At 40.3% G+C, this 126,893-nt stretch overlaps 2 protein-coding genes and 1 long non-coding RNA gene across 3 annotated transcripts; 2 read left to right on the top strand and 1 right to left on the bottom strand.

Moving 5' to 3' along the window:
• Nucleotides 1–38,444: 38,444 nt before the first annotated feature.
• On the bottom strand, nt 38,445–69,359 carry OTC (ornithine transcarbamylase). Its single transcript, XM_066545480.1, has 10 exons — nt 69,283–69,359; nt 65,268–65,406; nt 64,603–64,684; nt 56,366–56,453; nt 50,490–50,643; nt 43,011–43,133; nt 42,279–42,332; nt 42,025–42,174; nt 41,082–41,219; nt 38,445–38,504 (listed from the first exon to the last, which is right to left on the bottom strand). Exons 1-10 carry the CDS (start codon nt 69,357–69,359, stop codon nt 38,445–38,447), a joined length of 1,065 nt encoding a protein of 354 aa, XP_066401577.1.
• Nucleotides 69,360–72,656: 3,297 nt separating this feature from the next.
• On the top strand, nt 72,657–112,496 carry RPGR (retinitis pigmentosa GTPase regulator). The gene is made up of 15 exons (XM_066545479.1): nt 72,657–72,728; nt 75,019–75,144; nt 81,995–82,087; nt 84,670–84,732; nt 86,246–86,404; nt 87,875–88,024; nt 93,356–93,514; nt 100,725–100,880; nt 101,394–101,518; nt 102,645–102,824; nt 103,718–103,883; nt 105,257–105,363; nt 107,104–107,169; nt 108,161–109,802; nt 109,995–112,496. The coding sequence occupies exons 1-15, from the start codon at nt 72,689–72,691 to the stop codon at nt 110,753–110,755; spliced, it is 3,993 nt and encodes a 1,330-aa protein (XP_066401576.1). The 5' UTR covers nt 72,657–72,688; the 3' UTR covers nt 110,756–112,496.
• A 9,881-nt stretch (nt 112,497–122,377) lies between these two features.
• Nucleotides 122,378–124,668, top strand: LOC136553736 (uncharacterized). The gene is made up of 3 exons (XR_010783213.1): nt 122,378–122,801; nt 123,611–123,693; nt 124,657–124,668. It is a non-coding gene; the product is annotated as an uncharacterized lncRNA (long non-coding RNA).
• Nucleotides 124,669–126,893: the final 2,225 nt, after the last annotated feature.

The raw sequence follows: 126,893 nt of genomic DNA, 5'->3' as shown, positions 1-126,893 counted from the left end.
AGAACATAGATTTTACTGCAGTTATTTACTGGCATGAAATATGCACAACTCAGTGAAGAATCACACTTGCAGTGTGAGTGCTTGTTTTTTGTGTCATTAAAAGGGCACAAAGAGCTGCTCTGGCAAGGGCTGGGCTCAGCTCTCAGAGCACTGAGGAGCACAAGGTCTCCAGTCAGCCTGGCTGAAGGAACAAAGCTGTGGGAGGCTGACTCCTGCTTGCTAGGCTGGGATATCACCTCAGGTGGCAATGTATCACACTGCCAGAATCAAGCTGGTGAATGGCTGTATCATTGAATTTGGATGCAGAGCGAGGGCCAGGTTGGGAACAGTCCAGCAATAGGCCATTCATGCAATCTAAGCAGGATGGGATCAGGGCATTTTGTAATCAACACTGATTAAAGCCCTGTTTTATTCCAAAACTACAGCCAGGGAGGCTGACTCCTACTTGCTAGGTTGGGATATCACCTAAGGTGGCTTCCTGTTTAGTATCTGCCTTCTGTGGGAGGCAAAGGTTTTGGTTTTATTCATTTCCAGTGGAAGAGGTGCTGTAGAACAGCAGCTTTAGACCTGCAGTGGGGTCTCTGCCAAGCAAATCACTCCTGCACTGCATCATCTGCTGAATCACTTCTTGTCCTGAGGTTTCCCTCCAAGGGAGTAAAGGACACGGCCAGTGTCCAGGCAGCTCCTCCAGCTTTTTCCCTGCAGGAGTGTCTGAAGAGGGGTGTTTGGGGTGCAGTGGTGTCTCTTGTGCCTTGATGGACTTGAGCAGAGCCCCACAGCATTTCTGCAGTTTCAGGGGGATCAGGGGTGTGGGTATTGCTGGGTTATATAAGGCACTGCAGCAATCCATTACTTCCTAGTGCTTTCCCAAAAAGCTGCTTCAGGGACACTCACAGCTTGCACACAGGGCACCTTGTGCTTTCTGCTGGAGCCTTTGAGAGGTTAAAGAGGTGAGATCCAGCAATCTTAGAAAAAGCCTGAGAACTGATCCTCCAAGAAGAAAATCTGAGCGTCAGGGAGATCCCCAGGTCTGTCCTGTGCTGCCATTTCCCCATTGGTAGCACAGGGGTAACTAATGTTGAACTCCAGGCCATCAAAAACAATAGAAATGCTTCTAAAACTTTCCAGAGCTTAAAAACTACACACAGTCATTACTACTGCTTTTCTAACCACGAAAAAGGCCCTGATTTAGGGGCCTGCTCTTTGTAGTTACCATCTCCAGACAGGCCTTGGTGGGACAAATCAACTTACTGCAACATTTGCTTAATTTAGGGACCAGATTCAGCAAGTGCTTTTAGGGCATGTTCCTCCTGCTGACCAGCTCCCGTGAACACAGGTGGAGAAAAGCAGTCCCAGAGCACACACCAACTGCTGTCACTGAGGTTCCATATTCATGGTTATTCAGACTTGCACTGACAAAGACACTATTTTTGGCTCTGTGCTAGTCAGCCGAGGTGCTGAGCTCCTGCTGATCAAGGATCACGAAGGAGATGATGCAGCAAATGAGATTTGTATGCTGGAAGTCACTCGTGCTTTGAGAGCCTGCCAAAAATAATGTTTCAGAGGGCATGTATAACACTGCCAGAATCAAGCTGATGAATGGCTGTATCATTGAATTTGGATGCACAACGAGGGTCAAGTTGGGAACAGTCCAGCAATAGGCCATTCATGCAATCTAAGCAGGATGGGATCAGGGCATTTTGTAATCAACACTTATTAAAGCCCTGTTTTATTCCAAAGTGCAGTAGAAAGAGGGCAGGGAGAAATTAAGTCTGGAAGGTAGATTACAAGGGAATTTTAAGGCTCTATGGTTCCAGGCTTATCTGATTTTTTGGGAGTTTCCTCTAGTGAGGCACAATAAAACAAGGAAATGCTGATAGGCTCTTCAGAAACCTGTATCCTTCCAGGAGTGTATTCAGCAACACTGGTGTTCAGTCTTTTCTTCCAGTAGAATTGTTCATGGTTAATATTAATTCAAAACATGGGAATAAGAAGTCTGGAGATTAAATGCTGCATGCTATTTTGCCTGAAGATGTGAGGAGTTTGAATTTAAAAAATGAGGCTTAGCTCTGAAAGAGTACAGCCCCGCTTTTCATTTTTTATTGAGGAATTTTATCTCCCTGGGTAACAGCAGGTGCAGGAAGAAGTGCATCACCTTTTCCTATCTAGAGAAAGGTGGTGAAAAAAAGCACAGATCAGGCACAGAGAGTGTCAGGTCTTAACTGAGTACCCTCCCCTCTTAGCTTTTGCTTTCCAATTCTGTTTACATTTTCCCCTTTAACCAGTAGGTGCTTTCCCACTGATATTGCTTGGAAGAGTTTTTTTTTATGACAAGTCACTTTGGAGCCAGTTTTAACCACTTTCATAGTCAAGGACCCTGTGACCAAGAAGAATATCATGTTCAGGTCCACCATGACAACTGCTGAGAAAAAACTGAGGGCTCACATCAGAGACAATGCTGCCTAAAATAACCACCGAGCACAGTTCTGCTAATTGCCATTATCTTAGGAAAAGTGCAATATCATTTCTAGCACACAAACAACAGGACATGGAGGTGTGTTGGGAATGTCACAGACAATTCAATTTAAGTAACTGGAGGTGTGGTAATTGTTGCTATAACCTTCTGTGGTTTTTGTGACCTCAGTGGTATCTTATACCTGAGTCATGAGCTCCCAGGGTGACAACAAGCCACTTCCAATCCACAGAAAAAGGCCAAATCCATGGTGTGGAATTATATCCAGATGGGAACATAACAGGCAGATGACTAAAAAAAACCACTTAATGTAAATTAGTTGTTTATGCCCAGAAATCTCATGTGAGAGAGCTCTTGATGCACTTGGCTCAATGGAAGACAGATAACAATAAGAGAAAAAAAACCCTGTAATCAAATAGAGTTTACAGTTGAGGCTATCTATCCAAAATCATCTGCTTAGTGTTGCCATAATACCTAGTGATGGACAAATCCACCCTACTGTACCTGGACATACTGGTTTAATAGATATTTGTCAGTTCTAAATCCATGCTTATGTTACTAAATGACTCATATGAGGCAAATTAAATCTCATGGCAGAATATTACATTAGAAACATTAGCTAAGCCTTATAGACCCGAATAATTGCAGAGCTATTCCAAGTCACAAGTGATGATTTATACCTATCTCTTTATTAATTTATTGCCTGCCCCTAAATTGAAGAGTTGCTCTTCAGGAAAAATCTCTCAGTTAAAATAAGAACTGAACTCCAGAAGACAGAGGATTTTGATTCAAGATAGCAAAGAGGGTAATAAGGATTGAAGAGTTGCAAGTGATGAATTACTTTGCAGTTTGAATTCAGCTCCAGCAGAAATCTTGCCAAGATACCCAATTCTCTTTCCACACTTATCTCTTGACAGCAGGGCTGGTAGCTGTCCATTTCATCCAGACAGGAGTCAGGCTTTGAACCATGTACTAAATAGTTATCAGTGTCTCCCTCTCTCCACCAAACAACTCCATCTCAGTGATCTTTAAGGTCAAAGCTGAAGTGGGGCAGTGCACATAAAGAATTTTACTCATCTGCACCCTCCCAGCTCCTGCTCAGGCATCTCATCCTGTGCTCCTGCTCAGGACCACAAGCACCTTGATTCTGGTCAAGGACTTCACCACTTCTCAAGAAGTCCTCTTCCTCACCACTGCCAGGCATCCATCACGTGGGTCTGAACTGAGAGTGTTGCCTGCTTTGTTCCCTGGTCTCTCTGTGCTTCCTCACACTCTCCCAAACACCCCCTGCCTACACAGTGAAGGTTAAAGCACGTTGGTACCAATTCCTGTGTAGGGGGATACAGTATGGATAGATGAAGATGGTATAGAATGTAATCTTAGCCCCTAAAGAGTTGCAGCTGAGCCAATTACTAAAGATTAGGAGCAGGCCTGATGTTAACAGGCCACACCTGTAGCCAATAAGAAGAGTATTATAAAAGAGTGGATTGGTGGGAACTGGAGTTAGTTGGCTGCTGCAAGGATAAGAACAGTCAGTGCTTAGAGGAGCTGCCTATGAGAAGCATCGAGGAGGTACAGAACTCTGGTCATATGGAATCCTTGCACTATAATAATAAGAGAACTCTTGATGTGTAAGAGAACAAATGGTGATGCTGATGTGATTTGGGAGAAAATAGACTTAAATTCTAAACTATATTGCCCCATGGATTTGGGATGACCTGTGGATTCAGGGCAATAAACTATATTGCCCTGTGGATTTGGGGAAACTGGATTTGAATACTGAACTATTGGCAAAATATATCAATTACAGCTATTAGTGTCTGTTAAATATGAGTACTTTGTAAACTGAGAAAAGCTATAAAACTGAACTAACATTTAGAAATATATATAGGTACTATAATATGCTGCTTGAACACTTGTATTACTCTTAGTTCTAAATGAAATGTATAAATGCTTCACAATGTTTATTTGAATATGTCCTTCCAGAAATGCTGCAACTCTTTAATTAAAAGAAAAAGGGGGAATTTAGGGGGATACAGGAAGGGTAGATGAAGATGGTATAGAATGTAATCTTAGCCCCTAAAGAGTTGCAGCTGAACTAATTACTAAAGATTAGGAGCAGGCCTGATCTTAACAGGCCACACCTGTAGCCAACAAGACCTGTATTATAAAAGAGTGAATTGCTGGGAACTGGAGTCAGATGGCTGCTGCAAAGGCCAGGAAGAGTCAGTGCTTAGAGGAGCTGCCTATGAGAAACATCAAGGAGGTATACAAAACTCTGGTGATATGGAATCCTTGCACTATAATGATAGTAGAACTCTTGATATGTAAGACAATATTCCTGCAGTGTGGATTTGTGCGTGTACAAGCACTGATGAACAGCCTCTCTCCACATTTCCCTGTGAACAGACAGTGGCCACTCAAATGTTTGCTTAAACACAAGTGGATTTAAGCCTGGCTGAGCAGGATCTCTGTCTGCTTAGGCACAAATATTTGAGGGCATCTTTCTCCCTCATTTCCCCAGCTAATTTCTAGCTTTGTACTTAACTGATTGATGACTCACTGTCAGTGTCCATGACCAAGAAACACTGACAGTCTCTAGAGGGAAGTTTATTTCATTCTCCCAGGCCACACTGAGGATGATGATGTTGCAAAGCCCAGAGGGTGAAGGTTGGCCTTCACAGGAGAGAGGAAGAATAGGTGGCTATCTTTCATTAGACAAAGAGGACACATTTTTAAAGGTCAGATCTCTCATCAATTTCCTAGCTACAATCCAACCAGTGCTTTGAAATGCATTGCTGCTCTAACTGTAAATAACAAAACCTAAATTTAGGCCAGTTTATGAAGCAGCACTCAACACCATAGCTTTCATGGCATCTCCTTGTTAGAGACCTGTAAAAAGTAAATTAATTCCATGAGATGTTGCCTTACAACAGGTGTCAGATTCCCTTAGAATCGAGATTGGAAGTGAACACCTTGGCAATGGTGAAAAGTGTTTTGTGTTTGGAGAGCAGCAAGTTAAATGCCTAGCCTGCATCCATTTTTCCTGCTTCAGCTGAGCAGCAGTGCTAAAAACAGCCCAAAACACCAACAGCTTGCCTGCTTTTATGAATTCAGGTTGCCCTTATTTATGAGGCTGTATGTGCATACCCATGAGCAGCTACTGTGGGTGAATGGGGAGCAGAACTCCACCCAGAAATACTGGAGGGTGTTTGTGGGCTGGTACTGGCTTAGAGGGACATTGGCACAGGTTGGTTAATGCAGCTGCAAAAAATGTGGCTCACACATCAGAAAATAGAGCTGTGATGCATTTGGAGGAGCCAGCTGTGCTTTATGAATAGGGGAATGGGTAGTGCTGCTGGACAGAGTAAAGCTGTAAATGTTGTATATGGATAATGTGGAAGAAGAGCTGCATGGATAGACTTGCCTTTGCCATGTTAGGAATGGTCTAACCTAACCAGATCAGTGGCCTTTTTTTGTATAATTTATCAAACTGAATAATAGAGCAAACATAAATTGAAAGCAAGCATGCTACTTGGTTTATTTACAAAGCTAATAGAAATGCAAAAAATACAGTAATCAAATTATGTTCTCAAGTAAAAATGAATCAATAGATTAATAGCTTCAAAGTGCTTCCATACCAAATTAACACAATAAGCAATCAAATCAAATGATGAGGCTGTCACTTTCACTCTCAGTCCTTGTCACTAATGAAGTTATGCTAAGAGAATCAGAAAAAGAGTTGTTTTCAGACCACAAGTGTCTGGCATTCAACACAAAACACTCCTTTCACTTGTCTGGGGAGCAGCCCAGGTCACACCACCTGTTTGATCTGGACTTTGACCCTCACCAGCAAGAATGAGAGAGGTGAGCAATATTCCTCTTTCAACACAAGATGTGCTCAGCTATCCAGGAGTAAACAGTGATTCTTGCCATAACATTTTTAAAGCCCCCGTGGCTGTTTCAGGGAGATGGGTGTCATTACCAGTTCCCCTGTCCTTGCACACAGTTTGTGGGATAGTAGGCCCACCCTCTGGCACAGGTGCGATTGCTAAATCCTGCATGATGCAGCTTTAGAGCAGCTTTTGTCCTCAGCAGAACTTCCTGACTAACTCAGTGTCAGGCTGACATCATTTATTTTTAAGAAGCTGTGAAGGTGTTTCTCCTTGAGCTGTACACAAACATTCATTTGTAACTGGGGGAGGAGGGTGGCAGGTGGAAGAGAGAAAATACATGGACTAAAGTCAACCTGGAAGTGGAGCAATTCAGTGAGGAACCTGCAGCTGTGTCCAGGAGCTGAGCAAGGGCACTCTGGCCTGTGCTGGACCAGCCCCAGGAGCCAGGAAAGTGCCCACTGGCCCAGGCTGGATTGTGCTGAATCCCTGGAGAGGAACTGCTCAAATGCCACTTGATTCCTGCTGCTGACACACAAATTAACAGGAGGCAATATGGAAAAATAGAGAGAACTGGAGAGCATATTGCTCAACAATCCCCAGGTAAATGTGCACTGGAGAAGCTGTGTTTTCTGATGACCACAGTATTCCCTTCCTGAAACAAAACTGAACCCCAGTGAGTGCTGGGGACAAGAAGGGCTGGATTTATCCTCCATAGGGCAATGCTGAGAAAATGTTTCTGGATGTTTCTGTCACTAAAATATCTCACTAGGAGAGAACAAAGGCAGATACTAGTGAGTTTATCAAAAGAAAGAGCTTTCAACCCATCAGGGAGCAACAATGTGCTGTCCAAGGAATATGAAGATAAGCTACTCTAATTTCATGCTGTGTTATTTTATTCCATAAGACAAACTATTACTTGCTTTCATAAATTTATAACGATGACCATACAAATTATGGTTTGATGTCACAGTCAGTCTCTTGGCTTAGCTAGCAGGGGAGAGGAAAAAGGTAATTGCAAAATGTACAATGACAATAAAACAGTAAAGCTAGGTGGTTATGTTAGCCATTATTTCTGATGTGTGAATGTTTCCACTACAGCTAATTTTCAAGAGGAAATTGGAAATTTCTTTTAAAGAAAAATCCTTCCTGGAATCCTAATAAGGGCCAGAGGAAATGGATGGGAAAGCCTCTCATGGCAAGTTGGGTGAGCAGCGTGAAGGAGCAGTAGCAGGGGAGTCTGTTGGGATGTCACTTGTTGCTTCCTGACAGCTTCAAGGAGAGGATGTGAGCCAAGGATCGACTGTGACCAGAGCAGGGATCAGCCTGGTGGTCCTGGCTGGGGGAGCAGCTGGAGTGTTGCAGTCTTCAGATAGACATGTTCCAGATTGCAATGCAAGATCTTTTCAGTTTCCATCTGTATGGCAGTTGTCTTTTGTCAAGTGGGCAGTTTGCCTTATCTCTCTCTTTGAGTGACCACATTCACACCTCCCTCGGGAGGGGACATCTGCTGATAACAGCCATTGAATGTCACTGCATGGCTGATAAGAACTGTAACATCCCATTGGGAGATGTGAGCCCAGAGGGAGGAGCCAAGCATTGCTACCCGGATATAATCCAGAGGTTCTGAAACACCAGCACGGCTTCTCCATGGGATTCCCCAGAGGAACAGCAGCTGCCTCTTCCCCTGGATCTTCAGAGGAAGAACACATCCTTCTCTACAGGATCCCTGCTGCAGCAGAACCACCCCTGACACTGCAGGAGGGCTGCAGCCACATTTCCAATGGGACTGCTACCAACACCCCACAGGGTGCCAGGTTGGGTTCTGACTCTGTCAGTGTTGTTCTAGTGCACTGCATTGTTTATTTTACCTTTTATTTTCTTCCCTATTAAAGAACTGTTATTTCCTGCTCCCCTATTTTTTTGCCTGAGAGCCCCTTAATTTAAAATTTATAGCAATTCAGAGGGGTGGGGAGGGTTTACATTCTCCATTTCAGGGGAGGCTCCTGCCTTCCTTAGCAGACTCCTGTCCTTCCAGACCAAGACAATACAGTAAACAAACAATGCAAGAAATCAGTTCAACAACTCCTCTGAGCAGATCAACACCAGCAACAAGAAGAAATTTCCAGCAGATAGTGAGAGGAAAGCCCCCACATCAAATCTGTGTGGGTGCTTAGCAGGAGTGCAGTGACCTGCTTCTTTTGGGTATTGTTCTAAAATATTGGGAAGTCACTGAGAACAACCTCTCTGGGACCATGGCATTGACTTTAGTAACTCTTTAAAGTGAAGATGAGCCAACAGAAGGTGGGTTGTGGTATAAAATAAAATGTTCTAGGGTGTTCTGACTATTGAAGTAGGTGCTTGTTTAACATGGCTGGGAATACTGTTATTAAAATAAATATTTGTTGCTAAGATACCCTGTTAGTTCAATAGCCTTGAAATCTAGTTTGTCATTAGACTGGAGGTGCAGATATTTTATAAATATGTCATTGCAGGGATTGCAGACAGACCTGGGAGGCAGGGAGGGAACTCCTCAAACACTAAAAGGAAATAAAACAGCTGCTGGCAGCAGCTCTGACCTTCAGGGCAAAGCTATCCTTGGAAAGCAAGCAGCTTGCTGAGTGGGAGGAAGAGCAAGAAGGAAAACAGTGGTAAGAGAGAAGGGAGAAAAGGAGCAGGATAGCCACAAGGGAAGGCAGCAAACTGCCTGATAAATGCCACCTCATTTGGGCTTTGTTCACATCAGCCTGTGAGGAGGAGCAGCAGAGGCAGGGCCTGGAAACAGAGGGGTGGAGGGGTGGTCTTCTGGCAGCCAGAATTCCTCACCCTTGCTGCAGGACACTGGGTCTGCCCTGGGCTGGTCCCATGAGCTGGGCTCCAGTCAGTGGCTGGAGCACCACAGCTGGGACTTCCAGAGGGGGCATTGTCCAAGCACCCAGACATCAGCACCCAGGTGTCAGGTTCTTCATCCAGAGCATGGCTGGGCACTGGCACAGGCTCCCCAGGGAAGTGGTCAAAGCTCCAAACTTGACAGAGCTCAAGTGTTTGGACAGAGCTGTCAGGCACATGGAGGAATTCTTGGAGCTGTTCAGTGTGGGGCCAGGAGCTGGATTTTGGTGATCCTTGTGGGTCTCTTCCAACTCAGAATATTCTATGGCTCTGTGATCTAATTTAGGTCAGCACCAGCCTGCTTCCTGGGCCTCTAGCCCATGGTATAGAAACATTTATTCCAGCCTTCCTAAAGAAAATTCTCTCTGCCTTTTAGAGAGGGCAGAAGGCATCCCTAGAAGATTCTAGATATTAATTCAGCATCTTTGATTGAGCATCTCTTTTTCTCTCCATTGAAAATTTAAGAAATGAGTAGGAAATGCTGGATGACTCATTCCACCAGAGGTACTGCTTTTCTGAGGAGGATCAGCAGCTTTTTAAAGAAAAGGCAGTGGCATTAGCTCATCTTTTTCTTCATCTTCCATCTCACCATATAATAAGACTAGGGGGTGGAAAAATGTGCCTTGAATGAAAACAGCTTTGGCTCTGTGCTTTCCTGAGCCCAAGAAGATCTGGATTTGTCTGATATGAGAGCATGCCAAACTCAGCATGGAGGGGAGCCAGGGAGAGAGCGAGAGGAATCCTCTGTCCCTGCTGTTGGCAGGGGATCTCTGCAATCCTTAAAGGGGTCTAGCTCCCAAAGCTCCCAGGGCTCAGCAGGAAAGTTAGCAAGAGGGAGACTGAGTCTCATCTGGGGAGCAGCAGGAGGCTCTGTTCCCTGCAATATGTCAGCAATAGCAAAAGTGGTCACAGAGCAGGACTCAGGGTGTTTTGGGACAAGGCACTGACTGCCCTTAACTGGAACAGTTTTGCTCTTGGCCCTTCTGGCTGCATCACTCTCACCTTCCAACCAGAGACTGGTCAGGGTAATCAGAGATATTGTTTTCCTGTTCAGGTGTCTATCAGAACAGGTCCCAGAGTTGTTCTGTTCCTGCTCACACAGGTGAGCACCAGAAAAGCCCCAGGTCTGCAGATCTCCTTAACAGCAAGCACAGGAAATCTTGAAAATAAATCACCCCTCCCTTGCTAGAGACTGACTGAAAAGGGAAAGCACCAGGGTTGAGTCCTGGTTTCAGCCACAGAAGTCCTGGGGCAATGCTGGCCCACAGAAGAAATTTACCACATATTCTCCCTATTTTTTTGTGCTTTAGCAGATGATGTTAACATCTGTATTTCTCAAGTCAAGATACACAATTTCATTACAAAGGGGTTTGTCAGATGGTAACCCTTGTGTAGCAGTTTAAGATGTTATTGCCTCCAGCTCTGTGCTCTGTCCCTCTGTTCAAAGTCCCAACCTTTTAAGAGCCAGCAGAAGGAGATGTGCAGCCACCTACACCTGCTCCCATTCCCAATCCTGCACATTAAACCTTCAACTAAGGCTGTGGATCAAAATTTGGAGCCACCAAAGAAGAGGTGACATTTCCTTCACCTCACATTGCTAAGGGGGCAATAACCTTACTGTGAATGAGTGACAGCTGGACCTGGTCACACATTAAAGCCGTTGCTCAAGTTTCTCAAAGCTCATGTGTGGCAGTCAGAAGCTGTGCTGGCCCTGGAAGGAATTTTCTTGCACAGTAGTGCAGGTACAGTGATTTGAACAACAGAGTTTGTTACTGGCTGTGTAGCTGTATCACCATTTCTGCTCTTTGTGCTCCTAAAAAAAGCAAAGCTATATTTTACGAGCAAGCCAAACTATCCCAGAAAACACGAACTCTGTAGCTGGATCTGCACCAGAGGCTTCTGCTGACACAGTTAAGACAGCCAAGGATTATTCTGCTTTTCTCTCCTATCAACCCACCAGGCTGGAAAATATCTGCTGTAGAGAGCAGAATAAAAGAGATCACAATAGTTTGTCTTTTCTGTGGTGCTCCAATTTAAACAGGATCACATGGGCAGCATCCGTGGGTGCAGCTTTACTGCAGAGATCGATTTCAGCGCCCTGAGGAATTTGACCAGTGGTAATGTAGCGTGGCTTTAAAATTAGAAAACCCAATTACAGCCAGGCTCTGTCTGCACAGCTTCTGCTTTGAAGGTTGGGGCCACCAGCCTGTTCATGGGAGCAGAAACCTGCCAGAGGTGCCCCATGGCCAGCCCTTGAAAACAAAATATTGGGAGTGCACGTGAAGAGGAGCACAGAGTTACACGGAGCTGCTGGGCTGTCTGCTTGTATAACCATTTTCTACTCACAGAGAAGTGATTCTGGCAGAGTATAAATACTGCCATAACAGTTCTGAGAGCACTGCTGAAGGAGAAATATGTGGTTTAGCAGGGATGGCTAGTGAGGCACTTATGTCACCTCCTTGCAGGGTGATGGAAGTATTGTATTATTACTAACCTATCCTAGGAAATGGAAACCCTCCATCATTTTCCTTGTCCCTGTGCTTTAAAAAGGAGAGTGGTGAACCATATGGTGTCCTCTACAGGCTAAGAATTTGTAGACAAATTACTAAATTCATTAAAGCCAAGCAGATAAAATCTTGATCCTACTGACTTCAGTGGGACCTGGATTTTGCTTTATGTTCACAAACTTGCCTGTGTGTATAAAGTCCTTTTGTACTGTGTTCTGCTCTTGTGTAATAGTTAACTTACTTCCCAGTATTAATGTTTAACATAGATTTTTTTCTAAAAAAAGTAGTTTTTAATGTAGAGCTAATTGATTCTCTCTGTGCCCTGAGTTGCTGGTAACTGAACCATACTTCCTTTGCAGAGGGGTGATGCATGGGGATGTTATTATCTGACCCTGGGACTGAGGGGCAAAAAATCCACTGTGTCATTTCCCCATCATTCCTGCAACTATTTAAAGCAGCCAGCAGTAGTGGAATATTCCCCCATTTCCCACTGGTGGTAGTTGTGCTCACCTTCCAGTGGAAGGAAGAACAGCCCATTTTGCTCACCAGTGGAGAGGATGTTCAAAGATAGCCACTTTCTCATCTTGCTTCTCCTATAAATCCTCAGTAGCCTTGGGCATTTCACTTCTTGTCCCTCCCCTTTTTCTCAAATTGATAAACAAAGGATAATATTTATACAGTCTTTCAGCTGTTGTGATGGCTATTAATTACTGCTCTGAAATTGATGTATGGTGCAAGTACTAAGTGTCATTTAATTATTGAATTTCAGAATTATTTGACTCTATGGGTTATTTTTAACTCTTGCTTCTTAGTCTACATAGAAAACAGATTTATTTCTTTCAGTCTGCAAAAGTCTGTGTTAATGGCAAATGTATCTACTTGAAGCTGGATGTTACAGCAATATGAGACTTTCTGGATGCCTAGAAAACAGAGTAATGTTTGCACCATCCTCTATACCCACTACTGCACCTTCTTCCTTCCTGTCTCCTCCCTCCCTTTCTTTGCACTGAATGGTGTGGTTTTCCCACATTGCTATATTAAACCTACCTGGAGGTTCTGCCTATCTGCAAACAGCTTGGTCTTAAGATTAACCTGACCCCAATCTTACCTTCAAAACTCATTCAATTCCTGTCTTCTAAACTCTTGACAAGTTCTCAATTTCTTTTCAAGCTAAGAAAAACAAATTCTGTTTTTTTTAATGATTTATGACTGAAAAATCTTTGGGGATTTGGCTGAACTCTATGTGGAGGCCCAAATAGAGGGTTTGTATATTGTTAGATATGTCACTCATGGTTGCACTGAATGGGTGTTGCTTGGTCTGTGCCTTCACCGACCCATGACATGGATTTTGTGTGTGTGTGCTCATGGAAAGAGGCAGAGAGCTGCACTTCTCCCAGCTTTGTCCTGCTCCCTCAGGAACATGGAGAAAAAGCAGTGCTTGTGCTGCAGGGACCATGGGGACCTGTGTTTGCTGCATTCCCCATTGTCATTCTCATACACCCTCTGCCTGGTGTGTGCTGGTTGTTTCCATGGTCTAGAGAAGAGCAGCATTTTATCTGTGAAGAATTCAGAAGGATCTCATCCCCAATGTCTCCAGAAGACAGGGACAACAGGGTCCTAGTATTTGTAGCTAGTTAAAATTAAAAAAAAGAACCCTCATATTCCAAAAGTCATAGGGAGGATTTAGGGGAAAGGATGAGAGTTGCATGCTCAGCTGCTTGTCTTTAAAACCTGATAAGATCAATGTTCAGTCAGCAAAAGGTTGTAATAAATTTCTCTGCAGGATATTTCTCTTCTACAGACAGTTTTGGTGAGTCTACAGAGGCTAACTCAAGAAATGCCCATAATTTCTCAAATTCTCAAATCTGTGCACTGCCAATAACTCTATTCAGGGAGCACTGGGTAATATCTAAAAGGCTCAGTGACCTCCCTGTGCCAGACAAATAGCACAGCTGCTGCAAATGAATCTGAGGAAAAGGAGGCCAGTGTGTTTATACCAGAGTGCAGGGAGGAGCAGGAGGCTCCTCAGATTCTCTCCTAACCCAGCTGTTGCCCCTGAGATCCCCCTTGCCCCAGGGAGGGCACGATTCAGGATGCTAAAGAGCCATGGCCTCAGGCAGAATCTTTTTCCAGAGGAGCTGTAGGAAGAAAATATAAATGTAGAAAGTTAGGGAGCAACACAGAGCCATCAGCAAGTTCCTCTGGCCTAGTCCCTGAGGAAGAAGCCAGAGAGGCAGACCCAGACAAATGACCATTGCTCCACCCTTGTCTTGCTTTATGCACTGAGCCAAAAGTCAATTTTTTCTATGTAAAAAAAAAAAAAAAAAAAAAAAAAAAAAAAAAAAAAAAATCTGTACAATATTTTTTGTTCTAGAAAAGCCACACCTTGAAAGGGCTTTCTTCTCTCCACTAGAGGGGTGGTTCTGAGCAGGCTGAGAATGGCAACACTGGGGAGAGGAAAAGCTTTCAACTATATAGGAGCAAAAATGAAGAGAACTGATGGCAGCCAGTATGGCTCCAAGCTTGTTAGGAGAAATGCATGGAAAAGACAAGAACAACATAGGAGACAAAAATAGCTGTATACTGTACCCAGTAGCTACAGAAAAGAAACCCCAATACTTTGAAGCAGTAAAGCTTCTGTCTTGCTGGTAAGAAAAAACCAAGCAGAAGGGTTTTCCACTAGAAAATGAAGGGATGACCATTTGACAAGAGGGTGTCTTGGATGGCCTCATATTCTTTTCTTGGTATGACAGTTACTGTGTTGCGTCTTGAGGTATGAATCATGCTGCAGTAGGACAAATAGTTAAATGGGTCTGAATAATTCAGCACATCTGAACAGAAAGGAAGGAGTGCTGGAGATTGAAAAATGGGAAATTGTCATTCCACAGAGAAAAGGGTTTGAGTAACAGTGAGAGTGGCTCTTTATACATTCCCAGCATGTCCATGCAGCAGCTACAGCAGTAATGTAGTAATCAGTTAGAGTCAGGGTGCATTTGAGCTGTTACAAAATACATGGTTTGATTTGGTTCCATACCACAGCTCTTCTTCTATTTGCTGTTATGGTTTTCCATCAGTATATAATATTCTGCCTAACTGTATTTTAATAGCACAGTATGGGCAGCTCTGTGCTCTGCTGAAAACAAAATATTTAAACAAAGAACTGAAAATTTTTAACCCATTCATATTTCATGGCTAAGTTTATTGAATTTTTTATAGCACTGCAATAGTTTTCTGCAGAGATCACAGTGGCCTTTTGCTAATAGGGAGCATAACAAGTTGATCCATTATAATATGGCTCCAAAGTCTGAAATATGGCAGCTCAGAAGTAGAAAGGTAGACAACAGCAGGGACTTTCCCAGAGACTTTTTGAGGGGTCAGACATGAATTATTTGTAACACAGGCAGAAATGTGCAGTGGTTATTGCTTCAGCTTCACATTGGTGCCTGAGTGGACTCAGTCACTGTTTGGCCTCAGCCCCAGCTGAGCTCAGCATCACCCAGAGCTGGATTCATGGGTCACTCCAGCTGGAGCACACTGTCCAGCCCACTTCCCAGACACCTCTGAACTGCCTTCTAGCCCTGAGCATGCCGAGGCTGCACATGAAGCAAAATGAAGCCATTCACAGCTGGCATGCTGTGGAAGCTTGGAAGACAAGCCCTATGACTCTGGCTGCTCTGCCACTGCCATGGCAGAGCCACCAGCCTGCTCCAGCTCCTGCACAGCTGCTGCTGCCAATGCCCAGCAACAAGGGTACCCAAAGCTATCATTAGCAGTGCTTAAACACAGCAGTTGGGAAGCAGCACAGGGAAACACAAAACCTCTGATTGCAGGAAGCTGGGATAAAGTCCTAGCACCCTGGGAGAAAGCAAAACCTGTGTTCTAAAATCCCCTTTCAGAACAAGTCAGGCTCTCAGCTGCTGGGGTGACTCGTGGCTGAGGATGCCATTGATAGGGAGGGTGTGACACCCCACTGGAGTCTCATCTCCAGGCTGAACATAACTAGGTGAGCATGTCATCTGCAGTTAAACAGGACACAAGCAAGACCCTGAGTCAGAAAGTGTTCCTGGATGGCACAGTCATGGAAGTGACCACCTGTCAGCTGGGCACATTTTGGGAATGTGGCAGCAGGGCTTTGTCAGCCTCGAGGACACGTGACAGAACATCAACCTGGGGTGCTGTAGACATGCCTGGAGCATGACTAAGAAGGGATGTCCATAGACAAACTTGGCACATTCTAATTCAGGACAGGGCCAGACTTGTATCAAATCATGTGATGCCCCATTTAAAATAATTTTTAACCAATTTTTTAGTGCTTAAAAAACCCAAACTTCTGTTTTATGTGGATGTAGCTATATTTTTCTAAGACAGCAATTGTGCCTTCTATCTTCTTTGGGGTTTCCATTTTGTACTGATAAAAGTAAAGCAAAGCAAAATCTCGTTAGTGTCTTCTGGAAATAGTTCACAGAGTTGTGGTTTCCATCAGAGAAGCTGATTTTGCATTCCAGGCTCGGGGAGCATCACACAAACCAGCACAGGGGCTTGGCACAGCAACACTCACCACTTCCAAGATGATTTGCCTGTCAGGCACCCATGCAAATGGCATTGTGTCTGTGATAAGCAACTCTCTCCTCATTATCCTCTCTAAAAAGGATTAAACAACTTTCTGATTAATTCAGGAGGAGTGGATAAGGGCCCTGTCATTTTACACTGCTTAATGCTTTCCATTACAAAAGACCATCATGATGTTTCACCAGAAGTTTTCATATATTCAGTGTTTTGCTGTGGGGTGAGGGGAGCTGGATTTTCAGCAGCAGCAAAGGCTTTTGGCTGAAAGAGTGAAATTCTTGCTAGGTTTTTGTGAAGAAGTATATTGCCCCCAAAATATCACCCTTAATTTTAGTCTTTGGGAAAGACTTGCTTCCTTGCCAGCCATCAGCTTTCTGAGGATAAGCTGTGGCTGTAGCAAAACCACTGATTTACTCCTCTTGGGAGGGCTCAGTATCTCTGCTGAAGCAATCAGTGATGAGAAGAGAGACAGGCCAGGGGCCTTCCCTCTCCCTGTGCAATCACACATAACCAACAACCCCTCAATCAGTCCAAGCTGCAGGATAAGGATCCGCTGCCAACGACACCAAATAAATAAACACCACCAACATTGCCCCTAAATAAACCATAACCAGCACCAAAGACACAAAAGAAACCCCTAAACTCACCAATCAACCACACCCTGCAACAGCTGCTACAGCTAATCCCACCACTCCATAACAGGGAGACTGATCAGACTGCCAGCCCCTGGACACAGCAGCAGAATGGGGCACCATGTCAAACAGCAGAATTCCCCCTCCTGCCTCCAGCTCCTGCCTCCCCACACTGCAGGGCCCTCCTGTCTCCAGAAGGTGACCAAGGAGTCCTGGGTGTGTCCATTCCCCAGCCTGGAGGGGACACTCAGGACTCAGTTCTGCTGTCCCAAGATCCCTTGTGCTATTTCAGACACCCTCTTCTCTCCTGCAGGTCTCTCTGGGGCTGAAGGAAAAGCAGGAGACCCACAATCTTCTGGAGAGGTGGCTGGAGAGTAAACAAGGTTCCCTGGAGTGTGTAATAGAGCAGCAGAAGTCCATGATTAGGGAACAGATTCAGATGCTCCTCTTTATCTCCACTTTCAGACACCCAAACACACAGGTACCTGCAGGTGGAGTGAATGTCTCAGCTCCTGTTACTGTCACTGGAGAGCCATTTAGTAGGATCTGGGGAGCTGTGAATTCACCAGACATCCCATTTTAGGGAAGTTCTGTAGAACCCAATGACCACAGTGGCAGGACAGGTAAGAGTTTCACTTGTAGGCAGCTATTCCAGCAACACCCAAATTTTGGGGTCTGGGCCTGGAGGCAAGTCCCATCCTTTGTGTCTGTGTCTGGAGTTCAGGTCCTTCTCACAAGGACAGCAGGTTGCTACAGTTACATATCATTTGTTCTTCATCATTTTCCACACCAGGAGAAAAAATGGAGAATTACATTTAAAAACAGAAGCATGCAAAAAATTTATGCTAAGAAACAAGTTGCAAAGTCAGATACTTGAAAATTAAAAGTTCTGTATGCAGAAGCCATTCTGCAAAGCCTAATTCAGTTACCTTGTGAATATATTGCAATTTTCCACATTTTACAGCAGTATAATTTTTTCATATCCACCTCTCTCTTCATTTTGCATTTCAAATTACTTTCCTCCTATGTCTAACAATACATTATTAATATAAATATAGCCATTCAAATGTATTACAAATACCTCTGTACAAACATTGTATTTATTTAGGCTGCATAGTCAAGCACTTGAAAGCCAGGAAATGCCAGATGTACACACTGCAAGCACAGTGAGATACATTCTCTAGCCCAGAAATCTTATGAATCAAATTAACACAAGGTGAACCATCTGCCATGGGGATAGGATGGGAAGAAAAAAAAAATAGTGACCAGGACATGTTATATAACCTAGGTATGACCACTGAGAGAAAATGAGTGATTGCCTTTGTTTTCTGCTAAGAGGTTTCAAAAGACCTCTTGGCCCTGATGCTGTTGACATTCCTGGAATAAAGTTCTACATATTGCACATATCCCTGGATCTTCTGAAATGGCATCATCAGAAGCAGTGCCTGTGGGGGCTCAGAGAAGCCTTTCTCCAATACTTGTTAACAGACAAATTCCTGGTGTTAGGACTTTGCAGTACTAAGTGGGAGTTCATCTAGAAAAAGTGCTGCAAGTTTTTTAAAAAAGGATATTTCATGTTCCAGAGCATGACTGTGGGCTCCAGGATAAGGGTAGCCTACCCTGAGCCCACTGTGCTGAAAAGCCAGGGCCTTGCAGTGCAGATCCTGCCCTGAGTGGCCTCACATCACTGGGAGCTGGCACATGCTTGGATTAACCTTCTTCTTCATGTTCAGTGTTCTTTTCAGGGGTGGATATCTGAGCATGGGTGTGTGCCACAGCACTGGATGTTGTATGCAGAGCTGTGATCCCATTCTCTGTGTCTCTGAGTACCTCCTGCTGGCTCTAGTGACAGGGAATGGCACTGACACTGCCTGCTGTCCCCATGTGGGATACTTTAGACATCCAGGACAGAAAAACGAGGAGATAAAATGGAATTAAGTTCTCAACTTGATCTCCTTGCCAGTTGTTCCACCAGATCATTACCTCTCTTACAACTCCTGCTCTCTGTGTGATGCCTCTGTTTTTATGCTCTGGCTAAAATATCTCAACAATGTGAATGTAGGAGCAGACAGTAATGTAATTCCATGCCCCTTTTGCTAGACTGGCTGCAGGCCACTCTTTTGCCCCAAATGCATCTTTCTCCAGCAGGCTCTGTGGAGCATCCCATGCTGCTCTGTGCTGCAGGTTTCTGATGCAGGTACTGGTGGAAAGGCTCTTGAAGAACACTGGCTTTTCAAAAACTGTCTGGACTACTGTTTCACCAATCTGCCTGCTAATTTCAGATTCAGATTCATGCCTCTTCTGTGGGATCCAGGGGTATTTCCCAGCTCCTAGATCTGTGTCGGTGTGTGCCTTCTTCCCACTTCCATTCCTGAGGCTGAATCACAACTTGGATATTTGTCAGGCCCCTGTCTCCACATTCCAGAAGCCTGCATGAGCTGTCCAGAGAAGGAGCAGTGACACACTTTCCCTGTCAAGAAGAAAAGAAGAGGAAAGAGAGCAGGAAAGAGAGCAGGAGAGAAGGAAAGAAGAGGAGAGAGAGCAGGCCTGCAGGGCTCACCACAGGGCCAGCATGGCCTGTGCCACCTGAGCAGCACCCTGGCATGAGCCCTTCAAACTCTGCACAATCTGTTCCCAATTTCTGGTGTGTCAGATGATTCATGACACAGAGGAGAAGAATAAATATAAATGGCAACTCTCTCCATGCTGCTGTTAATCATCTCAGAGTATTGTTGTGCCAGCACTCTCCTCCCACTGGCTGACACCCCTCCAGAGTGTTTGTGTCTCATAGGCTTGTGCAGCAAAGGGGGGTAAACACCAGAGAGGCCACATCCCTGCACATTTGTGGTTCTAATAGCCAATGTTCTCCCTTGTTACTCCTGGAAACTCTGCAATCCACTCCCCACCCATGTGCCTGCCATCTCCTTCAGGCTTTTTGGTGGTGGTTCTCACCCATGTGAGAACAACTGCACACAGCTCATCCTCAGAGTCGTGTCAAATGCTGCTTTCTTTCTAGAAGGAGGAACTGTGGGAAGGGTGTGGAGATCTTCCCTTTCCTGGTTTCTTTTGAAAAAATACCTTTTCTGTAATGACCACAACAAAATGCTCTTTTTCTTCTCTTTTATACATGCTTCAAAGCACAGCCCTTGCCCTGATCTTTCTTTGGAGCATGCACTTTGTTCCTATTACTCTTTGCTGTTGTTAGTATTGATCACTATAGTGGATTTTAAGTTTCCTTTCTCCAGTAGGTGGAAAAAACCCACCACTCCTCTGACCTTTAGAAATGCTTTTCTTAGCTATCAGCATAACTCAATGTGCAAGATTTAAAAAGGGCTGGAAGAAGATACATCTCTGCTGGTTTGTTAAAGTGGGGTCAAGTGGGTGGAGGAAAAAAAATATATGAATAGAGAGGTGTGAATTTATCTTCTTTATGGTGTTTGTTGTATGCATTCCACCCTGTCTCTTGGCCTGCACAGGAACAGGCAGGTCCACAGTTACCCTACATGGTGCCATTAACACTAGAATATTCTCTGAAATCTTTAATTACCCCAAGGACTTCAACACAAGCTGCCAAACAGAGTTCTATCACTGCAGGATTTTTGTCTAACTTAATTGACACTCCTTTTAAAAGCACCCCTAAGCCACCCCAAAATGTCATTAGTTAAAAATGTGATGTTTCTGTGTTTGGCACAAAAATGGAGGAAGGCATTTTCTCACTGCAGGTGTGTTTGAGCTTCCCTGCGGTACCTTCCATTACATCACCCACCAGGAAACTGCACATTTCCACAGCAAAAGGCTACAGCAGTGTCAGTGCTGAAGCAGAATGAGAGGGGAAGGAAGAAAATCCTGTCTTTTTAAACATGTGTATAGTTCAACTGGCTAAAATGGCTCTAGAAAAAAATGCAGATAAAGTCCCTTCCTTATGAGGCTGAGTCAGAGGAATTGCTAAGAGAATTAGTCTGAAAATTCAGAAGTGAAATTACAAATTAAATAGAATATGTCCTGGAGACTTCACAATGGAAATATTGTCCTATAAGTGCTAATAACATATTTACCATTGCTTTCTATCTAGGCCAAAGAAAAGTGAAGGGGAAAAAAAAGAGTGGGAATAGAAGGTTAAACACTTCAGTGTGATGCAATGCTGTGATGTCTCTCTTAGCTGCCAACAAAAGCAACATTTTGAGTTTTGGCTGATAATTCAACTGGGAGGTTTTCAAAGCCATTTACTGATTAGCAGAAGAACAACTGTAACATAAATAGCAGCACAGACTAAGCAGAACAATAGAGGGAGAAAACACAACATCTCCAAAAAAAAACTCTGTGCATCTCTCTGGCAGCCATTTAAGTGTCTGGAGTACAGCAGTCTGTCCCTTCAGGAAAATGAGACAAGATGTGAACTGGGCAATCATTCACATCCCATCTTTTCTGGAGTTGCTTGGAATTGGACCTTTCTCTGCCTCCTGAACTGATGTTGCAAAGCAGCAAAGCCGTTGTTGTTGTTATTGTGTTGTTGTTGCCCTTTTGTGATGCCTCCTCATTACAGACTTGCAATGCCTCACATGTATTTTGGGATCTGCTTTCTGTATTTCTTAATTCATACCTTTGTTTTTTTGCTCACATCATCCTCATGCTTGATCATTTCTACCTACAAACAGGTTGTGCCCCCACGGCTCCCTGGCTTGGCTGGCTCAAAGGCTTCAGGTGCATTTGTTTGTGAGAAATGCTTTTGTGGAGAAAACCCACCCTGCATGGGAGGGGAGGAAGAAAGAAAAACAATTTAATATATTTCCTCTATTGTTGCTTTTGCAACCCACTGATCATTGTTAATATAAGTAATTTAGTTTTCCTTTAATAAGTTGACAGAATCCAGAATAGAAGGTGTGTTTATTATGAACTTGGAGATGCTGGAGACATGAAGGACTTAGTGGCCTCTAAGACTGTCTCTTGAGACAGCATTCCTAACAATCCATTATTCTTTCCAGGTATTTGTAACAGCTAGTGAGCCTTAAAAATGCTTTACCTTAAAAAAAGGTCTGTGATATTTTCTTTACTTCCCTTCCTAGAGGTAAAAGTGGCAATAGGAGACCCAGGCTGCTTTCAGCTCATGTCTAATATAGGAAAAAATCAGACATCTCCAGAGGTTTCACCAGAGCAGTTTTCTCTCAGCTCTAATCAGTAAGAATGAGAAAAGAAGATATTTGCAGTTGCCTGCTGGGTCCATCATTTTTCTTTGTTAGTGGACTACAATATCTGTGTTCATAGCACAAGAATGCAGCCAACAGATCCTAGACATACCATATATTTCTGGGGTTTAGCAACCCATAAAAGCAGAGAGTAGCATCTGATTTATCTCAGCAAATGGCTCCAACTGTTCTCAGAAACATATTTTTCTCATCAAAGGAGGTGTTCCCTAGTTTAAGTCTTGATTTGAATCTCCTTGCCCAGGGATATCTTTACAGAACTACTTATAAAATATTATCCACTTCATAAATGCATTTTGAATGCTTTGTTCATGCAGTGACTCTCCCAAAATCATTGTTTCTTCCCAAAGGAAACTAGCAGGACCATTAGTAATTGCTGGATTATCAAACAATGCACAACCTCATTTTCTGGCCTAAGCAAGTTGTTGGAGTTTCATAAATGCTCAGTCACGTGCATTATTCTACTATACTGACCAAGGAGAAGGTAAATGACCCACAGAGGCACAGAAAAATGTTTACATTCCTGAATGATCTGGTACTTCACTTGCTTACTGCCTGTGGTGCTGCTTCTCTCATGGGTCAATGTAAGGGATGCCTGGGCCCTATGTCCCACAATATATTGATAAGAGAATGATGACAAGCAATGATGTTATAAATATCTGACATTTATCTTGGCCTGGTTTTAAATAGTGGAGTCAACCTTTACTCATCTCCAACCCTCCAGCACAGCTGTTTTATGGTCCCTCCCTTCTTCCTCTCCCACCAGCTTTCTGGTTTTGCCTCTGAAGCCTAAATCCTGGTATGACACAGAGATGAAAAATCTCCAGGCTGGTCTCCATCAGAAAAAAATTCTACTGGTGTTCATAGGCCTCCATAAATCACTGGACAGTCTCTTCCTTCCAGAAAGGAAATCGAAGGAGGAGCGTGACAGATACATATTTTTGATTGTTTAATACTTAGTTTTAACCAAAAGGTGAATGCACTGAAAAGACAAGGCAGAGATACATTAGAGGGATTCTTTTTCTTCAGGTGGGAAATGCTTGTTTGACAAAACTGAATTTTTTTACTGTTACATATGTCTTCCATTAAAATATTTACAAAATATGTTGAAATATTCCACTCTTACTTTTGTGCTACAGCTTTTATATTACACTGATATTTTACATAAATGCAAAATGAAGTCTAATTTAATGTGCCCAAAGGAAACAATTTGATTTTAGTGTTTGAATGTTTGCCCCATCAAAAAAAAAAGGAAAAAAAAATCAGTGCAAGTCACTTTTATTTATGATTCAGAATGAAACCAAATTTTGAAATCCTGCAGCTTTCCTGAGGATGGGATTTCTGGTTTCTGACTGCCCCTGGTCCTGGGCTGATCATGGCACAGAAATGGGACTAAAGGGGTGCAGCACACGACATGGTCTGAGCTCTCTGCTCTGTATCACAACATCCAAGTGCCACAAAAGCTTCATTCAGCAGCATCCTTGGAAAACTTCTTTTTAACTCATTTTAGTTGCTTTTTCTTTTCTTATTTACTGTTGGTGGGGCTTTTTCCTTTTATTTTCCCCTCTTTTTCTCTTCCAGGGACTTTTTTCATAGTCTTGCTTTTCCTTTTTTCTCCCTTAAATGGTTTGGTGAGTGTGATGCTCTCTGTTGGCAGTCCATATGTGGGTTAAAAAATTAGGAGAGATGCTTTGCCCTTGCCTAGGGGTGGCTAAACTGCCTAAAATTTCTCCCTGGGAGACTGACTTGAATCCCTGCAGGAAGGTGGGAACATGGATGATGTATGACTAAGCTATTTCATGGCTTATGACTTTTATCAGCATGTAAATGAAAGACAGTGAGTGTCTCTTTCAAACATTCACAGTGAAAAGAGTTCATTTGGACAGATTATCAAAAAATAAGCAGTGAGAAAGAGATGGGAACACGGCAGAGAGAGGCAGAGACTGGGATGTGACCAGTGTAGGAATGAGTCACCTGAAGCCTCACAGAGGGATGTGGTGCAGACTTTACTTTGTGACCCAAGGAAAGCAATTTACACCTTTTCAAAGCAGCCATTGACTTCAGGAGACCAAATTGAAACAGTGTGAGAGGAATTTCTCTCACTGGACATGTCCATATGTGAGCTGGTGACAAATCCCCTGCTTACAGCCAGGAGAAAGCAGTAGCTGGACCTAAGATATTTACCTCTTGGGCTGCTTTGGATGCTCACACCAGGACAAATGCAGCTCTCAGAAATGCCTGTTTCTACCCCCAGCCTACACAGGGAGCCAACAGGGCTCACCCATGCCCAGCTATCAGCAGTGCAGGGTCTGGAGTCAGGTGAGAAGCTGCAGCACCTGCCCTGCAGTGTCTTGTCTGATGCAGCTGCTGAGTGGCTGCAAACCCCCTCACCTCAGGTTACACCTGTACAACAGGTGTTTTGGAAGCAAAACCATTTTCTTGTGATCTTGTACATGGATCTTGTTAAAAAAAAAAATCTAACAGCCTGAATTTTTTTTTTTTTCTAAGAGAAAATGTTCTCTCAGGATTGTGCTATTGCATTTGCAGGGAAATGTCCTGACGAAGGCAGGAATGATGAATCTGGCTCCACGTTCTTAGAAGGCTCATTTATTACTTTATAATACTATACAATACAATACTAAAGAATGCAGAAAGGATACTTACTGAATGCTGAAAGGATAATAATGAAAACTTGTGATTCTTTCCAGAGTCTCAACACAGCTTGGCCCTGATTGGCCAATGAGTCAAAACAACTCACAGCAGAATCCAATGAAACAATCACCTGTGGGTAAACAATCTCCAAACACATTCCACATGTGAGCACAACACAGGAGAAGCAAATGAGATAAGAATTGTTTTCCTTTTCTCTGAGGCTTCTCAGCTTCCCAGGAGAAAAATCCTGGGTGAAGGAATTTTTTCAGAGAATGTGAATGCCACATTGTGCTGCTTCAAGATTCTTGAATGTCAGAGCCAAATTTTAAAAAAAAAGCAAGTGAGAAATGTGCTATTAGGAAATCACAGATAGTGTTAAGGGCCTCAACCATTGAGCTGTTCCTTTCAAAACATAATTTCTTAATCAAAAACTGCCTTGTTTTTAGAATTACAGCAAGGGACAGGTAAGATCAGCATCTAATGGAGGTGTTCAGTCTGGCAGTTTCTGTGTCTCCCAAGTTACTGTTTCTTGTATTCATGCATAGCCATAAAACTGTTACAGGTCTTAAATAAGAAACCCTAAAACATTATAAGGTGTCAGAACAGAGAAATAGAGGGTAGAGAAAATTCAGACAAGAGTCCTTACCCATTCTATCTATCTTTACTGGAATATAAGAATCTTGAAAAGATTAAAGAGAAACTTCTTAGCTTTCAGATAGCAATCCAGTGTCTTATTGTGCATCCCAGGCCAAATTAAGTGATTGGAACATTCATGAAATCAGGAAATTCATGGAATCAGGCTTATGCCTGAATTTGGCTTCCTATCTTAAATAGGGGAGCTCATTTGGGTTTTTTTCCCTAGGAGTGAAAATGCAGTTTACAACCAGGATGTGATACATCCCTTCACAAATAATAAATAAATTCCCTGTGACAGAAGCTCAGCCTCACCAAACTGAGCTCTGTGCAGCACTCAAAAGAAGAAGAATAAAAAGCTGCTACAGCTCTAACACAAGCTGGGATGAACACAATGTGTACCTGACTTCTGGTTTGAATGCAGCAGGCTCCTCTCTCCTAACAGAACAAACAGATCCTGCTTCCCCAGGCATATGGCAGCAGCACATGCAATTTACATCCCAGATGAGATCTTTGTCAGGCAACGTCCGACTATAAAATGTCACAAGAAGTCACTTCAGAACCCCATTATTGAGTGCAGACACTCAGCATTCCCTTTTGTAGCACTGTTCACAGCTCCAGGAGAGGTGCTTTTATTATAATTTTTACTTCTGCTGCATCAGTACCTGTAAGTTAGAGAGCACTGCAACGCCTCTGCCATCATGCTATGAAAAATGAAAAATGTAGGGCTCCTTCAGATGCCCACAGACTAATTTAGCCACAGATGAAACCAGTTGGAGTGACACATAATGAGGAGGAATGGGACAGGAAAAACAACAGTGCATGGTTACTGCAGAGCATATTTTATCATTTGGTCTCAAAGCATGGAAAACAGGGTAAGCAAAATTATCCTTGTTTCAAAGGTGGGGAAACAGAGGCATGAGCAGGTGACTTGTCAGAGCATGCCAAAGCAGTGACAGAGCTGGCATCAAAACCCCAGTCACAGGCCAGCTCTTCACTTTCACACTGCCTCCTCCTCACATACTCGGGTCCCATTTAGAGAGATCACGTAATGCCTATGAATAGCTCAGCCACACACATGTCAATGTGGGGGCAAAACACCACACAGAATAGGCTTTTCATCTCCTTGGTGCCTGTACCATCATGCTTAATTGGCACTGCTGTGTGGGCAGCACAATGAAAATGCCTGCAAAATGCAGATTTTAAAGACTTCTGTGAGAAGGGCCCCCCTTCCAGGAGGAGGAAAAGCATGTGTGCACTCAGTGGGAAACTGGATATCCAGGCAAATGGGGCTGGGATTTCTGGCATTGCAGAGGATGGAAATCAACAGGGCATCAAAGTAAATAAATGGACAGAAGTCTGGAACAGGAAAAGAGAATGTTTGTGCTTGATATATTTATAAGGAAGACAGAAGCAGAAAGGGATAGAGCAGGGAAGGAAATTGCTTTATCAATGCACATGCATTAGATTTAATGGGTTTCATACTAGGAAAGCCAAGAGTGGAAGGATTCATATATTCCCCTCACAATGGACTATTACAAATACCATGTGGGGCACAGCAAGTAACTCAGGCTGTGGTAATTCATCTTACAGTGGACCTGAAAGACAGGGAGAATGGTCAATGACAGGCTTCTGAGGTCAAGAAGAATGGTGATGACGAAGGGAAGGGAAGGAAGATGCAGAGGATGTTGATGTTTCAGCCCAGAAACATTACTTTCCACGTTAATGAGTGGCTCTTACAAGCTCATCAGAGTATGTGGCTGGAATGCAGAGAGGATGAGCAATGTATTGTGAGGTTCTTGTTTCGAAGGAAACAAGGAGAAGAACAGAGGAAGCCACTGATGAGAAGCATTAAGGGAACAAACAGAGAAGTAAAAAGAGGTCTTAGGAGGGACAGGACTGCCAAAGCCAGGGAAAGAAAAGGTCTCAGCAAGGGGATAAAACTGATGTCACCAAAGCCTGTAAGGAGGCTGATGATCTAAAGATATGGAGTAGCTGGGAATGAAGGGATCAACAACAGTGTATGTGCCACCCACCAACAGCTGCACAAGCAGTGGACCACTGTTCATCCAATTTCACTTACCCTGGCCCAAGAGCACATGAGAGAACTTTAGTTGTGTGGCAAAAGCTTTGTCTTGAAGGATCTTACCTCTTTTCACTGACCAACCTTGCATCATGTCCTTCATCCATCCTGACAGTGACACCACTGTTAACACTGGCTTGACATGGCAGTGCCATGAAACCCAGATAACTGTACCATGACAGCCCAAGTGTTTCACAGCACATCACATAGTCAGTCTCTAGCCAGTAATTTGCCTACAATAGCAAGAATTTGCAAAATCCTGAGAACTTGGTCTGGATGAGAAAATGTTCAGTGCAACCTGTGAATTTCCTGCAGTCATTAATCTGATGTTTTTCTTTTACCTCTTCTAGTTATTCTGGTCCTTTTTAATGAGACTGTATATTAAGTCATTCTAGGCTTTACCTGTAAACTTGCATGCATCAAGATTTTGATGAATGTTTTTAATAAAATTTCTCTGGTTTAGTCAGGCAGCAACTTCCCCACTGCCAAACACCCACGCCCAGCCTGCTGTCTTTCCATTTCATCCAGTGAGCCAGGTCAAGCCCCAGTCAAAGCCTCATTCCTGGGAGGCTCCCACTGGGCTATAAAACTGATAATGACACGAGGACAGCGAGCCCAGTGCTCAGACACAGTAATTGCTCAGCAGTCCATAAGAGAAATAATCACAGTATATAGATAGCAGCCAGCACAGGGAGACCAGAGAGTCCAGAAAAACAAACATACTGTTCTCCAAAGAAGACCTCCAGTTAACTTCTCTCTGCCTTCGTCTAGACTGGAATTAACCTTATGAATTCAGGCAATTATTCTCTGCCCTGACTCTTCTGTGAGTGGCTTCAGAGCCACCTCCCTGCTGTCTCCAGAAGCAGCAGTCCACAAGGACATTTCAGATATTAATTGGAAGGGAAATGTTTGCCAAAGGTCAGTTCAAGCGGAAGAAAAGCCCCTTTCATTGTGGCTGGGGGAAGAGCAGAAAAAAAAAGAATCTCAAGGGAGGCACAGCCAGCCTTTGTGATTTATTTGGTAGAGGGCAGGTGAGAATCAGTGAATCATCCCCCTCTATATATTTTTGCTCAGCCTTTACCAACTTAACACATTTCTAGCCAGGACATAGATCACTTCAGCAAGAAGTGTCCTTTTTTTTTTTTCCTACACTTATGCACACACATGATAAATCACTCTGCTGATGACTTTGTGTGGATTAGTGCACAGGAATGTTTAAATCAATGTTTGGAGTGGCTCATCTCACTTGCTGATGGCCAGCACCCAGTTTAATGCAAAATGGCACTCAGAGCCCAGAAGGGTATTACCCTTGTATCTCACATGAGATCACAATGCCAATTGGGATGCAGAGACTGAAGTTTAAGAAGGAAAAGGATGGGAAATTATGAAGGACACATTGAAGGCCTCCTGACAGTTCAAGGCAGAGGCAGGAAATGCACCATAAATTATTTCAGCAAGGTCTCCTGCCACACTGGACATCCACCCCTTTGCTGTGCATGCATTTCTCTACAGATCCAGACATCTCTGGCAGCTCTCATCCTGTTCCAGAATTTTTCCTCTCAGACAAATGTAGGATTGCTTTACTTTTATTTTTGTGGTTATAGACAATATATGACATAAATGGAGCATCACATTGCATTCATTATTCAAGAGTGGGGGTGGTTTTTTGTAAAAAATTTCTCATTTCAGGCCTTTGTTCCTCACTGTCTTAGGTTCCTGGGTCCTGGTAAGCTGGGAGATGCATTGGGGGTTCTAGGACTGACAGAAGGGAATGGGCAGATGAACTGGATCTTTCTGACTGTGCTGAAAGTCTCTGAAAAACAGAATGAAGATCCTGGCTTCACCTGCCAAGCACCTCAGTGGCAAACACTGGAGGTGGCTCCAGGGTGTTCAGACCATGAGCCCAGGTTTTCAGGCAGCCAAGGACTCAGAGGTTTGGGATAGGAGGATCCCCAAAGCTGGTAGGCACTTGAGTCTCTGTCCCCTCACCAGGTAAACATCTGGGTTTAAGGGTTAAAGGACACATATTCTCTTCAGTAGCCTGCTGGAAAAAAACTCAAAGACAAGTAAAATTTCCTGAAAAAACCTGAGCTCTGCTGTGAAAAACTGACATGGAAAAGTGTTTTGATACTGTCACAACTGCAGCTGGAAAAAACTGCCCCCAGTTTTTGCAGAAGTTTTGCTGCAAAGAGTGTCCTCCTGCTTAAACATTTGCTTAAATATGTCCTGTGTTTGCTTCTTCAAGCAGCCCCTGTAATTCAAGTTCTCCATCTTCATCCTGCTATCAGACAACCAGGCAACCTGTGAGCAATGGCTCTCCAATAACTGGTTGGAAAAGAGGGCTGCTGCAAGGAAAGGCACTGGCTACCTCTCTTGGAGACAGTCCAGACATTCAGCATGTAGAGGCTAATGCAGTTAAGCCATGTAAGGCAAACACTCTGCAGATTACCTTTTTAGCTGCCTAGCTAACAACCTACAAGGACCTCCTTTATTTTTTTGTGTAATAGCCTTTGACACCTGTTTCTCACAGGCAGCAGTAATCTTGAGACAGGCAGTATGAGCTTGCTTTCAGAGTTACTGAGTGCTTAAGGTCCATGCAATTTCTGTGAATTTATTTCTCCCAAAGGTTAGGTCCCATGTCTATAAATTAACCTGGCAAGTCAGCAGGACCCTGATTATTGTTACTTGCAATATACAGTGTTCAGAATAAACATGCTTGTGATCCTTCTTCTGTCCACCTCAGCAATGGGAAGAGTGGGAAAATGCACTGTAGCTCTGAGCATCAGCAGTGAGCCCTGGGAAACAGCTTTGTCCCTTGGCAGAATGGGGCAAGTCCAAAAATTACAGGTGAAACAACTTTCCTGCCTAATTAGGATGGTCCCAGAGGGCCACCTCTGTGGGAGGGATGCTCCCATAGCCATCCACAGTGCAAGAGTGGAGTTCTGTTGAGCTGCAGGGACAGGAACAAGGAACTGCTGCCTTTTTCCTATAGTCAGAGCTGAACCCCTCCAGGTGGCAATAACTGAGTGCCCCCACAATTCAGGATCCATTCTTGAAACCTCTAATACAGGCTGGATGTACTGTAAGCCTTTAGAAACCTCTAATACAGGCTGGAGGCACTGCTCTCTCCGAACATCAGAAGAGCTTTTCCTTGGCAGATCCAGTTATTTCTGCTATATGGACACCTAGAAGCAATTTGTGCATAGTCACTACAATAGTCTTTCAGAGGAATTTATTTAACATGCTTTCCTGAGTCCTTAATTGCAGTCTTGTGAATTCTAGTTACTACCCTGAGCAAATCAACAGTATTGCTGGGAGAATAACCATAATCCCCTGGTTTCCTTTTCCCAGGAAGACAACTAGTAAAATAGATAGTTCTGCTGTACTGCAACTTCCTATAGCTGTTTTTGATTGCACTATCTTTCCTAGTATTACAATAGGAATTAAACTTCTCTCTCTGGTGGAGTTTTTGGATTCTCTCCTGCTGGGAAGATGCTCTGTAATGCCCAGTGATTCACAGCTCTGATATTTCATGTCTAATGGAATTATTTCTGCATGGAATTGTTACCTTTCCTGAGAGAGAGACATTCATAAAGCTGGTAGGAGACAAATTATACACATCTTCCCCTATCTCCTCTGCAGTGCTTCTCAAATTCAAATTATTTGGCTACACTCTTAAAAGTTCCTCCCATTGCAAGAGTGTGTGAGAAATTTAAAGAAAAACATGGGGCATTGAAATTACACAAAACACAGGAAATTCAGGGTTACAAATGGACTTAAGAAAGACCCAGCTGTGTCATAGCACAGAGGATTAAGACAGGGGGATCTGAAAGCTCTCTCTTCTTTCTCTGTAGGCCATATTATCAATAGCTCTCCATTATAGGATTACATGCCTATAAGGCATATGTATAGATCACCACATGAGGTGTTTTCTGTAATTGTTGGATTGGGATTAAGACATTTTAGTGCTTGAAGTCAGTCTGAGTTTGAAGTGTTCTGGGTTTTGCCTCTGCTCCCTTCAGAGGTGGCTGTGTCCTGTCACACTGGCAGTGCCCCAGAGGAGCCCACGGGGCTGCTCTGCCAAAAGGGAAATTCCCTGGAGAGGTGCTTGTGCCATTGCCCCTCCAGCAGCCTGTCCTCAGGAATGCCCCCAAACTGCTCTGGGACTGAAGTCAGGAATCTGAGCTGAGCAGTGGGTCTCATAACCCTGCTGGTGAATCATGCAGGGATCCTGTGCTGCTGGCAGACATTTCTTTTCAATTAGTTCAATTCCCAAAGTAAGCAGATGTATTCCAAGTGATATCAATTACAAACATTTCAGTCTGCCTCAGGACAAGAGCAGTGCACCCTCTGTGGGGCTCCATTCTTGGGGTTTGCAGGACAGAGACAAACCTGCCCTGCTGAGGCTGCCCTGGGGTGGCAGTTCAGCCCCATGGCACAGGGCAGGGGCTCCTGGAGCAGCCCAGCAGGGCAGGAGGTCATGGGATGTGATCACCCATGGGTGGGACAATGCTTTGCAGAAAACCCAAGGGCTCTGCTGTGGGTTTTCCCCATGGTCTCTCATCCATGGGGAGAGCACACCCCAGAAATGCAGGAGAGCCTCCCAGGAGACCAGAGCCTTCAGATCCCATCCTTTCACCACCAGGGAGCACAGCAGGCTGCCCTGACAGCAGGGACATGTCAGGAAGGCACTCTGACACCCTCATTTATACCCTAAGCCAAGGATTCTGTGCAGCTGCCTGTTCTGGGACTCAGTTCTGTATATGCACTGCAGTGTTTCTTATTTCAGGGGCTTAAGGCTATCTTTGTTACCCAGACAAGAAAAGCCAGCCACAAGCACTGTGTGTGGCACAGAACCCGGGCAGCAGTGGCTGGCAGTGTGTCAAACACAAACCTTTGGCCCAGCAACACCCAGGCCAAGTTCGCCTGGGCACAGAACTGGAAACAGGATGGGAAAGTTGGCCTCCATTTTGGGCCACAGACAGAATTTGGTTTGTTTACTCCCAAAACAGGTGTTTTAACACCACTGAGTTGGCATTACTGTGCTGAGTCTCATCTTTACCTTCTGAAACAGATGTCCCACACTGGGGCTGCAGAGGGGCTGTGGATCCCATGGGCCAAACGTGGGGCATGGGGGGCTTCCCACCTCTCAGGGCTGGGACACACCGAGCCCACACACCCTGAGCAGCCAGGGAGCCATGGAGTGCTCCTCCTCCTCCAGGAGTCCAAACTGGCCAGGAGTGGGACCTGGGAGAACATTCACCTCCCCTACAGATAGTGGGTGGCCACATCAGGTGAGGCTGCTGGACAGACAGAAGTCAGTCAGGCGCACTGAACTTGCTGACTGTGAGATGGAGAGGGAGCTGTGAAGTCTCATGACTTCAGGTGTGGTGGAGCACTGGAAAAGGTTTTGCAGGGAACTTGTGGGTGCCCCATCCCTGGGAGAGTTCAAGGCCAGGTTGGATCAGGCCTTGAACAGCCTGGCCACATGGAAGGTGGCCCTGCCTGAGGAAGGGTGGTTGGAACAAGAAGATCTTTAAGGTCCCTTCCAACCCAAACCGTTCTGTGACTCCATGATTCTATAACCTGTGTGGGTCGTTTCTCTTTGTCCCTTCAGTTAATATTATCTTGCTCTTAAGTCACTAGACATGACCTGCATTTGCCCTGCCAACTCTTCAGTACACTTCTCCAGCTATCACTGCTGATCCTTACACTTGGAATTGAGTTTTGGCTCAACTAAGTAAACTTTGATCAGCAAAGACTGAGGATCTTGGTTCTTGTCCCTCTCTCTAGATATATTATGCTTGTGTTGGAGCCTACTTTGCATGAGTGCCAATCCCCTGAAAATAGGCCCATTAAAGAGCAACAGCATTCATTAATCCTCTAGCCCATAATGCAGACCACAAGGAACTTTCCAAGGGATTTGGCAAGGGCAGGCAATGCTTTGACTGTGGTTGTGAAGGATCTGTTGTCTGAATGGAGCCACCTCAGATTTCCTGCCCCTAGAGAAAAATCCTTTACACACATACACATGGAAAAGATCATCAGCCTTTACAGAGGCCACAAAGGTTTGGGATTTCTTCAAAAAGCTGGTAACAAGATTGTGTAAGAATCAAATAACCTTGCAAATAGCTGTATCCCATTAGTCACGAGAACAAATGCTGGGCTGAATTAAATGTTGATTGTGGCTTATGAAGTGTCTCTGTACACATAACCTTGGGCAAGACCCAAAAATTCTGGGCTCTGCATTTGAAAGGCAGCTGACTAAATAGCCATGGCAAAATAATCAAAAAAGCACCGTTTATTTTCTCAATTAACCAAGTGATTAGCTGAGAAATGAGTGATACAGAAGAAAGAAGAAACCTTTGCCTTTTTGTGAAATCTGTTTTTCAGACTTTCCACCAGTATTGTACGTTCCTGGAAAACAAAACTAAGCTCAGTATATATCAGCTCAGCCATGAAATCTTTCCCCAGACTGAATGATCAGTTCAGTGCACTGCTCAGACCTTCGTACAGCTCTTGTTCCTTCTCTCACAACATTTTAAATGGAGCAAGATAATTATGGATTACTTACAGCCCTGTCTTACGAGAGGCAAACATTAATTCAGGAGTTCTAGAGGACTTCAGGCAACCAAGCCTTGGTGCTTCCTTGCTATTTAGTTATTCCTGTATTTCCCTTTTAGCAGCTCAGGCTTTCACAGGCGGCTGCTTCTGCTACCAGACAATGAGTAAATCTGCTGTACGTGCTGTCATTCCTGATGTAAGCTGGCTCAAATAAAATATTTAATTATGTTTGAGAATTTTTACTTTGTTCTCTCCTGGTTGTCCAGGCTCCCCACTCAGTCCTCCCTAAGTTACACTAATCATTTGCAAATTCTTTTCGCAGGCCTCTTACCTGCTGTGGTTACTGTGTAGTACACAGGAAAAAATGCTGTTCTTCCTCCTTGAGAAAATGATAAAGAAGATTTCTGCCCCTCTTTGTCTACCAAATCTCTAGTTAATGTTAGCTCACTTTTGGAAGATCACACACAGATAATCAAAAAATCCCCCCACTGCTGTTAGTGTGCTGCAGAACAAGTATTTACAGAGTCTGGCAACTGCTAAAAAGCAATCCTGTACTTTTCTTTCTAGGCATAGAATAGGAGTAATCCTCTACAGGACATGAATAAAGTGAGGTTGCCAAAGCACTGGATTTGGGGCCATCTTAGGTGCTGTAGGATGTCCTTGCTGGCCACCAGTCTCTGCCCTCAGTTCCCCATGGGTCCTGTGTCCCATCTGCTGGATCTGTGCAGGTGTCTCAAGATGTCTCAAGACTCCCAGCTGTCTAAAATGACATTAAAGTACCTCTGGGCCCCTGTGGTCCCCATGGCCTCAGCTGGGATCAGAGCCAGATTTAGTACTAACTTTGGATCTGCATCTGGACTTTAAGCATCAAAGTTAGCATGAATATTCCCTCTTGGGACACAGCACAACCTCAGTGCTGCCTGTGTGTGAGGTCTGGATGTGCCTGCACAAGCAGGAGCACACAACCAGCCCCGCAGGGAAGAGGAGCAGGACAGGGATGGGTCAGTCCACCCCTTGTGCCTCTGAGCAGGAGATGGATTAGGCTGGCAGCTGCCCCCACCAGGGCAGGGTCACCAGAGCACAGCCATGCAGATGTGTGGGGTGAGATACTGGGCCAGGGGATTATTGAATGAGTCAGATGTGGGTACGACTCGATAGAGACCTGAACTGACCCAGGGCTGTTCTCTGGGTCACACAGAAGAGCAGGACTTTTGTGGAAGGAAGGTCTGGGCTATCAGGAGCCAGGCAGGAGCATCTCTGTAAAAACACAGAGAAAACAATACCCTGTCCTTCAAGTACACTCAGCAATGAAAACAGCACTCCTACTGATTAAAGCATAATAAATGTAATGAAAAATGAAAAACACTGTAAGCTATTAGTTGTGCTACCTGTTATGCATTTGGTTTAAGCTCTTTGAATGCTGATAAACTGTTTTCCCCTGTAGAAAATCTCCCTACATTATTGCTGTTTTCCTTATTCACCACATTTGCAGTCATCACTAGTAAATTCAAGTAATGAATTAATGAGGAGTCTGGGTGGCATCATAATGCTGTCTTGCACACTACCACAGCTACCACTCAGCAATCCCAGGATGCTTAACCTGCCCAAGTGGATTAATCCTTGCAGTGCTTTTCTGCTGTATGTCAAGGCAGTGAAAGTCCCTACAGGCACAACAGAAACCCTTCAGGGCACCACATTTCAGGGTCTGTGGGGCAGAAAGTCTATTTGGTACCAATCCAATGCCTCTAGGAAGTGTCAGATCTGCTCTGTGAGCACTGTGCCAGCAGTCTACACATGTTCCATAAATCTGCCTGCTGGGGTGGTTTTGGCTCCCAGCACACAGGCTGGGTATTGCACATGCAGGAGGGTGTAGGAGGTTCAGTGATTCCATACAGTGGGATCCAGAGCTCAGATGTGTGAAGTCCACCCAGTATTTCTGTAAAGCACCAGAACAGCTCATGGTGTGAGCAGTTTGTGCAAGACAGAGCAGGAGCCGCCATCCTTCTGTGTTCACAGAGGAATAGAACGAAGTGAAATCACCCTCCTGGAAATGTTGGACCCTCTAACTCACACACTGTGCCAGCAGCTCTGTGCATGTGTTATAAAAATGTCAAGGGGATTCAGCTGCCTGGCATCCTGCTCAGATTCCTGAGTACAAAAAGGGTCAGCAATAACCAAGATGCATGCTGGCTCTAATCAGAGCACTGAGAATCAAAAGAGGAGCAGGATTGTTAAACTGTTCACCCTGAAACATTTAACTGTGCAGCTTTGGTGTTATAAATGTGTGTGACTTCACTAACAGTACATTGAGCAACACCATAAAACTGATATTAATGTGGCTTTTATGAAAGGACTAGCAAAGTGAGCTGTCTTACTCTCAGACAGCACTAAAATCAGGTCAATGAGGACATCTTCAAATTTGAGCACATGAACAGCTCACCAGGTCCAAGAGGACCAATCATACTTCTACATACCTTGCTGAACTGGAACCTAATTCAAAAAACAGGACTTACTGCAACCATATACAGAAATATACTGTATTCCATGCATTTTCCTCTACATGTTGAACTGGGAAGTAAAACATTGATTTCTAGCACATACCCTATTCCTACATCATTGATGCAGCTATATCTCTGCTGAAGTGTAAATGTTCATTGAATTATTGAAACCCTTGTAATGTTGTAAAGGAAAATGTTAATCTTAACAAGGCACACAAATGCCTGAAAACCAAGAAATCAATTGTAAATAGATAGGGAAAAAAGTATCTTTATTTTCATTTCAGTGATGTGTGGCCCTGCAGTGAACTCCAATTTGGAAAGGAACTGAATAATGTTTTGCAGCTGGTCAGAAAATGCAAACCCATTTGCAGATTTTTTTTTAAATATCACAGACATTGTCACTATTAGGTAAGGAGAAAAAAAAAAGTGAAACTATTTAGCAGTAACAAAGAAGATGTTTGTTAATAGTCAACTCAAAGCTTTACCTGAAATATTACATGTACATACCCAGATATCACAAAAACTATAAATGTCATGAATTTGTTTGCTGCTGAGAAGGAGTAGCTGAAATGTATGCTGTGTTAGAGTGCAAGGCAAAATGCAGCAATTTCTGCAAAGAAGCTGCATCAGTTTCATCATGTGGTGCCCCTCAAGTTTGCTTTAGAAAAAAAAAATTAGAATAATTAATTCTTTAGCCAAAATTCTGTTTGGGGAATGAAGCTCTAGGGGAGATGGGCACAGAATGAACCAGTTCCTTCTGGCTGTCTCTCTTTGCTGCATCCAGCTCCGTGGAAACAGCTCTATTCCAATTCCACAGCAGTATCCCCCTGCAGCAGCCCACAGGAATGTCATGGAGGAGGATAATGCTCACAAGTTCTCTATATTTTTGGTGTCACACAGGAGTGGGATTTGGAGGTTGGTTGCAGAACAGAAACAGGAGCCAGGGTGCCCAGGAAATGCAGACAGCCAAGGCAAACTGCAGCACTGCTGCTCCACACACTCTTCCCAAGATCAGCATTTTAATTTTATGTCTGTCATATTGCTGCCTGGAATCAAAAGACAAAACTTTCCAAACAACATTAAGAGTGGTAAGATAAAAAGCAATTCTTTAATGAAAGCTTTCAGGTGCACAAAAATGGCTCTGAACACATGTGATACAGGATTTCTACAATTTTTATAAAGTTAATTTATTAGTACATCCAGCAGGTACATCAATCAGAGATCAGTTGCCCCAGTAACCCACTCTTGGGTCTGCCCCTCTGGAGCTTGTCCAGGGGTATTTTTTTGTCCTATATGTTGTTATGTCTCTCAAATTCTGGTGAAAAACAAGATGTCCTTGTTAGAAATTCCCTTCTTGAGAAACAGACTAAACAGAATTTCAAGAATGTGTTAGAAAGGGTTAGCTTATTGTCCTAAAATGTGAGAGAGGGCAGGAAAAGCACTAGAAACATATTAAAAATCTACAAAACTACAAATATATGAAAAAGCTAAAAATCTTTAGGCATCAATATCACAGAGTGCAAGCCCCCCACACCTACACTTAGACTGTACCATGCCTATGCTGCTGGTAGACCCAACCATTAAGGTGCAACCTTGGAATGTTTTCCATGATACTGATCTCCAATAGGAGGGCCAGCTTGGAGTACCCAGATGAAAAGCAGCTTCTGCAATGGTGTTTATTGTCTTGAACGTTTTCAGAAGTGTAATGCAATATTATACAGCTAAGTATATGGTTTTATTAAAAAAAAAAAAATCACTCATTGCCTTGGTCCTTTCTGAAGAAGATCTATGTGTTTGCAGACCAGAATATTCTGCTGATGAGGAATATTTTTCTCCTGGCAGGAATCCAAGCATCAAAATGTGGGTTTTTGTAGCTGTGGTGAGTAATCTGTCAGCAGGGAAACCATGACAGCCTAGAGGAGGAAGAGAAGAAAAAAAATCCAATCACATTGGAAACAGATACTCCATAAAAATAAATAAGGGGGAAATATTTTCCAGCTCTGAAGCCTTGTGTTGAAAGTTATTATCCTGACAAAAATGGTACACTTAGATTTATTTGCTAGAATTTCTTATGATGAATCAGGCAAGAGCTGAAAATCAGTTAGGATGTTCTGTATTGTAGCTGATAGATTTTCTCAGTGTGGACAAAATATATTAATGGACAGCTTAGGAGCAATTCACACAAGCATTTAGATCAAATGCTGAGGCCTTTTTGGCATGTTGTGATGTATTCTCAGCTACTTCTAGGAGATGCTGTAGGTACCCAGACGTCACAAGGGCTGGCTTGTGGATTCCAGCACTTTCCATTAGCATCAGTGAGAGCCACACCAGAACATGGACTCAGAAATTTACCCCAGTTTAGCTGTACTTTCTGTAGTGAAACATGGAAATTCCTCACTGAGGTTAGAGTGTGCCATGCAGCCCTGCTGCCCTGCTTGCCCAGCCTTAGGCACAGCTGTGAAATGGCAGTGATTTAGTCAGGCAGATGAAATGTGGTGTTGCAGCAGCTCTGCTGCCCCTCCCATGCCTGTGCTCACAACAAATCCCACACTTGCCTGGCCTTGGCAAGGCTTTACCTGGTTCTTTACCTGGTGCTGTGATTTCATAGCAAGGTCTGACTGCACATTGTTATTCTGGCCCAGCACTGGGTTTGTGAGGGTTCTCTAGGGGCTGTGGTCTTGCTGTCCTTCCTTTCCCCTCATCACTGCCAGGTGTGGAAACCCAGGGCATTGGGAATATTTCTGTCTGCTCTGGAGTGCTCCCAGGGGAGCACTGGCTTTGACCCTCATTCATGGAGAAAGTTTCCTAAACTCCAGAATAGACTAGAATCCACAAAAGAGTGAAATAGATTACAGAGAGTAGTGTAGGTGTATCACTTGGTGAGAAATTTAGGTTTTGGGATTTTTAGTATGTTGTGGATGGAAGCAAGACGGAGGTTTTAGGGTGGAGGCAAATTGTTCTTCTTTACCTTCTTCTTCCTCCTTCTCCATGGATTTGGGTGGCATTTTGTAATTGGGCAAAAAAGTCCCCATTGCAGCTCTTTGGGATCAGTTATTGGGTGAAAAGGGAAAATAATCTAGGTGTCAGTTCTTAATTGGATAGTTTAGTCTTAGAAGCCCTTGTAACAAGAGATTGTTGGCCATTTTGTGCCTTCTAATGAAAAGGTGCCAAACTCATGGTTGTGAGGCTGTTTTACTGATAAGAAATAATAAACACCTGAGTCTGAACATGGACAATTGTCTCAAATGCCTTCAATCCAGACTCAGAGAAGCTGATAGCCAGAGCCAGCCAGGCACACAGAGGTGCCTGAATTACAGCTGAGCAGCCCCTCAGTGCTGCCCATTCCTGGCTGCACTCAGCCCTGCTTGCATCTCCAGCTGAGCAAATAATCTGTTCTTCAGTTTGCTCTCTGTGCTACAAGTAGTAGAGAATACTATATAAACAAGACCCATACATTCATTATTTTTATAGGTTGATAAAATACAAAGGTGACATTTTCCTTTCAACTCCCTCCTCCCCCCCCAAAATGTGCATCTGGAACCCAAAATAAAAGGCTTCTTTTCTTTTTTAAAAAATAATGTTTAGGGCAAATAGAAACATTGCAAAATTACAACAAAAAATCCAAGCATTTTGTTGAAGTTTAAGGACAAAACTATGAATTGAACACAAATTTGTTAGTAATTTTGACTGTGTCCAATATCTGAGGTTTTAGCAAACACAACACTAAACCCCTTATTTATTCATTTGGAGCACATCTAGGCTTCATCTCAGATCTCTGACAATGCCCTCTCTGTTTTTCGTTTCACCTCTGAAAGTTTTCTCTAGCTTTTGTCAGCTTGGTAGATCTAAGGCCAAAAATAAATAATAGGGTACTGAGATCTGGCAGTAATTTTCTGAAATTCTAGGAATGCTGAGAGGGGAGTTATGGTTTATGTTAAATGCCAAGTGTCCCTCATGGTTCCCGTGATCACACAGTGTCAACCACACCATAACCTTTCAGGATCTTTCAAATCTTTGCTCTTCAAGCATTTTCTCAGGGAAAGTTCCCATTGGTGTCAGCAGCAGCTTTTCCTGAGAGAAAATAACTGCCTTTAAGTGTTTGGGAAACTGCAGTTTCTAAACCAGACCCTGGGACCTCAGCATTTAACATGTTTTAATTGAGAAGTTGAGTTAATCATTAGAGGAAATCCAGTGATTTAATTACCAAAAAAAGTGACAGTTTATATTGTAGATTTCACTTAGTGATAAAACCTGGGTCAAGCAACAGCAGAATACCACCAAAATAGATCACATTTGTGCCCAGAAGTATTTGTGCTACTAATGTTGTCTATAGTTAAAATTGTGATGTGCTCTGGGGTAAATTTGAAACATATGTTTTAACGTTCACTATTCATTGTGGAACCAGGTTGAATCCAAACCTGTTATGTAAGGCAGAACAGAATTCACCCTAACCTCCAAATAATGTTATCTTCTTTTCTTTTTTTTCTTACCATAATTGTCCATTTTCTGTTTTCAGCCTCCTGGAAAACCAGTGACTGAGGAGAATAAAATACTTCATCATCAACTTCTTCAGGCTTTCTAGGTAAACAGTGTAAAAAAGTCCAGTTGGAAGAAGCAGCTTTTGCAGTCTGTAGATTAAAAAACATATAAAATACAGACATATGTGAGGACATTAGTAAAATCCTTCACTAGTAAAAAAGTTAACAAATTTTATATTAACTCCCACTCTGGTTACTTGGATGATGAACTCAGAAGAATTCCATAGACTTCAAAAGAATTCCTCATCTGTGAATAAGATGGGAATATCTCCATGCAAGTCTGTAAGAGTTCAATGCTGACTTCACAAAAGTCAAAAAGTCACTCCAATTTCTCTGAGTTTAGAAGTGGAGTGAAACCCCCTCTGCTGCACATGTTCTGGAGCTGGATCCCATTGGGAAGCTCTGAAAGAGGCCAAGCCATGTGGAGTGTATGACATAACTCAAACTTTGTGAGTTTTCTCAGCTGGAGGGAGGTTTGTATGAGGCTTTTCCATGGCCCTACTCAAAAACCCTCCAAACTCATGCTTGGTTGATATTGATTCTTATAAATGCAAAGTATTGCTCTGATTTTTTAAGATATTCTAAACCTTCTGATGTTTACATTCTTGTAATGAACTTTCTCACACACTTTCTGTAAATAACTTATTGTTTTTCATTCCTTTATGGAAGAAGAGAAATTTGATAGACTGTTGGTTTGTCCAGTGTCATTGAGGGGTGGCACTTTCACCCTCCAATCCACTGTGGCTTTTAAAAATCTATAAATGTTGGAGTCAGAAAATAAACTTCCCCTTTTTCACCTTGAGAACAGTGGTGTGTGTGTGTCATGTTGTTTTGTGTCCTATAGTGACGTGGAAAGAGTAAAAACATAAATAAAACCCAAAATCTCAGTTTTTACCTGCATTGTAATCTGATAGCCTTGAAAGGCCTTTAGTCTTTCTTTCTTCTCCTCTTCTTGTCCCATGCTTATCCATGTGTCTGTGACTAAGACATTGGCACTGTCTGCAGCTTCCAAAGGGTCTGTTGTGAGAAGTAACTTGGTACCATACTAATGGAATAAAATAAGGAAGATCTCTAAGACAAGGAACTTCATTTATAATGAAAATAAACTCTATTCAAACTATTCTACTAGGCTGTTTCTTAGGCTCCTACCTCTTTGGAGTTCTGTTCAGTTATTTTAGTTATCCTGAGGTCTGGTTCAAAGCCCTGACAAAAGAGATGATGGGTAAGACATCATGGGACATGTCTTAGATCTTCACTAATTAATAAGAATGGTTAGAAAAATACTTTTTTGAACCACTGGCCATAGAAGAAGAATACCTTTCAGAACTGTAAAACTTGAGGAAACTATGTTGATTTTGTTGAAAGTTTATTTTGGAGATAAAGTGGTGAAAATTGTTCTAAAAACATAAGAAAAATGTATTTTGACAATTACAGAATTAAATGCATATACAACTTTTTTTTTGTTGTTCTAAACTGATTAAAAAAAATATTTTATATTGTATTATGATGCAACATTCTAAAATGCTGCACCACCAATTTACATGAAATGAGATTCAACACTTCCACCTATCTGGAACAGGCTTAATTTATTTTTTTTTAGACAGGGAGAGTGCATTGGATCACTTTAAGAGGCTTTATCAGATGGAATTGTGATCTTCCATGATTTATACTCCTGTCATGTATTCCCATTTCTGATGTTGGACTCAGTGGAATCACTCCTGCTCCGCATCCAAATAACTGGATTTTGTACCTTGGTTCTGAAAACAGGCACTCAAGATAGATGCAGGCACTCCCAGCTGGGCCCTTGAGCAATGCCTGAGTGTTTGAGACAAGCCTGGGTGCAGTTTGCCTTCCTTTCTCCACGGGTTTGCTTTTTCTTACCCTGGGAGTGGCAATCCTCAGGTGCATTCCCAGCTTTGCAGCACTCATCATGAAGGAGTGCAGGACGTTGTTGCCGTCCCCGATCCAGGCCATGCTGAGCCCCTTCAGCCCTCCATAGTGCTCCTGCCAAAGCAATCACAAGCCCTGGGGTTACATTCCAGAGGAGCTGGCAGGCTGATGGACAGGAGGGAATGATCAGAAGGGTCTGTGCAAAGGCAGCTGGCTGCCTCCAAATGCTGCCTGCATGGAGCACACCTGGAATTGCTGCTCCTACAGGATGGTCATGGAAGAAAAGCCCCCCCTGTGTCATACATGAAGGGCCAAGTGCTGCTGCTTCCCCTGGAGAAGGACACTGTCACAGACACATTTTATGAAAAATCCTTTCCTTAGGATTTTTCCTCCTGAGAAGCTGAGAAGCCTCAGAAACAAAATGTAAACAATGGTTATCTGCTGCTGTGGAATGCAACAAGTGTGATTAGTCTCAATTAATTGTTTCTAATTAATGGCCAATCACAGTCAGCTAGCTCAGACTCTCTGTCCCAGACACAAGCTTTTGTTATCATTCCTTCTTTTTCTACTCTTAGCTAGCCTTCTGATGAAATCCTTTCTTCTATTCTTTTAGTATAATTTTAATGTAATATATATCATAAAATAATAAATCAGCCTTCTGAAACATGGAGTCAGATCCTCGTCTCTTCCCTCTTCCTCGGACCCCTGTGAACATGGTCACGGGACACATTGGCACATGTGAGCAGGACACATTGACACATGTGAGGACACATTGGCACATGTGAGGACACATTGGCACATGTGAGAAGGACACATGTGCCACGTCGTGAGGCTTAGGCTGAGAGACTCAGCAGCAGACACAAAGTGATTTTAGCATCACTGATGTACAGCTGTTCTTTGGGCCTCATAAACATCAGTGAATGTTAGAAATTATTAATTTAGAGACAGTCCTAATGCCTGGAATGGAACTCCTTCCAGCTTTCCCCCAGATTGTAAAAATATCCCAAATGGGCTTTGCTCTGTCTTGGTTGCCTCGGCACGCTGTTCCCTGTGGCCATGGCAATGGCCAGGTCCTGGGGGTGCATCTTCACCCCCAGCTTCACAGGACAGCAAAGAGCAGCACTCTGAAAGTAGCTGTACCACTTATGCCCTGCAGCATTTGTTCTCCATTGTTCAGCCAAAGAGTGCAGGGATTTTTTTTTAAAAATGTGGATTACCCAAACTTGAAACAGCTTTACAGAGTTAACTGTGGCTTTGCCTGATGGCACTTACAGCCTGGCCATGTGCAGTTACTCTGTCCCTCCACCTCAAGCAGATAAGGCCTAAGGAAGAACAAGAGTAACAGGGGTTCCATACTTCCAGAACAGGACAATTTGAGGCTCCTTAATGAGCCTTGTTTTAAATATGCATGTTTATAGGCATTTAAGCTGATACCAAAATTTTTACAAAGACATAACCAAATTCTCCTATAAGCCTGCCCTGTAAAACTCTACCTCTTGACAATTTCTGGAGAGCCTTTTATTCCTAGTTCAAATCTGGGCCATGCTACAATTGCATTGTAGTAGCTGGAAGCCAGACAGTGTTTCAACACTTTGTGTGACATAATTCAACGCTTGTCAGAGAGGATAAGCATCCACATTGTACTAAGTGGCAACCTTGCAGGCAGTTGCAGAAAAGATGCCAAAAGACAGAACAGGAATAGGGCTGGGACCACCCCCTCCTCTCCTGGCAGCAGCTTCTCCTAAACAAATAGTTTGTGAAGTTGTTCTGGAACAAAGTTATTGGTATTTCTTTCAGTGACCACAATTTTGAGTCAAAAATTGTAGTACTTGAAAATCGAATGACATTAAAGTGCTGTAAATACCTAAACTGGATCGAGTCCTAGACTGTTCAGGTTTAATGGCTAAAACTATGGTATTGCAAAAATATCAGCTTTTCAGTCAAAGTTTGTTAACAGCAGGCTCACTGGCAGAGGTTGGATGCAAGGACATTTACAGGAGAACAAATCAGGACTGTGTGGGCACGGAAGTTATTTCAGCATAACCATTCTGCAGGTCTCCAAGGATCTTTCAAAGTCCTTCCACATCTCCTAGCAATGGTGCTGCTAGGAGAAGGCCAAACTGAAGCATTTATTTAAGGTGTTGTTTCCATTTAGAGCTTAGTGATAGCTGAGACCAGAACCCACAGCCAGAAGTAAGTGAGACAGTCCTGAGTTCTTTTCATCTCACTGTTTAAAAATAGACATCTCAGCCTTAATACTCAAAGCATTGACTAGAGTCACAAATACACTGCTATGTTAAACAACTTCACCTTACTGCCAGCTGCTACTCTGCATTAAAAGAAGCCCAGTGCATACTAAGTGCTTTCCCCTGTTTTCCCAAGCTGCTGGCTGTTACAGATAAAATATGGAGTGCTGGACGTGTCTGTATAATGATCCCTGATACACAGTGCAAATTGCAAACCACATCTGCAGTGACTACTGTGTAGAGTGGACACAGCTGAACTGATTTTAATGAAGATGTTTTGCTAATGGAAGGAGTCATAGCAAGGCAGAATCAAGCTCTGTGTGTGCCAGTGAAGCCTGTTTTGTACCCTGTGCTAGGCTTTATGCTGCCACTGGTGCACTGCTGCTGTAATTCAAACCTCTTCATCTAAAGCCAGATCCCTGTGACTGTGACTGTACTGCTTATAAGCAAACACACCCCCTCAGCTTCCAGCAAAGATGAGGTGACTCTGTTGGTCAGAACCAGAAAGCTTGGAGATAATACAAAACCTACAGTAAATAAGACACACTTCCCCTCCCACCCTCTCCCTCTTATAGTATGTGCTTACACAATCACACAGGTGAAATCCTGCCAAAAGTGTTTTGCCACAATAGTAACACTCTAAATTAAATGAGAGCCTTTACAATCAATACCTGCTGATCACCAGAACCTCTGAAGAAGTTTCCCCTTTGCATCCCTCCCCAGTTTTTGCAAATTATGTCATATTGATGTAGGCTTTACTCCTGCATGGGTGCTCTGCAGTTTCATTCTACGTTTGGAACATGACTCCTAGTAAAGCCACACAAAAAAACACCCACATTTAGAAAGTCTAGAGCCCTTCTCCCTTATGAGGCCTCTTTGACAAAGTAGTTATTGCTGCTGTAGTGCCATAAAACTTGCCTGTGTTATTTTCATGAAAAATCCCAGCTAAATAAGTAATACCAATTTTACATTCAATATTCTCACCCTCATGTTGCTTTTACAATGTTTCATTCTGTTCTTATCCATGGCTGCAGTGTATCAGTGTAGGCAACTCAGGGTAAAAATAAGTCTGCTGAGTGATTTGACCCTGCTGTATGTGTGGAGAAGACTGGGTTAACTAATTGGGGACATTTGTGTCTGCCTCTGCCTGGACTTGCTTCCAGCGAGACTGAAACCCTGACACCATTATAGATTAATTCTGAAATGTTTGACCACAACTGTCATAACAGCCCTCAATTAAAACAAGCTTTTGAATAATGAATCAATACTCTGTCAAATTTTAAAATGGAATGCCAGGGACTAATCAAAGTTTTAGCCCTTCGGGAGACAGTGCAATCCAGTAAATGAGAAACTGGGCAAACTTGAATCTTTTGGTTCTCAAACTGGGCTTAAGCCACATGCTGGGCCAGTTATCTTTCTTATTCCTACTCTGGTTTTTATCATGGTTACTGATGCAGTATATTTTAGAGGATCAGGACAGGTCTTATTTGGGATTTCTAATTGTTAGAATAGTAAGGATGATGATGGTGATGAATTTGAAAATTGTAATAATTTGAGGTCTTGGGATCACACAGCAAATAGAATTTGAGAATATATTGCAGCCCATTTCTAGCTGGGCAGCATTACTTGTTATGCTGTTTAAAAAGAAATCACCAATGTATTTCTTATGCCAACCGTTGCTTTCTGAAAAAGAAAATTCCCCCCAGACCAGTGACATAAAAAGCTAGTGGCATATGGATCCACTCTAATTACCAGCCTGGCCAGCTACAAGTGAGCTGGTTTGGCCAGTGACATTAATATCAATTGAATCACTGTCAATACCCGGGCTGTCTCTGGAATACAGATTGTGTGATGCTGCCCTCCAGCCACGCTGAGCAGAGCAGAAACTGAGCCACAGCTCCTGCCCAGGACACTGAGAGGCACTGGGTGAACTGAGCTCGTGGCTGTTTCAGAACAAGCAGGGCAGTTAAGGGGCTCAGTGTGTGCTCACAAACTCAGAGTCTTTAAAGGACAAATCCCCAAACTCTCAAAAACGGGTTCTTTACGTGTTTGCAATCATTTTAAGTGGGTTACAACTAAGGCACACTCAATTCAAAACAACCTTTAAGAAGGAAGATAGTGTATATATAGGTTAAGAAAAACATTTTTCTTGGCTTAATAGAGGGCATTAACCCTGAGCACAATATTAAAGGACAGAGCCAGCTTAGATTTCGAACACATGAGGGGATCCAGGTTGCTCAGGAAGCAGGCACTGGGCAGGAGGATGCTGAACCTGAGGAATCTCACCCCAATATCTATAACAGGAACACACTGCATGATCTGAAAAGAGCATTTCCAGGATGAGAATTTGCCCTGAATACAGAATGAGAATTGACAGCCCTGAAAATAAACCAGCTGCATTGTTTGGGGGATGCAATGGACGATACTAAAATAACGATACTAAAATGAACCTGTGAAAAGGGAATAGAAGCTACAAGCAAGAAAACATTTTTTCACAACAAACCATGCAATTATGTAGTTTCAGACCAAAGAGAAAATTCTGGAGGAGGGTTCAAGAAGGCACACAACAAAATTATTAGGATATAGAAAATGGAAGAAGAAAAATGTGCTAAGAATTAAGAGGGCCATGGTTCATATAGAGCTGCACTGGAAAACAGAGAAGAAAAAAAAAAGAAAATAAAAAACCTACATTTTGGGTATGTACTGACAGCAGGGAGGAACAGATCCAGGCAGGAAAATATTTATGGGGGTAAGGAAGAGACATTTTTAAAGGAGAAATAAGCTGCACAAAATCTGTAGTTACATTTAAATATTAGGCTAGCAGTCTGTGCCACAACTGTAGTTTGCATATATGTATAAATCAAATAAATTGCCCTTGCATTGCACAGAAACAGTCTAAATGTTATTTATGGTCTTTCAACTCATTTAAAGAATCAGTGGTACCATTCCACATCCTCCTAGTATTAATCTTCTTGAAGGCAGTACTTGGATGACATCTTGCTGAAAATCCCATGAGAAACTTGATTGGGGTAAGTAGCAGCCAGACCCTGTGACTCACACCTCTTCAAGAGTTAATCTCACTTCTGTGGCCTGGTAAGGTTCATTATATGATTAAAACAGTGTTTCATTACATGCCACTCCAGTCTTCTACAACTCACTGTGCAGCGCAAAGCGGAAAAAAAAGGGACAGAGGGACAGAAAGAGAGAGTTCAGGCAGTGCCATCACCCACAGGGAGCTGCTGAGAGCTCTCCCCTGCCTGCCCCTCTCTCCTGGATAAGAAAGCAGGAATGGAAAGTGAGTCAGCAACCAGCAACCAACACGCCCTTGGCACAGTGGGGTGGCCACCCAGCAGCCCTATAAAGTTCTCCTGACAAATTTCGGACTAAGGAACATGCTGGAAAGAGTCAGGGAGAGATGGGCAGATGGAGGAAATGGAGCTCTCTTATTGGGCTGAGTGTGAAAGTGCTGCAAATTTTAAAAAACTTCCATGTCTGTATAAAAGCTGAGCCATTCCTTGTGATCTCTGTAAGTGCTCATTTTGTCATGACACGTCTCCATGTCTTTTGTTTGAGCACCAACTGCTATGGACCTATTTCTTCACCACCAAAGACATCCTCCCTGGTGTTCGGTGCAGCAAGGACATCCACAGCTGTTGGTGCTGCCCTTGGAATTCAAGCCAGGGAAGAGGGCAGCCTGGGCTCATACTCACCTGGAGCTTCTGCCACAGCTGCCCTATGCAAGGATGCAATGGAGGAGCAGAGGGTGATCAACAGGGCATGAAGCTCTCCACAGGCTTCCCCCTAAGATCAGTGCAGAAAGAGATGAATCTCCAGAAGGTGGCTGGGATGCTCATTGGACTCTCTTCATTCGCTGGAGGTGGAGTAGAGGGCAACAGCACTGTGAGCCTGGGTGCTGGAGTCAGTCAGTGGCTGAGACAAAAGCACGTTCAGGGGCAGAGGTACCCATGGCTGTGTGGGCTGGGAGTCACAGATTGTTCTGAAGAGTGTTACTCACAAGTGATAAAATGCTAATTAATAAGGTGTTTCCAAAACAGAACACCCCACAAAACACAACCAGAAGATTCTCCTGACTTTTGTTTGCACAGAGTGTTTACAACAAAATGATGACATTCTCATTACAGCCTACTGTCTCTTATGCAATTTGAACACTGAGGCTGGTTCAATGTGATCTCACAAATATCCCTTATCCTGAGGTCTGTAAGCATTTTATCTCAAGTTCACCAATTTTTGCTGGTCTCTTCACCATGAATATAAAAAATTTACAAAAAAATTACTTAAAGAAGTGATTTTCACCAAACATGAGTCTTCCAGTATTTAAGGTCTAAAGCATGAATAATTAATTATTACTCTCACTAGATCTTTTCCACACACTGAATGTCCCATAGCAAAGTCCCCAACAACTGAGAAACGTAGCTGAATAAATCAGAAAATTATTCTGCCCTACCATTTTCAAGCAGTGTGGTTTTTGTTCATTCAGAAAGTAAACAAGGTCAGAGGAGTTCATCATAGTTGTCAACCAGCCCTGCAGTATAATCATCTTTTTTATAGGCCAGATCCTCAACCGATTGTAAAACCACATAGTCCTTCTGTTCACAGATAAACATCTGGTATTCTGAGTGTAAAATATTATCCAGTTGTCAGATACACTGTTAAATTAGATGAAAAATAAAAAATACAATCTCTTATAACTGTTCTTTGATGTGAGAAAAGTTTAAACTGGTTAAAGTTCCTGAACACTAAGCGTTGGTACCAGTAACATTAACTGGCTTTTCAAAACAAATTTGTTCAACCAGTTCCTAATACATAAATAGTGATTCCTTTTAAGATGTCCACAGATTAGGGAGGAATCAAGAGCAAACTACTGAGTGTTTTTAAGCCAATGGAAAAAATCTGCTGGCTTTGCCCGAGCCAGATTCTCATCTTTGTCTTAGTATGTACAGCCTTCTGTACATTCTTTGAATTGCAGACTAATTCCAATAAAATACTTAATTTTATGCTTAACTTCAGTCCCACTACAGCTGATAGGACTATGTAATTGTTTTAAATTAAACAGGTCCTTAATTATATTGCTGGATGAAGATCTCTTTAAAAAACAAGTGCCATGTAATTGCTACTTGGAAAAACCTAGGGATAAATGGATTTGATGATGATTTCCCCAAATACTTAGTAAGAATTAGAAAAAAAAAATTGTTTATATTTTTACCTGAAGAGTTAGGTAATCAGCTAAAATCTGAAGAGGATGGTATAAATCAGACAATCCATTGATTATTGGGATTGTGGCTTCTTTTGCCATTAGGTCCAGATCATTATGGTTATAAACTCGAGCCAAGATTGCATTTGTCATGCTGGACAGCACCCTAGAGATGGCAGAAAATACTCAAGTCAAACATAATAAATAAACCCCTATTGCACTCTTCACCATGCAACACATAAATATTAATGAGAAATGGTAATGAATCAATATTTTTCAGCTATCTGAATAATTTATCATGCCTGCAGAACAGACTCAAATATAGTCATTTAACAAGCTGCTAATAAATAAGAAGTTTCACTTCCTAACACTACTAGAGTAAGCAAATGAAAACTGCTGCTCTATTTTATATGCTTTTCTCTTTAGCATTTCATTGTAGATGGAACATTGATACATCTTAAGCTCTCTGAACTAAGATAAGAGATTGTGTGATACTGTAACAGTTAAAGAATTTTATAACCTCAGAAGAGATAAGGTATATGACTTTTTTCAATCTTTTAGCAAAGAACAAACGCAGCATTGACTGGATATTATAGACTCTGTATGGTATGGTATGTATGTATGGTAGCCTGACTTTGTGAGGGTCAGCAATACAGATCTGTCTTAGATTACCACAATTGTTTACTGATCTTAATAAACACAGAAATAGAAGAGGCTGGGATTGTTGGTCTGCTTTCTCCTACCTACACACCTGTGTATTGACTCACAGGGTATCAGCATTCAAGTAATGCCCAAATTTCAAACTCAGACAAGGGAAGGGGTTGTAGAAGTCCCTGTACCACTCTGGCATTAACTTCATTTGCTGAAGTGTGAAAGACACAGGGATTAGCATAGTATACTCTGAATTTTTTAGATAAATTAAATATGGATTAGAGCTCTTAATTTCTCTGCATTTCTGTGTTTTAATCAGGCCCTGAAGCCTGACTTTGAAGTAGCATTTTGTGTGTTTTCATGTTATCTGAAATAGGACCTTAAAACAAAACAAGGGAGGACTGAATTAGAAAAATGTGGAAAAAATCCTTGCAGTATCTGACTTCCTGATTAGCCATGACAAATTCTTGCATCTCCTCTTGTGGAAATGAGGCTGTTGATACCATCATCAGCAAGGTCTCCTGATGAAGTCAGTTATAAGTATTTTCTACTGACACCAGACATTCCTCACACAAGCAAAGCTCTTATAAAACCTTACAAGATTGCCTGTAGAGCTCTCTCTGAAGAAAAGACTGTCAATAGAAGCTACAAATGAAAAGGAGGAACTGAACAAGGTATTTACTGATTACAAAGTACTGCAACAGTTACTGTTGGTGCCATTATTTCTTCTTAGCTCACCAGTTCCTTTCTTGGGGGAAACCTGTTTTGTTCTGAGCTGGTTGTCAGGGGTGTGATGCATGGTTTCTTTTGTTAGCCCTCTCACAGGTGGACTCCCTAAACAAGACACAGCCAGTCCCCACCAGTCAAGGGAAAGGGGCAATCCCATTGGGAAATTGCTCATTTTCCTTGTAGCTTTTTTTTTTTTCTTTTAGGATGTCAGCTCAGCTGATTTCTATTTGACACAGCTGATCAAGAAATTAAAGATGGTTCCTTCATAGGATATGCCATTAGGGAAAATTCAGTCATAATCACCAACTAGTGAAAACTGCTGGATTTTCATCTTTAGTCTGTTGCAAGTAAATATCAGATTTATTAGACACCTCCAAGCAGGACATCAGACAGCCCTTCTGCCAGCATTTCTAGATGTCATGTTTTACAGTAGGAAAATCAGCTGTAAACTGGCTTTATTCTTCGTGAAACCAAAATAAAACTGAACTTGGGGGAAAAAACCACAAATAACCCTCACCTGGAGGTCTATGATTACAGGGGAATGATTAAGTCTCCAGTAATTTAATCAGTTTAAAGGAAACTGTGTAAGGCTGGAATTGCATAGGAAAAAAAAAGTCCTGAATATATAGGAGTCTTATCAAAGATGAAGTTTTGGAAGCTGAGGGCTGTAAGCACAAGTTCATCAGGTGACTACATTTAATGTTGTTATTTATCAACAACTAGGTCTTTCTCTCTTTTCATTCCTTTTCAAAACCATGACACTATCAACTTCAAAATCCCAGTGCCTGGAAATATGTTATATTGGAACACTGAATACATTGAAATGTTGCATATCTCTCTTTTCAAAGTAATTTTTATTTCTCTGAATTTTTTTCCTCAACTGTATCCTCTGAGGAACCAAAATGAAACACAGAGTGTGCCTTTTTGGTATGGCAGACTTTTGAATTTGAAAATGGGACATTTGCATGTGTTTTGTATAGAATACTGCTATGCAAGGTAGTTTTGCTTTTGTTTTGACAGTTTATATCCATTCAAAAGCTTTAAACTTCTCACAAAACTACTTGACTTTCACTCATAGTCTCACAGGGACAGACAATGGATGTGTTCTCAGCAAAATAAACCTGTTCCCCATAAATGCAGAGATTAATGCCCTAATAATTCCAGTGGTTAAATCACCCTATGAGCTCTTCAGGGCTGCCACTGAACCTGATGGCCACTGAGCTTTAGTGATGCCCAGTGGAACTGCTCTGCAGTGGGGAATCCAGACACAGTACTTATATTTCATTTCAGGTGATAGATCAGATGTTAAACAGCACTGAGAGGCTCAGAGCTCCTTAATGGGCGTTAGCTTTTTGCCACAATGTCAGCATAAATGTAAATGTCTTGTGAAGCATGGAGAAACTGATTTATGAGCAGGTAATAAGTCACTAAAAATATGTTCACAGCAGCAATGCTTTCAACCCTTACCTGCAGCAGTTCTAATAAAACCTGTGACTTTTATGGATCTGTGCCCCTTTTGCTTTAAGTCTCAATCTCAAGTACTTCAAAGCCTTCACAGCCCCAGACACATGCCTGTAAATATTTGAAATACCCTCTGGGTCTACTACAGGCATTCTTTTTCTGTTCCTACATTATCTGAATGAGGTTGGGATGTCATCTTTCATTCACAAGAAGCACCAAGGAATTAACACTCCAGTGGTTTTTTTGGGTAAACTACTCAGCCTTGATTATGGAGTCAGTAGTATTTCTGCTAATGACAGCAGGAGTGGAGCAGGGCACTGGGACTGTAAGGATTTGGGAAAAGCCCTTGTCCACTGTAGCAGGTGAGAGCTGTGACTGAGCAGAGGAGCAGAATCCCCAGGTAAGAGTCATAAACAGGGACTTGTCCTGGAAGAGCAAGCAGTGACAGAGAAAAGGGGGCTGAAGGTTTGCTTGGGAAGTGGATATTGTAGGAACTCTATCCACAGAATGGGGATGCCTTCAGAATGGCTGGAAGGTTTATTTATATAATATAATTATATATTATTCTTATTAATAGAAGCAAATTATAATTTGCTTCTATTTATTGCCTTGTTTCTTCTAGTTTATTGTCTGCCTTTTTCCTTTTTTGCTTGTGCAAAAAAAGGCTATTCAGGACACTGTAAACAAAATATTTAATGTCCCTTTACTGCACATTTGGGAAGAAGAAGAAATGAAAACTAGCCTATATTAAGCATATCTGGTTTTGTGTCAGATTTGCTGTAGTGTGGAATCTGACTGGCAGAGAGGCTGCAGGTGACAGTCTTGCATAGCTTGTGGGACAATGCTTGCAGAGTTTATCACAGAAAAATGCTTTGGAAGGGCCCTGACTTCATCCTTGCCCTTCCTGAAGGTTTGGCTGCTGGGGTTTACAGCCAGCTTTGCAGTAGTGCAGATGAGGGCTGCAAGGTGATCAGAGAGGGAGCACCTTGCCTACAAGGAAAGGCTGAGAGAACTGGCATTATTCAGCCTGGAAAAGAGAAGGCTCCAGAATGACCTAACTGCAGCCTTCCAATACCTGAACAGATCCCACAAAAAAGATGGAGAGGGACTATTTAGGGGCTTCAGACTGGTAGAGAGTAGGTTTAGATGATATTAGGAAAAAATTCTTGACTGTGAGGATGGTGAGGGCCTGGCACAGGTTGCCCAGAGAAGCTGTGGATGCCCCATCCCTGGCAGTGTTCAAGGCCAGGATGGATGGGACTCTGAATAACCTGGTCTAGTGAAAAGTGTCCTTGTCCATGACAGGGGCGTTGGAACAAGATGATATTTAGCATCTCTTCCAACCCAAAATATTCTATGATTCTGTTGTTGCAGCTCACTTTGATTCTAGCAGATTTATGTATCTAGCAGAGAGTGAGAGTAAAGTACTTCCAGGCCTCAAGGGACTGAGATTTTTACTTTCTACTATCAACACCATATGTCTTCCATTTCAGTAGTAAAAAAACAAGGAAGGAAAATTTAAAATGTTCAAATGTTTGATCTTTTTTTAAATTTTTGTTGGATTTCATCACAGAGAACAGCAACACAGTTCTCAAACAGTGGTATTCAGCAAGAGAACTGTGGTATTCAGCAAAGGCAATGGAACTCATCTGCCTGATTTGCACATTTTGAATTGAGCCTGATGACCTTGACACTGCATCTCTTTCACCAGAACAAAAAGGACCACTCAGACACTGCTAACCTTCCAACAGCTGGGCCTGACTGAATCGACCTCAGGCTGCAAAAGGGCTGCCTAGAAAGCAGGATAATGCTAAGGCTGCATGAAGCTTTAATAGCTGGAGCACCATGGAAAACAGCAGGAGCACCTGCAACACATGACCTCGTGTTCTGCCAGCTTTCTGCAACATCAGAGGCTGTAGAAAACCTCTGAGCTCAGCTCCTCCCTGCCACAGCCATGGAGACAGGCTGCTCCCCACCCCTGCATGTGAGACTGGGCATGACTGACATCTCCCAGGGATGCCAGTGAGGAAAGGGAGCCACAGCCCAGCTTCATCAGCAGTCCTGGCAGTGGGTACAGCTGGGAAGGAGGGTGCAGGAAATCTGAAAGTGGCTACAAACTGTTGGTCCAGTTTTATGCTGCTGAAATGGGGGATCAGAAAGGCCCTCAGTGCCACCCTGTCACTGCAGGGATGCTACTTCAGCAGGCTAAGGCCCACCAGCAGCTGGCCTAACTAACATAAATTGTGTTTTTGTTTTTTGATTTTGCTCCAAGGGCAGCAGAACCAGAAGGTTTGAGTCTTGTTAGAATATATGTGCTGTCATCAGTGGAATTACATGATTACTGAGGTCCATAAAATTGTTCCATTTGTAAATGTAGCTCTAATTAACACCCTATATGCCAAAATAATTCTCAGTGTGGTGTCATTGTGATATTTTCTGAAAAATCCCTTTGCCAGGATTTCTTTTCCTGGGAAGCTGAGAAGCCTCAGAGAAAAATGTAAATAATAATTATCTGATTCACTTCTCCTGTGTGGCTGCTTTGGAATGTGGTCTGGACATTGTTTACCAACAGGTGCATGGTTGATTGGTTTCATGTAATTGTTTTTACTTAATGACCAATCACCATCAGCTGTGTCAGACTCTGAGGAGTCAGTGACGAGTTTTTCATTATCATTCTTAGGCCTTCTGTCTGTATCCTTTCTATTCTTTAGCATAGTTTTAATATAATATAATATAATGTAATGTAATGTAATGTAATGTAATATATATCAGCCTTCTGAGAACATGGAGTCAGATTCTCATCTCTTCACCTCATCCTGGGGACCTCACAAACACCACAGTGTGGGAAGTGTAGGATAGCTTGAGAGGATGGAATAAAGGTTTACTGAGCTACAGATGCTCTGAGCTGATCTGTAAATATTTAAGAAATTTGGACTAGTTTCTGACATTTCCCAGAAAGAAAATATCAGCTTCCAAAATTCTGTAAGACAGGTGTCAGCCCAATAAACAACAAAATGCAGTGATCAATCAAGTGACATTTTACCAACCTTGTTGTATCTGTGAGACTCTCATTAGTGCCCAGATGTATATCTTGTGTTGTAAGGAAGGAAGCATGTCCTCCAAGGAGAGCAAATCCTACAGTGAGAAAAAAATTTAAAAAAAAAAAGAGAAACTAAACACCAGCACTTCATATTTACAGCCAAGATTCAAAATCTTCTTGGTATAAAATACATTTACAAAAATAGAAGTAGAGAATCAAAATGTTAAAATGAGTAGCATTTGACACACAAAATGTCAAATAAATGTGCTTTGGAATAAACCCACACAAATATATTTGTTGCTGAAATCCTTGGCCATGAGTTCCTATCTGTGATCACAGGAACAATGATTCAAGCTCCAGGGCTACACATTGCCACAAGCATCATCACTGTTGCCCCCTGTTAAGAGCCAGGTAATCCATTCATCATGCTGCTTTTCTGCTTCATGGGACTTTGCATCCTAGCAGGACAATCTGAGTCACCTGGTGCACTTCAACATCCTTGCAAGGATCAACGTCGTCTTTCATGTAAGGTCAGACAGAAAACCCTCCTCACACACTGTAACAAACCTGAATTTGGTCTCAAATGACCAAGTGCCCTAAAAATGATAATGTGAGAGAGAGAAGAGGAAAGGTCTCAAGCCCTGCCAGCATCCCTCTACCTTGCAATAATTAGGAATTTGCACAGAGGTCCAAAGAACTGGATGGATTAGGTATGAAGAGTAAAATCCACTCCTGAGCAGTAAACTATGGAAAGATTTGAGCATCATTTAAGTGTAGAAAACACTTTGGGAACTTCAGAGGTGTCTGAACAGTGTTTTGGATGAAGACAAATTACATATTAAGGGCAACTCTCAGGTTCTATACTGCTTTATTTTAATTGCACCACCAGCAGAAAGTTATCACAAGCAACCATTGGACACAGGGAAGAAAATATCTTCTTTTCACCAACATCTGAGTCTCTTTGTCTTTGCCTGGTTTAAATCTGAAGCCTCTTTCCACTGAATCTGAGTGTAAAGTCCCTCATGGCCACACATTGTGAGGATGGGGCCTGATGGGGCTGTTTTATGAACTGTCACAGATGTTTTAGCATAATCCTAGCATGGGGAGCAGGATCCCACAGCTGGGGATGTACAAAGTGTAGCATTTGAACTGGGCTGTATGTAGCCCTGTAAGGCATTTCTGTGTGATAAGAAGAACTCCCTTCCTGTACAGAGATTTTCTGCAGGCAGGTCCTGCCCTGTCACTGGCATTTCTGATGGAGGAAATTTCCAGAGAATATTAGCATGGACAAACCAGCCTTGTTGAGACAACACTGTGGGGGCACGAGTCTTTTATTTTGACAAAAATCTAGAAAAAAGCTCATTTTTATATTTATATTTACAGGAAGAGAAAGGATGCATACAGCACAGAAGAGTAGAGACCCCCCCACTTTGTTTACCAAACTGTGATGTCGTGGAGATGCTGATGAATTTCGTGCTGTTAGGAAAAAAATTTAAAAGAGAGAGAAAAAGAGTGGAAAAGGAAGAAAAAACTAGAAGAAAAGGTCAAAAGCTGCTCAAGCTGGCTGTATCCATTAGATGGCACTGCTGACAGATTCAGCACTGCAGTTTCAGCACTGAGGTTGTACAGGTCTGCCATGGATTAAAAACTTTGTCCCAAAGCTAATCTTTAAAAGGGGATTAATCCAGGACTGAACACTGAAACCTTTCACAGGTACAGGCAGCAGGTCTGGGCCCCACAGCTGGGCTCCTTACACAGAGCAACCCTCATAAACTCCCATCTCCTGCCAGCAGCAGGAACAAGGGGAGGTCTTCTGCTTTGCATCAGTTCAGCCAGCCTCTGGAGTTTAAAATACAATAGAAAAAAAACAATACCAGCAAATCATTGTCTTTGGACTGCCTCAATTTCCTTAAATGTCAGATTAAAAGTAATGATGCTCCAGGTCCCACCTGAAGGGCAAATTTCTGCTCCCCTAACCAGTGTACACTCATTTTATTGAATGGGCCCTCTTAAATTGCTTGTTGTTTTCATTAAGGATTTCTCCAAATCTCAACAATATTGCAAGTCAGAGCAAACTTTTAAGAATGAAGCACCATTTATTCTACTATTACTTTTTTCACCTCCCCTCTGCAGCTCAGACACAAACACTGTATTTAAAGGACAGTGTATGCAAACTACACATTACAGCCTGTATACTCAGTGCAAAATTTTAAGTGAGGACCTCAAGGATGAACTGTCATTGGCAGTAACTTTTCCTTCCCAAATTCTTGTGGATTTTTTTGGAGTCATATACAATTATGCCAGTTATTTATTCCTGCAAGTTCTGCACAATACAGCAGCTCTGCATTTTAGGATCCTAAATGCATACACTTTGGTAGATGATTTGCAGTCCATGCATGCTCCAATGGACATGTTCTGTTTTCTAGAAATGATGCCCAGGAAAAAAAACTGGAATCTGAACATTCATTCAGAATTGCCAGACGTCAGGCAGCCCAGTCAGAGTTGCCACCTGGAGTCTGTGTACAAAGCAGAGCCCTGATGTGTTGGGCTTTCTGCTCATGAACTGGCCATCTGTGCAGGGCCTGGGAACATATTTCCATACAAAACTTTCCATCTGGAAATACAGGAGCTCTGCACTCTAACTTTGTATATGGTTGCAGAGACAGAATCTTTTTCAGATTCTTTCATCCAGACTGCCAGTAGAAAGTGAAAAAGAAATGATGACTTTTGAAGGCATGCAGGCACCAATTCAACAAATAAACATTGGAGTGCTGTGTTAAACTGGGAGATCTAATCCTTTGTTGTCACAACCTGGTCATATCCAAGGCCACATGCTAAATATTTATATGAATTGTGATATCTTCAATAAACTACTACATGTTCATACTGCAAATCCAGAATAGATTATTACCTCATGTCCACGCTTCTCTCTACTGTTAGCTATCAAAACACACAGTTTCATGCCTCAGGCTGTGGCACATTATTGACCCCACTTATACAGACTCTTTCAGACAGGACATGAGTGAATTCTTCATCCCAGGCTATCCCTGCTGCATGGGGCAAGAGGGACAAAATGAATCCTGTAGTTCACAGGTTGGCTACACAGGTCTGGGGCTGTCACCAGGAGACACACACAGTCATCTTCTCAGACTCAAAGGAAGGATCTTCTTCAGAATTTCAAGACATATGGATTTGCATTTATTAATTTCCTCATTGCCTGCCTGGACTTACAAAATAGAAAGTATTTTTCCACTTAGACTGATAACAAAGAACTCTCCTAGGCAGAAATTGCAGAACATTCTTAAAGCAGAAGCTAAAAACTGATAAGCAGTTTTAAAAAGTTATTTTTAAGCTACTCTTTTAAGTGAAGAGTAAACTAAGAGTGCATTTGGGCCCTCTGTAATGAGGCCAAGCTAAATAATACTTAGCCACTTCAACAGAAAACAGACCCTGTGCCATGTAATACCATCCCCACCACTTTAGTTCATATGCTACAATGCAATTATTTCTGTGACTCTGTGTAGCAGTCTTCAGACATGGCCATGTGTAGGAGGAGTGAATTGGGAGTAATTCCACTAAAGCCAGTGGCACTGAACCCCCCTAAAGCTGTTAAGATCTTTTATATTCCAGTGCACAACAAGAGAAGATAGGCTGAGCTTTCCTACCTGCACTGCTTCCTCTCCATTTCTGCCCTGTGAAATATTGTCTGCATTCAGTGTCTGTGGAATGCTTGGATTTATTTATGACTTATTCACTAAAACATAACTGCAGCTGTATATTTTAAGAGCAACAGTGACAATCAGATTATTTTACACCAAAGCTATAACAAAAACAGGGCATTCAACTTGTGCCATGCCTGAGGATGTTTATTTTACAAGTAATATATGACCATGTGAATTGTTCTGTTTTCAAAAAGTACACAAAATTTTATGCAGAATGGGTATGGGATTCTGACTCTGAAGAGCTGACATTTTCCAGTGTAATAGCAGATATGTCACATTTTCCAATAAAATAGCCAGTGATAGAAATAAATCTCCTAGGCTTACAGAACTGGATTTACTTTGCCACTACTCTATGGAAGTTACTTCTAGTTCTGCATTAAACTTACAACATCACTACTAATCCTAGAAATGGTAAAATTATATGGGTTTCAGAAATATACATTAGGACAAGATTAAAAAGGCAAGGAATTATACCCCAAGGAGAAGTATATTATTCAGCACAGTTGCAATGTCATTAGAATAAAACAGTTCAGAGAAACAGGAGGCTGGAAAACCTTAAATATCAACTGATCTATTACAGTGCATCATAAATTAATGTTTTGATAATCTTCAATTATCTGGACAACTGGGAGAAAGAAGCAAAGAAAGATGCAAAAAGGTCACCTCTAAGTTAAAGGGCAAAGTGAACCCAGAGAATACAGGCTAAGCTGCCTCACCTCAGTCTCTGGGAAAGTGATGAAGCAGCTAATCCTGGAAACCATTTCTAGGCAGATTAAAGACAAGAAAGTTGTCAGGAATAGTCAGCATGACTTCACCAAGAGGAAGTCATGCTTGAGCAGCTTGATCAAATTCTGTGATTCTATGACTGGCCTGGTAGATGAGGGGAGGGCAGTGGGTTTTGTCTGCCTGGACTTCATTGTGTCCATTGACAGTGTCTCCCATGAGATTGTCCTAGCCAAGCTGGGGATGCCTGGCTGGATGAGCAGGGCATGGGATGGGTTCAGAGCTGTCCAGATGGCCAGGCCTGAGAGTGGTGGCCACCAGCACAAAGTCCAGTTGGGAGCCAGTGACCAGCAGTACCGTCAGGGTCCATTTGTGTCCAGTCCTGTTCAACACTTGTGTTAAAGGTCTCGATGATCAAGTGTGGTTTCAGCAATTCTGCTGTTGACACAAAACTGGGAGGAGTGGCTGATACATCATAGGGTCATGCTGCTGGCCAGAGGGATCTTGACAGGCTGGAAAAATGGTCTGACAGGAGCCCCATGAAGTTCAGCAAGGAGAGATGCAAAGTCCTACACCTGAGGAAGAACAGCTCCTGCACCAGGACGTGATGGGGGCCTCCCATCTGAGGAGCAGCTTGGCAGAAAATGACTTGGGGGTCCTGGTGGACGGCAAATTGAACATGATCCAGCAGTGTGTGGACCTTTCCAGCAAGGGTGGTGAATGGTGTCCTGGACTGCACCAGACAAATACTGCCAGGAGGTGGAGGGAGGTGATCTTTCCTCTTTATACAGCACTGGTGACCTCAAGAGTCTGGATTTGGGGGTCCTCAGTATGAGAAACATGGACATATGGGATACAGTTGGGATGTCCATGCTAACAAAGGGTCACAAAGACGGCTGAGGGACTGAAGCATATTTCATATAAGAAGTGTTCCAGATTGCAAGGCAAGATGTTTTCAGTTACCATCTGTATGGCAGTTGTCTTTTGTCAAGTGGGCAGTTTTCCTTATCTCTCTCTCTGAGTGATCCCATTCACACCTCCCCCGGGAGGGGATATCTGCTGATAACAGCTATTGAATGTCACTGCATGGCTGATAAGAACTGTAACATCCCATTGTGAGATGTGAGCCCAGAGGGAGGAGTCAAGCATTGCTACCCAGATATAATCCAGAGGTTCTGGAATAACTGCATGGGTTGTCCACTGGATTTCCCAGAAGAACAGCAGCTGCCTCTTCTTCCATTGGATCTTTGGAGGAGGACTACACCCTTTTCTATAGGATCCATGCTCCAGCAGAACAGAACAACCCTTGACACTCCAGGAGGACTGCTACCAGCACCCTGACCAACAGGGACCCAGGTTGAGTTCTGACTCTGTCAGTGTTGTTCTAGTGCACTGCATTGTTTATTTTATCCTTTTATTTCCTTCCTTATTAAAGAACTGTTATTTCCCGCTCCCATATTTTTTGCCTGAGAGCCCCTTAATTTAAAATTTATAGCAATTCGGAGGAGTGGGGAGGGTTTATATTCTCCATTTCAGGGGAGGCTCCTGCCTTCTTTGCAGACTCCTGTCTTTCCAAACTGAGACAAGAAGAAAAGCTGAGAGAGCTGGGACAGCACAGCCTAGAGAACAGAAGGTTCAGGGGGAATATTGCTAATGTATATAAACACCTGAAGGAGGAGGCAAAGAAGACAGAGCCAGGTGTTTTTCAATAGTGCAATGGGCACAAACTGGGAAGAGTCCTCTGAATATCAAATTCTATTTACTGAAAAGTTGATTGAGCAGTGGCATAGGTTGCCACAGAAGATTGCAGCACCTTCATCCTTGGAGATACTCAAAAGGCTTCTGGACATGGTCCTGGACAACTGGCTCTAGAAGACCCTCCTTGAGCAGGGGATGAGACCAGATGACCTTCAGAGATTACTCCCAACTTCAACCATTCTGTTTATTTCTTTTTCAATAATGTCATTCTTTATAGGCATAGGGACAGTAGGAATTCTGAAAACACTTCATAGTGTTAGCATGTCCCAACAAACTCCTAGACACTGCACAGGGAAGATTTTGTAATCAGTGCTTTCCAAGTCTCTGCTCTGTAATGAAATGCATTGATTTAGCTGTTCCTGAGAGGTTTGTTTAGATTAATCTCATCCCCAGGACCATGCCCTACTAGTGACCTCTCTCAAGTTATTGAAGGGGCAACTCTTGGGAAGAGCTATTTGAGATGACTCAGGAACTTTATAAATAAACACTTCAATCCACTGCAATTGTCCACTTTCACTAGACATTAGAAAATTGGTATTAAATTATCTTGTTTAGCTAAAAGGAACACATGTGGCTCCACATTTGTTTTGAGTTAGAAATTCCAAGGAGGGAATCATTTATTTTAAAAAAGCAGCTGAAATGTATAGAGTTTTTGTGGAAAGAAAAAACTTGAGTCTGCCTTTGAAACAAAGTCTAAGGCTTAACAGACTTAAGACCAATTAACTGAAGGTGTGAAGTTAATGCACAGAAGCTAAACTGCATGAAACTCTCTTGTGGAAGCTCTCACTCAGAAATAAATTTCACTGGAGCTTAATTCTCCCTTGGAGGAATTTATGTGCATTAACTCCTATCCTTAAGTTAATTCATTTGAACTTTCCTGAGCTTCCCCCTTCCATAAGCCTTCAAAAGCCAAGGACTAAGCAGTGTTTCCCTCAGAATACAGAAGAATGAAGGATAAACAGATCCAGAGAATTCATTACCTGGCCGTACACCAGGATGGCAGGAAACAAGAAGCTGGACTAAAAACTCAGGAATTAAAAGGTGGGTGGTCTTCACAGGGAGGGAAGGCACATTAATAAGTCCTCATTATCAGGAGAAAACAGAAAGCAACAACATGTCTGCTTAAAGAGCAGGATCAGCAGGCAAATGGCTGTGCCAGACAATACAAAGGCAAATTCAGAAATGCTTGGAATTAATGTATCTGCTTCTTCCTTCGATTATTTTTACCTTCACTCTTACAACTTGTAAAGAAATGTGAATACTCAACAGGTTTCCTGTTCCTTCACTAGGGAGAAGTGAGGGATGCTGGGTCAACGTAAATGAGAGAAGAGCAAGTTCTTCCTTGCTGCATCACCAGTTCAGAGTTATTTCCTGCTATGAATGATTGATTAATGAGTGATTTATTTCAGCAGTGTCATTGAATTCAGAACAACTATCATGTAAATAAAGATACCACAGGTACATGTTTCAGTGTTTCAGGACTGTAACCCAAAAGAAAAATGTTCCATTGCCTGATATGATTAGGCTAATATCCTTGAGTCTCCATCAAGTTATCTTCCCCTGTAGGTAATCATGTTAATTTTTCCCCTGAATTTATATCAAGGCATTACTGTATTCCCAGCCTAAGCACATATTTTGAAATGTAACAATGGTAATGCATATTACATTAGAAAAATATTTATTAGAGCTTGCAAAAAATTAAATTTGTGATGCTTACTGAAGTAGATGTTAGGAAATGTAAATCTTGCCAGTACAGCTGGGAGCTTACACTAGAAATGCTTATTTCTGCCTGTTACTTTATTTCTGGTCTACCATGTTTGGAAGATTTTGACAAAATTTCAGCGACCAAAGCCATGTGCTTGTGAAATTAATATGTAAGGTGAAACACAAACAGCCACCATTCTTTTCTTATTTTTGCTTTCAAAGTTTAGGTTTCTCCTGAGTAGAAATTGCTAAATGCAAAATTTTGCAGTGTTTTTCAGTACATACTCAATGTATACAGTTTCATATAAAGTCTCACTGTGCCATTGCTCAGACCTACCTGTTTCTGCAGACAATCTTGTTCTTGTGCTTCTCTTCTCAAAAATCATGGCCAAAGATTTGCCTTGCATCAAAGGCAAATACTGAAACATGAAAAATGAAGTTATTTCAATTTTATAATCATTATAATCTTTAAACTATGAAATACTTCTTGCCTATTTTAATTCACCATTAGAAAAGTTGCAAAAGGGGTTCTTATCTGTGGTTCTGTTCTCCTTCCCTTCAATAAATTTACTAGCAGTGGAATGGTTAAAGGCAAAGAAGTAATTCTAGGCCCAAAAGCAACTGCATTTTGACACTCAATTTGAGCCAGCATTTAGGAGAACTCAGATACTAATTTAATCCCATGCAGGGAAGTGTCTTTGTTTCCTACGTTGAGTGCTGCATGTACACCATGTGTGGATGGATGGGGTTAGCTGACAACAGGGAGCTAGCTGCACAAACCTGTTTAACCTTTCCACTCACAAAGTCCTCTGAAGTGTTTAAAAAATATCTCTGGATACTTTGCAGGAAGGTTTTTTGATTTGCAGCACATGATTTACAGTATTGAACAGCTCAGGAGATTTTGATTAGGACATGACAGCTGAAAGGCTTTTTCACAACACCCCTCAGAACAGTATTTATTCCAACATCTGAGGGACCTAAATGACAGTTAAATCATTTTACCTCTCCTTTATGCTTTATCCTTTGTTTCAAATCTGATGCCATCCACAGCAAATACTTCAGTTCATCAGCTGTGTAGTTCTGTAGAGTAAGGAGGTCCCGACCTTTCAGATCAACATTCATTTGAGCTGGTGTCCCATACCTGTGCCAAAAGAGCAAAAAATGTGTATTTTTTTGCCATTTAATGCTAAATTATATATGTGCTAATGCCAGTGAGCAAGCACCTGAAATCTCTCCCACTCCCCTCACATGACCCAGCTGGATCATCCAGATAGACTTTGTTAATTAGTTTAAATAATTCCTGTCAGACAGGCACCACATGCCACTATGCACTACATCGATGGCCACTGTAACAATGTTTCAAATTGTGTTATAAAATATACTTTAGATGCAATTTCTTCTGTCTTCTGAGATGCATATGGCAACTGCATGCTGTCTGTCAAATAAAGCCATTTAGAACCTGGAAAAATGACTTATGTGTAGACCCCAAAGCTGCCCTTTCTGGGAACAGAACAACAGAAATGGATCTTGGTGCTGTTTCCCCCTCCTTTTTGCTTTGTGCATGAATAGACACTTGTCACATTCCAATCCCACTCTCACAAAAGGTGGCATTTCTATAAATGTGTATGAAATCTCTTCATTACACCGGGGAAAAAGGTAAAAAAATGTCCAACAAAACAGCCTTACTGTACCACAGAAGAGACATTCTGGACATGTGGTGTTTATTCAGTGTATTCTGGCCTCCATCCAGATTTAGGACTTCAGAATCACATGAAATTGGATGTTGATAATCACCCACAGAAGTTACATGATCAAATTTCCTCTAGATTAAATGAGGCATCTTAAAGATGTCCAAGCCCATGTTTCACAGGCCAAAGGCCAACAGGGAAGTGTGGCAGTTCAGCCCTTTCTCTGGCTCTGTACTTACAGCCTCCTTAGCACTGCATGGCCCACACTGTGCTCTTGCTAAGGTTTTGAAGGGTATGAGCTAAACATCTATTTTATTTAAAGTCAACATTTTTAGCCTGATCTAACGAAATGGAGACCAAAGCAGAGCAAAGAAGTGGACCGAGTGCAGCTAATATTTTTCTATTTCCAGTTGTATTTTTGTTTTATATTTCCCTTTAGCTCACCATTGAGACTAGGCTCAGAGGCAGTGCCTGCTAATTGCCAAGCCCTGAAGTCCACAGCTAGGAAAATATGCCCAGATATACCCCCCATGAGGCTTTGGACACAATCCCACACAACAGCCTGAGCCCCACAGTGCAGAGCCCTGGCTTTGGAGGGTGGGCTAAACATGGCACAAAGCATTGGCCAGCTGGACACAGCCAGGGACTCGTGGGCAGGGACTCCATGTGCAGCTGCAGGCCAGGGGTGAGGGCTGTCCCTCAGGGCTCTTGCTCCATTTGGGTTTAAGCCATTTCAGAGCTTTCCAAATTCTTTATTTCTGCCCCATTCCTTTTCAGTAGGTTCTGCTTTGGTTTTCAGAGTGACACCTTCTCAGCTTAGTGCTCTTTGTGTCCTCCTTTCTCTTCTGCCTTTCTCTGCTCTGTTTCTTTCCTAGTGTCTGACTTTACCCATGGTACCTCAGCCAAAGAGTCTCACCACATCATTTTTCCCAGTCCATGTGCTAAAACAGCCCCGGGTTAAGTTATGAAGACTGGCAGTGAAATGTCATTGTAAAATCTTGTTCCACGTGGATTTCAGCCCTTTCAGATCTTTGCCTTAGAGGTCAGGAACATCTTTTCCTTGCTGGAAACTGACCATTTTCAGACCACTGCAGTGTGTGCCAAGGATCACAGAGGGGAATTACTGAGGTTCCTGGGGTGCTGTTTCTGCTGTGCCTCCCAAGGGAGTTGTAGTTGTGCGGGTGCAGGCAACAAGGTCCTAAATCTGTGTGGGCTCCCAGAGCAGATGGGAAATGTTTGTCTCCTGGACATTTTCAATCACACTCACAGCTCAAAGCAGAAGGAGGAAGAAAATGGAAGCAAGTGTAGGGGCATTCATGGATCAGGTAGCTTCTACCACACCAGGAAAAACAGCCCACCAAGATAAGCTACTAAAATCCACTCTTAAATATCAAGAGTTTAAATACCAACAGTCTATAATCACGGGATTTGCTTTAATTTTCATTGTGCATATTCTAAAGGAAAATAGTTTTATAATTGGGACTTCTTTAATTACTTTAAATTTGCTTTTTTAAGGGATTTGCTTTTTTAACTTGTTTGCGGGGAAAAAAACAAACTTCTGCTTTAAAATCTATGCAATTTCTTGCTGCTTCCTACTCTCCTTTGCCTCCTTGTTTCCAGAACAGCTTTGGGGCTGCTCCTTGTTTTTCTCATTTCAGCCTGCAATTCCTTCCAGGGACTTAAAGATTATCTAATCTCAATTTGCCAAACAACAACTTCTGTTCACTGCTCTTGCTTCACCATCTGGCATGATTGAGAAGTGGACTGAGAAATATTCATCACTATTTTCTCCACTGGCAGATAGTGAAGCACTTAAATTGGTTGCTGGAGAGGATTTGGAATTACCATCCTTAAGTATTTTCAAGAGGTGCCTAAGCAAAGGCATAGCTGCTCTCATATGGTGTTTGACAGGCTGCAAGCAGAAAGTTGGACTACAGATCTGCTCCTGACCTCTTGAAGATTCTGTTTTATTGCTATGACCTCCAAGAAATTTGCTCCCTTCCCTGTTATCCATATGTGAAAGAGGGGCAGAAGTGGAAAAAATTAATTCCAGAGAAGGATCATGAGACAACATAGCGAAGTTAAAATGTAACGGGCAGAATTGCAAGGTCAAGCAGTTTTGGCTTCTTCCTTTCTGAGCAGGGACAGCATAACTTTGGACTCTTAGCACAGACTGACAGACATTAGGTTATCCTGCAGCATCAAACACAGTGATATTAGCTGGGAATACCCACAGACAGTGGTCATAGCTTATGCCAATGTTATGCTATAATGTTAAAAAACCCACCAAAAATAACAATGATGTGTGTGGAAGTTAACAAATTTGATTACTTCCTTGGAAAACCAGCTTCACAACAGTTGTTTTCCAAACTTGCTTTTCCATCACCTCTATGAGCTGCAGAAATTTCCCAACTGGCTGCAGTAAAAATCCAAAATTCATAAAAAAATTAACACCCAGCCTTTGGGACCACTCTAAAATTGTTGCAAATAAATCATAGAATTTGGAAAACATTTGGTTTTCATATGATGCAATGTAAAAATTATAAACAAAAATTACTTACTGCGTATTAGGATTCCTGTGAATGTGAAATTTCTGCATATTGTTTTCTAGAACTAATCACTTGTTACGTAACAAGTGTTAATTCTATTCTTATTGAAGCTGACCTAAAACCATGAGAAAACATGGAATTGACTTTCAGCTCTAAAACTTTAACCTGATTTTGGAGATGTGACAAACCTGAGAAGCAGCTTAGTGAAATGCTGTCATCCAGGAACTTTCCTGAAACTGGGGGGACAGACACAGCTATGTGTGTGCAGAAAGAACCCAAAGCCAGGTCACAGATGCAGGTCTGCCTGCTTGACTTTGAATCCCCCATCACATCATGCTTTTGCTGCATGCCCCTAGGGTATAGAGAGACACAAAATAATGAGGCAGAGATTCACCTTGCAGCTTCAAGGAGAGAATTCCCCACCCAAACTGGCTACAATATGTGTCTAAATGCAGATAGATTACCTTTATTCAGATAGTTATTTACTGGTTACAGTACCTGCAGCACACACTGACCTCAAGAATAAACACTCCTTCTTGACTTTGCAAATCCCAAAGAACAAATTAATGGTACTTCACAAACACTAAAAACAGATGATACTCCAGTCTCCTGAAGTCACAGAACTTGCTGCCTGGTGAGGTAAAAGGACACTAAAATTGCAGGGAAAAGCCCCCCAGAGCCTTTCTCTAAAACACTCACTCCTTCACAGGATTCTGCTGCTTTTGACTCCAGATTTCTGACCAAACATCACACACCAGATAAAATTAAAGATAAGCTCACCAAAACTGTCTCAGCAGCTGCTTGCTGGTCCCTGCTAGTTTTGCAATACTGATGAAATTCCTCCTGTTAAACAGCATCTTCTGTTTGCATTAAGGCTTCTCTTAACCCAGAAATAAAATTATGAGAAAGGAAGGTGTAGGAAGCAGAGAGTGAACTGTGCTGCTGTGCAAATGAGGGAAAACCAAGATTCAAGGTCCTTGTTTTGGCTGTCTCAGCCAGGGCTGGGCCAGGCTGGGGCTGACCCTGAACCTTTTCTTTGGTCAAACCCTACAGATACAGAGATTTCTCCCAGGGCCCATTGCACCACTTGCAGTTTGTGTTCTACTGTGTGGGCTCATCATGTCATATCACACCTGTGTCAATACTATTTCACAGCTATTTTGTGTTAAATATTTGTACAGGAGCATGTGCTGATAGAAAAAGGCAAAAGAAGACTTGCAGGATCAGCATGAGCAGGGTGCCCCCCTAGGGATGGGACTGTGGCCATGGGGGCTTTAGCACAGCCCAGGCAGGGACTGCTGGCCCTGAGCTGAGCCCAAATGAGGGTTCTGGGTCCTTGGCTAAGGAACTGGGCAGGGCATAAAGACTTATTCATGATTTTGGGGCCCTGAAAATAATGAAGTAGTCTGAATTAAAGAAATCTACATTTTCCTGGTTTGTTTTTTGTTGTTGTTGTTGTTTAGTTTTCTGCTTGGGTTTTTTTCTGTTTTTTGGGTGGTTTTTTTTGTTGTTGTTTGTTTGGGTTTTCCCTTTGGTGTTTTTGTTTGTTTGTTTGCTCTGGTGTCTGTGTGTTTTTGTTTGTGTTTTTTTGTTTGTTTGTTTTGGACCAAGTTTTCAATAGTGCTGTGGCAGTGTTCAACAGTGTGGGGCCCAGAAAGTGAAATATTGCAGCCTGCCTACCTCCTTAGGCTAAACTGCTTGCTGTATAATCTGAAGTAGGTCAATTGCTAAATACTAAAGTGATTTAGTTTAAGTTTCTACCTTCAAATATAATTGTCAGATAAGATTTTATGCCACCTGCACTGTAGGTGGTTTTGAAATATGACCATTACTTTCTCATTTCCTCCTCCCTGTAAGGAGAGACTCACTAGGGTAAATCAAGCTGATGGCATATCTGTCAGAGAGGGTGATACCTTGAAATTACAATGCAAGGAACTTATAATTAAAACATACAGAAGAAAAGTTTGACTCCTGAAAAAGACAGACAGCTGTGAAAACATCATGCTGGGTGATAGCTCCTGGTGGGATTTGCTCATGCTGAACCAACCCTGAGATGCTTGGGAAATGCAGCATTTGCCAGGGGAAATGTCAAACAGAAGTAAAATCCTAGAGAAATGAGTAGTGAGGGAATGAAAGAGAAGAAAGGGAAAAAAGGGAAGAAAGAGAAGAAAGAGAAGAATGTCAGGTCACAGTTTCCCTCTTGGTCATTCTCTGGCAAATGACTCCCATGACCTTCAAGCCCAGCTCCTGGGACTGAGCTTGTGTCATTAGTGATGCCCAGGGGAAAAGACAGCAGACAAAGCAAATGTGGTCGAGGTGCCAAGGCCCCCAGTCCCATCCTGCAGCCTCCCAGGGAGGGCACAGTGCTGATGCCTTTGCCAGACCACACCTTCTACTGGGTCTGGCTGAACTGGGCTCATTTTCCCACAGCAGCCCTCCCAGTGCTGGGCTCTGCACTGGCAGCTAGAAAGGTGCTGATGCCACCCCAAGAGTTTTGGGTACTGCTGAGCAGCACTGCCACAGCACCAACACTGTCCCTCCAACTTCCCACCCCCCATCTGTAGGTTGGGGGTGGACAAGTTCCTGGGAGGGGACACAGTTAGGACAGCTGACCCAAATTAACCAAAGGGATATTTTATATCATGTAATGCCAGCTCAGATATAAAAGCTAAGGAAGGGAGGCAGAAGGGGGAACATTCATTATTTTACAATATGTGCTTTCTGGAGCAAAGATGAAGTGCTTAAGTCCTGCTTCCTGGTAATTGTCTGGACATCACTTGCTGATGGAAAGAAGAGAAAAAATTCTTTGTTCTTTTACTTTGCTTTTGTGCATGCAACCTTTCATTTTGCTTTAGAAAACTGCCTTCTCTCAGCCTATGCTTCCTGTCTTCTCTCCTCTGTCCAGCTGAGAAGGGGTAGAGATGAAGTGTCTTGGTGGGCACCTGGTGTCCAGTGAAGGCCAATCCACCACACCCCTGTACAGAGGCTGCCTGATCCCAATTCCTACATGGACCAATTTCATAGCAAGCTCCTGTGAATGTGTGTCACCTAAGAGGAAGGGAGCAGCCAAGATTTACAGATGTCTGCAGCTGAAAAGGAACAGCAAATGCCAGAGGGTCCAAACAACTTACAAAGTTTTATTAGTAAATTATACATGTGGCATGTTAATTGGTATATGTTAGCTCTTTATCTTATAGTAGCAAGAGAAATAAAAGAATAATTTTTTTAAAAAGTGGGAAGAGGGAAAAGGAGATCGTTGATATTGATACAGGTATCATTCTGGCCAACAAGAGGTCCAGGGGCACTGCCTCGGCCCTTTGGGGGTCGATTTCATAGAGAAGCTTTCCCCAGGAGCTCAGGGTGCTGTGCTGGGCCAGGTGCCGGCTGCCCAGGGAGGTGCTGGAGCCACCGTCCCTGCAGGTGTTTGAGGAAAGACTGGATGTGGCACTGAGTGCCAAGGTGGCGCTGGCTGTAGGTTGTACCCAGTGATCCCAGAGGTTGTTTCCAGCACAGCCCATTCTGTGATGCCGTGCCCACAGCCCTGTGCCAGGCCCAGCACAGCCCATCCTGTGGCGATGCCATACCCACAGCCCTGTGCCAGGCCCAGCACAGCCCATCCTGCAATGCTGTGCCCACAGCCCTGTGCCGGGCCCGGCACAGCCCATTCTGTGGCGATGCCATACCAACAGCCCTGTGCCAGGCCCAGCACAGTCCATCCCATGGTGATGCCGTGCCCACAGCCCTGTGCCAGGCCCAGCACAGCCCATCCTGCGCTGATGCCATACCCACAGCCCTGTGCCAGGCCCAGCACAGCCCATCCTGCAATGCTGTGCCCACAGCCCTGTGCCAGGCCTTTCCCTGTTCCCAGCACAGCCCATTCTGTGGCGATGCCGTACCCACAGCCCTCTGCCAGGCCCAGCACAGCCCATCCTGCGCTGATGCCATACCCACAGCCCTGTGCCAGGCCTTTCCCTGTTCCCAGCAAAGCCCAGCCCTGTGCCAGGCCTTTCCCTGTTCCCAGCAAAGCCCATTCTGTGGCGATGCCGTACCCACAGCCCTGTGCCAGGCCTTTCCTCCCGCCCGCCCTCAGGGCCCGGCCGGGCCCGGTGCCGCCCCCCGCCGACCGCCAGGCGGCGCTGCCCCCGGCCCGGCGCCCCCGGCCCGGCGGGGCTTCCTCCCGGCCGCCATGGCCGCGCCCGCCGCGGGGACCGAGCTGCCCGTGCCCGGTGAGTGCGGCCGCTCCTGGAGACAGCCGGGGGAACAGTGCGCCTGCCTGTGCCGGCCCCTGCCCGCCTCACCCCGCAGGGCTCCCCCGGCTCCGGGCCCCGCGCCGGGCCGGTGCCTCGCGGTGTCTGGGGAGAAACGCGTCGGCCGCCGCCGGAGCTCGGACGGGGCAGCCCCGTCAGCGGCGGGGCCGGGGGGCAGCGCCGGGCACTCGTGGGGCGCGGGTAATTCGGAGCATTAGTGGTTGGTTTGTGTCGCGGTTTGGCCCAGGGTAATGTTCAAACGTTGGCTCGTTGCTGGGATAACAAACGCCTCGTGTACGTCCTGTGGGATTTAATTTACCGAGTTGGTGGGTTCCGTTTCCAAACTGGTGGCAGCGCTGAAGCACAGATTGGGCCAGGCTGGAAGGGACCGCCGCGGGTTGTCAGGTCCCAGCTCCCTGCTCAAGCAGGGTCATCCCACAGCACATGGCACAGGATTGTGTCCAGACGTGTCTGGGGTATGTCCCTTGAGGGAGAATCCGCACCACGCACACTCACTGCCCAGGAAATAATTTCTCCCTCTTGTTCAGGTGGAACCTCCCGAGCATCAGTTTCTGCCCATTGCCTCTTGCCCTATTGTCAGCACCACCGAGCAGAGCCTGGCTGCATCTTCTTGGCAGCTCTTGGGTTCAGATATTTATACACATTAGCGAGGTTCCCTGTAAGCCATCTCTTCTCGAGGCTGAACAGGCCCAAATGCCTCAGCCTTTCCTCATTAGAGAAATGCTCCAGTCCCCCAAACATCCTTGTTGCCCCTCCCAGACCCACTTTGTGAGCTCCGTGTCTCACTTGTACTGAGGAGCCCAGAACAGGGCACAGTAGTTGTGTCCAGTTGTGAAATGTTGTGGCTTAGTCAAATGAATGAGATACAAAAGGCATTGGAAAATGTATCAGCTTTTTGTATACATTGAATAAAGAACATAAAATGTTTTCATGTTAACCCTTCTGAAGGGAAAAGAACCGAACCAGAGAGCTCTCTACCTGCTGGAGAGATTGCTAAGAAAGTTCAGAAGTGCATGGCTGTCCAGCTGGAGATGAAAACTTCAGACTTTTCAGATGCTGTTTAGCTTGTCTGTAGTTGTAGGTGTGTCTAGGTAAAATAATGAAAAAATTCAACTCTTTCTTTAAAAAAGCTTGAGTTTATCTGCACAAAGCTTGCTGAGCAAGTGAAAGTGAAAACCACATCTAGTGAGGTAATAAGTGCAATTTATAATGTCTGCCCCATCTGATACATGAAATAACATCTTTGGAAATAGGGGAAGTGTTTGCATTAAATAATTATTTTAAATGCAAATCAAATATACAGTTTAAGAAAGAACTTTTAGGTTTTGGAGCTAGGGTGCATATTGTTGATGAGATTGTTTTCATTGAAAGTTAATGCACTAAGTTGTCTCAATGTAATTTTCAGAAACAGTCTATTGTTATTGTGTGTATTTTCTAACATGTGTCACATGCTAACAAAGTTTACAAGGAAAAGGTTTGGTTTATTCTTGGCTTTGTTTTTAAAAACATCTATATTTTGTAGCACAGGCTTTGACATTTTAAAATAGGAAGTCTAATTGAGCTTTTATATCTGAGCTGGCATTGTCTGCAAGGATTTTGACAAATTATTTAACTTGTAAGTTCATGTATTTTTCTGTAGAATTGGTACTTTCTGTCAAACCACATGCATAACCAAAAGCTGAACAATAGTTCAGCTATTAGTTAACATTCTGCTATTCAGCTAAATAGTTAACATTCTGTGTTTTGGCAACTATGTTGCTAACACGTTTGAAAGCGTGAAGAATTGAGAAACCAGGCAGACTGCAAAGCCTGAAGAGCTGCTTGGACTTTATTTTGGGGTGGTTTTGTTTGGATTTTTTAGATCATGGTCTTATCACTGAATCACAGAATGGTTGAGCTTGGAAGAAATCTCTGGAGACCATCTGGTCCAACGCCCTTGGTAAAGCAGGGTCACCCAGAGGAAGTTGCACAGGATCACCTCCAGGCAGGTTTTGAATACCTCCAGAGATGGAGACTCCACAGCTTCTCTGGGCAGCCTGTTCCAGTGCTCTGCCACTCACACAGGAAAGTTCTTCCTCCTGTTTGGGTGAAATGAGAGTTTTGCCAACCCATGTTTTGAAGGCTGAGAAAAGAAAGAAGAGAAAGATAAGAAAATAAAATGTGCCACTGAATTGATAAAACATATCTACTTCAAAATATGTGAGGCAAACTTTGCTTTCACCAAAACTGACATCTTTTTTTGTTTCAGAGTCAGGTGCTGTTTTCACATTTGGGAAAAGCAAATTTGCAGAAGATATTCCTAGCAAGTTCTGGTTCAAAAATGACAAGCCTGTACTTATATCATGTGGAGATGAACATACAGCTATTATTACAGGTCAGTATTGGAAATGGAGGATATAGAATCAGAATTGTTTAGGTTGGAAGAGACCTTTAAGATTATCAAGTCCAACCATTAACCCAGCACTGCCAAGTTCACCACCAAACCATGTCCCCACGTGCCACATTTATTCATCTTTTAAACACCTCCAGGGATGGTGACTCAGCCACTTCCCTGGGCATCCTGTTCCATGGAGAAATTTTTCCCAATCTCTGGTCTAAACCTTCCCTGGCACACTTGAGGCCATTTCCTCTCCTCCCCTTGCTTGTTACCTGGGAGAAGAGGCCAAACCCCACCTGGCTACAGCATCCTTTCAGGCAGTTGTAGGGTGATAAGGTCTTCTCTGAGCCCTCTTTTCTCCCACAGCTTCCTTGACAGGATTTGTGCTCCAGACCCTTCTGTGGACACATTGCAGCCCCTCAATGTCTTTCTTGTAGTGAAGCTGACCTATATGATAAAGTGATATATTTAGACACCTTTGAAAGTTAGGAACCTTACTTGCATCCAGAGGTAATACATTAATTGAGGCTGGGGAGAGGAGAGAGGACTGCTTTGTGGGAACTGTTGGATGCCTTTGGAGCTAGTGTGAGGTCACTCAGGGTTTTCACAGAACATGTCCAAGAACTGTTTGGAGGAAGTTGGTAAGAACTGAGTGTATGACTGGATTTAAACTAAGCATAACTTAGTTCAGGCTGAATGTTTCTGGTGAATCTGACAACGTTTACTATGTTACATGTATTGTATCATGGTAGTAACAGTAACTGCTTAATACCACAAGTTCACTAGAAATCTCCTTGAAACAATAATTGTATCTCTCAAATTAAGCTTGCAATTACTATTAACTGTCAGATGAAAACAGCCCTTGAAAGAGCAACTCAATAAAGGATTTCAGAAAATCCTACAAAAATCAGAAATAAATGGAAAAAGCATTCAAAGGAACTCCGGTGTAATAGAGGGAGCATCATTAATGAAATGATGGAAACAATTCTCATTAAAGAATTTGTTCATTTTATTTTGCATGGAAGGAACTATTCTTCTGTGGATTAGCATGTGTGATGGTTGTTTTGACAATCAACTGCTGACAGATAAGACTTTGTTGTTGAAAAAAATATATGTGTATTTTCAGGACTTTTTAAATTGGAATGTAGTTATTGCTCATCAATATCCAATTGGTTGTTGTGTATTAGATAATTTCCTGAGGGTTTCTTGCAATGTTCACAAGCAGCATTGAAGATGCTGAATTTTTAGAAAGAACTATTCCAGGCAAGATAAAAAAGACTATAGATTTCATGGGCTGCAGAACACCCTGAGGTGAAATTACATGATGAATTTTTCAAGCCTAAATTCATGGCAGATGAATTATACATTAATAGTTTATTTTGAGCAAAGCTTGGCACTTCTGCTTGGATTGAACCAATACTATTAAACTGTTGCATTGAGTTAATCTGGATGTAACCTTGGGCACTGTGGCATTTTCCTTTTGCATTTCCTTTTTACATATACTTTTATATGTCCACACCCAGTTTGAAATAACACAGGTATAGTTCTATGTTTAAACCAGTAAATTTAAATTTAAACCACTAAATTTAAATGCCTGGGCCAGCACTGTTAAACCCAGTCAGCAACAATCCCCTAGTTCCCACATCACTGTAATAGTGACCACTTAGATAAAGCTTTTGAAGAAGTCATCTTGCAGAGATTTTCATGCAGCACCATTTCTGTATAATTTCTCCTTCTCTCCATTACTTTAGTATATGCAGTTTGTTTCAAAAGTGTCTCTGTAGCTTGCCCTAGCTGTTGTAGTGGGCAGGTACTCACCAGGGAGGCTTCTAGATGATCAGATCTTAATTTCCTCAAAGCTTTTGCTCTCAAGGAACTGTAGAAGCATGAGAAAAAGACATTTTTGGTAGCAAAAGGTTTTCTGGGTCATTGTAAAGTAAAGTCAAAAGTGAGAGTAAAGTGTGGATCAACAACAAGCAAAGGTAGAGAAACTGCAAGAGTCATACAAAAAAAAATGAAGAAGGAAGGAAAAAGCTCTTCTCCCTCATTTGTTCTTCACACCAGTGCATGCCCATGTGCACCTCACATTTCTGCAGTTAGATGGAATTGGGTGATACAGCCCTTGGGGATGACCCTGAGCTGCAGTAACACCTGGAATAAATGGTCCAGAAGCTCCTGCTGATAATGAGTTTACTGAGAAGAGTGCAGACCTTGTGGGAAACGAGGAGCTTCTTCAGCTGAACCTGACCTGCAAGAGATAAAAGGCAAACATCACCAAGGAAGGAAAAGTATCCCAAGCAGGTGTGTGTTAATGCATGCTTCATTTTACCTTCAGTCTTTAGTTGCAGGTCACAAAATTTCCCCCCTCCTTTTTTTTTCCCCACACCTTGAAAGAGGGAGTGGGAGGTAGATTTGTAGGGGACAGTAGGAATATGAGGTAGATTAAAATTGAGAAATGTACCAATTTTACAGTTAACATGGCTCAACAATCCTAAATGAAACAATCACCCAAACTGATACAAATCATTCCTTAATGCTGGACTTGGGCAGGATATAACTAGCATCAAATCTTGACTGAATGAAGAAAATGTACAAGAACTGATATTTAGCATTCAAACAAAATATTCAGAACCTTTCAAATACTTTCATCTAATCAATATTCAACATCAATATTCCCATATGACTTTTATAAAGACAGGTGTAAAATAAATATAAAACACTCCATCCTTTGCATTTCTAGGTCAGGAGTTAAGAGTCCAAAATTTTATTTACATGCTGTAGCTGCATGTTGGAATTGAAGGCACCATGGATAGTTACTTGCTGACTTTGAGTTGGCTTGCTGAGCTAGTTGAACTGTTTTCTTCTTCAGGAAGGAAGTTTAGGATTGAAATTTATGTTTCTTTATTCTTTTGCATATCTTTGGCATAAGCTTGATTAAAATGTCCAAGAGGAATTTTTTTAAACAGTGGTCTTCTTTAGTTCTTTGATGCAGTCATGAGCAATATATATTCCACCATCACTTGTAACATGTTTCATAATGGTTCTTGCCTCATTTCTGTATTTTTTGGCCCAAGCATGCTGATAGTCCATTCCCTGCATCTTCTATAACTGCAGGCTTTGGAAAGCAATTAATTCATCCTCATGGGAGCTGGTGTGAAGTAGGAATATGCATATTTTAAGAATCTTCTTCCAATGCCTGTGTATTAAATTTTGTTTCCTACAAAACCCTCAAACTTAACAGCTGTCTTATTGTTTATTTGCCTTGATTAGAGTATCCTAGGCAGCTTAACCACATTTGATCAGAGACTGATCCTGTTCACAAGGGGGAAAGTGCTGATGAATGAAGATGCCTTTTCTGAACTCAGTGCCCTGGAGAGAATTGAAGTCCTCAGCCAAAGAAGGCAGAAAGAAAGAAAGAAGTATCAGTTGTAAAAGTGGGAGTGAAAGGTGCATATGGAACCACAAGATAGTATACATAATTTCAGGTTTTGTAAGGCATTAAGCATTCAACAGAGATCTTGGAAACCCTCCAGGTGTTTTGTCACCAGTTTTCTTCTATTCTTTCTGCTTACCAGTAGGTCATCAGAACATGGCACAATATCTTTTGCATCAACTGCAAGGGAAGCATGAGAAAGATCAGTACACATTTATGTTGATGTGTATGAGCAAGCAATGTTCTGTGCTGGTTTTGCTTGTGTGATGCCAAATGTCCTAAGCATGACTGTGATTGTTGCTCAATAAAGTTTCTGGAAATATCATGTCTAACAAAACTGATGTCAGTCTTATTTTCCTGGGATTTATTTGACTTCTATATGAGTTTTAAATCAACTGTTAACATAGTTTATTCACTAAATAGCTCAAATAAAAATAATTTAAAAAATAATTGTGGTGACTTGGCATTTGCTACCCTGTACAAAATACTACCTTTTATGTTTTATTCAGATACAGTTTCTCAGAAGGATCTTGCAGTAAATATTCAAGGCCTGTACATTGCCTCCCCATCTTATTTCTCTCCCACTCCCATATAATTTAAAAAGAAGGGGGGGAATATGTAAAACATACCTTTAAACATAGGTGATTAGAGTACTTGGCTGCCTGCTATGACAAAGCATTTGGGATTTCAGCTGATATTTCCTAGCAGCCCAATGATTGTCTTTAAAAGCACTTCATGAACCAGAAGTGCACATGACTGATGGGGCTGCCAGGAATCACAATTGTGATAGCAGCTGTTCATGAGAAATGAGGGGGGAGACAATCTCTTACTGAAGTGTCCCACAAAATCTCTGTTGCTACACATGCAAGTGTCTTGTGGCTTCCCTGGTCACCCTGAATTGCTGTTGGTGCAACATCTGCTGGTGTACCTGCCAGGGAACACATGCTTGGGAGAAATACTTCAGTTTTGCATCAGGATAAAGGTGGAGACTGCTGTTGGAAGTTTGTTTTCATCACCAAAACAGAGTAGGCCTTTTCATTGTATCCTGTTGTTTCCCTCCTGCCCAGAGTCATAGTCCTACTCTGTCTTGTACCAGCCATTCCACCTGGCAGGTGGCCACACTCTGGATGATGGCACCAAAGTGGAAGTGAAAAAACCAAGAGTAATCTGAATTTATGAAATTTTGAAATTTGATCCTCGCCTGTTTGTCTGCTGTTGGATTCAGTGCATCTGTGTGATGGCTGGGATATCTCAGTATGCATTTATGAAAATTATGCCTTTTGCATGCAAAATTATATTGGATTTCTTGGCCAGCTTAGATTGAATCATGTCTCTTGTGAAACTAGATTTGCTGTACAGACTGAGAAACGTTGCTTCATTACAGGCATTTGTTTAGGTTCCTCTGTAGTGCATATTAATTCTCATTCTCTTTCTAAATTAACTGCTTCTCAGATTTCTTATTTTCTGTTATACTCCTAGGAAACCTGAAATTACAAAAGGCTGTCACTCAGTTGTAAAAGAATGTGGAAAAATTCCTCTCATCTATTAAGCTCCTTGACTTACAAAGCAATGCCTGAGAATTTAAAGACTGATATAAAACCCAGCAGATTATAGGATGAAAAGCATGACCTTGTTTGAATTTTGCATGGATAAAAGAGAATGTGCTTAAATTGAATTAGGGCAGCTTGGCATCATACTCCCACAAAAGTACTGCTGTCTTAGGAAAGCAGTTGGAAAGTGTAAAGCAAGGATACAAGGAAGCCATACCAATATAGGATAGATGTCATTTGCTGATAAAAACCCTTTAAGGTGTGTTTGCTGTCAGGGACAGCTCTGCATGTGTTTGACATGATTGTATTATCAAAATTAGGATGGAGATATAAATGCTGTTAGTAGAACACTGTGAGCATGAATTTGACCTCTGTCTTTCTTCCCTTCCAGCTTTCTTGGAAAGACATAATATTGACACATAGTCCCACATGCCAAGAATTGTAAAATCTAATAATCAGGATTTTAGATACTAGTTACAGTTAAGCACTGGTGTGGGTTTTTTTTTCTTTTTAACTATGTGGTTATATTTAAGAAAATGAATGGATATTTTTATTAGAATAGGATTTTTGGTAATGTTTAAAGCATTGCAATATCGTATTTCAAAGTCTCTGTAAATCACAATCAGAACCTTCACTGGGAACAACCATATTATTTTGACATTATTATATGGAATTGCAATTATGGATTGTGGTTGTGGTAATTGTAGATGATGAGGGTGACGAGCTCTATGACCAAATTTCTGTCTAGGATGACAATGTTAACATGGAATCTAATGCACAAAGCTCTGCAGACCTTCAGAAGTAAAAAATGTCCTTTTATTTGTTGTAAAAGGGTGGGAGTTTGGGGAGAGGATGTTGTTTTGTTGTGGTTTTTTTTGTTGTTGTTTTTTTTTTTTTATAAATCAGTTTCTATTGTTTTGCAAAGATTTCTGTTGGAACAAGGGTTTTTTTTTTCCAGTGGAAACTTTACAGCTTGACAAGGTGTGATAATTTAAAAAATGAAATTAAATTAGTTCATTTTAAGATATTTTCAGTAGTCAGTTTTAGCCAATTTTCATCCTGGATGATAAAATTCTCATCTGTTCATATATACCATCCTCAGATAAAGCACTGGTTTTTCAGAATTATAAGAGTTCATTGTTTGCAATGGTCAAACATGCAAGTCCAATGACACACCATAGGAATTTCTGAAAGGTGATTCTAGCATTGTCCCTGTTGAACATTTGTAACCTAATGTCTGCATTTAGGTTTACAAAACTCTCTGACTGCGTGGTGGCTTTACACATTCTGTCTTTATATGCAAAATAACAAATTAATACAGTTTGTGAAAATTTATCAGAAACTACATTTGATAGAAATGCATGTTTGTAAATCATTTTAAGACATTTAGCAGTAAAAGAAATATCCCACCCTAAACAATCAAAGAAGCCAAATATTACAAATCTGTACTTGTATTTATCGAGTAGCTGCATTATTCATTCATGTCTCTGAAGTAAAAGATGTCGGTGCTCAGTTAGATGTGCTTTTATTTTATAAAGGGGCTTATAGATACTGGGGTTTCTGGACTGCAGGGTCTGCCCAAAAGTACATCTTGTTTTCTGAAGAGCGCTTCATCTGTGCTGTAATTAAAGATAAGGATGTTTCTTCTTCTGGCTGGGGATTTCTTACTTAAACAATCCAATTACTATTTTGAACTGTAAAATCACAAGGATATTAATTATTGTTTACACTTATGTACTGAATTGCCTAAACTTAAACCTTACATTAGAAAGGAAGTAACAAGTTCATTGTGAGTGAATGACCATCTTGGCTGGAATGAGGTGTTCAAACCCTTGTATGGATTCTGTCTGTGATTTTTTTTCAGGGAAAGGTAAACTCTACATGTTCGGCAGTAACGACTGGGGCCAGTTAGGACTAGGATCAAAGAGCACTGTCAGCAAACCAACCTGTGTTAAAGGTTTGTGGGATTTTTCTTTTTATTCTTTTTTTTTTTTTTTTGTCTTTTTGAAAGGAGACCCTTGTGAAAAGGTACTTCATAGGATGCAATTCCAAAATAACTGATTCTTGATTATTCTTCATCACATGTGCACATTAGTGCACAAGATCAGGAAGGTAGCTTTAAAGGATCCCTTATTGGTTTTCCATCACTTCAGATTCTGAGTCCTTTTGCATCTGAGGATTACTTCAGATAATAGAATCCTGTAATTTTTGGGGGCTCTGACTTTATGTAGTGCTTTCCTATTCTCTCAAACCACATCTTCATTTTTTACTGCAGACAATAATCAGATGCTTGGTCTCTGCATGGTCTATGTGTTTGAAACCATAGTTCTAACAGCATTGTGTAACCTCTGTGTCACTATTTTCTTAGCAACTTTGTAAATGAAAAAAATCTATCAGAAACTTTTCACAAGTACTGTTACATTTTTAACAAGTATGAGAAATGCCCTAGGGGACATAAATGTTAATACATTTTTATGAGGCAGTAAAATAAATTCCTGTATCCTTTCACGTGTTTGAAAATATGTTTTCATTGCACTGTGATCTTTTTAATCTTTCCTAGCTGTTTTTATCTTGTCAAACAAAGCTGAGTCAATACTTTTCCTTATCCCTTTACTTATGTCAAGGCAGATCTATCCCATTAACACATTTCTTTTCACTATTAAATGTTTATCTTCACTCTTTCTGCCAGCGGATCGATCTGTTAGCTTATTGTTAAAAACAAATTATCCTGCTTGTTCAAACTCTGTTCTTCCTGATTTAGTTTATTCTACTGTCCTTTATTTGCTCCTGCCTCCATCTCTCTTCAGATTGAGAATGCAGCTACTATCAGGTACACATCTTCTGTCAGCCATGTGAGAGATTGATTCCTACCTTGGCTTAAATAAATTTGGTTTCAAGTTTTGGGTTTGCTGTTGAATTGCAATAGAGAATAAAAGATGAAGAGAAGATGACAGCAATTCAAACCAGACCTGGCATCCATTGAAAAAAGTCACAAGGGGGGTGTCTTTTTTTCTCTTGGCAGTAGAGAGCAGGAGGAAGTCCTGGAGCTTTTCTCACTAGCCTTTGGTCATCACTTGGCTTTGGGAATGGGGTTGCAAGGACACTTTTAATTTTCTGCTTGGAGCCAAATGCTTATGTCTGCATGTTTCTGAAAAAAAAATAATTCTGGGGCTTGGTTAGAGATTAATAACATTGGTTATGAAAAATCACCAGCAACATTGTAAATATAGCTTGTTTCATAACATAAAATCGGTTAGCCTAAGTGGGAGGCAGTTTAGGGAGCACAGGCTTCTGGAGAGCTGATTAAGACCATCTCTGAAGAGTGTTGGGACATAAAGATTGTAGGAAGAAACCACCATTGGAAATGTTATGGTTCCACCCTGATGGTAGTGGTAGGTGTTGGATAGAGCAAGCAAGAACCTGAATTTGGACAAATTAAGTTTGTGTCTGTGTGACAGACCAGGGGCAGTTCATGCTTAAGTTGATAGATTTGTTTGGTGACTTGGCAGAAGGCACCTTAATCTGAGTGTTAAAGAGCTGATGAAAGCTGATCTGGAAGGGTTGAAAAAGGGTTTGTGAAAGGGATGATTGTTGTTGACTTTGTTATGGACTAGTGCAGTTGAAAAGCAATTAAAGATTTATTATGTAAAAATAATCCTGGTTTAGAGCATTGTGTAGGGGACATGGACATGACTGAGAGAAGATAATTTGTTGACAATGAACAGTAACTGGAGCAAGGATGGAAAATTCTGGGAGATATTTTTCCTCTCTATTTCTGAAAGGGAGTACACTTCTCACAGGAGAAGAGGAGCCTCTGTATTTTTCTCTCTTTCCCACCAAAATAACTCCTGACTCCCCTCACATTCATTCCCAGTCTTTCAAAGTGACCAGACTGCAGAGAAGTGCATGCCATGGCACTCTCATTGCTGCTAACTCAGCTGAAATGGAGACAGGATGACACATGCAAAAAATACAGGCACTAGTCCAGGTAGGGCTGCCCTTGGCAGTTGAGATCAGTGATCAGGGAGTGATCAGAGCACAGCAGAAAAGGGATGGGAGCACAACAAAGGGAGGTAGGGATGGTGAGACAAAGGAACAGGATGGTTTCAAAGATTTACAATAGTGGGAAAAGTCTAAGGGAGAAGTAACAAAAGCACTGTTAATGAAAACTGAAGACAGCTTAAATCATTAATTTTATTCTACAACTTAATATATTCTTTGGCAAAGAATATATATATGATATATTTGCCATATAAATGGCAAATTCCAGGGACTGTGGAACTGGGGTGAAGTAACCATCATCAAGTTAATTTGAGTGTTTTAAGTTTTTAAGGTCTGACCTATTTTTTTATCTTGGAGGAATACTGATTTGATAAGTCATGTGCTAGATTCAAGTGGGCAACGAATTTTGTAATAATTCTGTTCATAAAAATGTGAAAAGAAGAAATCAGAGCTCCCTCTAGAGCATAGAACATGTTGTTGTTGAACCAACTATCAGCTTGTTTATAACATCCCCTCCTCTTTGGTTTTAATTCTTAGCTTTAAAACCAGAAAAACCAAAATTTGCTGTTTGTGGAAGAAACCACACTTTAGTTTACACAGGTATGTAACCTCTATTTCATACATAATCAAGATGCATTTCTTCCTTTGCTTTCATGCAAATCTATATTAGGAACCCCAGAAGTGTTGAAGAAGGAAAAAAAATTAAAAGGGCTTCTAAAACTCAGGGGTTTAACATCCAGTTCTTAGAATTCAGAATTTTTTAGAATTTTTAAATTTATTCTGAGCAAATGCATTTATAAACTAATGTTAGATAGTAGTTTCCTAATAATAGATATATGGAAAAATTTCTTGCTGGCATTTGAGGTGTGGTTAACAAATATGAATATTTCCTTTAAGCTCTGTAAAGATATATTGTTATTTTTATATACATCTGTACTCAAATTTACCTTTGATAAATAATCTTTATTAGTGTGAAGTTATATATTTGAATAAATATAGAACTGAAAGTTTTCAAGTCTTCAAATTTTCCTGCATTTTTGGTTACACAACATAGTCTGCTATTTCAATGACAAGTTGCTTTATTAAGCTATAAATAAGTAAACTGTAAATGTGAACTTAAAAATAAATTTGTAGAGACACAGTATACAGAGAATTTATGAAGGTTCTTGTCATGCTTCTATAATTTATGTAATGGAATAGCCATCTCTGTGGTTGCAATCCTTTAGCTTTCAGTAATGTTGTAAAGGGGATTGTTTGATTATTTGGAGGTTTATATACATGGGGACCCTGAACACTGTAAATAAGATTGTTAGAATAAAATAGAACATATTAATAACAATTGAGTATGCAAGTTTGCAAAGGGTAAATATTACTCACCTTTGGTGTACACACTGGCTAGATAATTTGTGGCCATTATATGTCAGTTTATTTATCACATTTATGTCTGGGTTTCTGTTATTAATAGGATGTATCTGTTTCTTCATAGATGAGCACTTTAGGTGTGAAACATACTAAAATTAAAAGTATAAATCTTAAAGTTCTCTAAAGTTGAAGATATCTGTCATCAGTGTTAAATTCAAGATTCTAGAAAAAGCACCTGATTAATTAAATTGGAAGTTACTTAAATATTAAAATAAGTAAAATATTTCTAATAAAAAACTAAGTAGAAATATATTTCATTCACAGTACTCAAAACTATCAAGTTATTAATTTCTCTAATTTACGTGCTAATACAGCTTCAGTTTTTCTTGTGTGACATCATACACCCTTTTCCTCCCACTTAATCTGAAAATATACATTGTTTGTGGAAGGAGCTGCTTCTGGTTGCCAGGGCTACTGGTAGTCATTTTCTCAGAGCTCTTGCAGAACTTCCAATCACATTTATTTTTACATCAGTCTCCAGAATAGTGGGAAATGCAGCAAGGTCTTTAGGAACTTCTGCTCCAAGTGTGTGCAGGAAAACATTGCTAGCTGCAACAGAAACTGCTAATTTCAGCTGGAGGGTGTTTCAGGGCAATAGACCCTGATGTTTTTGTGATGTTTTTTCCAGTTGAAAATTAAATCACTTGTTCTGGTTTCTTTCTCTGTATTGCCTGTGCTTTTCTGTATGCAGAAAAAGGAAATGTCTATGCTGCTGGAGGTAACAGTGAAGGCCAGTTGGGATTAGGTGACACAGAGGAAAGGACCACATTCCATTTAATTAGCTTTTTCACCAACCAACACAAGATCAAGCAACTATCAGCTGGGTCATACACCTCAGCAGCAGTAACTGGTGAGAACAAATGCTAATAAAATCTATTTATGTGTGTCTAGCCTGGTTCCAGGAAGACATTTAATCCAGCATTCTGTCTGCATGTGTGGGTGCATTTTCTATCCTCACTGTCTTCTTTCCTTGGTAGCCACAGTCATTTTTTGATAGTCAATTTCCTATTTTAACAGTCTGGTAAGGGGTGTGTGTCTCAATAACTTCTCAGAGTTTTTGTGAAAGTTTAGTAGAAATACTTACAGAGGAGGAATGGTATGAATACCATCAAAATGGAAAAAATCTTCAGTTTATTTCCAGGGAAAGCAGCTACAAAACATGAATCCTATGGAAAATAAGTATCTTTAATGCCACCTGTTACTGCAGCTATTGCAATCCATTGGCTCAGGCTGCACTGCTGTGTCATTCCTTACTAATTCTGGGAGAGGCTGAGCCTCTCACCTCTTTCTCAGGTGGCAGAATTATACCAATTATACATCACACCAGGCTGAAATCCACACAGTTACAATACTTCCAGTCACTGGATGGGTGCTCCTTTACTACCCTATAATGCAATTTTTCATGTCTTGCTGTAAAGCAGTTTTTTCGGTACCTGTTTAGGGTAAGTTATTGAGGCTGTAATTTCAGAACTTGAGAGAGATGCTAGCCTGCTTGTTTGGTTTTGGTGGTTTTTATGCCAATTGCTGATATTCTCCTGAGTTTTTTAGATTTTTGAGACAATTTTGAATTATTTTAACTCCTAACACTACCTCAGTAGTGCTGTAGGTGGTACTTTTTTATTCACAACTTATTTACCACCAATAAGAAATACACATAGAGAAGACTTTATAAGATTTTATCTCTTCTAGAAGAATCTACAGACTTTTCTTGTTGTTCACTGCCTTTTTTTTGTTTTTTTTTTTTTTCTTTTACTATTGCCAGTGGTGTTTGTTTCAATAGAAGCTGGTCTTAATAAACCTGGAACATCTACTGTTGTTGTTTAAGGAGAGCAAAATGAAGCTGGTCAATATAACCACCTGTGAGGAGAACTGAAAGATAAAGCATGAATAATTGGGATGCCTACCAAAGTCAGAGCAGAGAATAAGTTTGGAAGAATGAGAAAGGGGTGACTTACACCTAGAAATGAGAAGATGCCTTAAATTCACTGTAATATTTACATACTGATCTCTGGCAACTGAATTGTCTCACTCAGTCTCTTCCTCTTTCTGAAGGACTTTTTTTACATAGTATTTTTTCTGTTGGTGTTTATGGCCTAATGTTGGTTATGTGTAAGTGTTCTGAGTCACTTTTGAAAAGCTTAGGAAATACCCTCTTATTTCCAATTCCTTTTTGCATTGAGCTAAATTATCATTTATATCCTTGAGATCATGACATTCACTAGTATCATATGGAGAGTTTCTGAAGTACTCTTCAATAAATAGATTAACTTTTTATTAATTTTTGTTTTAAATCTATTAACTATCTGTGTCTTCATTTCAGAGGATGGGCAGCTCTTTGTGTGGGGTGATAATTCAGAAGGGCAGATTGGCCTGGCCAGTGAAGCCTCTGTCAGTGTCCCCTGCAAAGTGGATATTGGAAAACCTGTTTCCTTTGTGTCCTGTGGATATTATCATTCTGCCTTGATTACAGGTAAGAGAATGGGAATAGAGGTTAGTGGAGACAAGACAGTGCTTTTCAAGTAGTTGTTTGAAACTTGATACCCTATAATTGTTAAAAACTGCCATGGGACAGAAAGCCTCCCATGTAGTTTTGCATCACAGAGAAAAAACTTGCAGTTCATTTTCTGCATTTGCACATTGTTGTGCGGAAGTATATGAGAAAGAATGAAATATCTTATTACAGTTTGTTTTTGTAAAGGTTATTGCATATATTGTGGATTAAAACTATGATTTCAAAAATTCAACTTTTTTTGAGGGTTTTTTGTTTTGATGATCAAATAATAAACTTTATCTTCTCTAGAAATATCAATATTGAACTGAGATGCTATGTTATGAGAAAAAATTAATCTTGTTAGAAGTAAAAGATTGTTTTCCAATTTTGTTTTTCAGTCTTAAATTTAAGTTTTGAAATAATTTAAACTGGCAGTGTGTGATATGAGGAGAAGCAATGCTGCAGTGAGCTGATGTCTGCTCTCCAAACCAAACCACCTCCCTATTGCTTTCCAACTCTCTCTTCCCAACTCTCCATTGGTTTCCAAAGTGAAGATTCCACTCACCTTTTAATAATGCCAGTATGGATGAATTATCAGCCAGTATTGATGGCATTATGTATGAGCAGCTATGAATTCCTCTCAGCCATATAGATTTACATTATTAAACTTTACTGTTTGGTCCCCTTAGAGTAATTAAAGATTTCAAAGGATCGATAGTTTTGATTGTAAAGCTTTTAATAGGTACCCAGGAGCTATTCCATCAGATACCTTTCCCAGATTACTTGATAAATGTTACTTTTCCTCATAAAATATCTTTATTGCTCTCTGAGAACATGCTGTTAACAGAATGAGAGCTTGCTACGGTGCACAAATATTAATTAGGCTGGTAGTGTGCAACTTTTTATTACAAATGCTTTATTACAGTAAATGAATTAAGTGTCTGGGACTGATCAGGACCTCAGCATCTGTTAGGAAAAGTACAGCTTCCTGGACTCAGAATAAATGGGAGAAAAAAGATACTTTCTTCAAGGATGTAATAGTAATGTGTGCATCTCTGCCTTTGAGCCAAGAGCTGAAGGTCCAGCAGTGCAGCAGGATGTCACAAAAGTTCTTATTAGTAGAAGGGTTGAGGACAAGCATCTGAGAGTAAAGAGAGAACAGTGTGTGCCAAGTGCCCTAAGGAAGTGGAAACTTTTGATGGAAGGGGATAAGAAAAAAAGGCTTAGGCTTGTACCTGGCTAAGAAAAATGGAGCTTCTTAAAATATTGATAGGAAGAATGAACTGGTTATCACCTGTGAAAATGAGGAGTTTGTGAACCTATTACTACTTAAACAGGTCTGAGTATGAGATGGAAAATCTTAATTTTTAGCCTTAATATCTGCAAGTCCTGCATGAATTCAGTCTATGTCACTAAAGCTACTGACACATGCATGGCATTCTTTGTGGTGAAAGCATAAATTTTTTTATTACTTTCTTTGGGCCCCTTGCCATCAGTTTTATTTGACTGATACTTCAGCTGCTATAAAAATTTAACACTGGGCATCCAAGTACTTTTGCAGAATCGATTTTCTGTTGCATTACTGTCAGTGTATAGCTACACAGTGTTTAAAAATTAGCTTTATGCATTTTTTCTGAGTATACCATAGTCACAGGATGTGTTACTTACCAGTTATTAGAATACTACAGAATTACCACATTTTGATTTTTAAGCATGAAATAATACACTCTCTTTAATAGTGTAACATGCTTGCAGGATTTCAAACTTGGTAGATGCTGTCAGACTGAACTGATGAGCATGGCACCATATGGCTCCCTTTCTTAATATGTTTGTGTTTGACATAAGGTGTGTGCTGGCTGAAAAACCTGTTGGGAACACAGGCATATCTGGGTTAAAACTAAAAGGTGACTCATGAGGACACTAGAAAACATAGTGTGGACACAGAGTGCCCTCTCCAGGGCAGGATGGTCATTAATAAGAGAGTATTGAATAAAAGAGTGGTGAAGTATGGACTTCAGCTTTTTTTCTCCTTTTAAAATGAAGTTCTTATTTTTTTTGACATTGCTGGATTTTAGATTCTTTTTAGTAGACTTTTAACTTTAAGGTGGTTAACTGCTATAAAGACAAGAGCAATGCCTCTTATAGTTCCAAAAAGTGATGTCACCCTTCTTCCTTCTGCTTTCTAGAAGGCCTTCTTTGCAGACAATTTAACTGCTGAACATGTGTCACCTGTATTCTGCCATGTACACGTGGACTCCACTGATGCCAAAGTGGTTGCAGAATAGAAGAACAGAATAAATCCTGAATATTTTAAATAAAAAACCCACTTCTGAAATTTAGATTAGGCATATAGGCCTGTGCCCATATGCACAGGCAATGGCTAACTCAATTCTATATGCAAATTGGGAACTAGTCTGATTAATCAGTTCATATTTGAAAGATGATTGATTGCTCCCCTTCCCTCTCCTTTGCATTTGTCAAAGCGTTCCACTGAAAAGAAGTTCTTAATCTGTAGCTTCCAGCTCTCTTCAGGATTTTTCAGTGTGTTTTCTTTCCTTTCTTTTTGCAGGCTTTGGACATTGTGTCCCAGTATCAGGGTTATTCCTCAAGCAAATCAACAGAGAAATAAACTGCTGGGAGAGTGTAGCAACAATTTTGAGCACTTACACAGATCTTTCCTTGACTTTCCTTTGATCACACACTCAGGAGGGGACAATTTTTCAGGAAGCATTAAGCTTGGCAAGCATGTACAGCTCATTTGTCCACTGCAGGAGATGGAGAGCAGGAAAAGCTGATATATCTCACCACTGCTTGGCTTCTACAGCAGAATTAGATGTGTGGAGATAGAAAGGAATTGAATATATTAGACCCCTCCTAGTGTTTCCCCTGCCTGAATTGTAACTGTAATCAAGGTCAAGATAGATTCTTACTGAGAAGATGTCTTTTCATAAAGAGTTTTGCAGGTTCCTTGAATCCTTTTTTTAATATATTTTGTCATTATTTTTAAGGACTGGTTTAAGAATCATTCATCCCACAAACACTTCCAAGCTCTGAATTTCAGTGTTTGAGACAGTTTTAACCAATTTGGTCTTGATAAATATTTATTTTCTTCTTCATTTATTCAAGAAATGTTAGCGTTATCCATTTCTTTTGTCCACTCATTTTTGTCCCTCATTTGCCACCAGCCAGATCTCTTATCTATGCACTCAAATGCACATTTTCCTTTGAGGGACATTTTCCATTCACTTGTCCATTTTCTTGATGTGCTCCCGTGACTTTAAATTTACTGATACAGAAAATCACATTAGGGAAAGTTCAACATGTGAGAGTGTGACTGATATGAGAGGAACAAATTAAATAACCAGGTTTTGTTGTGAACAGAGTGTCCTTAAAATTCAGGTGTACTCCACACAGTACATCATGTCCTCAGCATGCAGATGCACTCAAAATTTATCTGGGTTTGACTGGGTTCTGTTCATGCTTGATTGCTATTTTTCATAGTTTTTAGACCATTATTTGCCTAAAAGGGATATGTAATGTATTCAAAAATTGCTTTGGTAAATGGTTTTATCTTTGTTAGCTGGATTATTAAGTGGAAAAAATGTAATAAACTTGATGAGTTTGGGAGGCTTGGCCATTTGAATCTCTAATCCTCTTAATTAGATAATGACTGGATTAATTTTTTCAGTGCAATAGTGTTTAAAAAGAACTGCTGGTCTCTTCAAAGAGAACTGCATAAGTAGTTATCTCCCAAGTGATTTGGGGGTTTTTTTAAACTTGTTTTTAGAAATATATGGCTGATCTAAGAGTATTGAAAAAATATTTACCTTCCAAAAAATACAGGGTTCTTTTTGTAGCTTTTCTTTTCTTTCCACTTAGGATGCTTAAAATCTCTTTTTTGTCAGCAGAATGTTTTGGTTACAGAAAACCTCACATTGCAGTTGATTTTTATCTTTTTAATTGGGCTACTGTCTAAGAACAGAAAATTGATGCTGGTGCAAATAAGAGCAAAGTATTTCTGCACATAGGTATAAGAATAAAATCAAAATTAAGACAGGAAATCAAACTGAACAGAGAAGCCTAAACACGGTCCTTAGGTGTAAAATTTACTTTACTAATGTACTTTTTTGCAGCTGAGGTAATTTGCTGGTTCTTAAGAAGCAGAAAAAGATTGAAATGACTGCAAAAAAAATATTAGAAAATAGGTAGAAGAATGTAAGAGAGCCTTGAGAAGATGAGGCTGCGGGGGAATCTCATCCCTGTCTGTCAGGGAGGGTCAGGGGATGGAGCAGGCTGTGCTCCGTGGTGCCTGGCAATGGGACAGGAGGAATGGGCAGGAACTGATGGCCAGAAAGTTCCATCTGAACATGAGGAAGAAATTCTCCACTATGCAGTGACCAGGCACTGGGACAGACACCCAGAGAGGGTGTGGAGTCCCCCTCACAGGAGATATTCCAGAAATGTCTGGACACAATCCTGTGCCACGTGCTTGAGCAGGTTGATTTTCCATCAAAATTCCACACAAAATTATTTTCTGTTTCAGTTCAGATTCTTATAAGCAATTCTTCATTTGACTTAAATACTGATTACAGAGGGAATTACCACCTCTCAGAAGCAGGATGTATATGGTTTAGTTTTTCCTATGGCTACATTCATTGAAGGCTAAATATTGTGATTTGGAATTTGCAGGGGACTTAAATCTAGCACCTTTGTGTCCCGTCAAAGCAGAGTGAGGGTGAGGGGCTTGGAACACAAACCCTGTGAGGAATGACTGAGGGAGCTTGGGGTGCTCAGCCTGGAGAAAAGGAGACTCAGGGGTGACCTTACCACTCTCTAAACTCCCTGAAAGGTGCCTGTGCTCAGGTGGGGTTGGGCTCTTTCTCCAGGCAACACTGACAGAACCAGAGGACACAGCCTTAAGCTGTGCCAAGGGAAATATAGGTTGGATATCAGGAAAAAGTTTTTTACTGAAAGACTGATAAAGTTCTGGAATGGTTTGCCTGGGGAGGTGGTGGAGTCACCATCCCTGGATGTGTTTAGAAAAGACTGGATGTGGCACTGGGTGCCATGGTTTAGTTGAGGTGTTAGGGCTGGGCTGAGCTCAATGATCTTGAAAGTCTCTTCCAACCCAGTGATTCTGTGAATTCTGTGCTTTTCACAGCTGTTTGGGCATTATACAAATATGTTCAGCTATCCTGTAATGTTCATACACTTTTCTGTCTTTATAATTTGTGTCTGCAGCAGTCTTGACAACCCATTCTTGCTCCTGAGTGTGTGCTAGAAACCATACTCTGTTCTGTATTTTCACAGGAGATGGTGAGCTCTATACTTTTGGAGAAGCTGTGAATGGGAAACTGGGATTATTCCCTGAACAGCTGAAGAACAATAGAGTCCCACAGCCTGTACTGGGAATTATGGAAAAGGTTAATAAGGTTGCTTGTGGTGGAGAACACACTGTGGTGCTGACAGGTATGCAATTTAACTGGCTTTTCTTACAGCCCTGTAATTTAAACTCCATTCACTCTAAAGAATTTACATCCCACTGAAGTGCTGGATGCTGATCCTAACTGGAAGGCCATTGTACACCAAGCAGGTAGAAATCCATGTACCACCCAGCTAAGGCAGGCCTGTGCTGCACTGCCATGTCCCTTGGCTACAGGATGAACTTGGCCAGGTGATTTTAACAGAGGAGCTTCCAGGCAGCTCCTGGTTGACACCACTTGCCTGTCCTTGCTTCATCTGAAACTTCAGCAGCAAGTTCCTATTGAATGTCCTTTTTATTCAGTATAAAATGCTGAATTTATCAGTATAAATGATGTGTACAGTGGTTTTGGGTATAAGAAAATCCTGTAAGAGCTCAAACTGAGGTAACCTTCCATGGATGGGATCTGCAGAGCATGCTTGGGTCCTTTTCAATTCCACACAGCTCAGGAGTCCCAGCCTCTGAAGGGACAGAAGGTTATTGATCCTGTCTTCTTTTTCTTTATAGTCTTAGCTCCAATAAATAGCATTTTAAGAGAACTTTACATAGGCTGAGTGCCTTTCTTACTGGAATTGTAATAAGCCAGCACCACCTGGTGCAACACAGATGATTGATGTTTTTCTTCCTCTAAGGAGCTTGAAATTGTTATTGAAGTGAGAGAGAAGTTCTAGAGGAAAGCTTCCATTCTGTAGTAAATTTAAATGCTCTTGAATGTTTAGGAAGGTATGTAGGAAGTCACTTTTCAAGTAGCTTCACTATCTACTGCATGCCTGAATGGATTAAATATCTCTTATTGTGATACAGAATTTGCTTGTGCCTTTGAGCAGAATCTTTAGCATAAATATGAAATCAGCACAGACATTTGACATATTGTGCAGGTTATGAAAATCAGCAAATACAAATGTTACATATTAATTCACAGGGCCACATATGTAGTACTTGGAAAATGCTTTGTGTTACTGAACTGTTAAATGGTTGTCTGCCAGTGGTGACTGAGCTTTTCCAAGGCATACATGCAAAGCAGTGCCAGCCATTTCTTTCCACAAATCCTATCCTGACCTAGAGTGGTGTAGAAGCAGGAAAGGTAAGTTTGACTTTGCCTGAAGATAGTTCAAAAATAGCAGCTTTAGCTTGTAATGAATATAATATGTGTAAAACTGAATAGCCTGTGATTTTTCTTCTGCCAAAATAAAAAACCTGTAAACCAAGATATATATAGATATATAACCAAGCTATGTATATATTGGATGGATAGATATCAGTCCTTAAATCTGTGTTCTAATCTGTATTCTCTGTGGTTGTCTCTTGTGACAATCTTGTAGTGTGCATTCAAGGTTATGTAGCCAAACTTTATAAACTGAAAATCCAACTGAGGGAGATTGTGAGTGGTGTTGTGCTGCAAGCCATGGGAAGGAGTAAAGGTAGAAGTGAAATGCTGGGAAAGATTATGTGTGGTGAGTCAAGCTGCAAGATTCTGGCTAGGTTAAAATTCCTTTGGGAAAACTATAAAGAGGAAATAGCAGTAGCTAATCCAGGAAGGAATATAAACATTTGTCTACATTTCAATGCCTTTGTCTCCCTTCTTCCACCAAGATACAGTCTTACCCTGACAGTATTCTATGTCACAAAATAAATTTATTTATATGAAATCAGATTATCATTATTAGTGAAAAAACTGCCATAAATTTGGGACCAACAAATGCATAAATCATAGCATTATTTTATGAGTTATAAAGTGAAGTTTTGTAGAAAGAATTTGATTATCATCATTGATTATTTTTTTAACCATAAATCTGAATTCAACCAGTAGATATTTTGTCTTAATGGTGTTTCATGTGATAAAAATGATCATTATAACCAATGACTGTTACAGAGATTTAGAAGAAAGATACAGACCTGGATGCCATCATCATTATAGTGAAATCTGGACAAGAGCTAGAACAAAGAGGGAGATAAAAATGCCATAGAAAAATGCAGTGAAAAAATACTGTAATAAGTATACATATATGTAAGATTTGCTTGCTTATGGAAATAAATTCTTTAGTAGAAGTAAGTAAGAAATTCAATGCTGGCTGAGCTGGCAGTTGATGATCAAAGTGTTGAGTGCCAGAGGACCTAGTTGAGTCACAAAAAGAGAAAAACTATATTCTCCAACAAAATACATTTCCTGAAGATTAATAGTTGAGATAAGAGTAAAAATCAGATTTTTTTTTTTAGTGTGATTTAGCTGTTATTAAATGGGTGACAAATGTGAACTTCTGACTAAGACACTTTGAGTGAAACAGTATAGTGGCAATACTGTCTCAAATGCAAGATACTTAGTCAGAAGTGTTAACACAGAGAACATTTTCTGACTCAAAGCAAAATTTGAGCAAAAAGTTGAAAAGAGGTAGATACAGATACTAAAAGTTTTAAGGGACTGTGACATACATACATTAATGGCTTTGCACCAGAAACTTCACTTAAAATTGGTCCTAAATTACATCTTGAGGTGGTGTGACCAGAAACTGAGAATTCTGATGAGATATTTTTAAAGAGGGGCAGAAACATTTACACCTCTTTTAAGCTCATTTTCATAAATTAAGAAAATAATACAATTTTGAAGAAACTCTGAATTTCAAGTGTCATCCTCCATGAAAATGGGTGCTGCTTGCCTTTAGTAACACAATATATTCTGGTGTGGTTTTCATCCTTTCAGGGTCTTTCCAGTTTTTAAGGATGTGACATTTCAGTCCCAGGAAATGAGAATTGAGTGTGTGACTATTGAATATTCCCTTGCTTCATCTATCTCATTTGACATAGCAAAAGCACAAGAGAAAATTTCATATGGAAAAACTGTTCCTCATCTTGGCTCATTTCTTGACATCATTTCTACTTAGAGTTTATCAAATTAGAAGAAAGCATAATTCAGTTATCTTACAGAGTATAAGGCAAGTTTCTTCCTGACTCTCATGTGTAATTAGTCTATTCCAAAGCACTTCATATGATTTCTTTTTTATGACTGTTGTCTATTCTATTGGCAGCTTTTTGTGGTGAGAACCACTGTTATCTGGGTTATTAAATCAATGTACTGCTTGGAATCTCTGTAAGCATCAGAGTAAAAGGTAGAAAGTATATATTAAAATAATTCTTTGGGTTTTTTCCTCTGAAATTCTAAAATGAGAAACTCAATTATTTTTCCCAAGAGAACAAGAATTAAATTGTTGAGAGCACTAATTTAAGAAAAAGTCCAATTTTTAAAAGATTGGTTTTAGAAGTGTTGAGTGTGGAATTGGAAACCATCATCTTTACAAGCTCTGTTGTTACTTCTGCCTTTAATATTTGCAATTGTTCTAGACAATAAACAGAATTGCATTTAAAATTCTATAGTTCAAAATCTTGAGAGCACAGAGTTTTTCATTTCATGGCAGTCAGTCAGCCAGTCTGAGCAGATCCTGTCCTCATCTTAGATTAATTCTCTCAGAGACTGAAAAAATGGCATCAAATTCCCCCAATGCTTGCAGGTACTTCCTGCTGCAAATGAAAGCTGTTGGTGTCATCACTTTCAAATTAAGTATGGGAGAGCAGCAATCCCAATTTGTGTGTTTTTTTCAGTAGGGTCTTTTAAAAGGTAGAAAAATAATGAATCTGAATCTAGAAATTGGAAAAGAAGAAATGGATTATTTGGAGTGGCCTTAATATCTTGCAGTTTCTTTCAGATGAGGACAGATCCTCTGGGAATAATTTTTTCTATAGAAGGATATATTACTTCCTTTCATTCTCTGAAAGGAGGGAAAGCAAAGATAGCTCTTCAAAGGAAAAAGTGAAGCAGACCTTTGAGAATAGAATGTTTGACATAAGAACATTAGTGCATTAGTATGTAAAATGTTGGATTTTTCATCTTCTGTTTCAAGGTCTTTTAAAAAGAAAAGAAAGCCAAGGCACCCTTTTGAAAGAGGACAGAAAGGATGTAAAAATTCTACCTTTTCCTGTCAGAACTCACAATTCAGACCATATAGGATTATTAGATTTTTCAAACCATTCTTAAGTCTCTATACTATTTATACTGAAATCCCCAAATCCAGTTACTTATTCTGAATACTGAACATTGTGGTGGTGGTTGTTTTTTACAGTAATATTTTTCAGCATAAGCTGTTTAAAAATAAAGCTATTGTGAGAGTGAATAGTTCATTGGCATAATAGTTATAGTAGTAATAATAATAATAATGGTAATAATGTTCAAGGGGAATGAATTTATGTGGACAGGCCATCAGGATGATTAGAGGGATGCAGCACCTCCCCTGTGAGGAAAGGCTGAGAGAATTGGGGTTGTTCTGCCTGGAAAAGAGAAGGTTCTGGGCTGATCTAATGGCTTCCAGTCTTCCAGTACTTGAACAGAGCCTACAAGAAATAATGGAGAGGGATTATTACAAGAGCTTGGAGTGACAGGACAAGGAGGAATGGCTTCAAACTGACAGAGAGTAGGTTTAGGTTGGTTATTAGGAAGAAATTCTTTACTGTGAGAGTGTTGAGGCCCTGGCACAGGTTGCCCAGAGAAGTTGTGGATGTTCCATCCTTGGCTGTGTTCAAGGCCAGGCTGGATGGGAGTGACCTGGTCTAGTTGAAAGTATCCCTGCCCATTGCATGAGGTTGGAACCAAATGATCCTTAAGGTCTCTTCCAACCCAAACCATTCTATGTTGCTATGATGTAAGCTTACCTGTCTGCTTCCTTTTTAGTTCTGTGGACTTTTTAGCTTCATCTGTGGCCTTAGATACATAGCAAGGAATGCATGATTCTGAAAAACATTCTTTGAGCTCATACAGTTCTGTCAGCAAATGTCATGTTGTAAAAACTAATATGAAAGCTATATAGCTTTTTGCCTAGGACTGTTTTATTGATAGTGCAAATGATCACAGAGATTGCAAAAGATGCCTGCAAAGATGGAAGATAACATTGCTACAGGGAAATATCCCCTTTTTTCCAAAAAGGGAACTAGGAAGTAAAGAAGCAGCTCCAGCACTCAAGTTCTGGATGTCTTTTGGAACAGCAAAGCCATTGTCTTCTGTGCAACCTCTGAAACCATTTCTCTTTATCCTTCAAGGGCCCCCTCATGGGCTGCTGATGTGTACAGAATGATGAATTTACCCCTGTCATTTTATCAAGAAGTGTGTGAGTTTGCTTTTCCATACTCTCCTCTTTCCATGCATTTATGGACAGATGGGAGGAAATACCTCATTTCTACTGAAGGGGGTTATTAGTGAGGTGTGACCTCACTTCTGCACCACAGTGGTGAGCCATTTAAGAAAGGTGCAAGGTTTTTTTCTTCCTCTACCCTGATAATTCACTAAGAAGCAAATTTAGGAGGAGCAGCATTTAGGTGCCACTGGTCTATAAGGGCAACAGAAGAAATTCTTCATCATATAAAGGCACTCTAACCAGGCTTGGGATTGGCCTTTTTCCTCATTTTCAGTAGAAACACGGGAAAGAAAAAATTCCCTGCCCTTTTAAAGTTAACATTTGAGAACATCTCCCTCTCAACACAAATGCAGAAGACTTTGCGTGTTTCATGCTAGGATTAAAGAAAAAACTTGTAGTCCATTCAAAGTAATTATGTTAATCAGATAAAGCCATGGAATTAAAATATCTGCCAGTTTCCAAATAATTGTTTAAAGAAATGCAGTACTTCTAAACAGAATTTTTTGAATCAGCCATCGTGACAAAGCAGTTTACTAAAATAAAGATGAGATTTTTGTTTGCTTAGAGAAAGCTCCTGTCTTTCAGGAGCTTTCAGGTGTAGTTTCTTGATTCTTATGCAGGAAGTTTATATTACAGGATATTTTACAGTCTATATACAGGATATTACAGGATATAAAGATTACAGGAAAATTCTTGCTACTTCTTTTACTTTATACAGCTCCCAAGAAGCTTTTTCTTGCACTAAAATTTCCAGCAGAGGGAGCTTTACCATTACATTTAGTAAAAAAACCAGGTTTGCTCAATACCTTTCTTCTACAATTTATAAAACTGTGAGACCATTGCGCTTTTTTGTTTATGGTGTCAATTCATGACATCTTATTATGGAACAATTTATAAGGAACAGAAAGGAAAAGACTTTTCTAGAAAGAACATTTCCAGATGTAATGTTACTATTTCATCACAGTTCCTTGGAAAGTTCTTTTAACTTAACATGAAAAATTTTTTGTCAATTCATAATCTTTTTCATTTGTTCATAATAAATTTTCAAGTGCTTTGAGTAGAATTTCTCTCACTTTTCCTTTGTTGCCTACATGCAAAAGAAAAAGGGCAGGAAACAAAATTCTAGGGAAACTTCTCCTTTTTTCCCAAAGAACTTCTCTGTTCAAGCATGACCTCATCAAGATTTCCAAGCTTCACAATCTTCCCCTGTAGTGATGGAGTGCCAGGGATGGACACACCAGGAATCTTTATTGCTTTGGAGAGAAGCTCTCATTCTTTTTCCTGGCACACACAGTCCATTAAACAGACAAAATATAAATGTGGAAAGATGATTATTTTGTCACAAGACAACACAATTATAGTGTTCTCTGTATTTATTGCAGGGCTGATTTGGTAGCTGAACAGAATACTCAAACCTATTCTGTTACTGTTCCAGTCTCTTCTTACATACAAATTATGAAGTCTTGTCTATTATATTTAGGGCCATACAATGTTCATTGTGCTAATGAGTAATTAAGATGAGGCTATTGTGAAAATGTATATAAATGTATAAACATTGTAGTTTTGAATTGATTGAAGTATGTAAATTCTCATATTTTTTTTAACTTTGCTTTGTACATATTATCAGTGGATTATTTTGCATTTATGTTAGAAAATACATCACACATTGAACCATTTAAAATTTTTTTGTATATTAATAATTGATAAATGAAATTGATTCATTGGCACATTTTTAATTGATTAAATATTTTTTAATGATGTTTATGTCACTGGCCTTCCATTTGGAGAATAGAATGTAGGTGATTATATTAATAAATAAATGTATAAGTAATATAATAAATATAATTATTTATAAATAATATAATAATAGATAATATATATTATATCGTAAATAATATATATAATATATATTATAGAATAAATATATTTATAAATAACGTATGTATCAGCATATTTGTTGTTAATGTATGTTGCATATTTATGTATGTTGCGTGTATGTTGCATATTTGTATCATTTCAGAGACAGATGTTTACACTTTTGGACTTGGACAATATGGGCAGCTGGGACATGGAACTTTTGTGTTTGAAAGTTCAGTACCAAAGCCTGTGAAACGCTTGAAGAGGCATAAAATTTGTAACATTGCATGTGGGGAAAATCACACTGCTGTGATAGCAGGTATGGGAGTGCAAAATTCTGGAACCGCTTCTAGCAACTCTCTATTATGCTATAAAAAGCTTTCCTTATACAATGAGCAGTAGCAGACATATCCATTACTGGTTCTAAGGGTGAAATGAGCCAGTGAGAAAGGTGAATTCAACAGGAATTTCTGACCCACAGCCATGCCATGATAACTCTGTATCTCTTGGGGAATTATAACCTCCTAATTATGCCTTGCTAACAAATATTCTTGTTTAGAAGCCATTGTTTTTCTGTATAGTTTAAATTTTATTATTTTTTGCAGTGTTTTTTTTTACAAATTGTTAGACCAACATCTCAGACAGTACTTTTTCTGAAAACATGCATATTTTTTAAATAATATTCATCTGTTGAAGAGCTAAAAATAATTGTTCAGATTTTGCTTTTGGAAGGGAAATATTTCTTACTTTCATAGCCTGCTACTTTGTAATGGTTCTTTCCTAGTTTTCTATTGAATCTTTGTTTTAACATCCTTTTTATTCCTTTATGCAGAGAATGGCCTGATGTTTACTTTTGGAGATGGACGACATGGCAAATTAGGCTTTGGAGAAGAGAGTTTTACAAATCTGTTTGATCCCACTCTGTGTTACAATTTCTTGAAGTTCACAGTCCTTTTGGTAAAACCTTTGTTCATTCCTCTCAGACACCATAATATTTATCTTTTTATGAAACACATTATTAATGAGAGCTGAAATAGTATCATTATAGAATTATTTCTTTCTGTAACACTTAAATAGTAGACAACAGAAACTGAAGGGAAGAGGAAACTATCTATGCTTAGCACAGTGTTAATTTAGTTTAGAATGTCTTTGACTTGGGCTACACATACAGTTTGCTCTTTGGGATTTTATTCAGTACTCTTGTGCTATGGTGTTTTGGTCTTCAGAACTGAGCTAGCTTATAAACTGAATTATTTATTACTCCTGGATGGTTGGAAGTATGGGGAAATTTATATCTTTTCTGTAAACACCAGAGAGTAATCATTTCAATTTTAACAATTTTTGTACAGTGGGATATTTTTAAACCTCAAGAAAATTTGAGGTTTTTTTTAATCCAAACTGGACAAGAAAGCAAGAATAGTCTTTTCTTTTGAGACTTGTGTAAGTGAAGTTTTTTCATCTGCTTCTTGAGGTGTGGAAGAAGTGTCAGAGAATTGTTAGCATAAAAAATGTTAACATGACTCAAGATTGAACAAAATTTGCAACAAAAGTATATTGATCACTTCTGTTTGTTTACTGGAATTAGAGATTAAGGAAGTTTTATTGGAAGCAGTGAGTGTTTTAAACTTTTTAAAAAGTGAAACCTCTGATCTTTATGTAATAATATTGTCTCTACTGGAGGATGTTGAATTTATTTTACATTTTGCTGATTTTGTGATAAAACATTTAGGTTTGAAACTATCAGTATTGCTCTCAAGTGACTTGTATCAACATAAATAGCTAAGGTCTCTTGAAAATCAGTGGAAATATCTTTGCTATCTTTTATATAAAAAATTTGATAGTCCTGTCTTTTGCTCTGTTCAGTACAAATACATTGCATTTAACTAAGAAGAAGTGAACATAGATCACTAGTCATTAATAAATGTAATTAAGTACTTTTATCTTGTTGTAATTTGAAGCCATTTGCTAGGTCTTACTTCTACTACATTTCTTCCTTATCATCTAAGTCCCTAGAGCTGATTCTAAGAAAAGTGCATCCTTGATACTTGCAAATGAAGTTATCAGACCTTTTTTTGAGCTGTAGGTTGCTTGTGGGGGTTGTCACATGCTGGTTTTTGCTGCTCCAAGACCTAAAGGATCTGAAATACCCTTGGAAGATTTATATGAGCCTCGTGTGACTGCTGCTGCCTCTCAAAGCAGAGGGGACTTTGTACTGGCAAACACTTTACAGTTATCAGCAGCACGGATGCGGCGTCGAGAGAGGGTAAGCTCAGAGGGATTTAGAGTTGCAATACTTCTTCCAGGAATCCAAAGCACTTCTAAAGCTAAAATCACAGCATATATCAAGCAGTTAAATATTTCTTCTTAAACGAAGAGTTTCATTTTAATGTATAATATGAAAAACAGACATTTACCCTGGTTCCAAAAATTGATGCAGGAGAAAAAAAAAAAGCAGGTATTGGTCAGATTTTGCTTAATTATTTCTGTGAAAGACATTCAAATTGGCTTTGTAATTTTTTTCGTTCTAAAATGTAGAAACTGTTCCTTTGCATTTTTTTAAACTATCTTAGAAATATTTTTTAAAAAAATAGCAAGAACCTGACTCTTTTGCTGTTCCCTCTAAACCCTTGAATATATTAAACAATTCCATAGTTTATAAAATATCAAAGGAGACTATTAGATGTAGCTACTTAAAATAGTACTTTCTGATCTTTTATCTCCACTACACATTCCATGTGATTTCCTTAAACCTCACAATGAATTGGATCATTTCACTTACCTGTCTGAGAACTAACTCTACCAAAACCCGAATTTATTCTATAAAAATGAATTGATGTTGTGGATTAAATACCTTGATGTTATTTGAGAGATTAGATTTTCATTTTGGATAAAAAGAAAAAGTTCTTTGTCTTCTTTGTTTATATTTTAGGATTGCTTGAAATCATTCCATAGAGATGATCTTAAAAATCTCCCTATCTACCTGCCCACTTTCTAGGACTATAAATAATTGAAATTTTAAAATATATTTGTTTCTGTTTATTAAGTTGCAACTTGTATCTCAAGCTAACAGCAAATAATACTGATAAGTATGAGAGATGGCTTACATTTTGTTCTTCTACCCTTTTTCTCAATTTATTATTTTTCAATCTCCTAAAGGAAAGGTCACCAGAGCAGTTTGCTCGAATGGCACAAACTCTGCCTGCCATGGGGGAAAGCTTCTTAAAATCTTCCTTGCCTGTGGCAAGCAACACCAGCCCATTCTGGTTTTCTGCAGGAAGTCATCTTAAAGCTGAATCTGGGAGGGATGGAGACCACGAGAAAGGTGAAGTGTCCCATATCTTGCAGCTGTTTTCTGATAAGAATGATAAGAATGGTTTGACTCATAATTCATAAACAAATGTGGAGTTTGAACCTGAAAGAAGGTTCAGGTTCAGTCTTACCTCAGGGCAGGCTGGCAGCATACAGGCATGAAAGCAGAGAAGTGCAGATGAAAATTGCCTCACACTGTTCATGTTTGCAAAACAAGTTTAAAGATTAAGAGGAGGCTTGAGTGAAAGAAAAACAATTTGTTGATTGTACCTGTGGTTCCTTAAGCCTTTAGAAATAAGATTCACAAAAATACTGTAAGAACATTAACTACTTGTTTTGTTTTCACACACACAAAAGAAAAGAAGGAATTATAGGAAAAAAAAAGTTAGGAACAATGTTAAGGACATAGGTAAGCCTACAAGGAACTTGGATAAGAAAACATAAGAAAAGAGGTCTACTAATTCTTACAGGATCTTTCTTCTTCACTTGGAAATGCAGAAGTACTCTTCACTCTTTTTTTATCTAAGATAATAAGGATTTACTATATTCTAGCTGATGGAAAAGTCTGGATAACCATAATACAGCACTGGACTTTGGCACAGATTCTCTAGAGCAGTTCAGGACTTGTCTGGAATCCTGGGCCTCTGTGATTTCCTAGAAAGAACAATGCTGAAGAGTGCAGGATGCAGAGCTTCTGTGTAATTGTTAGTTCAGATTTACTGGACAGCCAGATCTAATTTGAAATGAAGAATAGAATAGAATAGAATAGAATAGAATAGAATAGAATAGAATAGAATAGAATAGAATAGAATAGAATAGAATAGAATAGAATAGAATGAAGATGGTTATTTTTAAATCTGCCAGCATGTCCATTAGCTGTCCAAAGCAATGCAGTGAAATTTGAATTTCCTTCTTAGACCTAAAACCTGAGGTTTTGTGCTGTACAAAATGGTCATAGACCTGATGAGCTTCATGATGTAGGGACATTTTTATAATGCTGCATGAAACTCACTGTCCCTCCATCCATTATACAGATAATGTGCAAGGGAGGTAACACAATTGCAGCTACTTTGGTCTAATTGTTACACTATTATTAAAAAGATTATCCAAAAGAATCTTTGTCCAAGATAATATTAGGCTTTGAAAGCCTGCAGAAATGGTCAGAGATCTACAGTGCCCTGAGACCAGTTTGCTGAGCTCCATCTTTAATGATGAAAGGAGATGGAAGTGGTTTTGCTGTGTCTTGGGCTGAGGGAATGAAGAATCTGAGGACTTCAGTTCTATGTTAGTGAAATAGGAATAATCTCTACTTTATAAGAGTGGCTGTTTGCTATACAGTGCTTGTTCCTATGACATTTGTTTATTTGCCCTTATTTTACCTTGTAGAAAATAATCATCAAAAAGATAAACCTAGTGAAGTCTCTTCAGAACAAGATTCAGATAATGAAAATATTGACAGAAACCTTGGGGATACAACTGACATCCTAAATATGGTAATATATTCCAGAAATGGATCTATAATTCAGTAATTATTTGCAGGGGGAGACAGAGAAGCTGAATTGTGTTTCAGGTTCTAATGCAGAATTCCTGACTACCAGAACATCATATGTGACACACATCATACTGACACACTGTTAGATGAGCATGCATTTTGTATCATCATTACCCAATGCTAAAATATATTTTAATTTTCAAAGTAGTGTTGTGATATGAAGCAGTCCAAGTAGTGCAGTGCCTCCACATGCTTTAGCTCTGGAAATCAGTAAGGAAAGGAAAAGGATGCTGGAGGCCACATGGTGATCTCTATCTCTGACCTTGCTTTTCTTGATGATTTCCAACAGAGAAATGCAGGAAATGAAGCAGAAGAGCATCTTTTCCTGTTTGAGAAGAAGTGTTTTAATACAGGTGGATCATATTAAAGGGAAGGCCAAAACCCAGACATTTTTATTATTTGGTGATCTCCCAGCTTGTTCCTACATATTTCTTTTATTTAAAAAACATGTTCACCTTATCACTTGTACAACTTTCCAAAACATTTTGTTCTCTCAGCAGAAGGGACATGTCCTGGCCTTAATGCAGCCACAGTTATGCTGGAGGCATTGAACATCTACAGGAATTATTATTTGTTTGCATTTAAAAGTACTTAGTAATTTAACAGTCTGTTTGTGCATGTCATTTATTTAACATTATAAAATTTCATTTTGATTTACAAGAAATGTGAAAAAATGTGAAAAAAAATGTGATCAGATCCAATGCACAGCATGGCCACCATTAATTTACTGAAGCATTATTTACATATTGCACACTTTATGTGCTGGACTTCCTTCTCCTTTTCAGTTTTATACCTGTCCTGAATCAATCTAAAAACATTTAAAAAAAATTTAAACATAAATTTGAAAAAAAGCCTATCAGGCAAACTTGTCAAAATACAAGATAAATGGTGGCTCTTCTTGGATCTGAATGAAAACAATCTGCTACAGCATAGGGGTTTTTTTTTCAATTTTTCTAGACTGTGGCAACATACATCTTATTGACACATGTGACAAGAGAAGGAAAAACCTTTAATGTTATATTGATTATACAAATTATTGGTAGTCTGAAACCAGAACTCTCCATCCTCACAGTGTTGAAAAAGAATATATTTAAACCATGAGCCGTTAATAATCAACGGCTGACAATATTATCGTATTGTCATTTGGAACATATGGCAAGGGATGAGCAAAATTGCATTATATATTCCCATTTAGTAGTATTTTATGTTGCCTTTTGGTTTCTTGCTTTATGTGGAAGAGATAAAGGCATTAGATTCCAAGGAAAAGATTCTGCTGTGCAACGTTTCTTTGAAGATGCTCTTTCAAGGCTGTGGTGCCAAACTGGATGTTGAGTTAAGCTGGTGATGATAATGGAGTAAGGTGCTATTTGTAACCTCACAGGGACTGGAAGGTGGATCTCAAACATGCCTGTGGCTCTGAGAAAGGTCAGGGTAGTGTTCAGTCTCTACAGACAGTTTAGGTGTTGATATTTGTTCTCCACATTCTTTATAAGCAGAAAATGATGGAGTGGAAGTGAAATAGGTGAGCTGAATGATCATATAGGTTTGTCTCACCCTGACTGTGCAATAATATTAAAATGTTCATAAACTAGCTCCATTTAGTAAAACTGGGCTTTGATGCTGCTTTCTGTATTAAATATATTTATTTTTTTAATAGAGATCTTATCTTATTTTTTTGCAGACACATGCAATGAAGTTGAATCCTGGTGACTGGTCCTTAAAATTATCACCACTCCAAAAACAGAAGGTACTGTAAATAATTACATATTTTATATTGATACTGATGTTTAAAAATGTGCAATTCTTGTATTGTCCTTGTACTTCATTATTTTGCTTTGAGTTTTTAAAAAGTCAGGCTAATTTTATAGACCTCCTCTTGCTAATTTTCTGAATATCCATGGCCTAAAATTCTAAGAAGCTGCATGAAGGCAGAGAGAATTTGGGCAGGCACCTAGAACTCCACGTATCCAGTGCAGTTTGAGATGGGTGTGTAATATTTCACCAATTAAAGAAGCAAGAGGCTATTATATGCACCCTGTCACTTCATGTGACAACATAAATTTCTACTGGTTTGTTGCTAAGAAAATATTTTGGGACACAGTGTAAATAAAGATTTTATTTACAGATATTCACCATGAAGAATATTTAGAGGATCAATAATACTGGTCTTAATTATGAAATTAAAGTACTTTGTAGTACTTTCTATTTCACTCCTAAAGTGATCCCAGCTTTTCAGCACTTAGTTATATTTCATTAACATTTTATTTTAGATTTTTAAATTCATAATTTGTTAAATTAGTGTAAAATTTAAAGCAGAAAGACAACAGATTTTCAGACTTCTTAGAAAGAGCATAACAGTGAGTGCATCAGAAGGTTTCCAAAGGAGGAAGGTGTAAGAGAGCTGTATAAATTTCCTTCTGCTTGCACAGCCTCATGCATTGCCCCTGCTCTGGATTATGGGATGTGGCACTGGCTGCACAATTCCTGCTGCATTTCCTTGGGTAGTGAGAAAGGTGCACACTACACTGATCATTACCAGGATGTTACATTCTCCTAACATGTGCACTTGTAAATTCATTTCATGTGAAATACTCTACCTTTAAGCTGTCTTTTAATCCCCTCTCACAAATTGTTTCTTTTCTTGTTCAGATGCTTTTGTAACCTTTTTTCTTTCGCTGCCATTTGTCTTTAATGCTTTTTTTCTTTCTTTTTAATTTTCTGCTTCTCATGTGGAATAGAAGAACAATAAAAATGTGAAACTGAAAAGAGATGGTAAGGGTGGGCTGAAAAACAAGGATTCTGATTTTACAAAGGAGGGCTCAAAATTAGAGTCTGGCTCTTTGCAAAAGCAGTCTTCACTTTCAGAGTCAACTGGACAAGATTTAGAAAAGAGTAGTGCCTTTGTAGGGAAGCCTGTAGCCAGAAAAAGTATAAAGAAAGGTAAATCTGAGCATGTACAAAGTGATAGTACTTTGAAAAGTGGTGCTCAAGAAATTACTGAGGACAAAAGCATATTAGTGAAAAGGGAAAAAGAGTGTGTGGAAAATCCTGAATTTTTCAGAGAAGATGCAAGATGTAATCTTCCCACTGAAAATCAAATTCTGACTGAAAAAATAAATTCTTCCAATAAAAAGCCAAAAGCTGTTAAATCTAAGCAGTCCCTTAAAATAGAGGTACTTCCTTCTGCTCCCAGGGATCAGCCCCAGGCTGATTCATTAATTGTACAAGAATACAGTCCTTTTAAAAAGCAAGGGAGTCAAAAAACAACAGATAGTCAAAACAGACTAAAGGATGGTGTTGAAAAATCTGACAAGTGTGAAAGAATAAATGTCACAGGAGAAGAAAGTAGTGCAGAAAAGAAGGAGCTTAAAAAAAAGCATCAGTTTTTGAAACAAGTATCTGTAACTTCATCATCATCATCATCAACTGAGGAAAGTACTAATGATCTCCAAAAATATATACTTAAGGAAGAGCCCTTCTATGAACACAGAGTTGTGCAGAGAGCAAGGAGGACAGTGACACATCTGGACTTAGAAAAAGACAGTGAGATTGAGGAGATGCAAGCTACAAACACTGAGAAGGAACGTGTAGAACAGACGGATTTAAAAAGCCTGAATGAGGAAGAAACAAGCTCTGATGCTAAACCTGATGAAGACAGGCTATTAGAAATTAAGAATGAGGAGGAATCTGATCAGGAGCAGGAGAATGAAAGCAGTGAAAAGGGTGAAAGTGAAAAAGAAAAACTGGATGAAACAATTGACAGTGAAGGTAAACTAGAGGAGGAAGAAGAGAGTGAGGCCAAAAACGACAGAGATGAAGTTTCAGTAGAAAAAGATGAAGAGGGAAAAGATAATGAGGAAGGAAATGAACAAGAAGAATCACAGGCTGAAAGAGACAGTGGGAATGAGGGTGCAGAGGAGACTGAGGAGGTCAGCCAGCAAGTTGGCAAAGAGCAAAGAGATGAGCAAGGCAGGTTGATGGAGGAAGAAGAAATGGTGAGTGAGGAAGAAAAGGAAGATATGGAGGAGAAGTATGAGAAAGAGAAAGGCACTGAAAAAGACAAAGAGCAGGTTAAAAGTGAGGGAAGAGATGAGAGTGAGGAAGGAGGGGAAGATGCAGAGGAAGGGGAAGAAAAAGAGGTAGAGGCAGAAGAGGAAGGGGAAGATGAAAAGGAAGATGAAGAAGAAAAAGAAAGGGAAAATGAAAAAGACAAAGAGGGTGAAGAGGAGGAGTTGGGAGAATCATTGGCAGGGAGGGAAGGAGAGGTATCTGAAGAAGAACAGGTTGAGGAAGATGCAAATACAAAAACTAAGGAAGTGGGTGAGGATGGAATGGAAGAAAGAAAAGACGGGGAGGATGAAGTGGAAGAGGAAAGAGGAGGTGAGAAAGAGGAAGGAACAGAGGCAGAAGCAGAAGGGGACAAGGGGGAAGAAGATGAAAAGGAAGAAGAGGAGGGGGAAAATGAAGAGAAAGGGGAAGATAAAGAGGGAGAAGGAGTGGAAGAAAATGAGGAAGTAGGAGAGGAAGAAGAGAGTGTTGGAGAAGATGAGGGAAAAGAGGGAGTGGAAGAAGAAGAGGAAGATGAGGAGGAAGAAGTAGGAGTGGAAGAAGGGGGAGATGAGGAAACCAGCGAGGAAGAAGAAGAGGTAGAGGAGGAGGAAGAGGCAGGACAGGAAGAAGGAGAAGAAGGAGAAGGGGAAGAGGAAGAAGAGGAAAAAGAGGAAGAGGGTGAGGAGGAAGAGGAAAAAGAGGAAGAGGGTGAGGAGGAAGAGGAAAAAGAGGAAGAGGAGGGTGAGGAGGAAGAGGAAAAAGAGGAAGAGGGTGAGGAAGAAGAGGAAAAAGAGGAAGAGGGTGAGGAAGAAGAGGAAAAAGAGGAAGAGGGTGAGGAGGAAGAGGAAAAAGAGGAAGAGGATGAAGAGGAAGAAGAGGAAGAGGGGGAAGAGGGTGAGGAGGAAGAAGAAGAGGGGGAAGAAGAAAAAGAGGAAGAGGGTGAGGAGGAAGAAGAAGGGGAAGAGGGAGAGGAGGGAGAAGGTGAAGAGGAAGCAGAGGAAGAAGATGAGGAGGAAGGCGATTTAGGACAGGAGGAAGAAGAGGATGCGGGAGAGGATGAGGAGGAAGAAGAAGAGGAAAAAGTAAAAGATAAAAGGAGAAATTATAGTAGTAAACTTCCAGAAAAGAAAAGCAAACACAGGAAGCCAGAAAAGACAGAAAGTGCTGCTTTACCAAACAGCTCTAAACAAAACGTGAAATCCAAACGTCGTGTAGCAAATGGTTTACATAATCCAGAACAATTTTGGAACAATGTGCTACCTCATTATTTAACACTAAAGTAGCATAGACTACTGCAGATGAATTTTAAGCCTATTCAGGAAAAAGATTGATTTTTATGACTTGAAAAAAACTTTTTGTGGAATCACAGCATACTATTATGCATATAATTTAAGTGCCAATTTCTTGAAAAAGACTGAAGAAAATGTTTAGATTTAGAATACTTTTATGAGAGAAATCATACTTTATTGATACAATCATTTTCATAATTATGTTTAACATGTATGATATATAAAACATTAATTGCTGAGGAGGTAAACTGTGTTTCCTCTTGATCAAAGTGTAATGTCATGCTGACAAATCAATTATGCATTGTAACAGTGTAATCTTTGCCTTTGAATCAGCAATACACCAATTTTAGTAGCAGGGCCATTTACTGATAATGTGCCTTACATGAAGGAGTTTCAGTAAATTAGCAAAGGTACATATTTTAAAATTTTGATATCACTCTGTTGTAATTGAGTGACAATACAAAGCAATATACTCCATTTTCAGAAGGTTTCAAACCTGTTTTTATTCTAGCATGCATGCTTTTTATACATTCTTACAAAACTCATAAGTTTACACTTTACTGATTGGACATGAGAGACAAAGTTCTCATTGGAATAGGCAGTTGTAGGTTTCTCTTATTTATCCTTCTTTCTTTCTTGGTTTCTATGTCAACGGCCTTGGTAGAAAATTCTTTCAGGGGTAAACATGGATCCTCTTATCAAACTTCTCTCTGGCTCACAGAAGTCTCTGTAAAACCTCTTCCAGATCACTCCATAATTTATTCCCCCCACTTTTATTCTGTTCATACATTGGTAAAATGTTCAAGTACCTAAATTAAAGAAAGGACAAATTGCCAAATTTACGTGGGAGGTAAATGGAAACGCAGGCCTGGGTAAGTGAGGGCCTAGGACTTTCCAAGGGCCTTAAGGCTGACTACTTATTTTGTTGTCAGCACATAATTCTGTGCAAAAAGACACACACAGGTCTCAGAATCTGGCCTAGATTACTTTAGAGTTCGGGGATAATTTTTTTAATATCACACTTGGTGACTGGATAGAACTAAGAATTTGAAATACACACTTCTAAAACATTTTTTATTTGTTTTTACTGTGCAATACACAAAAGATTCTATATCTGCCTACAAATGACTATATCACATTAGTCCTCTAACTCTGAGGTATTCCAGGAGGGGGAATATATGTTGTTGCTGTGTGAAACACATATATGTTTCCAGGATCAGAGCCAAAACTTCTCCTCATTGGAGAATATTTATGGTTTTTAAAAACCCTATCTGTAATCTCCAAAAAGAGGCAAACCAACAAGCCAGATGGAATAGTAATGAAAGTAGTAGGAAAGTCTGATTTTTTTTTAAGACAAAGTTAATACTTTTAGAATTTCCTTAAAATACACAAACAAATCTTGCAAATTATTTTTGTAAGATAATGCATCAATCTTTCAACTATTAGAGACTGAACTGGCAAATGAAGAGATAGGGACTCATCATGCAGAATTGTTACTTGAATATTATGCCAATGGGGGGTCTGGGAAATTTTTACTGACAGATCTCAGTACTGACATTCTCTAGAAAAACAGTTGTTTAAGCCCTACTTGAAAATGAGGAGAGAAGAAGAAAGGAATCAAAAGGAGTAAATGTCATTCAATAAAAGCATGAATGGAATCAATACTTACATTGATATTATGAAAGATTTTATTATTGTTTTGTGAGATGCTGGCATTAAACAATCTTTGACACGATGTCTCCAGAATTTATTTTCTACAAAGCCTGTAGCAGATCAGTAGTTTCCTAGTAAATCCTAGTCTAGGTCCCACCTTCCTGCCTTGCTCACCCCTTCCATGGGCTGCATTTGAAGGTAAGATCCCTTCAGTCACGTGCTGTGCCTAACTACAGCAAAAAGTTACCCCAGTGGCTGTATTTTGTCCCTGTGCCATTTGTTTCAAACTTTGGATTTCTCTGGAACATATTGTCTTGACATCAGCATGTGTCTTTGGAGCAGGGTAAGTATCCTCATACTCTGTTAGAGAATATTTAATGAGTTAAATGCCCTTCCCAAGCTCTCTCTAACAATGAGTCATTGGCTATTTAGCCAGTGTGCTGTGCTATCACTGAACTCCTCTGAAAACACTTGCCCTTGAAACTAAGTGGAGCTGTGATGTGTTATTTTATCTTTCTTAGGAAACATTAGGATGTTGCTGTGATTAAATTTAGAAAGTTTAGTAGTATTGAAAAGTATTTTATGGGTCTAAAACTGTGTTTTCTGGATATGACATCTACTTCTTTGTGGTTCCAGAATTCATCGTTGGAAGAAAACTGGGCTGTGAAAAACAACACTGTTTTTTCTAGTGAAAAACATTTCCTAGAGAGAGAAAGAGAAAAAAAGGAGAACAATTTAAAGCAAGTGATTTCCAATTCCACATAGGAATGGCCCTTCATTTACTGTTTGGTTGCAGCATTTAATGTAAATTCTTAGGAAAATGAGGACTATTTGTTGTTTCTCTCTTAACATATGCTGATAGCAGAAAGCTTTCCAAGAAAGTGAAGGAAGCCAGCTTATGGTCATCTCCTCTTCTTTGTTTTGTCTAGATTAAAATTCATTGATTTGAGAACTGATTTTATATAGTTTTGTGGATCATTCCTGTGGTGGGGGAAAAGCAGAGCTTTACTCCAGCACTTCTAAGGGTTTTCCACAGGCTCATTACATAAATTGTTCTCTCTGCCAGCATTTCTGGGCCTTCAGAGGACTTTGGAACTCCATTAGCATAATGAGTGGAACTTTATTTAGTTTGACTCATTCTGGTTTATGAAGTTTGCTACTTTTGGTTTTGTGAAAATTCAGTATATCCTTGGTATTTATTATGGCATACAAAGAGATTCATATGCAGTACTGAAGAAACATGGCAGAAAAAGTCCTTAGTTAGTTTTTAATAGAGAAAAGAAATCCTGCATTAGAGAGAGAAAACAACAGACAATTGCCCAGGCCAAAGATCTCTCCATTTCTTTTCTACCAGTGGCTGCTGGTGAGTGCCTGGGAAAAAAATAAATTAGAATATTAGAGTAGCACAAAGGTGTAGTGTTACATTTCCCCTGTAATCATTCAGTATAAAGAATATATTCAGCATTTTCAATAATTTGTAGTTCAGCAGGTACATGTATTACATTTAACATCTATTTTCTTCACATGAATTTCTTTCAATCATTTTTTAATCTGTTTAGTATGTTTTGAAAAATTAGATTTCTTTACTCATTGTTTGGAGAAGTAACTCCTCTTTTTTATTTGCACCATTTGATGGCTTTGTATTCTTGTACTAGAAAAAAGAGCACTTATTCCCTCTTCATTATTTATTCCCTAATGATTATCACATAGAAAAAGTGTTCAGTTCTGTGGTTTAGGTCAGGAATAAGTGGTTTATTGATTTATTAATTACAGTTAACCAGCCATCAACCACCTACATGTTTAATTCAAGAGCAGCAACACTGGACATCCTCAAAGTGTTAATAAGCACATGCAAATTTCTAGGCATCCCCTGCAGCTCATCTCAGAAATTTTAATCCCATGCACAGTCTCACAGAGATTCCCAGAATGACAGATGCTGCCCTTTACAGTGGGTATGCAATACAAACACCTCTGGCACTTTCAGAGGGTGGGGTGCAGGTCTGCTGCTGCCTCACAGCTCTGCTTAGAGGTGAGGGTGTTCTGGGTGACCTTGGGATATTCTGTAGCACAGCTCTTCTCTTGTGCCTGCAAAATTTCAGCAGATAAGTTTTTCCATTATAGCTGAACATATCAAGCCATTTATTCAGATAGTAGATCTCTTTGCATAATTGATGCTGAGTAACAAAAATGTCCTTCTCCAAGCTGCAAAAAATGTCTAGGTTTCACTCATTATTTTTTGTTCCAGTTTCTTATCTGGATGACCACATGGATAGTCTTTAGAACAGGGCTTTTCAGAATTATGCTGAAAGGGCATCTAGTTTTTATTTTCATTGCTTTTACCTTTTTTTCCCCTCCTAGTTTTTTCTTACCATTTCATATCTTTTAATATAAATTTTAGCTTGTTTTCTCCTGGGATGACACTACCTTTTAGATCCTATCTGTCATATAACATTAGGGATCTGTAAAAAGGCCTAAAAAGGGCAAAGTAAATGTGAAAGGGCAATTTTTCATCTAATTGTGGAAGTGACAGTATTTAGTACTGTGGCATTCTATGAGCAACTGAGGAAATTCTTGGCTTGCAGAAATGGCAAACCCATGGTATTGTGCTCGGTAAAGTTCTGAGCATGTTTGGGATCCAAAGTCACTCACTGAGCTGTAACATTCTTATACACTTATTTATGTTTTAATGGAGACAGAAGAGGATTGAAAGGATATTGAAAGGATTTTGGAGAGACAGCTTGGGAATCAGAAAATTGCATTGCAGACAGCAACAGAAGTTTTATTTTTTTATTGCCAAAAGAAGAAGCGAGTACACTTGATCGCTCTCTTTTTTTAAGGATTTATGATAGTGCTCATTGCTTTTTTGCTTGTCAACCTATGTTATATTAATTTAAACAAATATTGATACTGTTATCTCAAACCCCCATGCTTAGTTATGAAAATAATTCTTACCAGGGCCCTGAAATGTCTGGTGTAAAAATATTTACCATTCTGGTTTTGTTATTTCTCCAGCATTGAAGAGTCAGAAATGACTCTTGGTCTGTGGTGGGTTGCAGGGCTGTCTGCTGGAGTATCCCGGGTTCAATGGTGTGGATTTAGAGCTTTATAATTTGTCATGGTTGGCCCACCTTTCACACAGTCTCATTTGTGGTTTGTGTGAAATATAAAGTATTTGTGCTGTCATATGGAGAGTGTGAGAGAGAGAAACAAAGGTTGCTCTAAGAAGAATTTTATATTAAACAAAGCCTTTATCTGCACCTCTTTTGTAAGGATCTAGATCACAGTAATATTGAAGAGTAATGTTCAACCCCCCCTGTGTGCTATTGTTAGTACAAGAGCCTGTGCTGTTTGACTGGAAAGTGAGCAATAAATACCAGCCTAAAAGGAGCTTGTGAGCCACCCTGGCAGAGCCTGGCTTTCTTACAGGACGTATAAAATACTTCACTTTCATTCAATCCAGCATCTATCCAAGGCACAAAACTACTTTCATAATTAGAAACACAGCAGCAGAACTGCTGCAAAATTTAACCTCTTTTACAAGGCACTTCATTATCATCTGTGTGGAGAAAAAGGACAAAGCAAACCTGAACTGTCCTGTATCAAGGGTACAGAAAGAAGTCAAGCTGTGCTTTAAAGCCAGCCTTGCAGTGGCTGAGGGAGAACTTCCACAAGTGCTGGCAGGATGTGGAGAACAATTCCATGGGGAAGCTGGTGGCACTTGCATTACTGGGTGTGTCCTGAAAAATCTATGAAATGAGAATGGGCTTAAAGATTAGTGATGGTTGTGTAAAAATTACCACTTTTACAACAGAGAATTTTGAAGTGGAGGCTATTCCCTGAGACCCAGTCTTGCAGTCTGGGGAGATTTTAGCAGTGACTCATGGACCAGCTCTTTAAGGAATGTACCAAGTCAGAGAATCTCTAAAAACCTTCCTGCCCTCTTTGGTGCTTTGGCAAAAATTTGCCTTTACCAGTATTTTTTATCAAAGCACAGAAGAAAAACCAGCATGATTACAGCAGGATTTTAATGAGAAGTAGAGGATTTGGGAGAGACATGCAGTATCTGAGCTATGTGCACAATAAAAGCAGAAGGAGTGACTGTCCTCAATCACTTGCAAATATGTGGGAGCTGCATGACAAACTCCAGACACTACAATTTTTTCTATAAGGATTTGGAAAATATGCACAATCTGCATCCAAGAGTGGGCCACTATTCCCAATTTTTTTCTCTGTGTCTGTTAGCATTAAGAATTCATTTTATACAGCATAATATCTTCCAGAGACACAGTAAGTTTTTCAGAAAACACCAACATATTCTGGAGTTGCTCATTATATTTCTCCTGTTTTGTTCAAGTACCCAGGAGTTATTTTGGTATGCTATTTCTGAGTGACTGAATATTAGAGGGTATTTATGTTACTGTATAAAATACTTCATAAGATATTATACTTGATGTAAAGGGTCTCTAACTTGTTTTATGGTTTTCACAAAACACCTTTAAAATTCTTTCTAGTTCTGTAGCAGTTTTTTTTTCCCCCTTTTTGCTTGGAAATTTATATTTTCTGTTTGTTGTCCAAAGAAAGAAAACTTTTATGAGAAGGTAACTGTTTTGTATATGAAAGTTGTAGTACATCTGAGCTATTTCAGATGTTGATTTATCTTGGAGAATAAACAAAAAATATCTTTTGAGTTGCTGGGAACATAAAACTTTAGATAACTATTTAAATGTCTAGTGCAAAACTGAAAGTACAAGTACTTCTTCAGAATGTAGTTTTAAATTAGAATTTTTTACATTGGTAAGTAGTTATTTTTATTCACAGAAGAATGCAGAGATACATCTTTCTCCAGGTACACCTACAGCAGCAACGTGGCAAACCACAGAATAATAGCACCAAAGCCAACTGAAATAATCCTTAAGACAATGCCCTCAAAAATTACTGGCTACTCTGTGTAATCAATGCCAGTGTGCAGTCTCATGATGACACCTAAAGCCTTGGTTAATGAATGTAATCAGATTAATCCTCTTAATGCAAAGTACGTGCACTGTCAGCCTGTGACAGAAGTGCACAGGTCTGTGGAGACCTGGAGATTGTTGTGTTCAGCTTTTAGCAAACAAAATATGTTGGGTAGCAAAGTGTGGGCTGAAAAAACTTAATGGAAAATGAATCTGTTCAGTCAGTCTCTACCAACATATTTTATGCCAGGGTGATGCCATCCTGTTGGAGGGCACTCTTGTGGTAATTAGTCACCACATGTCCAGGGTAATCAGTGTATCACTACAGGGCAACTGATACTTCAGTATGTTTTCTTCCATCATATTTAAAGCATAACTATCTTTATAGTTCAGTTTTTGACATTTAACAGTGGAAACTCCCATCTGACAGAAAACTGGTTTCCAGTGGTTTCACTGCACAGTGTGCCTGAAATTACAAGTGCAGCATTGCCTTCATTTTCCAGGACACTCACAAAACAGCAGCATCAAGGGAGTGTTATAAGTATCAGGTAATCCATGTTAAGTGCTCTTAACATAAAATTGTGTAATTGGGAAACCAATGTAACCTAGTAGAAACCTAGGTGTTAGCTTTAGACAAGTTATGGTGGCAGGCTCAGCTTTTTGCAGGAAATTCTTCTAAGTGTGTTTAGCTGAGCTTTTCTGTTTGTCTCTGTGACAATATATAATGAAAGCTTAGCTTGGCTCCTTATTGCTTGTAAGTGGAAGGATAATCTGCTAAATCTCTCATTGGAGTACTCATGTCTTTGAACTTTGTCAGTCTTTTGACAGCTTTATTTAATAATCATTAAAGTAAGGGATATTTCTCTAAGGCTTAGAGTAGCTGAGCTAATAACTCCTCTATATTAATAGCTACAAAATGAAAGCCAGTTCAAATATCTGATGACAAGTGGCTAACACTGTGTGGACTTTAAGGTGTTAAGCTGTCTCTGGAGCTGCTTAGTAAGAAACAACACAGTATGAATCTTAGCTTTTCCAGCAGTTCTGTCAGGCAGTATTTCCAGTCACTTCACATCAGATGCCTTGACACCCTGATCAGTATCAGGAAAATGTTACATGGCTACCCATCCATATACCTCTAACCCACAAAACGTAAACTGAGCTTTTTGGTTTTGGGGTATTTTTCACTCATCTGTACTTAAGATCAGGGTTGGTGGTGTTACTTTAAGTGCTGTTTTAGTAAAATGTTAACCCAGTGCATTTTACCAGCATGGAGAGTTCACAAGTGATGTGGATGTGCACTAGGTTTTTGGAGAGCAGAATGACAGCTAGCATATGGTATGATTCCTCTACCTATTCCTCTTCAATCCTGCATCAAAGCAAGAAGATAGTCTGTAGAATGTGTTTTGTATTTGTCTTTACTAGTGCTCCAGAAAGTTCAGGCCCATATGAAGTATTATGACCATTGCCCAACCTCCTTGGACCTAATACCCATCTACTCAGAGTCTTCTGCTTCATAGGGAAAATCCTGTTTGGTATTTATATCATTCATTTATCCTGTAGACATGTGAAAGGGCCATGAGAATGCTTTTGGGCATGTCAAGCTAATGAGCTGGGCAGGTAATGGAGAAATCTGTTCCTTAAATGATTAAAAACTCTGCTAAGCAATTGCTGGTTTATTGCTGCTTGGCAGAACACCACACAGCAACAGATATGTACCTACCTACCTCATTCTCAACTCTCTTGAATAACCTTCTCTGTGGACTTTTAACAGTTTCCAAGGCAACTGGAAACAGAAACATCTCTGTAAACCAGAGCTTCCTAGAACTCTCCACTTCAAATGGTACACACAGTAATTACAGCTTTCTCTTCATCACTCAGTTTTCACCAGATTTTCAAAAGATCTGCAACTAAATTTGTCCCATCAGTGGGAGATTTTGAGATTTTCTTCTCTAAAAATATAAAATGATCATGGCAAACATTATTTTGACTTCTTGAGGAGATGTGGAAAGATACCATAAGCCTTCCCTTCTGAAATGCTAATTATGAGCAGCCCATCTGCCAGAGCTGTTTCCATAAACTAAGCAGGAGGGGTCCACAATGAAACAATTACAGAAATAGAGAGAAACCGAGCTGGCAGCTGTTGTTTGAGCAAGGTCTACTGTGAGATGTGTCTCAGTCTTCAGTGAGACTTTTAGCCAGAGCATGGCACCAGCTGAGACAACAGTACAGACAGAGTGAAGTTTTTCCCCTCTCTCCTGTGGACATAGGACCACATTTTTGTAGAGCATTTTGAAAAGAAATGTCTTTATTCTGTATTAACCTGCCCAAAGAAAAGCCAGCCAGCATTTTAGCAGAAGATAGTTACACACCCTGAGTTATACCTACTAAAGCAATACTTTTGCCAAAACCAGTGCAAGTAAAGTCATTTGTCCCCAAAAGCTTGGAAACAGCAAATTTATGTTTAAGAATGTCTAGTTATGAAGGTCTGGATTTACAGAAAAAACAGAATAAATGCATGAAAATAAATCAGCAAAGACAGCTCTACAAAAATATGCGTATTGTGTTAAATGTGCAAGGTTATATTTTCTAGATTGCTGTTCTGCTGTACTGATTTATTATACTATAGGTACAAAATGTTTAAGGCTGTTTCATAGTAACAACCACGGTTTTGTCCTTGAAGAAACTGGAACCTCAAGCCTAAATGAAACCAGTTTGAAATATTTCACTTGTATGCTCTCTACTACTTTTGACTTTCTGTGCATGACCTTGGCCTAGACAGCTTCTCTCTGTCTCAACTTTAGAGGTATTGAAGGTATTCTTTCAGCGTTACCTTTCTATGAAAAAGGAATTTAGAGTGAAATAAAAAAAATAAACCCCCTAAAGCATGATGAAAGAGAATAATGAAGAGATTATAGGTATATATATGTAAATTATATATATATATATATATATATACACACATATACATATGTACTTTATTTAGTAGCCTAGGTTATTAGATTATTAAACTCTTTAGGTATAAGTTTGAATGGTCAGATGATTCATCCTTTAAGGTAAAAGTATATCTGTAGTATGACATTCTCAGATCATTCCCTACCATTGGTAAAATCTCCAAAACATGCCTGTAAATGGGCAAGCAGAAATAACAGTAACAGAACTGTGCTATCAGAGTTATGTAAAATGTGCTATTTTAGGAGTACCAGATGAGGTGACAGCCAGAGACACCTGTGAAAAGCTGCAGTAAATGGAAATGGGGTCACTCTGGGAAGCTGTTCAGTTAAACAGGGGGCTTCCTTGGAGTAAAAGGAGTGTTTCTCTCCTCTATGTTTTTTATTTTGGATGAAGAGCATGGCTCAAATAAATTCATCTAGTGTGATTTTAGGTGCTGTAGGCTGTGAGCTGGGCTCCAGAATGATGCAGGTCTCCATAAGTCCCCTGCAAGGATGTCTCAGATTCCTGGGATATGTGAGTTGGGCTTAGCCAAGGAGTTCCACCAAAGGTCTCTGTGTTCAAACTTCACTGGTGATTTCCTCCTCACCAGCAAGTTACCTTCTAATGAGCATGAGAGCAGCTGGGGAGACAACAGGCAAAAATCCAAAGAAGTAAGAGAGAATATGGAAAACATTAACAACTGATAGGAGACAACATTTGGAACCAGCTGTAGGAAGGGGTTCAATGTAAGACTCTTTGCCACATTTCCAAAAGGGTGTACAGATACTTCCCAAGGTGACCTTGGCTGCAGTGGAACACAAATGTTCTCTGGGCAGTGATGTGCCTTCACTTGAGATTATCTTGGAAACCCTTGGTTTAGGCCCTTATATTTCTGCAATGGGAAGGAGAATGCTTCTTATTTAAATATTGCATGTTATGCTGTTATAAGTACATACTGGCATAATAATGACAATCTGATTGAAGGGAGTAAGGATATAATTGATTCATTTTTCTACACATTTTACAGAAATAGCATTCGTGCTTAAATATTTATTTTACAATGCCCTTGGCCATTTTATTTTCACTATATTGAAATTTTATCTTGGGCTAAAAAGAACTTAAATTCAAATGATAATGTCTGTATTGAATTTCTTCATTAATTTTCTTGAGAAATAAGTTTGGAATTTTTTTTCGGTATTGGAATTACTACTGCTTGTGTCAATTATGCTCATTTAAAACATTTAAAAGAAATATTTTCTTTCCAAAAAAGAAGTTATTTTCATTGCTTTTTCTTTTAAGGAGGCACATGTTGGCAAAACAAAAGTCAGCTGCACTCCTAATGTTCCCTGGAGGTCAGTTTTTTAAAAACAGATTAAAATTAGCAAACTTTGACTGAGGTCTCCTGTGTCTGTTCTTATTCTATCTCCTTAGAAAATTCCCTTTTGAGTTTTCTTGTTCTTAGTCAAATTCTGATATGTGATGAACTTGTGTGGGATAAGGATCATGATCATTGTACACACTGAGTTTCAAAATTATGTTTTGACAATTTTGTCCAAGGAACAAAACTTGTATGGAGATGAAGAAATAGATGATGATGAGGAAGAAGAAGAAATAGAAGAAATAGAAGAAGTAGAAGAAGTAGAAGAAGTAGAAGAAGAAGTAGAAGGAAAAGAAGAAACAGAAGATGGTGAAAAAAAAGAAGGAACAGAGAAAAAAGAGGAAAAAGTGGAAAAAAATGAAAAAGAAAAGGATCGTAAATCACCGGAGGGAGAGACAAGCAGTAGTAGTAGCACTGTGGAAACTGGGGAGGTAAAGGCATTTACTCCTATTAAGTTACTGGTCTCTGAAAGAACTTGGTTCTGTAACTAACTTAAGTTTGATACATGTGTACCTATGCTTTAAATGCAAAGTTGTTGTTTGGGGTGGTTTTGGTAGAGGAAGAAACACATATAGGTGTTAATAGTTAAACTTTTTTTTTTTAACAATTTTGAAAGAGTTGTTTGGTTTTTTTTTTTTGGTCTATAGACAGAGGAGACTACTCAGAAAGAGACCATCGTTCAGCAGGGTAAGAATACAATTCCCAAGAATTGTACATTCTAAAGACAGATAAAAGTTTTCTAAACAATATTATAAAAATACTGGACAACACAGTTCTTGTTCAGAGTTGGCAAAGCAGTTCTTGAGAGGTAATGAAATTTGAGGGGCAAACCCCCATTATTAACTGTTAATTATTTGAAAGAATTAAATACTTTTCCCAGTCATATGTTGCAGGAAGTCCACAAGGACTTTCTCTTAGCAGGACTGAATCCTGTGCAGTGCCAAAGTCATGGTAATTTTATTGTCTCTCAGGCAACTTCTTTAGGTGCCCTGTGCCTCAATTCAATCAAGAAGCTGCTCAGAATTCTTCCCCATCTTTTTCAGCTGACATTTCCTCATTCTATTCACAGAGAGATTATTTTAGGTGAGATGTGATAATTGCTGAACCCTGTTCAGGATGTGAAGATGTAAGTCTAGAAGCTCCTTGCAGTTTTGATGACAGTTTATGGGAACTGAATACTGCTTTATAAAAGCTGGGGAACATGAAATTGGGTGCCCTGTATGTATAGGACTTTTTTATTTTAGAAATTTGGAATAATCTAGAATGGTTCTCTTGAAAGAAAATAACAAGTGTGGTATAAAACAGACCACAGCCTTTATAATGAAGAAGCTATGCCATTTATTTTCAATATTATAATGGAAATAGCTTGTACAGAAGGGATGCTAAATATTTTTCCATTATTCAGTGATCTGGAAGTTTTGGTATTAAGTTTGAAATGTATATGATTCATACAGGGAATATAGGAAAATTTAAACACAGGAACATCAACTGAGATGGAAAGTCTTCCTTTCCCAGAATTGTTTCTATGGAATAAAATTCATGCTGAACTGTAACTTCTGTCCTAAAATCAGCTTCTCCAAATTAGAATATATTTGCAAATAAGTGTGCAAGACATTGTCTCCTGTCAGCAAGAGGAAACTGTGAGTGTCAAGTAAAAATATTTTCTATGTTGTCACTGCCATAAGTGTTCTGTTCTTAGAAATAGAGCATCTGGAGAGTAATATCAGGACATTATATGGAGAGATTAAAAAATAAAAATAGTCTTTTCAGGTTGGGCATCAAGTTTTACTGAATATTCTGATTGTTTTTTCAGTTTTATTTAGTGATCTCTACTTCAAAAATAATCTGAAGAGTAATTTTTTCTGCTTTTCTGTGATATTTTTCTGATTTCCATGAATCAGAAGAAATTTAATATAAACATTTATATTATTGTAGAGAAGGAAAACACTGACAATCATGCTGTGAACAGTTCTTCAGAGAACACTGATGACCAAAAAACTGGAGTGGGGAGAAAAAAGGTTTGTGGCCTGATGTTTCTTTCTAGCTTTGCCAGTGACCAAGAAGCCAGTGGGCAGTTACCAAAGCAAATACCTCAACTTATATGATCTGCAAAGATAATTAAATTGCTGAGCAACCTGTTTCTTCTGTTTAAGACTTGATTTTATTTTTTGATAGAATAACTTTAAATTGTTCAAATAATAGAAATGAGTTAAAGCCCATTATGTCCTCTTAATGGATGGCACGTCCCTGAGAGAGAGATTGTTCATCACATCATGAATTGGTGAGGTGAAAACTTAGGACTTGATTCCTATGGGATGTTATCTAAAAAGATTTCCCCTCCTATTTGTCTCTGAAATCAGCAGCTGAGCTCACTACCCTGCATCTATTTGCAACATCCTAATTTTGTCATCAAATATGTCTCTCTATATAGGTGCATGAGCATGGTGAGGAGTACCTGATATAGAATTTCTTACAGGTTGTAGGATCCAGAGGCTCCTGCAGAGGCTGCTGAGTTTCCTGTTGACCAAAGGCCCTAAGCAGTAGCTAACTTTGACACCAGGGTGGTCTCACTGAGCTCAAGCACTGTCATTTATGGCAGTATGTTTATCAGCAGGCATAGTAAGCACTTTCTGTCCTGGGGCTTCATGTTTAGTCCTTGCCTCAGGCTCTTATTTGAAAGAAACTCAAATAAATGCACCACTTACAGCATTTTGTACAAACTGTACAATGTGTAATTTGACAAAATGCAATCACTTTAACTTTTCTGATTCCCATGTGCTATTTTAACACATTTTAAATATTGCAAATGTTTCTCAATATTTTTTAGTGATTTTGTTTTGGAAAAAAAAAAAAATTTACCAAGGAGAAATCTGCCAACCTCATTTAACTGTGGTATATACAAAGGGATTTGTGCTTTTTTAATCTTGAATTTCACTGCTAACTGTTTCAGTCATATCATTTACCTGTTTTTTTCACTCCAGTTTTCCCTGTTTAAGCGAAAGCCACTGATGAGCCAGAAGAATGTATGTAGCAGAAAGGAAGACAGCTCTGAAAAGCCATTGCAGAGTGAAGAAAAGGAAAAGGAAGATTTAACTGGTGAAAGCAATAAGGATGAAAATCAGAACCATACACTGGAGAATTCCAGTGAAACTGTGACTAACCAGGACAGAAGGATGAAAGTTAATACATGTATATTGCTGTAAAACTGTTGTAGTATAAGAGAATGTGACAGTCTTAAAGCACACAGTGCAATTTTTACTTGAAAACAGTTATGACTCGAGATGTTGATGGCTGCTTTTTTTGATTGATTGGATTGCTGTAATTTTAAATAGGCAGATGATTTTCTTGGTATTTATTGGTAATTTTAATAGTTCAAAATGATATGCTTATCAGCACCTTGCTGGAGTTCTGTGGCCTTACCTGTTGATGTTCTAAAGCAAAATATGGGAGTTTTTTAATGTGAAAAGTTGAATACAGGCATTTTATGGTTTTTGCTAAATAATTTTCTTCTGTTTCAGTCTACAGAGTACCACTTTCAGCATGACACTCTTGCAAAATTATAATAGTCTATACACTACTTGGTTTAACAACCAAGCTAATAATATTTAAGGTACTCAGAAATATACATGTTTCTGTTTTGACATAGCAAAAATAGCACTAAAACTTTCAAGTTAACTTGTGGGCCACTATGGAAGAAGTTATTTGAGTATGTGCCTAATTTCACTCATGGCAGTAGTCCCAGTGGAAACAGTGTCAGGATGGAAGTATCCTGCCAAGCTGGGACAGGGAGAAAGCTTTTATTTCTGAGAGGTGCTGAAAAATCTTTGCTCCTGCTGAAATTGGCATAAGCTGATGGGCCTCTCTCCTACTGAATCAGGCCCAGTGGAAACTGGACACCCTCACTCTTGTTTCACTTGGATTCTAATCCTGTATTCTCTAAATATCCACACCTGAATGAGTCTCCAGTGAAGTTTTTCTCACAGGAAAATAATGCAACCAGAGGTACTGTGGCATCAGTATGACAGACTGATCCTTATGGGGTAAATACTCATTTTTTTCTCAGGCAGACTGGCTTTTCTTCAGATGGAAACAGGAGGAGCCAAAAATCAGTACAAATAAAAACTGCTTAACACCACTGTAGCATTAAGAAGCAGGAATTTTTTATTCAGCCTGATGCTCAAGGGGATATCTCCTCCAAAATATTGTGCAGGCTGAGTACAGAAAAAAGTTCCTGTTTAGATACTGTATTTTTCATACACAGTCATTGATTTTCCCACAATAAACATACACATGACAAATAATTTCCCTGAAATCAAGAACTGGGTGGTCAGTGACCCCCCAGTGATCCCTGGCCACACAGTGAACTGGTGAAAGGTGGGACAACTGGGCTGGTTGCTTTCCAGTTCTTCCTTCACTTTCCCCAGTTTCAGAGCTGCTTAAATTTTATACAGTAGGTCATAAGTGTCCAGAATTAATTTAATCCTAGGAGTTGGTTCACCTGCATGCTTTGTCCTTTTAAGAATGGCAGGTGCCCAGATTCATTCACAGGGCTTCCTCTGTGCTACCACAATCATCATACTAAAAACCTGGATGCTTGGCTCATCCTTTGCCAGAGTTAATTAGGATCCTTTTGTGTCTTTTATTTTTCTTTGGGCTACTCCTGGGTTCTGCAGTGAACCTTACATGAGGGTTTTTTCCTCCATTATATTTACATATTTTCTTATTTTTCTGAATGCACATGTGGTTTCTGTTCTACTTGGATACTGTTGAGAAGAGTAAAGTGGAAAAGGAGAAATAAAGTAAATGGTGCCCTCATTAATTTAAAGAAACTTTAATTATTTTTTTAAGGGGAGATCAGTCATAGAAATTGTTACTGTAAGAACAATTTCTTTTGTAAAGGTGAACTAATTTAGTGAGAAATATTACTTTAAAATGGGAATTACCCTCAAATCTAACACTACAGAAGTTTATGTAATGGACTTTAAAATGCTGCATGTCTGAGCAGTTTCAGGGACTGGTACATTTATCTTGTCCACATACTTTGCTCAACAAGAAGCAGGAACATATTAACCCATTCCAATGTCTTTTCTACATGTCTTCATTTTTAATAAAAAAGATTAAACAAATAAAACAATTTACATGTGCACGTGTATTAACTTATAGGGGTTTTTAACAAGTTCACGATATTTATGATAAAAATGTGAAGATTTTTTATTAC

Source organism: Molothrus aeneus, chromosome 2 (genome assembly GCF_037042795.1).
Source record: "Molothrus aeneus isolate 106 chromosome 2, BPBGC_Maene_1.0, whole genome shotgun sequence".
NCBI classification, from domain to species: Eukaryota; Metazoa; Chordata; class Aves; order Passeriformes; family Icteridae; genus Molothrus; species Molothrus aeneus.
The sequence above is the reverse complement of the archived record's forward strand: the minus strand, read 5'-3'. Positions and strand labels throughout refer to the sequence as shown.

Coding starts and splice junctions, on each gene's coding strand:
- RPGR (XM_066545479.1), top strand. CDS start 72,689: ATGGCCGCGCCCGCCGCGGGGACCGAGCTGCCCGTGCCCG. Junction 84,733..86,245: donor CCACACTTTAGTTTACACAG/GTATGTAACCTC, acceptor TTCTGTATGCAG/AAAAAGGAAATGTCTATGCT. Junction 93,515..100,724: donor ACACACTGTGGTGCTGACAG/GTATGCAATTTA, acceptor GTATCATTTCAG/AGACAGATGTTTACACTTTT.
- OTC (XM_066545480.1), bottom strand. CDS start 69,359: ATGCTGTTTAACAGGAGGAATTTCATCAGTATTGCAAAACTAGCAGGG. Junction 56,454..64,602: donor AAGATTGTCTGCAGAAACAG/GTAGGTCTGAGC, acceptor TTCTCACTGTAG/GATTTGCTCTCCTTGGAGGA. Junction 38,505..41,081: donor ACAGAAAATGGACAATTATG/GTAAGAAAAAAA, acceptor TTCCTCCTCTAG/GCTGTCATGGTTTCCCTGCT.